A 133048-nucleotide genomic window follows, 5' to 3' on the forward strand; every position below is an offset into this window, starting at 1 on the left:
AATCAACTACAGCCTACCACATTATACTACAGCCTACCGCAATCAACTACAGCCTACCACATTCTACTCAACCACAATCTAGCTGTGGACAGAATAATTTCATGATGCCTGCCATTTATTAAATAAAAATCGAACAAACCTAGATGGATTGATTTTTAACACACAAATTAAAAACTAAAGTGTGCAGACTTTAGATTAACAACGATGCCAGATTTATATACAATATGATCATGGCAACTACGAAACATACGCATCAATCATTCATTGAAATTGTGTATACAATATAATCATGGCAACTACGAAACATACGCATCAATCATTCATTGAAAATGTATATAAAATATGATCGTGGAAACTACGAAACATACGCATCAATCATTCATTGAAATTGTGTATACAATATGATCGTGGCAACTACGAAACATACGCATCAATCATTCATTGAAAATGTATATAAAATATGATCGTGGCAACTACGAAACATACGCATCAATCATTCACTGAAATTGTGTATACAATAATGATTGTGGTAACTATGAAACATACGCATCAATCATTCATTGAAATTGTGTATACAATATGATCATGGCAACTATGAAACATACGCATTAATCATTCAATGAAATTGTGGCAGTGATGGGGGCAAAGCGTACAGTTAACTCAAGAAAGCAAGGCACGTACTTAAAATGTACATTTTGCACAGATACTGCACCTACGAAATAACTGTTAGTTAAAGGAGACAACAGAATAGTCTTGGTTTTAGATAATGGCAAGCAAATACAATGAAATCATCTTACAGTTCTTAAGGAATACATTGAAATACACCCCAGAAGCATATTTTTCAGGTCCACAGAAATTGGCAACAAATGCCTGTGACCCAAAGAAGATATTTAGGTGATGTAAACTGTTAGTTGACCATTGCACTTTTTTGTACATCATTACAGTAAATCTGAGTAACATAATTCTTTCTTAATTGAAGACATACCACAAAGTGAAACATCAATACATCCAAGTGATGATTACCGGTATGTTCATGATGTCTTTGAACATTTTACCAACACCATCCCAAACACTTGAAGGTCAAAATGATTATTAGGTGAAAAAGATACATCGATGGTATGCTACCTGTTAAGGAATTTAGGAATGTCTGTATTAAAAGTAATAAACTGGATCCAGGTCAAAATCTACATGTATGTACAGTTTGGTTTACAATTTATTAAACATTTGGTCATTACCTGTGGGTAAAATCATACAGTGGACTGTATATAAATTTGAGGCAAAAAACTGACAATTTTTCAATTGTTGTTTAATGCGATGAATGGTGCTGTGTTCGGTAAAAAATATCTAAAATTAGAGGAAAAGATCTGGTTATAATATATGCAGTAGAAAATAAATTTTACAAAGGTCAGAAAGTTCTATTCTTTGCAAGGAGATAAAATCTTGAAGGTAACTTAGTATCAATATCAATGTGGAAAACCATCAAAAAAGGGCAATCAAAACGAACTTACGTTGGATTTAGAGTGTTATCCATGTGGATGTGCGTGTATTTTACTACTACAAGTTGAAAATTAATGTGGTGATAGAATGAGACGGTCTGTTCATGACTGATACAGATTCACCGTGTGTCCAAGCTAAAACAGAAGTTCCACATTGGCATGAAGACTTATATCCGGTTTTATGACACTAGTGACTATTGAAAGGACAATTTATCTGAATTACAATGTAATGGAAGCACAAGTTAAAGACTTTTTTAAGGAAGAGTTGAACGGTGTCATAATTATGTTTTTTGGTTTTGTTTCTTAAGACCAAATTGTATTAATTTCCATAATAGCAACAAACAGAAAGTTTGTAAAAAATATTTTAATGTGTGATTAAAAGAAGGTTATAAATTGAAATCTGATAGGATTATGCATTTAACCAAACTGAAAATTACCAGGGAACGTTTTTACTGACATTACCCAATCATGAATTGTACAGCATTGGACTGAATAGAGTATCATTATCTGTGTAAGACGAAAATTTTGACCTTATTCATGACCGCACTTGAACGCCATATATAGATACTTCAATTTGAAATAGTAGTAATAGAATCGTAGTTGATGGATACTACAATGTGCATTGTGGAGAATACAATGGACGATATGCTCATGAACATGGAGAATATTTGAAAAAAGTGCAGCAAATCGTATAAAAATGATTATAATAATGAAATGAACAAATGTAAAATTAACAAGTATAAAAGAAACTGGAGAATTTATTTGTGTTGCAAAAGAATTCACAATATACGTTAATGTATTTACAAATCTGGCAAAATAAATCAGCTAGGTTTGTTATCTATTCAGTTTGTAAATGCTGGAATTTGTAAAGTTGCAGGCAAAAGAATTACATATATGTTTCATCTGAAGAAAAGAAAATTTGTCAGCTAAACAAATTCTTGACTTATGCTCGATATAATTTATCAACAGCTGATAGAGTGCTGTCTGATACGGATACAAAGGTATATGAGATGCTTGCAGCTGATAGAGTGCTGTTTGATACAGTGACAGAAGTATATGAGATGCTTGCTGCTGAATGAGATGACATATGAGATAACATAATAAAACATAAGCTTACAAAATACTTAAGCACCATGTATTGAAACAGAAATTTGAGGTGCATTTAAAGTTTGTTTCTCTTATTCTGTTAACTATCACCTTTTAATCCCGACTTAAACCTGTTTTGTCAGTCTTGCTAAAGAGAGTTGTCTAGAAAGTGATAATGATGTAGCCAGAATGTTTTGTAGTCAGGCGTTGATATTTAGTGCTGACACTCTTTCACAATTTGTCACTCTACAAATTGGCATATTAACATTTTATTTTTTCTGTGCTTAAAGTGTTATCAAATATAAATGTTGCTCCTTCAATGCAATGCACTTGTTACATCTTGTACATATTTTCCAGCAGTACACATACATGTAACCTTCACCATGACTACTGTCTAAAATACTGGTTTTGTAATTAGTTGTTGTGAATGTTTACATGAGTATCAGAAACAAAATTAATATAGATCTTATGAGCATCCGAATTTTCCTTCGTATTTAGCTTCAGGTTGAATATATCTGCATAATAATATCTCATTTATAACCGCTACCATGCACTTATTTATCTAGTGTGCTTCTCATATCGAGCCAGATACATTGTCTGTCAGTATAAAAGTTATTTAATTAACGCTTAAATCGCTAATTGATATTGTTCGTCAAAGAAATGATTTTTTTCTGTATTAAAAATAGTTGGCACACCTTTTGTATCAGTCTTCAACTTGATTATTGGCATTAGGGTGGCTCTAGTGAACTCAGAAGGAAGCAAGCTGTAATGGTACATTATCAGTTGAACATACAAGTTAACAAAAAAGTGTATATGAGCCTATTTTTAAAATTAAATGACATGTCTCACCTCTTGATCTGTTTTATTTGACGCAAGTGTATTCAATTAACTGTGAGGAAGTATAGTTAAATTTGCTACTGTTAAACAACTGCTGGACATGGAAATACACAAGAGCCCAAACATTGTTGAGTGCTGAACAAAAGTTCCTAACCTATGCGTTGTTCTCCCTTTGCAGTCAAAATTACTTCTACTGAATTCATATGTAAAGTAAACCCTTTTAGATATTGTGGCTTGGTAAAATGCACAAGTCATAAGCAATTTACATCCAGGCATTCATTTAATATCTTTTTATCAAACTCCTTTTTATCGTTTTCATTCTAATACTCAAAGCAAGGTACTTTATACCCATTTATGTGCTAAGGTCAATTTTAAATGTTATTGTTTCGGGTTTAGCTGTATAAGTGTTGCTATATTTTACTTTAAGAACTATATTGCGAGAATAGTGCTCATGTGCGGTGAAACCCTATACCTACACTCTTAATGCAGTCGATCTTTTTATCTATTACAGTTTCGAATCTATCTTTTTCTATTGTAAACTCTTGTTAGAAGTCAGTCTCTCTTTTTTCTTTCTCACAATTTTCATCTTACATACTGCCTTATACCATACTAACATTATTAACCACTTAACGATCAACAAAATCTTTAGTATCTGTTTCTCTTGTCAAACCTCAGCGTGTAAATTGTTGCAGTGCTACATTTTCATCATTTTTATGTTATCACTGAAGTCTATAATAAATAAATCATTCGTCACCTTCATAACATTTTTCATGAGAGTATATTTTGTAGTTGAGATGTCATCTCGTTAAATTAGTATTCTCTTTCAAGGTGTTAGTATTTATCTCCCTGCACAAGTTAATGTTCGAAAATCATTCAGTTTCTTTTTAATCACTTTGTTCATTTGTCGGATATCGTAAGTTTAAAAAATCTCTAACTATTTGATCTGCAACTGTCTGCGCTTAGTCATATACAAATTGTTTTACATAAACTGCTTGCAATAGATACATGCTGCGCCCTGTCCCTCTCTCAGTCCGTCCCAATAAGATAGTTAGTAAAGTTTTTTAAAACCCTCAATTTACACAACTAAAATTTGGTCAGCATATTTAAACCATAGCTAGAAAACGTTATCACAGTCTCAGTCTATTACAGGAATATTCATTTTTAAAACCCATTTTCAGCATTTTCTAAAACACTTGACCAAATCAGATGGTATGCATATTTGTTATATTTGTATTTAGATGACCTGAATATATTTATTTCTAAATTTTTTCTTCTTTAATTGACAATTAATCAACCAAACAAAAACAACATGAGGTAGGCAATTTAAAAATAAGCATATTTGTGTTAAATGTAGATGAGCGGATTAGATTTTCAGGCAAACATAAGAATTTCCCTTGGTACAACTGTTTGAACATTCAAAGGGAAAGCTAGCACATTAATTCAAAAATCAAATGAAAATTAAAAAATTTGCTTGTATGCATCTGTAGTTGGTCTGATTACACTTTCATGCATTTATAAATGTTTTTGAACTTTTCTAACATTTTAAACCTTTTGGTTTGCAGTGGGAGGATTCGTGTTAGCTTTGGAATTTTAAGCTCACTTTTAACAGCGGAAGTGTCTCTTTGGCCGTGTATAAACAATTTAATTGAATGTAAAAACAATCTTCTCATTAGTGTCGTTTTAAAGTTCTCAGAAGTTGCTAGCTTTTTATTGGAACTCTCTTTAGTAGTCTTTCTTCCTTGAGTATTAATAGGTCTTTGTACAAGCCAACCAGTAGGAGCATCAGTTAATTAAATAAATATGATTACATTTGACTTCTCGTTATACCTGTTGTACTAGTTTAAATTCAAAATCAAAAGTTTATTTCATTGCCACTTATTCATTTACATGTCATCGTTATTGTTATCACAATTTGTTGCAGATGTTTATGTTCATCATGTTTTAGAATTTTAGATCAACTTTTTCTTGCAAGCATCTGCAACAAATCCTAACAGTGTTCCTCAAATACCACCTCCAGGTGCCGTTGCATCCAAACCACCTTAAACTGTTGACTTATTTGCTTCCACCAAAACTTTATATATTAATCATTTCTTATATCTGATCCTGAGAAACAAATGTTTTCACTTCTCAAAAACTAGATTCAAGAATCATCCCAAAGTAACGTATAAGAGCTGAAGAAAAAAACTTAAATAATTTCATATGGTTAACTTCATCGCTGCAAAAATTCCTAATATTGTTTTTTTATCAATTTTCCCTGTAAGACTGTATCACATGATAAGCAGTTATTCCTGCAATTATAAATATTAATACAACTGAGGATAAAATCACAATAATATCAATAACAACAACACATCTTAATATAATGTATTTTTAAAGTGTGCACTTCTGCACATTCTTAGACATTTTTTAAACTCTTTTTGTGTTAACTTTTAGAAATTAATATCTGTAAAGGTTATCAAACCTGCACATGATGTGGAATGAATCAACTCGAGCATCAATTGCATAATCCAGTGAAATATCTAATTCCAATTTAAATATTGTAGTCATCTTTCAGAACATTTGGTAACTGGTCTAATCAGAAGAAATCAATTATATCTCAGAGTAAATTTTAGCATCTCAGATTTGTTCCATGCCCATCTTTTTCCAGATCTATTTGTGTAATTTATTTCTTTGCAAGTACAATTTACCATAGTTATGTTATATTCCTTTTTGTGCTGTTTGGCTTGCTGCGACTACTATTGTGTCACCAAAGATGATGTTTTCTGAAACATCCCAAAATCAAAATTCTTATCCCGTGGGAATTGGTCCATTTATCTAACAATAAAATGATGCTGAAGAACCCGTGTTCGTTATCGAAATAAATGACTAAAACCTGGCAGAATGTAAAAAAGGTTTTGAAGTTTTTGAGATGAAACGAAATACTGTATATGGATGATTATATTGTGTATTCTTCAACTGGTGTTGATTATACTCTAAGTCTTACTAATGTTTTAGTCAAACCACGCAATATCATGACACAGCTCCACCAGTTAAAGATGTCTCTGTAGATTTTTTGATAAATATATTGAGCATAGAAAAGAGGAATAAAAAAAGATGTTGCACGACAACGACAATGATTATAAATAAATAACTGATTTCCATAGCCAAAACAATTAATATTTCGAGGAAAGGAAACGTCAAATCACCTTGGACTATGTCAAGCCACACTGGAAAGGAGTTGTTTGTCACTTTAGGATGCAGAAAATAAAGCATCAAATGGGTATGTTTTCTTGAAGAGTGTCGGTGTAAATATTAGTTGAAACCGATTGCTGCTCAAAGGCAATCAATACTGGCCCCTGGAAGCAATGAGATGCAAATCAAACACACACTCCATGCATGTGATCAACAGGTAAAAGACGCATAAAATATAATTAATCACTTCACTAACGAATTCAAGGTAGATGTCTAATTTACACATGCAGTAAATTTGTTATTCACTGTGCAACAGGAAAACTAAAATTAAGGGGTTTTGTAAAAGCTAATAGAAGTTGAAAATATAATCAATTAAATTTGAGGTCAACATATTTCCAAAAATGGATCGAAGAGTTATACTATTAGTTGACAGGCAGATCCAAGCAATAAAGCTTAATTGCAGACACACCTGGACAGTGTTGGAAACATGAGCTCAAATGGTTTGACATCTGGCACAGCTGAAGAATAATTTTGAATAATCGCTTTTAACTTTATAGAATTACGATTAAGTGAAAGGTTGAACAGCTGTTTAAAAATAAGGACTATTAACAAATACTGCTATAACCACCGCTGTTGGGAGGACACTATTAACTGGTACTCTGCCTTAAACATATTTTGCATAATGTTGGTGCCCTTTTCTATGTCCTCTGTCTCATTTTTTAAATATATATTTCAATAATAAATTTTATAAATTATACTTGTTTTGAAAATTTTACAACCTCTGCATATTTTAGCATAACACCTGAATTAATTGTTCTGTTGTGAATAATCTTATCATAGATGTAAACATTTGTTTGAATTCTTCTTTAGTAATTCTCGGTTTCATTCTCAACTTTTACCTTTTCATCAAACATCTCATTTGTGTTTGTTATCTGCATCACAGTTTCTTCGGGTACATATATAGGTCGCTGTTGTACACAGAATTTTAGGTTGTGTATCCTTGCGCAACATTCATTTAATGCCTCCTTTTCATACAAATGTTACCAACAAGGTACAACCAGTTTTATCTGATATATTGCTTCTGACTGCATTGATCGGATATTGCCATTAATCAAAAAGAAAGATACTAAAAATAAAAACGAATTATTCCTAATTTATGACTTTAACTGCAGCTGATACGACTGTTGCCAGTACATGATCATTATAACTGACATGTCCATATTTCCTAAGATATCGAAATCTTTCTATAGAAATTAACATATAAAACAATTATTTTCAGCATTGTGGCTAATTCAATGTTAACAAATTTAGATACAAGTAAATGGAAGATAGCTATGAGAAAAGCTATGACAAAATCAAGATAATCAAGATAACTCTAAAGTTAACAAGTAACTTGTAAGGTTATTTCACAAAAGCCAATATACCCCCATAAAATTAAACTTGGCAGACAAGGTCTTAGATAAATTTCAAACAGTCAAAGCTAACGTTTGAAGAAACAGGGTGTATCTATAATGTCACAAGATCAAAGCATAATACCTGAACCAAATAAGTATAAAGAACGCAATAGTTGGATAGTTGGTGGTATGCATGTTCAATGAACCTTGCTCAGTTGGTTAAAAATAAATTCTTTTTTAAAGCTGCTGAAATAACAAATCATATTAATAAGTATCACATATTTTACATCCCCACAAATATCTAGTGAAACAAAGGACAATTGTACAAAATATTAGATCTATCTACCATTGAGCACATAAAAGTACTTTCATAGTTGTTTGCTACATGCTTTTATAGAACTTATTAAGGTCAATAATCTTGCCATCAAACAAGGATATTGGAAATATTGTCAGGCTAATCTTTCCACCTTCACCAGTTCACAGTAAGCTACAAGATAAGAAATCTATTTTTACCAGACAGTCTTGATAATGCCATACCAACAAATGTAAAATCTATTATATATTGCTAAATGGCTAAAGTGTTTGGCAGATAGGTAGCAAATAAATGTAGACAAAAACAAAAAGCATTGTCAATTCAATTGAGCATCCAATGTTAAGCTCTGCTTCTACTGTTGTATATAGCTTTGTTCTTTTTTTGTCCTAACTGCATTATGTTTTATATCATTATATCTGTATTGCTCGTTAAAGATCGAGCAAGCTCCTCATGGTTGTTTTCATTTGTGCTGATTACTTTGCTTATACCACTGATGATCACTTTGATTATATTGTCACCAATCACTTTGCTTATATTTTCACTGATCAATTTGCTTATATTGTTATTGATCACTTTGCTTACATTGGTATTGATCACTTTGCTTATATTTCAAAATTCATCAAAAATATCACACAACATTAAAGTAGATTTCAATTCATTTTTAGTAAATTAGCTAACATGATGTATGGCTCATGTGACCGATCACACATCATCGCATGTCATTTATTTCATTGATGTGGTTTCTGTGATATTTTGTTCATGTTAGTACTGAACAAGCTGTGCTAGAAGTATACTTTCTACACCCAAATGGCGATGAACGAAAAAAATACAGAACACACAGTTTGTCTTCTTTTTCTGCGCATTGGGGATAATGGAAAATTAAAACAGGTATGAAATTTGCATATATAGTGGTTTTTAAAAAAAGTGTATTCTGTATTTTAAAAAATATCGGATATGTCTTGACTGCACTATTAGTTGGGGGTGGGGGGACCATGAACATGCAGAAATAATGCAAAATTTTAGGTTGTCGATGAACATGCGCCCCATTAGGAACAATTTTTTTAAAATATTTCACAATCAGACCTTATCCATCATTGTCTGTTGAGGGTTGGTAGTTAACATACATATTTGCAGATCTCCACAAAAATTTTACCATCTTGGGGTAGTTACAAATTTACCAAATCATGGGGAAAAGCTAATAAATAGTTCTATTAAGTAAATTCAACGAATTTCTGCAATGTCTTTCTTTAAAAATCAAAATAGATACTAAAATTACATATTTTGAGTAAGAATCTGATTCATGGCAATTCAATTCAATCAAATTTAGTTCACTGCTCTTGAGTCCTGCTTTATGCAAATGAAATACTGTGCCATGCTAAATTTAGGAAGCTATCTCCCACCACATGTAGAATTTAAGGTTTTCTTACAAAGTATTTACACTGTACACCATCCATTTATTGCTGACTTATTAGCTTGAAGTTATGAAGGCCAGCATGTAAAAGCCTTTGTGTGTGTTGCGCATAATTACATATGTTTCAGTCATCTGTTCCTTTCGTTAAATATTTGCTCATAATTATACACAAGCGAAAATAAAAAAGATCATAAATTTCAGTATTTTTTAATGGTATAATTTCATTTAGATCAGTTAGCGCATATCCACCCCTCATCTTCATCTATTACAATATGAATCAGTTAAATTAAACTTTCATTTATTTTCATGACTGATGTTAATATTTATGAAATAACAAGGATGCTAAGATATCAAATATGTCGAAAGCTACAAAAATCATTAGTAACAGTAATAGTTGTTGTAGAGTTTAAAAAGATAAAGCCTTCCAAAACAGACATAAACATTAAGTACTAAACAACGAAAGTTAAAATTTAAAGGTGTTACAATTGTGTAAAAAAAATAGCTGTGCAATATATAAGATAAATGTAAATCATGCAAAATCTGCTAAAATACATGGCCAAAATTGGTGCATGACTACAAAAAAAGAGAACAAATCATTAAAAGGTTATGTAATAATTTTATGTTTCCTTCATTTACATGAAATGTACGTCATTACACAAGGAAAAGTGAAGAAAACAAATTAATTTATTGCAATTACTACTTTCATAATTGATACTCTTTGTGAGAACAAGGTTACCTCTATTACACATATAACTGGGGCACTGTGCATGTTTAATATCCAGACAAGTATCTTAACTAATAACTATTTTCAAGCTTCTTTTCTTCAGATATTAAATACAGATAGGGCACAGTAAATAAGTATATTCTTATTTGTCGAGCAAAGTATCCGGGACTAATAATAGAAGAGAAAAAAAAAGTGTTACACTTCTACAAACATTAAGACAAGTAATTAGTTTCGTATAAAAGTTCACGCAGTTTGAATATTGTGTCCGCAGCTCATATATTTAATTTTTGTATTCAGTCAAGGATTTAATTTATTCAGCATATCTTTTCAAGCAAAATTCAGTATTATGCTGACTTTGCGTACTTAGGCATTTGTGCTAGTTTATCCTTTTGCTTCCTATCTCTACGTCAATGGCGGCGCCCATCTTCACCAAAATAGAAAATTGATTTCTACTATTTTAGCTTTTTAACATGCTGAAATGAAGGGTTTCATAGTCGTTGACCGCATGAACGATGTCCACTTCATCGATACAGATGCCGATTTTTCTAGACATGTCAATAAACAAGCGCTTGATCAAGGCTTGTTGACAGTATGCCATCTTTCTTGTTTTAGTAGCACCAAAACAGATGTCATGTGATACATTGTAGGACTAGCCATCTTTCCAGTTAGATTTGGGCCACAACGGAATTGTTGTGGTATTTGCATACCCTCCGTTTTCTTTGTACCCCCTACCAATTTTTAAAAACTAATAGTATTAATGATATTAAAATAATGCACAGTGCTTAGTCACGTGATTCATTGATTTATAATTTCTAACCTGATTTTCGTTAAGTGGTCCCTTACACTTAGAATTTTTTCTATATCAAAACAAACGGTAACTCCAGATGTAAACAAGCAGACAGAGACTTCTCGCTATCTTTTTCTAGTTCCTAGAATAGTCCATTTCAGTAAAAACTGTCGTCTGCATCCAGTATTAACAATGTATAGTTTCTAAAACAAATTGAACAAATAAATAGGAGTAACTCTTGTATGCATGTGTTCAGAGTGTTGTAACTCCAAAATTTACACAATTATTGAGATTATCAAAGACAGTGAACTACATCACCTCGGTTGGTTGGAAACAATAGCTCATGTGAACATGGTGACCATGTTGCTAAAGAAACTTCAGTTTGATTCAAAATGTCAATTAGTTGACAGTGTTTGGGACCCCCTGGCAATAATCTAGTTAGAACTTATAAATCAATGAATGCAATGACTATGTTTTCCAAGTTTTGTGCATTTTTTTATATCCTTGGTGCCTTCTGTTTTAAAATCAACAGGGGAAGGTGCAAACAAATGGGAGGGTGTTAGAATGCTATAGAGTAGAAGCAGAGGTCAATGTGTTACATAAATGACTAGGAATGAGTTGCTAGGACGGTAATTAATATACTTTACATGTTAATGCATTTATACCAAAAGGCATAAAATGGTAGGCAACAATCAAGTCCTACATGGCAATACATCAACACTGGCTGGGTGTGTATAACCACCATGGATATCAGAGTCAACATCTTACATTGTAAGACTAGACTTGCTTTATATCAACAGGTCCATGAAACATCTATTTCCAGATTTTGATTTAAGTTGTTTATTTTTTGTTTGTGAAAGATGACTGTCCTGCATTATTAAAGCTTCATTGAACCTAAAACTTCTCAGATTGGTCAGTTATCACAAGCATTTTGCCATTTTAGATTTTTTAAGTTAATGAACTTAACAAAACTTTTTGTTGGGTTTTACAGTTATTTAACACATCATTAGTTATATCATGCATAGGAAATGAGACACACAGAGGCAGTTGAATTGACAACTCTTGTATAATAATAATGATAATAATAATAATAATAATGAGGACTTTGTACTTTGTTTAGTGCCTAATCTTTAGAAGCTCTAAGCACTTTACAACATAGACAACACCTGTAACATAAAAATACATATATATTGATATGATTACGAAAAACAAACACCATGAAATTAGAAAATATAAAAACATGCTGAAAATAAATAAGATAGGAAACATTATTAGGTCTTTAAGTTTGTTCTTGCAGTCAAAATAGGTGAGTTTTAAGAGCACTCTTGAATGGGATTACTGTGTCTTTGTGTCTAAGTTCAGTGGGCAATTCTTTCCACGTTGCTAGGACCTGGTATGCAAAAGAATGTTGTCCATTTGACTTCATTTTCATAGTGGGAATAATGAGTATATGATTGTTGGAATAGAAGCGTAAGTATCTTGCTGGTGTGTACACATGGGTGACATTAGATGGATATGTTGGACTGGAGTCTGTCAGTGAAATATAGCTCAGATATCAAATTTTGTGTTTGATTCTGGATGAAATGGATAGCCAGTTTATGGTACAGAGCAGGTGGGAGGTGTGATCTGATTGTGGTACTCTAAGGATGATCCGAGCAGCTGTGTTTGGAACTTTTTGAAGGTTCTGGAGTAGATATTGAGATGAACCAGACATAATTGAATTACAATAATCCAGTCTTGAAAGTACTAATGAACACACAAGCAGTGTATCTGCTAGGGGTACAAGACTGAGAGTAAAAAATCTCCTTGGTGTGAGAACTGGGGGTCAGACTGAGTAAAAAACAAACTTTGGTATCAAAACTGGGGGTCAACTTCAAAATTTGGGGGTCTCTGAAGCGCACATGAGGGTAAAGGGAAACACTGACACAAGTGTTTTAGTGGCATCAGCTGAAAGATATTTGCAAATGGAGCTGATGCGTCTCAGCTCAAGATATGCAGCCTTGCATTTGTTCATGACATGCTGGTGCAGTGTGAGAGTACTTTCCAGAGTAACACCTAGGTTTTGTACTGACTGTGAGTTTAATGTTGGTGTTGCTGATATTTATTGTTTGAGGTAAAGGATGTGAATGAGAAAGTCTTTGTGTTGTGATCAGAATGGCCTCAGTTTTATCATCATTCATCTGCAGCTTGTTACATGTCATCCGTGATTTCATATCAGAAATGCATCTCTCTACACCTTGGATGGTAGCATCAGCTTCAGTTGGGTGGCTAGATTTGTATATTTGGGTGTTGTCAGCATACAATTGGTGAGACACTGGGTGATGATTTATGACACTTGAGAGCCGCTGAATGTATGGAATGAAGAGAACAGGTCCAATAACAGACCCCTGTGGAACACCACAACATAGATCTACTGGGCTGAAGTGTATTCCATTTGTGGACACAATTTGTCTCCTGTTGACCAAGTAGGACTTGAATGACAGTAAGGCTGTATCATGAATGCTAAATATGTGCTGGAGACAGTGATGTAATATATCATGGTCTATTGTGTCAAATGCTGCAGACAAATCAAGGAGGGTGAGGACTGTAATCTTTCCACTATCCAAAGCAGAGAGAATGTCATTAACTACTTTTAGAAGAGTTGTTTTAGTACTGTGGCAAGGGCGATATGCAGACTGTACATTGCCAAAAAGACTGTTTGAATTCAGATGAGGTACAAGTTGGGATAGAACAACTTTTTCTATGATTTTTTATATGAATGGGAAATTAGAAACTACATGGTAGTTGGTTAAATCGTTATGGTCGAGTGTTGGTTTCTTCAGCAGAGGCTTTACAATGGCAGTTTTGAAAAATGATGGGAATTACCCAAATGAGAGAGAGGTATAAATAACATCAGTTAGTGAAGGCAATATTCCATCTAAGCACTCAAGCAGCAGAGATGTTGGAATTGGATCAAGTTCACATGACTTTGGTGCACTCTTCATCACCGATCTGGTGGCTTATTGGTTAGAGCATCTGCTCTGGATGTGGGAGGTCATGGGTTCTAACTCCAGGCCGAGTCATACCAAAGACTTCTAAAAATGGTACTAACAGCTGCCTCGCATGGCACTCAGCATTAATAGGTTAATGTTAGGACTGGTTTGCCTGGTGTCAGGATAATGTGACTGGGTGGGACATCATGCTACATGCCTGTGGCATGATGCCCCAGTGCTAGACATCACTTTAAACTCACACTGCAGACATCATAGCGATATGACTGGAAAATTGTTGAAGATATGTTAAAAATCAAAATCACACACACACACACACACACACACTCTTCGTCACAATTGTACATACTAAATTCATAGAGACAGGTTCAAATGCTGCTAATGGTTGCTGCAGAAATTCTGTATAGCAACTGTATGGTGATGACAAGTCAATTGAAATTGTGTTGTCAAGCCTATCTCTAATGGTTTGCTCTTTGTTTTGGAACAAATTTGCAAACAGGTCCGGAAGGTTGACTGGAGAGAAGGTAGATGGAAGTGGTGTACATTTGTTCCCTGACATTAACTTGTTAGCAATCTTGAAGAGCTCTTTTCATTGGAAATTTCCATGATCTTAGTACTGTAAGGTTGTGGGCTGATTTCGCTGCATGGACTATGTGATGTTCTTCTTAGCGGCTTAATAGATTTGCTTATGAATAGTGAGTCTGGTGGAAAGCCAAAGCCTCTCATCTTTACGGCGGTCTCTTTTAGCAGTGTGAAGCTGGTCCCTAACACTACTATACCATGGAGAACACTTTTGAATTGATACTCTGCGCTTGGTGGCTGGGGCATCTTTGTCAAGCAATGAACACAGACAATTATTGGGTTGTTTTGCTGCAGGATGTAGGCAAGTTTCTCTTAGTATTAAATAAAGTTAGAGGGTTAGGGAATGATACGTCAAGATGGCATATAATGCAGAGGTGATCTGATGTATGTTCGTTGGATCCAGGGAGGACCATAGAATATTATCATCAGGTCTATAAATAATCCAGTCTAGAATGTGACCATGTTTATGGGTGGGTTGGTTAACTGACTGTTTGAGGTTGAAAACATTAATGGTATCTAGGAGTTTTAATGTGTTTAGGTTTCTGGGACAGTCAGAGTGAAAGTTTAAATCTCCAAGAATAATCAGGTTGCCACCTATCAAATTTCCATAGTCCAGGAGATTCAGAAACTGCTCCAAAAAGAGAGATTCAGTCAGCTTGTTTTTTCTACTAGGAGGAGGGCGGTATAGGCAGAAAAAAATGGACTGATCTTTGTTCCAATGTGAGTGTGGTTTGGACTAGTTTAAACGATGTGTGGTAGAAATTAAAAGTTGTGGTGTGGTTAAGATGTTTGATCATGGAGTTCTTTGTGATGACAGCGAGAGTGGCATTGGAATGACTTGATGGAGTAACCAGTGGGTGTTAGATCTGCGCACTTGGGCTCATCACCTGATGTTTTTAGCCATGTTTTTGTCAGGAAAAAGATGTTCATATTCTGATCGTTGATAGAAGTAACTGCTTCTGTGCGCTTTTCTGGTGGTCCTACTGATTGGGCATTGAGTAATGCAATACGCAGAGGTATCTCTTGGATAGTTGATCTCTTGGATAGTATTATCCTTAACCTGCCATGGTTCATGCCCTGACTATGAATTTTAAGGTTTATATAATGATATTGTGAGAAACGCTTAAAACTGCCATAGAACATATTCATTTATATTTACTTAATTTATTCTTATTTGAAAAACATTGATCAACTCTCCAATTCTTTAAATATTTATATTTTTCAGAGGGTATCAAAAATAAATTATTTCCCATTGTGCTTCTTTGGTTCATTCTGCCTGAAATAAAGGCCTTTTGACATAAGATTGGAATGTGAAAATTAGGACAGGTTAAAAAATTGATCGTTTATGATGACCTTTAATTATTAATATTTGCGTCTGTAATATAATATATTTAATTTCTTGCAAACACATTTCCTGCAGTAAAACACTTATAAATAAGGATGACAAAAATATCAGAGAAAAATTAATATGATGCATTTTTCAATTTTGTGTTTTCAAGCTTTCCAATAAATTATCATATGTAAAGATTCAGTACAATAAATCTTAAAAAGACTGTTTTTCATGCTATTTCATAAGACATTTGTTTCCTTATATTTTTATTTTCAATGAAACATTTTATATTGTATAGTTTTCCATTGGAATTATTATTTCTAACATGATATAAAAACTGCTTGTTATGGTAACCAAATGTTTACATTGCCTTTTCCATCTCTGAGATCTCAGTTATGGGATTTCCACTAATAAAAATGCAAAGAAAACCAACATTTGAACAACAGCAATGGCTTGCACAGCTAACACTCACTCCTGGGCCAATAAATTTGTGGTGAATATGGCATTAGTTAAATTTAACATCTTCATTGTGTTTTCATTGATTTGAATTGTAGTATATGTTTAAATATCATTTTGTCAAATATTTCTTAATAAGCACCTACTGTCACTATCACGGAATGCTACTGACCCAGTTGATAACATCAGGATAAAAAAAAAACAAGTGGCTGAGGTCGCATTAAATATGGTACACTAATCAAGGACAGTTGATGATGAGTCCAGCACTTTTCCAGCTGAATTAGTGAAGCTTCCCTAGATGGAAAATTTGACAAATTTTAATAAAATGACTGATTGTATGTCTTACCTGAGTGACTGTTAGTATTAAAAAATGGTAGAATGATTTTTGGTCATACAGTGAAACCTGTCTTAAAAGACCACCCCTTCTGCCAAAACATTATGGTCTCTCACGAGAGGTGGTCTCTCATGACAGGTGAAAACACAATGTGATCATTAAATCTGTACCTGGAGAATCTGGTCTCTCAAGACAGGTGATTTTTCGTAGCAGTGGTCTCTCAAGGCAGACTTTATGGTATTAATATCCAGTCAGATTAATTTAAGTGGATTTTAGTTGTTGGATCCATGGAATTATCATATTATGGATTGGCTTACAAACAACCAAGAATTAAACTTTGTTGACAGAAATGACAGTGAAAGATACATTGATCGATGGATGTTATGTCTTGCCTAGTTTTGTATACTTTTGGGGTATTGAACACCATCTTGGCAAGATTCAACAATGTAAAAAAAATGAAAATTATTTCCAAGTACAGTACATACATGTATATTCATATAGCTTTGCTCAATCAAAATGGCAGAATGCCTTACACAGTTCCATCAAAGTCAGAGAGAATCATTAATTTTCAGCCTCTGTTCTATCATGTCAATTGATCATGATCAGGACTGCAAACCACATGTTAATAATTAAATGAGGAAGGCACACTCTTTACTTTGGCAAAAAAAATTATAAATTTGATTTGTAACAAATTATGCACTATGGATTGCTCTAGCTTTTCTTGCTAAAGTTGTTTTCAGTTGGCATCACAGTTAGTATTTGATATAACATCTGAAGATCTTTTAATTCAAACAGCATGAAACATTTATGAATGTAAAATCTTGTTATTGCCACTCCCCAGAATTTATTGCCATAGGTTTTTTCTCCAAAAGACATCTTATGATATCTAATTAGTCCTAAATACAAATCATGTCAGATAGTACCACAGTGATGGCCTGCTTTATAGTCTTGTTATCAATACTTCAGTGGATGGTCATATTGATATGATTTTTTCATAAAGTTTTCGAATAATGTCCTTTTAGTCCTGAATGAAAATGTTGCCAATCTTACATCATATACAACCACCACGTGTGCTTGAACATCATTATCGTTCATGAATATCGGAGATGGTTTCAAGACTCATCAGTTAAAAGAATAATATATTGACTTTATGTAAATTCTCTTCAGATGGTAGAGCATCAATCTCTTCCAAGGGTTCTGTTTTCCAAAGTTTCAACGAAGTTAGAGAAAAATCCCTCAGTTGTTGTATTCTCATTTTTTCTTAATGTTTTTGAATTTTTCTTACAACAAAACAAATATTCCAGAGTGAATATGGATTTGCTACATTCTGAAAGCTTCTCATATATATATATATATATATATATATATATATATATATATATATATATATATATATATATATATATATATCGACATTCTTATTTCATTATATAAAGATGATAACTTGATATTTAGGATAAATGCAGATTCTTTCCAAGGCATTCTTAAAATGTTTGTAAAATTTGGAAACTAATTATTATCTTGACAAAGACAGAAATTATTATATTTGATACAAATAAAACTAATCAGTTTGAATTGGTATTTAGTGAAAATGTATATATATGTGATGAGTTTAAGTACCTTAGCATTCTTTTTTCTTCTCAAAAAGCCATAGATAACCTTAAAACATATGAATAAATATTAAACAAGCAAAGAAGAAAAGAGTGTATCAATTTACATGTACGACTTTAGCTAAATATGTTTTATGGCTTAGTATTATTTTGATCCAGCTATTTTTGTTTTAATTTATTGTATAAATTGCTTAGTTCTTATATACTTTATATGGAGTAGTTATGCTAGAAAATTAGTCTTTGCCATTTTTGATTTAAATGTTAAGAACTTTGCATTCTGTGTTGCCATAGTCATGGAGTAAATAATGAGAGAAATTGGAAATAAAAAATTAAACATGAAGGGTTTCTTACTGAACCACAATATTTTGCTTTGGGCTAAACTCAAGCTGTGCACACTATTAGATAGGCCTTGAGTGGGTAATTACACAATAGACCTTGGTGTGTGTGTGTGATTTGGATTTTTAACGTAGCTTTAACAATTTTTAATTCATATCTCTATGACATCTTAAGTGTGGCATTTTAGTGATGTCTAGCACCAGCATCATGCCCCACCCAGTCCCATTATGGACCATAGACCTATATAATCTGAAGTATTTAGGCACACTGTGCGACTTGTTCCCACCAACTGAATTAAAATAGCAGAAATTTGTATTTACTTTGCCGTAAAAGCAGCCCCATAATGTTAGGTTTTGGTTTAGCTCAAATTCCTCCTTTAAATTAAGGCAATCAGTCATAAATTTTGACACTTTAAATACAAACCAAGGATAACAGCTGTGACTTGTGGATTTTGAAACTATCAATATTGTTTGAAGAACTTCAAATCATACTTATTTTTTTTTGTTTGTTTTTAACATTGTATATAGTATATTAATTAGTGTATGTAATGTACTAAGTGCTTCAAGTACTGGGCAAAATAGGCTCAGTTGGATGCACAAATCAGTTCCATATTTTTATTATTTTTGTATTTTTTTAATTGGAGTGGGGGTGGTATTAGGGTTAGCAACAAAAACCAGTGATGGTTGTCCAACTGGAAACATATTTTTTGTGGCCTAATTGTGGCTGTGCCATTTATATAAGGGATAATTGTGGCTGTGCCATTCATACCAGGTACATTAATTCTAGTTTTGTCATTTGTACCAGGTACAGTAACTGTGGCTCTTCAGTTTGTACCAGGTATGTTAATTGTGGTGTGTTTACTCATATTACTAGATACGCCTATGAATATAATGATTTTGTATGATTTTTGTATGTTGAATATTTTCAGGAAGATGACATTGACTGGAGCACTATTGAGAGCAATATCATCATGCAGCAGTTCTCTCCCCTGATTATGTCTCAGTGGTACATGATTGACACAGCTAAGAATCCATGCTCTTCTATTACATGTGAAAATGGATTCCTGTTTGTTTTTAAGCATGTAGGTATTACATAGTAGACTTCGTTTTACAGTTATTTTTCTTCTTTGTTATTTATAAAGACCTCTTTAATGCCAGTTTTAATTTTCATGTGTCAATTTTTTTCCTTTCCTTTCATTGCACTGAAAAATAGAGAAGCATGACTAGAAAATTGTTTTCTGGTATTGTGATATTTACAGAGGAACCCAGGTATAATACAGCAATTGGGATCCATAACTGCCAACCATGTTATGTACTGAATTGAAATAAAGTGAGAATGTTCATAAATTTTATGAATGCCAGTCAGTCGTGTAGTAAATAATTTTTCTACCTTAAAAGTTAAATAACAGTCAGGATTAAGATATCCCCATTAAATATTTAATGTTTAAAAACATTTATTAGGATCTGTAAGGTATAGGTTTCTGAAACGTAACTGAAAATTATTTTTATTTGTTTGTTTGTTAGCATGGTTGATGTTTTTATTTGTGTCAAGGAATGAAGGGCACATAAGATAAAAAAATTGGAAGCCATGATGTGATGTTGTTACATCAGAATTTGTGCTATAACAAAATACATAGCAGCGTTCACGTGTCTTTTGAAAAGAAGATTTGGCTTTTCATTAGATCAAAAAACCAGCTATTTTCCAGAATGTATGATTGTTTAAACAGATGCATATGTGCATGTATGTATGCACCAGCAGTTCTATGTTCAGATGGATGCGGATGTTTTGCCCATGAAATATCACATAGGTAGTAAACAAAACAATTCATATTCCTGTTTTAAATCTGATAAGAATAATTGTTTTTGAATTCCTCTACCCTTTCATTTTAGTTTTCAGACTTTTTGATTATTGCTATAAATGGAGATGGATCTGAGACAGAAGACTTTCTTACAAGGAAGTGCCTGGTCTTTATAAGGCTTATTCAGTTCCTGTTTGGACCAGTCTCACAAGAGTAAGTTACCTTTTCTTGTATCCCCTTTCAATGAAATTAGGATGGGATTTAGTGTTTTGTCTGTTCATTTTTGTGTTCATTTATTTATTGCCCTGGGGCCCCGAGTGGCCGAGTGGTCTAAAGCGCTCTCCATCACAGATCACTGCCATCTCCCCTTTGTCTGTGTGGGTTCAAGTCTTGAGCTTGGCAAATATGGATATGTGAGAAAGCTTGCCAGTATCTTCTCGTGGGTCGGTGTTTTTTTCCAGGGTATATCTGGGTTCTTCCTCCACCATTAATTCTGGCCGCCATGTATAGCCTATTTTGTGCTGAAAAATGGCATTTAACCCTATAACAACAACAACAACATTTATTGCCCTCTCATTATTTTGTTATCACTTCAATATCTCAGACTTCAATATCTCAGACACTTTGTCACCTACACTTATGACAGTTGGTATAAGGATTAGTGATTGTGGCCTAATTTGCATATTTAAATGACTTTCATATTTTAACTTTTTGTTATACCTTGATATCTTGCACCCTATTCCACCTACACTCATTAAGCTTGTTGTGTGGATACATATCAGTGAAAGTTACACTGCAGTGCTGGACCTTGGTCTCTATGACCTAACTTGCATACTTGAGTGACTTTCACCTATTTGTTCATTTCATGTCTGTTGTGTCATCCATGATAAATCTTCCATCAACATCAATTTCAAGCAGATTTTGCAGAGAGCATCCTGGCATGAAGACTTCTGAAACTTTAAATATGGCTAACATTACAAAAACAAAACAAACATTAAAAACTACTTCTTAAAAACTTCTCAACAAAATGTAACCAAATTTTGCCAGAAAACACTGTACCATTATGGCCTTTCAAATTTATAAAAATGATGTAGAGTCACCATCAAACATGGCTTCCATTAATTAAAATGAGAAACCTTAAAGAATAATGTAAATCCCCACTAAGCACATTTGGACTAAATTTAACAGAAACCACTCTTGCATAAAGACCTTAATATCATTTTGTACGAATCGTGCCAGGTGACCACTAGAAATGACTGCCATTACTAAAAATATAAAAACCTTTAAATGATGTCGCACAATCAGCTCAACAGAATTTGGCTACATTTGACAGAAAACACCATTGAACACATGGAAAACACATTAATATGCAGCAGTATGTTAGAGCAGCCAGTAAAGTAATTTCAAGATGGTGCATGTAGAGTTAGAATGCCAATGATAAAACTAGTTTCACTTATAAGGGTATTACTCCATTTCAGGTATAAGTTATTTTCCTGTCTTCTTTCCCTCATTATCTATCCCCTTGCCGATGAAACTGGGGTGGGATATAATGTTTTGTCTATTCATCTGTGTGTTCATTTGTTTGTTGTCATATATATATCATAAGGTGATATTATTCCATAAGATGCCATTTTGGATTTAATATACCATATTTACTCACATAAAAGCCAGGTCCAGATGCAAACAGGTGCCCCAGATGGCCAGGTGGTCTAAAGTGCTCTCCTTTACTAATCACTGCTATCATACCTCTGTCATTATGGGTTCAAGTCTTGGACTTGGCCAGTGTGGGTATATGAGAAAGCTGCCAGTTGCTTGCTGTGGTTCATGGGAGGGGGGAGAGATTTTCCCGGGTGCTTCCTCTACCAGTTATGTTGGCTGTTATATGTAGTCTATCTTGCACTGAGAATGACATTAAACCCAAAACAGCAAATGCAAACAACATAAACCCTGCCATCAGAGTCTGTATTGTTTGTTCTATTAATTAGTCCTAATAAACTGCTTACCATCCATTCCAATACATGAGCATACTTGGTATTGTTATTGTAATTATGGTTTTATTTTAATTTGACAACTTAAATTTGCTTGCAGTTACAATGAACAACTAGTTCACATGATCATACTTTTACAGAGTTGGTCGACCTATGTTCACATCTAAGCCAGAGAGATGGGATTTTCTCAGACGAATTCTCACTTCATGGATAGACCTTGTTAGCAAGGAGCAAGCATTTTTAATGGAGGTAATTGGTTTTTAAGACATAATAAGCTTTCATTTAAATACAGTGTTTACTAGAGTGTAATTTACATTGTGCTTAAAGTCAATGCATAATTTTTTGATGTTTGCTATATTATTTGCATATTTGCAGATCTAAAATTTAAATAATTTTTTCTTTGTCCAGAAATATTGCACAATATTACATTCATTGATTTATGTTGTTGAAAATAGGTTTAAACATGTTTAATTATCTTCCTAACACTGATATAATGAATAATATTTGTTTAAACTACATTACTCGCTTGTAGATATTAAAATGCTTTGATAACTGACATTGTTTTAATTTGAACATCGGTTTCAGTAAAAAGTAAGGCATGACGTTTTTAAATTATAGGTCAAATTCAATATCATCAGCACCATAATGATTTAAAAATTTATTCGACTAATCTGATTTGAACTAAATATGCTAATAACGTAGGAGCAGTTCAAGATCTTCATGGGTCATTAACAAACCTTGACATAAATTTCATTATCTTATGTAGATGCATAGACATATATTGTACATGAAATTTTGAAATTTGTTTATCATATAATAGCCCAAAAGCTGCTTGATGTGATTGGCATATTGAGTTATTTAGTAAAATTAATTATGTAATAATTTTTTAATTTTCATGTAATTTGGTTTTTTTTATCACTACTGGTCAGGAGTCTTAAGTTATAGCTAATCTATAACTGCACAGACTTTGGAAGGTTGTCCTTGCAGTGGTTTACCTCCACTTGCTAGGATAATACCACTGCCACAGTGCTGTGAAATTAGTGGTAAAATGCCACCTGGAGGAAATTGAACTCTTTTGATAACTTTATGACACTTAATTTAGATTATATTTACTGTGGTTTTTTGCTCTTGTATGCCTGTGTTACAGATTCTGAAGGCCGTGTATCACATAGCTGGGAAATAACTCCTGGGATTTTGTTCTTTTAAATATGGTAGAGAAGGCCAATGATATTTTAGATGAACACAGATATTGTAATGTGCCAATAGTATCACAATGCAATATATTTGAACCACCAAATTTAGTCTGTTTGCTTCTCCATGTTCTTGATTGAATTTCAACGCAGGAACCAGTTATGTTTCTTTTGTACTAATCCACAGAGATGATGAACTGTGGCTTATGTGACCAAGGAATCAAACATCATTATGGCAGTGATATCTGAAAGAGTCTGAGCAGTGAGGAGTATGAAATTTGATATTACTAGCCCATGGGCCAGGGAAAAATAATTTTCAGTTTCAGGAAAGGCAAGGAAGACCAGGGAATTTGGTGCTAAGTCAGGAAAATTAAAATTTTCGTCAGCATTTAGGGACACATAAAAAAAAATTGTACCCTAAGTTAGGTAAATTTTAAAATGGATATGAATGAATGGAATAGTGTTTTGTAATGTCTATGCCTGTTTCTTATTCATGATTTCATATTTGCTTGAGTGCAAAATGTTTTGGAGTAACCTGTGGATTTACTTAAGGGTAGAAATGCTTTGTTTTTCCAGTTCTGTAGACTTTGGGTTTTCTTTCAGAGCATTAATGTACACTGAAAAGTATTAAAAAAATGTAAACGACTGAGAGTACATAATCCATCCTGAGCAACCATGCAAATGTAGGTATAATAAATCTGAACTGCTAGTGAGAACTTTAGACTATAATTTTATCATCACTTTGAAATATTTCAGAAATCAGCAGCACCATAATTCATATGACTGTATGTGTGATGGATTCACACTACACATTCTAAACCATTTTTAAATTAGGTTATTTCTTTTTCACACACCCTTCATTTTTCAGAGAGAAAGGTAAAATAAGAGGTGCTTTTGGTTTGGCTGTAGCAAGTAGCCATGTTAAATGATGATAATACTGCACTACTTGAAAGAAAATTGATAAAGTGCTTCAGTGGTAGTGAAGAAACATGAAAAAGTGTGATATGTGAACTTAATGAATAAGGCAATAACAGCATGTATCTGCTGAAGAATTTATTTGATTGCACAGTTTATAGCAAATAAAAAATTATTAATTTGTATCACAAGAACAGACCAGGTGTGTCTGCTTAGATTTGTCTCCCCATTAAGTTTATTAGCAGACCATACAGGATAAATTTGTATCACAGGATCAGGTGTGTCTGCAATGAACAGTTTTGTTAGCATTTTCAGCAGAAACTTAGATTTTCCCCTTTTTTCCATTTGCTCTGTGTTTCAGGCTGTTGAGCGGCTGCATGTAAATCAGATGTTGAATGAGCAGTGCATTGAATTGCTACGCACGGGAGTCATCAGTGTCCAGGCTGCAGGAGAGAAATATACCCAACATGCCTTGCTTCTGGTCAACAGTAAACTCTTGGCCCTTTATTCTAAGTAAGAAAATTTTAAAATATACAGCTTGTATTATTCATTTGAACATTACAATATTTGGATTTTAATCATTTTTATAAATTTAAGAAAAGATGAAATGCATTCATAAAAGTTGAGATAATCGTAAAATCTATTGAGAAATGAAATTATCTGCCCAATATACTTGTGCATTTAGGTTCTTTACTTCTCTAAGAAAATTTAGTGCAGATAGTAAAATAGGGGTTGAGAATTCATGTGCACAACTTAAAATGGTGAGAGAAAATTTCTGGCAGCCTAGTGAATTTTCCAATTGCTTTCCTGATGAGATGCTGATTTGATGCTGACAAAAGTGTTTTTCAATAAAATGGATGTTTTGTCAAGAATATTGCCAACTTTATACATGGAAAGTCCATATATTTTACCTCACCTTCACTTTTCAGTCCTAATAAGCACTAGAAAGGAGAACAGATTGGTCTCAGTTTGTAAGTACATATGCCTGGTGTTAGGAGGGTCACAGAACAAGTTCAGAAACAGCCTCTCACATGATCAAATTTAGGTCATTAACATCATCAGCTTTTATATTTTTATAATGGCTAGTTCAGTAAGAGTAAGTCTTGGGCAGGTAACAATTTTTAGTACTTGCCTCACTTGGTGAATGGATTTGTAGAGATGTTACAATCCCTTTAAAAATGTCACTGTTTTGCTGTACATGTCTTTTAACTGTGTCCATCATTAAATCCCTAGAAAAAAGTTGAAAAATATTTATGTATACGAATTTGTTAAAGATATTTTCTTCCAGATCTTGGACAAAATTGATCTTTAAGTAATAAAACTATGCTTCCTTATATTCTGTGGTAGTTTTGACCTCACACAGGCATACTAACACATGTGATAGTTTTGACCTCACACAGGCATACTAACACATGTGGTAGTTTTGACCTCACACAGGCATACTAACACATGTGATAGTTTTGACCTCACACAGGCATACTAACACATGTGATAGTTTCAACCTCATACAGGCATACTAATACATGTGATAGTTTGGACCTCACACAGGCATACTAACACATGTGATAGTTTTGACCTCATGCAGGCATACTAACACATGTGATAGTTTTGACCTCACACAGGCATACTAACACATGTGGTAGTTTTGACCTCACACAGGCATACTAACACATGTGATAGTTTTGACCTCACACAGGCATACTAACATATGTGGTAGTTTTGACCTCACACAGGCATACTAACACATGTGATAGTTTTGACCTCACACAGGCATACTAACACATGTGATAGTTTTGACCTCATGCAGGCATACTAACACATGTGATAGTTTTGACCTCACACAGGCATACTAACACATGTGGTAGTTTTGACCTCACACAGGCATACTAACACATGTGATAGTTTTGACCTCACACAGGCATACTAACACATGTGATAGTTTTGACCTCATACAGGCATACTAATACATGTGATAGTTTGGACCTCACACAGGCATACTAACACATGTGATAGTTTTGACCTCATGCAGGCATACTAACACATGTGATAGTTTTGACCTCACACAGGCATACTAACACATGTGGTAGTTTTGACCTCACACAGGCATACTAACACGTGATAGTTTTGACCTCACACAGGCATACTAACATATGTGGTAGTTTTGACCTCACACAGGCATACTAACACATGTGATAGTTTTGACCTCACACAGGCATACTAACACATTTGATAGTTTTGACCTCATGCAGGCATACTAATACATGTGATAGTTTTGACCTCACACAGGCATACTAACATATGCGATAGTTTTGACCTCATGCAGGCATACTAACACATGTGATAGTTTTGACCTCACACAGGCATACTAACACATGTGGTAGTTTTGACCTCATGCAGGCATACTAACACATATGATAGTTTTGACCTCACACAGGCATGCTAACACATGTGATAGTTTTGACCTCACACAGGCATACTAACACATGTGATAGTTTTGACCTCACACAGGCATACTAACACATGTGATAGTTTTGACCTCACACAGGCATACTAACACATGTGATAGTTTTGACCTCACACAGGCATACTAATACATATGATAGTTTTGACCTCACACAGGCATACTAACACATGATAGTTTTGACCTCACACAGACATACTAACACATGTGATAGTTTTGACCTCACACAGGCATACTAACACATGTGATCGTTTTGACCTCACACAGGCATACTAATACATGATAGCTTTGACCTCACACAGGCATACTAACACATGTGATAGTTTTGACCTCACACAGGCATACTAACACATATGATAGTTTTGACCTCACACAGGCATACTAACACATGTGATAGTTTTGACCTCACGCAGGCATACTAACACATGTGATAGTTTTGACCTCATGCAGGCATACTAACACATGTGATAGTTTTGACCTCACACAGGCATACTAACACATGTGATAGTTTTGACCTCACACAGGCATACTAACACATGTGATAGTTTTGACCTCATGCAGGCATACTAACACATGTGATAGTTTTGACCTCATGCAGGCATACTAACACATGTGATAGTTTTGACCTCACACAGGCATACTAACACATATGATAGTTTTGACCTCATGCAGGCATACTAACACATGTGATAGTTTTGACCTCATGCAGGCATACTAACACATGTGATAGTTTTGACCTCACACAGGCATACTAACACATGTGATAGTTTGGACCTCACACAGGCATACTAACACATATGATAGTTTTGACCTCACACAGGCATACTAACACATGCAATAGTTTTGACCTCACACAGGCATACTAACACATGATAGTTTTGACCTCACACAGGCATACTAATACATATGATAGTTTTGACCTCACACAGGCATATTAATACATATGAGATACAGATTCATAAATTAATTTACTCTATTTCACTCCATATTGAAAGCTGCAGTCTGACCTTTCCTAAGCAGCCAACTGGGATGATAGAATTTGGCTGTGTAACGGAGGTGGCTGCTAAGAGGTTGCAATGCAGATAAATTAGGGAAATATAAATATAAATTAAGAAAATATAATAAATATAAAATATAATCCCAGACTGGATATTAGAGGTCATTTTTAAAGAAAAGTGGCCACAACAGGACAAAAAATTTAACGAGAGAAACCTGAATATATTTGACAGTAGAAGTTATTGATTCTGAAAGAAGTTGGGCATTGATAAGTGGATGAAGATATAAAAAGTATTGGGTTTTCTTTTTTCAGATTTAATGTACCAAAATATCATGAGTTAAACAAATTGGGATTCTTTTTTGCTCAGTTACAGTGCATATGAGTTGAATGCAGCTGACATTCTTTGTATAATTATCCTGATGCATGAACTTTTTCCAACCAACGAGAAGCTTGAGGATCTCTTTTCACACTCATATTCCAACAAGGGAAGGTCAGTTCCATCCAGGCCCATAGAGACAAAGGCTACTGATCGATATGAAAGTGCCCATGAAGGACTTACCGAGGGGGATGAATCTGATGATCATGAACAGGTTTGTGTGTTAAGTAGGTCAACATTTGCTGGTTAAATCTCTAATGATGATAACAATAATACATGAGGAAGTGATAAAAAAAAAATCTTCCCATTTAGGATGAATTTTTTAAATATACTTTCATATCTCTTCAAGCTGTCAGCCCTTGTGAATATGATATGGCCCTTATACTGTTGTTTGTGACATCCATCTTCATCTGTTTGCATTTGCTTTATCCAAATTCTTGTCAATAGCTTCCATTTTAGGCCATGTAAGTTATTTGAGGACCACAGTGTCCTCTTGTTAAAATTGTCATATTTAATAGTAGTAATACATTATTTGCTAATGTTGCATTAGTTTCCTTTTCTGGGATTCTTAGTCCCTAGTCCAAGCTAATTATTCCATCCTCCAGTATGTATTGGAAGGCCAAAATTGAAAAGAACATAATCCCAGTCAGATTCCTTAGTCATAGCAACTTATGAAATATCATTATTTTTTTTTATTATTGGACAATGTACATGGTACACATGTGCAAGCAGATTAATACAGAGAGATAAGAGCAGCCGTCTTTATTAGATAAATCTGATGTGAGCTCATTGGTCAGATCTTCATCGCCAGACTGGTCTTTGATTGGTGACTGGTCATAGGATGCCAGTCAGTGATCATCCACCAGTCACTGGATTTTGATTATCAGTCAGGGACTAGGTCAACCTCTCCTGCTTCATATATTATTGTTCAATCCCAATGAGGATAGGGAGTCAGATTGCACTTGACCAGCTAGGGAGGGGATTGAGTCGACATCATCCCTCCCACTGTTCCCTTTAATCCCTACGGTACATGCTATACCCTTTTTCAGGAAATGATTTTTCCATCCCACCAACAACACCATGGAATCCCCCTTCCTTGGTTTCAGGGTAGGGTAGATGTGACAGGCCATGAGCTATGGAACTGCTCCATTGCCTCCAACCTGGACTAGTAAAAAAGAGCCTGGCTACCACTCATCTCCGGGGCCCCGAGTGGCCGAGTGGTCTAAAGCGCTCTCCATTATGGATCACTGCCATCTCACCTCTGTCTGCAGCGGTTCGAGTCTCGGATTCAGCCAATGTGGGTATGTGAGAAAGCTTGCCAATAGCTTCTCGTGGGTCGGTGGTTCTTTCTGGGGTTTTCCCGGGTTCTTCCTCCACCATTAATACTGGCCGCCATGTATAGCCTATCGTGTGCTGAAAATGGCGTTAAACCCCACAACAACAACAACAACAACAACCACTCACCTCCTAGATGATCTAGAAGAATTCATTGATCCCATTCATTCCTGAAAACCACTGGTAGGGTTAGTCCCATCACACCCTATGAATGGCTTCAGGACAATAACAATCATATTTTGATGTCTCTCTCCAGCGAAAGATACTTGGACAAGCCTGTCTTGCATAATGATGTTATTTCAGTAATAGTAGATTCAAATGAGGTCACAAAGGAAATGGAGGCAACATTACTCCCTCTCCATTGGGGTTCCCTGCTCCTTCCCACTTATTAGACCAGGTGTTGGAGGAGGAGGCTGTTTGGAGATTTCTGGGGCATCATCTTGTCTTGACCTCATGTTGCTCTCACACTGTGACAAATTTGCTAGGCCACAGAGGGGGTGATCTGGCCAGATTTATACCCTTCGGCTGCTGATTTCTTCCTCCAGTTATTGAGTTCATTCTCTGGCTTGGCCCCATTAACCTCCCCCCCTTGGGCATCACAGTTGGGTATATTGACTGGTGCTTGGACTTGCCTCCCAGTTAAAATCTTTTAAGCCTTCAAGCTTAAGGCCAGCACTCTAATGTTGATTTCCTCACATGTCAGTCTCCTTCATTCTCTTGGAGGAACTTTTCATTGTCTCCAGCAGTGCTTCAGCACTTACTGGTGACTGCAGTGACGAACATTATGTCATGCACCCTCCATATCAATGTTGGTCTCAATGGAATTTCTTCACCTTGGATATACTACCTTTGAAACATCAAAGGTCTTGCTAGACAACGGCAAGAACTTTTTAAGGTCTGCACCTCTTGAGACGGAGACAGTCTTCAGAGGCCACATCTCCTCAGTGGCATCACAGGAATGGAGGGACCAGTAATGTCGGTCCCTGGCAGCTGCTCAGGGCCTTTTGGAGCAGGCTAATAAGTGCACCCGCTTGAATCGTCTTGTGGGACCATCTCCAAAGTTCTTCATGCAAGTGTAACATCAACAGTCATACAAACAGCCTTAGTTCAAAGCTCTATCTTGCTCATCATTTGCTAGGACAGGCAGTTGAAGAGGCCTACAGAAAAAGTCTTCAGGCTCCAACCCCTTCTCCATGGAGGTAAGCACTCAACCCAAGGAAGTTGCACTCTCTTCTTCAATGTCATCCTCTTCCCAGCATCCTAGTAGGTGCTGGTCTAGCCTTTTTCATAAAGAATGGCCACTGGTTTCATTTCCAGAAACATTTTCACTATCATGGATTCCCATCTTCTTTCACCAGTCCAAACTGGTTCAGTTAAGGGAAGAGGTACACACTGTTCTCTGGAAGGGTGCATTTAGGAGGGTGTGGATTGACCAGACTCAAACTTTCTATTCCCATCTTCCCACCACACAGAAGATACCTCTGGTTTCATCTTGACCAGGAGGTATTTCACTTTTGAGTTCTTCTATTTGGCATCACCTCTACCCCAAGAGCATTTACCAGAATGAAGAGGGGACTTGCAGTCCACTTAATGACATTAGGGAACCCCATCCAACAGTATTTTGGTGACTAGTCAGTTGATGGTGATTTATCTTGGGCTTATCTCCAACCTAGAAAAGTCAGATCTCATCCCTTCTCAGGACTTTGTATATGTTGGAGTGAATTTCCTGCATCTTTTTTGCCAAAAGAGATATTTGTGACCTTTATTTCATGCTCAGTGAGTGACTTCCAAATTGGTGGTTAAACTTTAACTTCTTGAGTGCATTTTGTGTTCCAGTTATGAAACTTGATAATTGAGGACGCATCTCTGTAACTGTTACACTCTTTAAACCAAAGAAGATAAACTGCTCCTTTGGTATAGTGGTTAGAGCATCCGCCTCAGAAGCGGGAGGTTGTGGGTTCGAACCCTGGCTGAGTCATACCAAAGACATACAAAAATGGTACTAACAGCTGCCTCGCTAGGTGCTCAGCATTAAGAGATTAGTGTGCTTATGATATATTGGTTCATCCATGCTAGACCAATATATGTTGTTGCCAACTGAGAAAGCCCTTCCTTACCAATGGAGTTGGATGTAGGAATAATTATGTTTATCCAATGGTAAACATTCCATTTAATTACTATATGTTGTATTTATAGGTTACTGCATTTGTATGGGAAAATATGAACGAGTTTTTCGTTTTTCAGATGGAAATACTGCATGACCTTGACACTGCAGTATATCCATCTGACAAAATTTGTTCATATTTTCCCATACAAATGCAGTAACCTTTTTAGTATATGCTTTTTTTCTTATTCTACCTTAGGCTTAACTATATAAACAAAAATACACTACAAGAAGCAAAGTAACTGAACGTATGCTATATTCCAAACTAAATACACAAACGCAGATTCATCATTACACAACAACATTATTAATGGGCACATAACACCGCCCAATTATATTTGAATTTAGTTGTGTGCTAAACATAACTTTCAAAAGACTATGTCATTTTGGTCTACTTAAAATTGAAATTTGGAGTTATATTGTGAATGAATGCACATTGCAGCAACTTTTCCATTTGATCTGAAATGAATAGTTTTTGGTATTTTTGTCATTCCTATGAAATTTCATGATTATGGACTGGATTTGTCTGTGCCAATTCTACATGAAGTACATTGGATTTCAGCGGCGACGGAGCAGCGTGTTGACGTATGCAAGTGTGTTTCTTTTCAGTTATTGAATGTTTGAAATCATAATGTGAGAAAATAGGAGGTCTTTCAATTGCAGTTATCAGAAGATGCTATGGAATTTAATGTTTATTTCATTTTGAGTGCAGTAAGGAGGATGTAATTGCACTTGGAATATAGTTGAAATTACAGTACAGTTTTGAGATGTTTAATCAGGCTTGAGAACCCATGACATGGCTCATATAATTCGGATTTGCAGAACTAAGAAAGTACATTTTTGCAATTCTTATCACCAGCTAAAGAAGACAGTTTATACCTTGTCATTTGCATGTTATTTTTAACTAGCCTAAATCCAAAGCATTGGATAAAAAAAAGTTAACACGAAATGTGGCAAAGCAGCTCATAAGTGGCAGTCCACAAAACATCTGCTTTAGTTGGTTTACTTCAGCCACAGACAAATAAAATAAATCAAAAGTGCTGGCATCTGCGTTCATTGTTTGTTTACAATAAAAAGTAGTTCCTTTATTCACGTGAGTTCAATATGAAGTTTGCAGGAGTGCAATATCATAAAATACTGAACAATTCTGACAATGTAAAGTTAGCAGAGAAAAGAAATGAGCATATAATAAATTGTGATATGTTACCCTGGGCAGGTTATCTGTGTATTACACATGTAAATAAGTATAAATGTTAGTTGAGTAGACTGCATACTGCATGCTTTACATGTGAGGCCTCACTTGTAGTGGCTAATCAAGGTAATTCCTGATGCATGAAGTATGTCCTGCTGGCTGTCATTCTAAGGTAACTTAAAGCATGTGACATTCACACAGATAAATTTAGATTTTAGGGGTGCTCAATGGAAATAGCTTTTCAAGAAGATATGAAGATGAATTTTTTTTAAATATTCAAAAACAACTTTAATCTGTTTCTTATCAACTTTTTACCCTTTTCTTTGATAAAAGCAAATAATTGTTTTTATCCTTTTAATGTATTTTATATAACAGCCTGTCACAGTAGATAGGTAGGTAGATAGATAGGTAGGTGGGTAAATAAGGTTGTTTTACAATATATCTGCACAATATTGGCCATACTGTACCAGTTTAAAGTTCAAATTTCAAATTTTACAATGAAACAGAGATCAAGTGTAAAGATGAAATATTGCAGAAATAACTTTAGTTAGAAATGGACCAAAATCACACTGGTCTGAATTTATTTTCAGCATGATAATGTTTACTGTGGTTACTGGAGACAAGATGGCAGCTTTGTAGTTGTTGATTACATTCGGGTTTTCATGCTATATACGTACATACTATCCTGCCTAAAGTTCTGAAAGTTGTCAAGGGGCTGCATCTTGATGAGCACTACTCCATCAAATGCAGTAATAGTTTATTCTGGTCAATATTTTGTGCTTTATTGACATCATTTATATTTTGAGTCCAGTATTCATTTTTTCAGGCACTGTTCAATCATGAAATTGATGATGATATGTATTGTACTCTGACAGCTAAAAAGGTTTATGTGACCTATATTTCATCTTATACTGTCTTTGTTTAAGTTTCTGTATTTAGTTTGAGATCACATGAATTTTAGCCAGCTATATGCATACTATCCTTTCTATATGCATACTATCCTTTCTATATGCATACTATCCTTTCTATGTGCATACTATCCTTTCTATGTGCATACTATCCTTTCTATGTGCATACTATCCTTTCTATGTGCATAATATCCTTTCTATATGCATACTATCCTTTCTATATCCATACTATCCTTTCTATATGCATACTATCCTTTCTATATCCATACTATCCTTTCTATATCCATGCTATCCTTTCTATGTCCATACTATCCTTTCTATGTGCATAATATCCTTTCTATATCCATACTATCCTTTCTATATCCATACTGTCCTTTCTATATCCATACTATCCTTTCTATGTCCATACTATCCTTTCTATATCCATGCTATCCTTTCTATATCCATACAAGCCTTTCTATATGCATACTATCCTTTCTATGTCCATGCTATCCTTTCTATGTGCATACTATCCTTTCTATGTGCGTAATATCCTTTCTATATCCATACTATCCTTTCTATATCCATACTATCCTTTCTATGTCCATACTATCCTTTCTATATCCATGCTATCCTTTCTATATCCATACAATCCTTTCTATATGCATACTATCCTTTCTATATGCATACTATCCTTTCTATGTGCATACTATACTTCCTATATCCATACAATCCTTTCTATACACATACTATCCTTTCTATGTGCATACTATCCTTTCTATATGCATACTATCCTTTCTATGTGCACACTATCCTTTCTATGTGCATAATATCCTTTCTATATGCATACTATCCTTTCTATATCCATACTATCCTTTCTATATGCATACTATCCTTTCTATATCCATACTATCCTTTCTATATCCATGCTATCCTTTCTATGTGCATACTATCCTTTCTATGTGCATAATATCCTTTCTATATGCATACTATCCTTTCTATATCCATACTATCCTTTCTATATGCATACTATCCTTTCTATATCCATACTATCCTTTCTATATCCATGCTATCCTTTCTATGTGCATACTATCCTTTCTATGTGCATAATATCCTTTCTATATCCATACTATCCTTTCTATATCCATACTATCCTTTCTATATGCATACTATCCTTTCTATATCCATGCTATCCTTTCTATGTGCATACTATCCTTTCTATGTGCATGATATCCTTTCTATATCCATACTATCCTTTCTATATCCATACTATCCTTTCTATATCCATACTATCCTTTCTATATCCATACTATCCTTTCTATGTCCATACTATCCTTTCTATATCCATGCTATCCTTTCTATATCCATACAATCCTTTCTATATGCATACTATCCTTTCTATATCCATGCTATCCTTTCTATGTGCATACTATCCTTTCTATGTGTGTAATATCCTTTCTATATCCATACTATCCTTTCTATATCCATACTATCCTTTCTATGTCCATACTATCCTTTCTATATCCCTGCTATCCTTTTGTATATCCATGCAATCCTTTCTATATGCATACTATCCTTTCTATATGCATACTATCCTTTCTATGTGCATACTATACTTTCTATATCCATACAATCCTTTCTATACACATACTATCCTTTCTATGTGCATACTATCCTTTCTATATGCATACTATCCTTTCTATATCCATGCTATCCTTTCTATGTGCATACTATCCTTTCTATGTGCATACTATCCTTTCTATATCCATACTATCCTTTCTATATCCATACTATCCTTTCTATATCCATGCTATCCTTTCTATGTGCATACTATCCTTTCTATGTGCATAATATCCTTTCTATATCCATACTATCCTTTCTATATCCATACTATCCTTTCTATATCCATACTATCCTTTCTATATGCATACTATCCTTTCTATATCCATACTATCCTTTCTATATCCATGCTATCCTTTCTATGTGCATACTATCCTTTCTATGTGCATGATATCCTTTCTATATCCATACTATCCTTTCTATATCCATACTATCCTTTCTGTATCCATACTATCCTTTCTATGTGCATACTATCCTTTCTATGTCCACACTATACTTTCTATATCCATATAATCCTTTCTATGTGCATAATATCCTTTCTATATCCATACAATCCTTTCTATGTGGATACTATCCTTTCTATATGCATACTATCCTTTCAATATGCATACTATCCTTTCTATGTACATGCTATCCTTTCTATCTGCATACTATCCTTTCTATGTGCATAATATCCTTTCTATATGCATACTATCCTTTCTATATCCATACTATCCTTTCTATATGCATACTATCCTTTCTATATCCATACTATCCTTTCTATATCCATGCTATCCTTTCTACGTGCATACTATCCTTTCTATGTGCATAATATCCTTTCTATATCCATACTATCTTTTCTATATCCATACTATCCTTTCTATATCCATACTATCCTTTCTATATCCATACTATCCTTTCTATGTCCATACTATCCTTTCTATATCCATGCTATCCTTTCTATATCCATACAGTCCTTTCTATATGCATACTATCCTTTCTATATCCATGCTATCCTTTCTATGTGCATACTATCCTTTCTATGTGCGTACTATCCTTTCTATATGCATACTATCCTTTCTATGTGCATACTATCCTTTCTATTTGCATACTATCCTTTCTATGTGCATACTATCCTTTCTATATGCATACTATCCTTTCTATATCCATACTATCCTTTCTATATGCATACTATCCTTTCTATATGCATACTATCCTTTCTATATCCATGCTATCCTTTCTATGTGCATACTATCCTTTCTATGTGCATAATATCCTTTCTATATCCATACTGTCCTTTCTATATCCATACTATCCTTTCTATATCCATACTATCCTTTCTATATGCATACTATCCTTTCTATATCCATACTATCCTTTCTATATCTATGCTATCCTTTCTATGTGCATACTATCCTATGTGCATAATATCCTTTCTATATCCATACTATCCTTTCTATATCCATACTATCCTTTCTCTATCCATACTATCCTTTCTATATCCATGCTATCCTTTCTATGTGCATACTATCCTTTCTATGTCCACACTGTACTTTCTATATCCATACAATTCTTTCTATGTGCATAATATCCTTTCTATGTGCATACTATCCTTTCTATGTGCATACTATCCTTTCTATGTGCATACTATCCTTCATATGTGCATACTATCCTTTCTATGTGCATAAAATCCTTTCTATATGCATACTATCCTTTCTATGTCCATACTATCCTTTCTATATGCATACTATCCTTTCTATGTCCATACTATCCTTTCTATATGCATACTATCCTTTCTATGTGCATGCTATCCTTTCTATATGCATACTATCCTTTCTATGTGCATACTATCCTTTCTATGTGCATAATATCCTTTCTATATGCATACTGTCCTTTCTATGTCCATACTATCCTTTCTATAGCCATACTATCCTTTTCTATGTGCATACTATCCTTTTCTAGAACATTTAAACTTTGTAAAGGAATGCATGTTTGTAAGTGTTTCTCCATTACTGTGAAATTCACTGACATATTTCATGCTTAAGTGATGTCAAAATACTGTATTTAAAATTAATTTATAAAGTGCTGCTTATGTTACAGTCATGAAACATGATAATTGGATGCATCTCTATTAGTACTAAACTCATACCACCAAAGAAGGTCAAAGTGACTTTCATTATATGCTTTATGAACAAAGATTTAGTATTTGTTTTAGCCAGTGACCACATTCATTTTATGTGCTATACATATCTACCATCACAAAAATCCCATTCTGACCAGTGCAGTTTTTGAAGCAGGAATAAATATGTTTATTTAATGGGAAACTGTCCATATATATGACGATATATTGAGTACTGAAGAAAAGGAAATGACTGAGTTAGAATTAAATAAATTGACTACATGCATTTCATGTGAGGCCTCAGCTGTATTGGCTAATCAGAGTAATCACTGATGCATTCAACTATGCTTCTAATCGTAATCACACTGGCTGTCACTTCAAGATTACACAAAGCTTATGACTGTTGCCAAGTAAAATATGGTTTCTTGGGGGGTGGGGGTGGGCAGTGATAATAGCTTCTGAAGCAGATTTTCAGAACAATGATTTCATACCAAAATGACATTATTCCCCTGTTTCTATCAGCTTTTTACAGTGGCTTCTAGAGACTGCTTAATACTTAGTAGAGGCAAGCTAAGTAATCATGGATTACATTCTGGCTTTTTTTGTAATCATAACACACATTTTCTTACAGTACCTCAGTGCTGTTGAGAGCCCAGGTGTTGCTGTTAAGCCAGGTATGGGGTCATCTGGGAGTAGTACCACCTCCTCCAGCAACAATATTCCTGACAGAGGCGAGTTATATTTAACAGTGATTGATTGATCTTACACGTTAGTAATATGAAAACAATCAATAACATTTTACGGTGAAAAGACAGCGACTTTGATAGGCAGGTTTTCTTCTCATATGTCATTGGTAGTTAAACCAGTAACTATGGAGTTTGGTCTTTTTAAATCAGTAGTTTTGTCCGCTTGCTTGTAAAACTGTAAGAACTGACCAAAATATTGCAGTCAGAATGAATGAATTACATAGAAATGACTATTTTTAAACATATGAGATGATTTAGATACCAATTATGGCAGTCCAGTTACATATGAGATGATTTAGATACCAATTATGGCAGTCCAGTTACATATGAGATGATTTAGATACCAATTATGGCAGTCCAGTTACATATGAGATGATTTAGATACCAATTATGGCAGTCCAGTTACATATGAGATGATTTAGATACCAATTATGGCAGTCCAGTTACATAGGAATAGAAGAGAGAGTACTTGAACAGTCATTTTACTTGTAATTATATGACCTTTTCGCTTACAAAATCTCAAACTATATGAGTTTATTTAAACGCTGGTAACTTTTGGCATACAGCAGGAGCAAGAACCCCATACCCAGAAGTTTCAGAGAGTTATTACAGTTCAGGAGAGGGACCAACACTAGATGAAATAAAAGATGTGATTGAAGAGGAACTTGCAGTAAGATCCTATCATTTTTTCTTTAAATATTTTTATCATATCACCTGATAACCATGTTCCTTGGCCAGTTAAGTGGATGTATGACAGTTTGACACTTGGCCAATTAGGTGGGTATATGATAGTTGGACACTTAACCAATTAGGTGCGTGTATGACAGCTTGACACTTGGTCAATTAGGTGGGTGTATGACAGTTTAACACATGGCCCATTTGGTTAGTGTATGACATTTTGACACTTGGCCAGTTTGGTGGGTGTATGACAGTTTGATACTAGGCCAGTTAGGTGAGTGAATGACAATTTACACTTGGCCAGTTTGGTGAGCATATGACAGTTTTATACTTGGCCAACTTGAATGAGAAAATTATCCACTATGCAAGACAAGAAAGAAAAACAATTATGCAAAGAGTACCAGTAGAGGAGAGCTATTTGTACTACCCATCGCATTTGCATCTGTGCATTACATATATATATATATATATATATATATATATATATATATATATATATACACACACACTAGTCCCCCTCTTATAAGGCCACCCCTAATGCAGCAGGGAAGTGGCCTTATAATGAGGGTGGCCTTTCTAGAGGGGGATGACAAATGCGAATAGTAAATACATATGAAGAAAGTCACAAGTACATTTAATTCTAAAACATTTAATATTTTCATTAAAAAGTCACATTTATGTTGTGAAATAAATGTAAAACAAACTGTCATCATTTTCAAAAGAATGCTATGAATAACCATTGATATAGTTTTCAAACTGTCTTTGTAATTATGTTACAGATCACATGATCTGTCACTTTGTTGGTAACAGTCTGAAAAACAAACCAGTCTCGTCACAATTAAAAATATCCTTGCTGTCATATCCCCTGCATATGTCGTTTAGTCTTTTGTTCCAATCTTCGACAACTTCATTAATAACATCAGCTGATTCTCCACTAATGACAGAACATTTAATGTTGTGTCGCACTTTAAAACTGTGCAACCATCCATTACTTGCGGTAAAGTCGTCATATCCCAATTCAACTGACAAAATTGTTGCTTTTTCTTGTCATTCAAATCAGGATACAAACGTCTCCTGGCTCAAACAATCTTCCTTTCTCCGTCCATTTCACCTTCCCACTTCTGCCAAATTGTTTCATTATCTTTCACGATACTGTTTATCCGAGTCTTCCCGACATTAGTTTTCTGCAAGGATCCTCGACCCTCCCCCCCATCTCGGTGACATGTTGATCTTTTTGCAGTAAGTTATTCATGTTGCAAACTACAATACTGATAAAACAATTTTGTATGCATCTAAACAAATTGCCGTGTTTTTAAAGGAAGTGATTTTGTCACATGATTCGTTAGTCGCAGTCTGGTACCCTATTGTTTTTATACATTTCTTTACACTAAGTGAGAGAAGCCAAAAACGGCTTCGATATGTACCATTAACATTATGCAGATTTGACCTTGCGGCCGTTAGGATTCGTAATTTTGACAATTATTGTGATTAGAAATAGCCACTAATTATCATAGTGAACAAGCTCAACATCTTACTAAAGGAAGCCATAAATGTTATCAAACAATTTTCCTGCTGACTTGGGTATTGTACATCGATACTGCCACTTCTCAGCTGTTACTACTGTTCAATAAATGTAATCTTAACAATTATCAGTGACTAAACCGGACATATTATGATAACACAGCATTAAGGCTAATTGGATTACATGTACTTACCCTTTTGTATGGATTAAAATTTGAGTCTTTCTCAGTTTTTATGGAATAAATTTGGCTTCTCGTGAGGCGTAAATGATATAATATTAACCTTAGTGGTACATGTACTTTACTCAACACCTCTTTCAGTAACGAAAACCTGACATCGGGAAACAGAAATCGGATTACTTAACACACGTTATGAATAAAATACTGGTTCTGGATACATTTTCAAATAAAATGCGGCCGCTTGTGAGGGGTAAATTTTATATTATTGCACTAATATGCTGGTCGTGTTAGCCAGGTGGCCTTTCGCAAGGGGTACTTTTGAACATAAACTCGTCGGTGCCAACGGATTCTGGCCATAAGGAGTGGGTGGCCGCTGGTCAGGGGGGCCGTTCAAGAGGGGGACTACTGTGTGTATATATATATATATATATATATATATATATATATATATATATATATATATATATATATATATATATATATATATATTTTTATATATATATTGCTCATTTGCAAAAATTAACTTCAATGCTTGATTATGGCAGCTGATCTAAAACTCAGGTTATAGGCAATTGCATGATCAGTTATGTACATGTTAAATGTCTGTGTTCAGTTTCTGGGGCACTTGCTCTTTTTTAAGTGGGGAATCATTAAATTGATGGGCATTGACAAGCCCCAGAGAAAACCATGAATGTACATATATATATATATATATATATATATATATATATATATATATATATATATATATATATATATATATATATATATATATATATATACATACATATATATATATATATATATATATATATATATATATATATATATATATATATATATATATATATATATATATATATATATATAATGTACAGTATACATTGTTATCAGACAACAAACTTGTCATTCAAGGGATTACAAGAAAATGTCTTGCCCATATCAAGAAGGCGAAGTCAGACAGTCAGTGAAGTAGAAGCACTGAGAAGCAAAGAGGTGAGGTTGGACTCAGGGGAGCCATCCCATTCTGGCAGAGGTAGGAGCAGGAGCTGCCTAGAGCCTCGTGTTATGCAGGAAGGTGGGTCTGAGTACTAACTGAATACAATAAATATGTCAACTGTTTCAAAATGCTGATTAATTTGTTAAGTACTGGAATGTTTATCAGACATCTCCACTATTTTCAATTAAACACAAGTCGTCGAGAAAAGTAATGTATGATATTAAATTCATCAGGGACATGTATAATGCCCAACATAAATTACTATGACTTTCCACCTTTGTGGTCATGGCCTTACTCAGAAAGCTTCTTGACTTCAATGCACACTCAAACTGAAAATTGCCTTTGTCATCTGTCTTGTGCTTATGAAATTGTTACAAAATAAACTTTATGCATGTACTCCCTCACTATAAAGCCTTATTCCTTTTACAAGGCAATTATGGTAATAATCCTATTTTACTCAGTAGTAGTAAAATTATATGTATAATTTACTTCAGTATGAAGTTCATTCACTTTAAGGCTTCCATTGACATCATTATAAGGAGGGGGTACTGTATAATGTACATTATTATTAGGCAATCTCACTATAAGGCTGTATATGCTAGCTCCCATGGACAGTATTATAATGAGTGAGTACTGTATACTGTACTTCATTATAAGACAATCACACTATAAGGCTGTATATGCTAGCACCCATGGACCGTATTATAATGAGTGAGTACTGTATACTTTATTTCATTATAAGGTAATCTTACTGTAAGACTGTATACTCTTTGGCCCCATGGACAGTATTATAAAGAGGAATTACAGTATAATTTACTTCACTATAACACAATATTACTATAAGACTGTACTTTGGCTTCCATGGACAGTGTTATATTGGAGGAGTACTGTAGAATGTACTTCACTATAAGGTGGTCTCACAATAAGATTGTATACTTCATAACCTATGGACATTATTATCATGGGGCATTGCTGTATATATTTCATTATATGTCAGTTTTTTTCTGGCTTCCATGGACAGCATTATAATGAGTGAGTATTTCATACTGTACTTTTACAAGGCGGTCTTGCTATTAGGCTGCATACTGTGGCTCCCATGGAAAGCATTATAATGAGGGATTGCTGTATAATGTACTTTATAAGGCAATCTCACTATACGGTTGTAAACTATGGCTCCCATGGGCAGTACTATAATGAGGGATTACTAATATCATGTATTTCATTATAAGGAGTCTCACTGTAAAGCTGTATACCATGGTTCCGTTGGACAATGCAATAATGAGAGATTATTGTATTATGTATTTCATTATAAGGTAGTCTCACTATAAGGCTATATGCCATGGTTCCCATGGACAGTGCTGTGATGAGGGATTACTGTATTATGGATTTCATTATAAGGTAATCTCACTATAAGGCTGTATACCATGATTTCTGTGGACAGTACTATAATGAGTAATTATTGTATCATGTATTTCATTATAAGGCAGTCTCACTATAAGGCTGTATTATATGGCCACCATGGACAGTATTCTGATGAGGAACAGATTTATGTATGAAAATATACTACTGCTTTGCAGTCTTTTGCATTTCAAATGCAGGTTATCAAAACTTGAGGGTTTTCATAAATACAGTAACAGGGCTCAATCCTAGGTTCTAGCACATGCTAAGGTGAGTTGTCACCAACATGTAATGTTCTAGGTTCTCTGTCTTTCTTGAAGGATATAATGCTTTGTATAGCCATCGTAGTTACACAGGGTAATAAAACTGTGTACATTGCAAATTAAATAATGATGAAATTATTGCATAATGTCATTTTGACAAATTGCACTATAAGTTTCTTTTTTTCACCTGTGGTTATTATGAGTCATATTTATTTATGCATGCCTTAGATCATTTCATTGACAGATTGAGAATCACCTCTTGCATTAACTTCTGTTAAGAAAGTAATATTCCATGATAATTTTGAAATTTTACAATACAGTTTTGGTGTAAATGATTCCAGAAAGTACAAGTTTGATTGAAGGACCTTCCATCAGCAAACAGTGATAATGAAGATTTTTTTCAAGACCTTCATATGGCAGCATATGGTTGAATGAGTCTAGCAGACTTATATCATGTTATTTGTAGTTAAGTATACACTATATACGAGGAAATGCAGGAACAAAATTATGGTCTAATCAAATTTACTTCTTTTAGTTAGACAGTAACATTTCTGTTTTAACGTAATGGAAGCTGTTCATCATGAGTCATTCAAAAGTTTATTTTCTCACATGGTTGTTAAGTTGAGAGTATAGCATAGACCTACATCTGGTCATCATTCGTGAGTCATGCTTGATCTGACAACATTGATATTTTTACATCAGTTTCAATCAGGTAGGAATGTTCCTCAGAACATGCTCTGCCAAAATTTTGTTTATTGTGGCTCCACTTGAAATTGTGTGGCTTCCTCAGCAGCCAAAATAGAAAACCAGCTTTCAGCTTCTTCTCCAGACAAACTCTGGTAATTTTTATCAGACTTGGTAGGAATTGTTCTTAGTACATGCTATATGAAAATTATGACTGTGTTGGCTCCCTTAGCAATGATATGGGTTAATTAACTAGCAACAAGATGGAAAAACCTATTTTGTTATATCTTGTCTGAAATGACTGAGCCAGTTTTAATCAAGCTTGGTAGAAATGTTTGATAGTTTGAAGGTGGTTCTCCTAGCAGTGATTTGGCTTCCGTAGCATCCATGAAGAAAACATTTCCAGTTTCTTCTCCAGGACAACTGAGCCCATTTTAATTATACTTGAAATGTTTTTATGACATGCCATGTCAAACTTTTGTCTTGGATGGCTCCTCTAGTAATGGTGTGGTTCTCATAACAAACAGGGGAAAATCTTTTAACTTCTCTAGATGGCTTAAGTGGTTGTGATCTGAATGACAGGAGTGTTTTTTTAGGACATGCTCTACCAAAATTTTATCTGGGATTGATTCCCTAGAGACCATGTGGCTTCCATAGCAACGTAGAGAAAACCTATTTCCAACATTGTCTCCAAAGTGGCTGAGCCAGTATTGATCATCTCAATCATACTTTTAAATCAGGATATTTGGCCCTCAGTTGGTCAAATATATCAACCCTTCTGGCGTAATCTTGTTAGTTTGTGACTGCCCATTGGTCATTTGATATGCCACACTGTTCCATCTTTCTGTTTCTGGTTGGCAACATCAATGATGGTTGGGTCTGCTGTTATGGATAAAACTGCCGCTAGTTTCTTGTCCTTCCCCAAGGTGGCTGCCAACTTTCCATCCTGTCTGATAAGATGGTCTTCCTGCTCCATGTGTAGTGGTTACCATATTTACCGTATATGTTGGAACACCATATTTGTTGGGACACCATAAATTAGTTTTAAAAGTAATTTTTTGGTGCACTGTAAGTTCTGGGACACATTGTTTGTTTTCAAGTTGTAAGTTGTGGGACACCTTTTTACTCATTTGAAAATTACATGTCGGTAAAGGCACTCCAACTAAAGAGAACAAAACTGTTTACTTGAGATAAAATTCATTAATCCACTGCAGCAGCATCTCATCAACACAACCCTTCTCCTGCACATGTATGATCCATTTTTTCGGTACATATTTCTTTTTTAGCTTTCTCATACCGTGAAAAATTGTTAGAGGCAACACATCACCTGAAGCGAAAACTGCAAGGACTAAAGTCATATTTTTTTTCAAATCTGCACTAGTCTTGCAAATTCTCACACTTTTGACCCCCATCTTATCGTCAGTCCATCCAGGAATGTGATCAAAGTACACTAGAGTTTCATCCATATTAATGATCATTCATATTGTCAGCGAAATGATGTTTCTCTTCTGGCCTTCACGAATTGATTGTGTGATTTTATTGTCTCCAAACCTTCTGGGTGATGCTGGGTCATTGATGTTCGCACACGTAGCACTATACTGTGTCACTTTAAATTTGTTCCATTGTTTCAAAAATATTTTCAAAATTTCCATGAATACTGGTGAAAAGGAAACAAAGTTTCCATATCTAAGCCATCTTTGTATATTCAAAAAAAAAGGTACAAAATTGGCGCACTTAAAAGAATCCATAGTTAACTTCCAATGTCAGCATGCTTTGCAATAAAATAACCTTTGTCTTTGATGTCCTGTCAGTAAGTTCAATAAAGAAGTTTACTGCTGATTGCCAGTTGTGTTTATTCACCTCCAGGGCTTCTGTGTGCTTGGCATCTGTAGCTATAATTAATACAAAAGTGCATTTTTGTCTTTGGGTAAATAGTAATGATACTTTTGTAACCTGTGCTGGCGAAAAGATTGTCACTTACACTCATGACATGTGAATGTGTTTTCAGATAATGATTTTTACAGTAGACCTGGATATAATTCAGTCTTGGTTATTTTGCACCTAACTCCGTGTCATAAGTGAATGGCAGTTGTCTTCAATATATCATTTGATTATTTACCTCTTGTTTGTGAAATCATTTGCTTCTCTTCTCGCCTTCATGAATTCATCAGATGATTTATTTTCTCCAAATATTCTGGGCGACGCTTTGTCATTGACATCTGTGCACAAAGCACCATATTGTGTCACTTTCAAATTTGTTCCATTGTTTCAATTTATTTTCAACATTCCTGTGAATACCAGTGAAAAGGAACCAAAGTTTACTTCCATATCTCGACCATCTTTGTATATTAAAAAAATGTGGCTCTCTTCAAAGAATATATAGTCAACTTCCAATATCAGCTTGCTTCACAATAAAATAACCTTTGTAATGATATTCTTTTCAAAGCAATAGTAACCAAAGTCAGCTTCTGAGATTGGCATGCTTTGTAAAAAAAATAACCTTTTGTCTTTGATGTCCTGTCGGTAGGTTCAATGATGGAGTTTACTGCTCGCTGCCAGTTGTTTATTAACCACTTCTATGTGCATGGCATCTGTAGTAATAATTAATACAAAGGAGCATTGATGTCTGCAGGTAAATAGTAAGAATACTTTTGTAACCCAAACTGGTCGAAAGATTGTCACTCACACTCTCAAGTGAATGTGTTTTCAAATGATGAGTTTTATTTGCGAGATACTGTCATACAGTAGACCTGGATATTATTCAGTCTTGATTATTCTGTACCTAACATGGTGCCATGCATAAATGGCATCTTCAAGATATTTAATGTAACGTGTGTTATTGGACATAATTGATACACACTACATTATTGAAGCCTATGCTACATATACAGATTTTTTGGATATATTTTATTCTTTAATGTTTATGTTGAAAAAAGGAATAAGTGATAACAATACAAGGTTAGTTTCTTTCTTTTTTTATCAATTAAGCATTTTATTTATCTATTTTATTGCAACGTGCATTGGGGGGACGAGCACAACTGCAATACAAATTTATTTTGTCTTGGGACATGTGACCTACATGAAAAAAAGTTTCACCATAAGTTCTGAGACAGAAAAAAATAATTATTTTATTGTGTCCCAACATATACAGTAAATGTGGTATTTCAATTTCTCAGTGAAGTCTTTATTGTTTTTTTTTATCCTGATGGTGCCACAAGCATAATCATTTTCTCATTAAGCTTCATACCAGTTCAGATGTGAGAAAGTACTCAAAGTGTACACGGAGTTGTGTGATTTGGGCAATTTTGGATTTTTTTTTATTATATGCCTCAGGAACAATACACAAAAACACATTAATTTCAGTTCTGGTGAAAACAAGAACAAAGAAAAATAGAATCCATTCTGGAGATCTACTAAAGTTTTCTATATATTTTGGAATATTTCTATTTCCAATTCATTATATCTATGCATATTCTATTCCAGTACTGAAAATTCTTGTAATATGTATTGTATTTTTTTCTTCTCAGTGGTCACCAGAACTGGAAGTCACTGGTTTTTCGTGTATTTTTTCCTATGGTATAGAATAAAAAAAGTCCAAAACTACCATTATCACACTACTGATGGTGATATTTCCATCTCAATTAACCTTTGGACACGTTGACAAATGCAATGCTTCTTGCTGTCAGTGACTTGATATACTGCTTCCTTCTCCTGATGGAACTCAAACTGTTGATGGAAACCAGACAAACTGTCGCAACACGGCAATACTTTCAGGTCCCACTTAATTGTATTTAATGGAAGATACTGCTCAGATTTGTGTAATCTTCGCTTAAAGGCAATCATACCTGTAAATGGCATTCTCTTCTTGCTAGATCAAGTAAATGAATTTGTACATGAAAGTAGCTATTCTGTGTTATGAAAAGGTATGTAGATGCAAATTTTAGTTATTGTTTTTCATTTTTAATACCCTTTCACAAGTTGTCAAGATTTTCATGAGTTGGTATTCTTGTAATAATAAAGATAGGAGAGGGTGGACATGGTGGAGTTATGTCTGTGTATGTGTGCGTGTGCAATATGCAATTGCGTGTGGTTCGTACTTCATGGATATTATTATGGTATGTAATTGCTACTATATTTATACTTGTTTTGTTTGTCTTTCAAAATTGCATTGTTCAATATAAGGAACATTTTTGTTTTTGTGGGGTTAACACCATTTTTCAGCACATGTTGGCCAATACATCTGGTGAAGGAAGAACACTGGAAAACCATGCGAAGAACCACTGACACATGGGAAGCTACTGGCAAGCTTTCTCACATACCAACAGCGAGTTGAATCTATGTGTATAGAGGTGAGATAACAGTGATCAGTACAGATGAACACCTTAGACCACTTTTATAAGAATGAAAGAATAAATGTATGGATGCACGTATGTATGTTTTTTCCTCCTATGCTCTGTCTGTAAGTTTTTATGTCTGTATTACACTCTACTTTTATTTTAAAAAAGTTAAAGGTGTTATTTGTTATTTACTTATAAATATGAGAATGCAATGAATTGCATAATATATATAAACCTTTATCATTGGTTTGAAATTGACAAGGCTTGTAAGTCTTCTCAGTGTTGGCCAGAACTTCATCTTGTACAGAATATATTTATCATGATCAGGGTGGTCTACAGAGAAATTATGTGGTGTTATCATTTAGGTCATTGGTCTCAAACCTAAACATCCCTGAGAGCTGCATGAGGGCCACACCACCTTTGTTATCACTCATAACACCTTGTGATGCCAATCATTTTGCATGCCACAGGATATGGCACCGCAGGCCGCATATGGCCTGCAGTCCACTTGTTTGAGACCCCTGATTTAGGTAAATGTTCCAGAGCAGTTTTTCAAACCTTCTGGGTGACATTACATCTCTAATCCCTTGATTTAAAAGAAACTTGGTAATTGAACAAATGTCAAGGGCCTGTATAATGCCCAGAGGAATCAACGTGCCAAGAAAGACCAACAGCTCAGGCACATTTGTCTATCCAGTTTTGGATAGCAAATTTCACGATCCTTCGTTTTTTCTGCTGCATATTTGTTTCAATTACAATATCTTCGATAAGTGAGACTGGAAAATTCAAATGGAAATACTTTCAGACTTGTGCAGTTTCTGTTAAATTATGTGAATGTCCTGTGTGCAGAATAAATGGACTAATGGCATGTGTGTCAACCAATTTGGCTGATGGTCATATGTGTCACCTGAGTCTGAAAAACTGGTTTTGCTTCCAGTCAGGTCAGTACAATTTAAAGACATTGATGAAGTTTCCATGACAAAAGAAGGGAATTCCATACATAAATGTAAAATTTCACTTAAGGTATCATCTGTTTCCATGACAAAAGAAGGGAATTCCCTACATAAATGTAAAATTTCACTTACAGTATCATCTGTTGACATGATTTGATCCAAACTTTGTATTATAAAAGGATTGGGAGAAATAAACAACACACACATTCCTAATATTGTCTGTTTATTTGATATATCCAACAATTGTGGTCAATTTCATATCTTAAAAAGCTTCAAAACAGCTTAAAATGACATTATGCCTAGCAATCTAGGGATGAAGACTTTCCATATTTGCCATGATTTCAAAAAATGTGATTTTTAACAGAAATGAGATAATGACAGTTTGAAACAATACTTACAAGGTAAACTTCATCATCATATTTGGAAAACCTTACACTGATATATAACTCACATGCACTGAAAAGACCACAATATTTCATTGAATTTTGGTGATACCCTTGATGAGTGGTGCCATTCCAGATGTGGCTTGAAACCCACACCATGTATTTTTTATTGCTTGTTAAATTTTAAGCATTCTTATTCCATGCAATTAATGGTAATAATGTTTGTCTCATGAAGATAGAGCTCAGATTTGCCAAATTTCAAGCAAAATGGGTTATTCCATTTTACATACTTTACCTATGCAAATTTGCCTGATTGACTTTACCAAGGCAATTCCCAAAAATTAAGCAAACACAGAATTACCCTAATTAATGTCAGTCAGTTAAATAATCTGTGAAATGATGGTTGTTTACCCATTACCACTTTTACCATTATTTGGCTATGTCAATTCATTGTATAAAGTGCCCAGTTGACTAAGTCAATTCATTGTATAAAGTGCCCAGTTGACTATGTCAATTCATTGTATAAAGTGCCCAGTTGACTATGTCAGTTCATTGTATAAAGTGCTCAGGTGACTATGTCAATTCATTGTATAAAGTGCCCAGTTGACTATGTCAATTCATTGTATAAAGTGCCCAGTTGACTATGTCAGTTCATTGTATAAAGTGCTCAGGTGACTATGTCAATTCATTGTATAAAGTGCCCAGTTGGCTATGTCAATTCATTGTATAAAGTGCCCAGTTTTTCTTGATCATTAAGTGTGAAGCAAATTACATCTGTTTACTGTTTAAACAATGTCACACTGCAAGTTAATGGCATGTAATATGGTGTTAAGAAAGATATCTCTCTCTTTCTTTCCTTCACAAGGTTATTTTGTAAATTTTGTTTTTAATAAATACAAACATGGGGGTGAGTCAGAAATGGTGTTTTTCAAGCTGTGATATGCTCTTGTTTATTAATCTGACTGTTGGTCTAATCCAAATTTTCTAATGGAAAGAGTTTATGTTTGGCTCATAATAATAGACGCTGATATATCTTTTCAGTTACGTACTCTTTATTCAATTAGCTTTATAAAGCTGATACAATGGTACTCCACCTTTATATCAAGGCAGACGCCTTTTTGTCAGATTTTTCAACCTTAATTTGTTCAGTTTTATGCACACAATTGTCAGAGGACATTGAGTGTAGAATGTTAAAACAACTTCAAAAGTCAGTGTTTTGCAGTCGTAATATTTTCAGTTTGAAGGGGCGATCTTTTTACGCAGATGAGGACAAAACACTTTAGCCTTCATAAGTTTATCATAATTTGTCATTTATTAAATTATTTTGTATGTTGGAATCCATGTTATGAAATTGTATCAACAATTTACCCAACATTGCACAAGCCATGTAAATTTCTAGCTGTCTCTTCATATAGTAATATATTTTCTTTCCTTCATTTCAGAGGGTTCACATGGCAAAGAGACAACTCAGCAAAGGCTTGTATCCTCTCAGGAGGACAATGACCAAGTCTCATCAGAACTTCCAGTTGCAGAAACTGGTCTCATTAAACAGACTGTCTTCTTAACTACACCTTTATGTACATATGCCCCATATCAGATCCACTGTCAGAGGATCTTCCCTGGGATGGTGCTGGTAGTTCTTAGTGAGGTGAGCATATTCTTACTCTGTCAATTTTTATACAACATGCAGGAATCAAATGGTATATCAGTGATCAAGAAACATTATATCATTGATCAAGAAACAGTATATCATTGATCAAGAAACTATATCAGTGATCAATAAACATTATATCAGTGATCAAGAAACATTTTATCAGTGATCAAGAAACAGTATATCAGTGGTCAATAAACAGTATATCATTGATCAAGAAACTATATCAGTGGTCAACAGTATGGCAGTGATCATGAAACATATCAGTGATCATGAAACAGTATATCAGTGATCAAGAAACTATATCAGTGATCAAGAAACAGTATATCATTAATCAAGAAACATTATATCAGTGATCATGAAACATATCAGTGATCAGGAAACAGTATAACAGTGATCAAGAAACAGTATATCATTAATCAAGAAACATTATATCAGTGATCAAGAAACATATCAGTGATCAAGAAACTATATCAGTGATCAAGAATATCAGTGATAAAGAAACAGTATATCAGTGATCAAGAAACATTATATCAGTGATCAAAAACAGTATATCATTGATCAAGAAGTATTATATCATTGATCAAGAAGTATTATATCATTGATCAAGAAACAGTATATCATTGAATAAGAAACATATTGATCAAGAAACGGTATATCAGTGATCAAGAAACAGTATATCATTGAATAAGAAACATATTGATCAAGAAACGGTATATCAGTGATCAAGAAACGGTTTATCATTGATCAACAACATTATATCAGTGATCAAGAAATAGTATATCACTGATCAAGAAACAGTATATGAGTGATCATGAAACAGTATATCAGTGATCAAGAAACATTATGTCCGTGATCAAGAAACAGTATATCAGTGACCAAGAAACAGTATATCAGTGATCAAGAAACAGTATATCATTGATCAAGAAACAGTATATCAGTGATCAAGAAACATTATATCGGTGATCTAGAAACACTATATCATTGGTCAATAAACATTATATCAGTGATCAAGAAACATTATATCAGTAATCAAGAAACAGTATATCAGTGATCAAGAAACAGTATATCATTGATCAAGAAACAGTATATCAGTGATCAAGAAATAGTACATCAGTGATCAAGAAACAGTAATCATTGATCAAGAAACGGTATATCAGTGATCAAGAAACAGCATATCAGTGATCATGAAACAGTATATCAGTGATCAAGAAACAGTATATCAGTGATCATGAAACAGTATGGCAGTGATCATGAAACAGTATATCAGTGATTAAGAAACAGCATATCAGTGATCATGAAACAGTATATCAGTGATTAAGAAACAGCATATCAGTGATCATGAAACAGTATATCAGTGATCAAGAAACAGTATATCAGTGATCATGAAACAGTATGGCAGTGATCATGAAACAGTATATCAATGATCATGAAACAGTATATCAATGATCAAGAAACAGTATATCAGTGATCAAGAAACAGTATATCAGTGATCATGAAACAGTATATCAATGATCATTAAACATTATATCATTGATCAGGAAACAGTATATCCGTGATCAAGAAACATTGTATCAGTGATCAAGAAACAGTACATCATTGATCAAGAAACAGTACATCAGTGATCAGGAAACAGTATATCAGTGATCAAGAAACAGTATGGCAGTGATCATGAAACATATCAGTGATCATGAAACAGTATATTAGTGATCATAAAACAGTATATTGGTGATCAAGAAATATTATATCAGTGATCATGAAACAGTATATCAGTGATCAAGAAACATTATATCAGTGCTCATGAAACAGTATATCAGTGATCAAGAAACATTATATCATTGATCATGAAACAGTATATCAGTGATCAAGAAACATTATATCAGTGATCATGAAACAGTATATCAGTGATCAAGAAACAGTATATCAGTGATCATGAAACAGTATATCAGTGATCATTAAATAGTATATCAGTGATCAAGAAATGGTATATCATTGATCAAGAAACAGTATATCAGTGATCCAGAAACAGTATATCATTGATCAAGAAACAGTAAACAGTGATCAAGAAACAGTATATCATTGATCAAGAAACAGTATATCATTGATCAAGAAATGGTATATCAGTGATCATGAAACAGTATATCAGTGGTCAAGAAACAGTATATCATTGATCAAGAAACAGTATATCAGTGATCATGAAGCAGTATATGAGTGATCACGAAACAGTATATCAGTGAGCATGAAACAGTATAACAGTGAGTATGAAACAGTATAACAGTGATCAAGAAACAGTATATCATTCATCAAGAAACAGTATATCATGGATCAAGAAACAGTATATCAGTGATAAAAAATAGACTATATAAAATTCACCTAATACATCTGCATCTCTATGTATTGGTTCATCTGCACATCTGTTCCTTGTGTCTATCTGTCTTCCTTGTCCAGGCTGTCATATATGTTTTGGTACATCTGCTCAGGTCACAGACTTGCAGCATTAGTGTAGCTTTGGAGGAGTGTGTAATGTACACTGTTGCTGTTTTACACTAACCAATTTCTAGTGTTCATTTACCAATGCTCAAAAATCATATCAAGATTCTAATTCTTTCACTCACTGATACAAAACTTGCAATATGGATGATTTTTGGGATCAACATGTGATGTGGGCTAAAATTGGATCATTGTGACCTTCAGTTCATGTTTTATTTAATCATAAAGTTTATAAGTCAACATTTGTTACTGTAACACAGTGAGTTATCTCACAAATTTAACAATTACATCTAGAAGCATGCATTACAGTACAGTGGAAATTAAGATAAACATAAATTCATGCTACACAAAAACAAAACAGAGTTGCTCATCAATATAAAAGAATATTTGCTCTCTCTCTCTCTCTCTCTCTATATATATATATATATATAAAACATCAGTTCTTTTTTTAAAATATAGTTATAAAACATATTATACAAATAATAATAATAATAAGGACTTTGTATAGCGCCTAATCTTTAGAAGCTCTAAGCGCTTTACAACATTAGACAACACCTATAAGATAAAAAACATATAATGATATGATTACAAAAACAAACACCATGAAATTAGAAAACATTAAAAAAACATGCTGAGAATATTTAAGGTAGGAAACATTGTTAGGTCTTTAAGTTTGTTCTTGCAGTCAAAATAAGTGAGTTTCGAGAGCTCTCTTATGTGAGGGACTGTGTCTGTATTATACATTGGGCAATTGTTTTATTATAGGATTATTTTAAAGTACATACTATAAGCTATACCTGTTTTGTTGTGTCTTCTGTGGCTATTGATTGTTTAAACAATTAGAAAAACATAATAACCAAACAAATACACAGAATACTCTGGGAACTGTGTTTCTATTGTCCAACATGTCAAGTTAGCAAATGGTCATTTGACAGTGTTGAGGTCATTGGTCAGACAGCAGCAGGGGGGGCGAATCGGACATTTTGTCCAATCGTCATTTGGCTTAATTATTACTTTCTGCACTCAACGATCTAGTGTCGTCAGCGCCTGGTAAAAAAAAAACGACGACGTCGTTGGGGGATCGTCCAATCGTCATTTGGTTTAATTAACACCTTCTGCGCGTCGATCCCCAGCGTCGTCAGCGTCCGGTAAGCACATCGACGACCGCGTCGATGTCATCGCCCCCTCTGCTGCTATGATCTTACAATGAAAATTATTTACAACTAACCGAATATTTGGTCAAGTCCGATACGATATCGTGTCCGAGGATCATGTAAATTTATCGTTACGAATCCATGTGGGGTCGACTGAGCATGACTAAAAAAGTTTCGAAAAACATTAAAGTCCATGTCACCGCCGCACCATGTCTGCCAAATATTTCGTAGCGTGTGTGTATCAACGCCGTTGAACACAGCAAGAATATTACAGTTGTCTCTAATTACTTTTGGAATCTGAGTGTATCGTTGAGTGACATATATCACGTCAGTGTTTTTATGCCTGCCTCTGGAAAATATCCTAGCTGGGTTTTTTTGATTGTCTAACATAACATCATCGTACACGACTAGATTGTTAACGTCGCCATCAATATCATCAATACCCGGTGCATCATTGATATCTGTAATAAACTCAATAACATTTTTTTTAGCGATCGCTGATGCATTCTCGTTGAAATCTTTCAACACCTCATAGCATCGTTGATCATCTACGCTAGGAGCAACCAAATACAACTTATCCCACTTCATCCATCTCATTATTAAATTGAGTAACAATTGCGTCTTGCCGGATCCAGATGGTCCGATGATAATCATCCGGATCGAGTTTGGTAACGCTGCAACATGCTTAACTGGTTCTCTTGTTTTAGTCGCCGAAAAATCAATTATATTCATATCTCTATACATAAATTATGGATCTATATTGTGTGAAGTGTAGAGTACGTACTGGCACAAATGATATGACAACCGCTACAACAAGAAATAACAGATCGGCCCTTACTGGCAAGTGTTTACAATGCGGTACAAAGAAATTTAGATTTATTTCTATTAGACCCGGAGATGTTTTAAAAAAAAGCGAGGAGGTGACATCGCAGCCAAATTGGCAAAACTCCCCGGAACACCGTGGGCAAAGTATCCAGGAGAAAAACACCTCCCAGGATATAACTACTGTGGCCCCGGAACACGATTAGATATTAGACTCGATGATCAAAATCAGCCCAAACCCAGTGAGTATCCAATAAACGCTATCGATAAGGCGTGTCATGCTCATGATGTTGCTTACAAAAGTAGCGATCTGCAACAGCGTCATATCGCGGATGTAAAATTAATTCACGCATTAAATGCTATTCCTGATAAATCCGTCAAAGAAAAATTGGCCTCATGGTTGGTAAAATCGGCTATGAAAGGTAAATTAATGATTGGAAGCGGAGCTTCTGGCGCTGGTAATTGAAAACGATAGCGTTTATAATAACAACATGGAATCCATCTATTATTCTCCGAGAGGATACTGGAAGGGGAAGGCCGCAATTGGTAAGCTTGCAAGCGCTGCAAAGGTAACAAAGACCACTGCGGCTAATTGGTTATCCAAACAGGCTATATGGCAAATCTATCTACCACCGCCTAAACAAATCAACTTCTCGCGCTTTGATGTCAGCGTACCTAATGAAGTTCATCAGGCTGATATACTATTTTTGCCGCATGACAACGGTTACAAATACGCGCTAACCGTAGTTGATGTTGCGAGTCGATACAAACAAGCGGAGCCGTTAAAAACAAAGTCGGCAACTGAAGTAGCCGCTGCGTTTGAAAGAATTTATCGAAGAGGCCCTCTGCGCTGGCCAAATCTATTACAAGTTGATCCCGGTAGTGAATTTCGTGGCGCTGTTTTATCAACGCTGAAACATCATAGCGTCGCGATACGACGAGGTCATACTGCGCTACATCGTGATCAGGCAATTGTTGAACGATTCAATCGGACTCTCGCTGAACGGTTATTTGGATATCAATACGCGAAGGAATTCATCCAAGAAAAACGATCTCGTGAATGGGTCAAAAGGTTGCCAGGTGTAATTGCAGCGTTAAATAACGAGATTACCCGAGCAATCAACATGAAGCCCAGCGACGCGATTAAATACGAGTATATACCCGGAAAATCAAAAATAAATAGCGTTTCCAAGCCGATTCTCGGCGATGTTACCGTGAGATATCTATATGAACCAGGAGAGCTTGAAGGCGGTAAAAAAAGGGCTACCGATCCTATTTGGAGTGTTACCACACATAACATATCAACGATAACACGATCAACTGGTAGACCACCGATCTATAGACTGGATTCAACTGCTCCTCAGCGCGGATTTACACGCGAGCAACTACAAGTGATACCTAACGATACTCAATTGCCCCCACGTGGTCTTAACTAGCGCCGTTGCGTCTATTGCACTCAAGACAGGTCAACCTCACATTGTTTTTAACATGACCGAGACTGTTATCGATTCTGTCCACGGTAAATTGGCGAGCGTCTTTATCCGAATAACGCCAACTCATTATACAATTGCAACTCGCGCAGTGATTATTCTGTTTTTGTCGTAGCGAGATTATTAATTCGGCATCAATATCAAAACGCCGCTGTTTTTTTTATCCTGTTGGCGGTAACCCGAGAGTTTTCTATTAATGACGCTTGCATCGATGATGTCGTTGTCGTTGGTGACTCCGTCACTGACTTCGTCAACAACAATTCTTCGAAGCTGATTTATCCTTCGTACTCTGGACACTGCAAGATAGACTAGATTCGACCATTCGATGCGATTATCAACTATCCAAACAATTGTGTCCGTGATGGTTAGTCCCTGCGAGGAATGTATTGTTGTTGCGTATCCTAGCGTCCACGGGGATTTATCAGCACGTAGCGCGTCCTCGACGACACCGATATCAACGAGCACGATATCATTTAGCACGAGAATTTGTTTTTCTGTCTGGCCTGGAATTTCAACTTCAATGTTCTGCCGCCGTGTGTCCGCGGGTCTATAACATAACGGCACTGGACGCGTTGGAAACTTTTCCTTATGCAACGTAAACAACTTCCGCTGAAGTGTGTCTCTGACTATCTTTCTACTCGCTACAATCAAATCGTTTGGTCTCCATGTTTCCCAGAATTCATTCAACGGCGTTTCCGGAATCACCTCGCGGATTATTTCACATTGAATTCTATCCGGCTGTAATCTGATTAATTTCTTAACCTCGCGCAGTTGTTCATCAAGTGCTCGGTAATCAGTATCGGTTTCTTCATAATAGTCCACAAAACCCCTTAACCAATCATGTGGACCCTCGCCGACAAATGGTGGTGGTTGGCCATGGTCCCCACACATGATTACCGCTGTATTCGCGCGCAGCAACCACTCAAGAAACATTTGTAAAGTATCTAACGAAACAGTACATATCTCATCCCAGATGATAATGTCGGGAATAAATTTTTCACCCATTCGATCAGGAGTCCACTCACCGCCGCTGTATCGAAAAAAGCTGTGATAAGTAACGGCGTCAACATTTCGTTGTTTTATCTCTCGCGCTAGTCTATGGGTCGGTGTAAGCACGATTATACTTGCCCGCGTTCGAAATAATTCAATTGCCCGAGTCGTCTTTCCTGACCCGCCACAGCCGCTTAAATAAACCGTCTTGTGTCTACAAATTGGATCAGAACACGACGGTGCATTAGACCATTCTGACAATTTATCACCGCGTAAGTAGTTGTTCTCAACGGTGACATCTGCTGACGGGGAATAATCGCGTCGTATTTCATTTTTAATTCTCCATGTACCCCAACTCTCGTCCGGACTAGTAAACTCGGCTACGTTTCCCTTATACGCTACGTCAACATAAAACGAATCAACGGCTACTCTAACCGCAGTATCGGGAAATCTATTTATCATCGAGAATAAATTGATAGCGGCATAACCCAGCATAGACGCCCTCAAATGTGGATACGCCGGGCTGTCTCCATCGCTGTAGGTAACAACTGTACCCAACCTCGTTCCATTGGACAAGAAAGCTGTTTTGCAGTTCACGTATCTATTTTTTGCCACTGCGTCCTTGATTACGAAATCATATTCTGCGTCATCTATAATCAGCCGTGAGCAATATCGTTTGTAGTCGTGGTTTTTTCCACCTTGTGTGAACTTACCAATTATTCTTCTACCGAGATCTTTTGCCTCGCGGTTTCGTTGGTTAAATATCCTCCTGGACCATTCGATGATATATTCCTCGTCGGCATCAATGTCTTTTCTGGACTCGTCAATTATGCTATCTAGACGCTCCGGTTCTGGTAACCAGACTTCAGTCTGCGCCCGGTATGATATAATCGCGTCACTGACAATCAACGAAACTAGCATGCTACAATCAATCATATACCGTAGCAGCGCTATTGGCAGCCACTTCTTTTCAGCCATGTGTCTACCGATCCAAATATAGCAACAGCGATGGAGTCCTGCCGCGAATTCAAATGATACTATGCGAGCGAATCCGGTTAAATCAAAATCAGGCAGTGGTCCATTAATAGCAACACGAGTCATTTCATGACTGGGGTGTCCAAATCGTTTGAAATACTCAGCGGCGGATCCATACCCGAGAAAACTCGCTGGATAACAGGCAACCATATCAACCGAGATCATAGCGTCGCGGTTGTATTCAGTGTTCCATAGTCCACCGTGATAGTATTCCAAACAACTGGATTGTACATCCGGTAGAAATTCCTTGCGCGTTGGTCTCCACGCATTTTTCCTTGCTGCAACATGAGCTACAACCGATGGAATCGTAAAACAATTTGTTAGCAGTTGTTCATCATGCTCTTCAAATTCCATGGCGGTTTTTTTCATCCTGTTGTGAAATGCTTCAGTGCGATATAATTCGCCGTTTGGTCTTACAAACTGATGAAAGGTATCCGCATCGTTTTCAGCGCTGCGAAGTAACCACACTGATACAGGGTCGTTTTTACACAAGTAGGCAATAGCATCAAATAGTTTCCTCTCCGCGAGAAAACCGTCCTTGGAGAATTCTTCGGGTATATACTTTACTGTTCTATCCCGTGGAAATATTGTGATCGCGGGCGTCCATGCGTGTTCGTTATGATCAATAATTTTGATTGGGGCTCCCTTCGATTTATACTTCGATTCGTATAATACTTCACCGGTTATCGTTGTAACGGTTATTGGAAATCTCAGCGATGTTTCTAATCTCGCTATGTCGCTGATGGTTGCTCCACGCTCTTTTACGGTTAGTTCCCACTGGTTGATTTTGCTACGTCGTAAATCAGTCAATTTGTTTCCTCGACATGCATTTGTTAAATGCTCTATTATTCGTTCTGCTACACAATTTATCCCAGTTGACTGTTTCATCGGTTTCAGTTTTCCGATATCCAGTTTCTTATTTAACGGGTATATTCCATAAACAACTGCTGTTTCAGGATACGCTCGTTCATAGTATGGTCTATCAATTCCGGTTAACAACCCCGGCTTGGAGTCGCGGCTGACAGTGACTGTTTTCTTGTCGCTGAGAACTGGTTCAAATTTATCACGTATGATCCAATCGCCTGATTCCACCCGGACAATGAATTTTACTCTGAAGAAATACTTTTTACCGTCAAGTTGTGATATTATCATTGCTGCGCGGTTATCGTTCATGGTAGCATCAACAACGCCATCAATTCGAAATGTTGACCAACTATGAGATGCACCATCACGCTTGAATTCATTGATACAATCGCGTATTTTACTCAACAGGGTTTTATCGTTTATTAACGCTTTTGGTGTGTCCTTGAGGACTCTATCGAGATTGAACTTAATATTTTTCCAGGGCTTAATTACTGCTAATCTCTCAAACTCATCCATATAATTAAAACAAGTATTTAAATAAAAGAATATAGTATAATGAATAAATGCAAATGGTTGATGATTGGGTCGACAACCCCGTGCAATAAATCATGCAGAGGTGAATTCTGCGGGTATCATTTACAAAGCGTTCGTAATGGTTCTCTTGGCCCCCTCCCGTGCTTGGTTTGTCACGTCGGTGTAAGAGGAAAATCGCAGTTGTGTATCAATTGTGGCGGAAAGCGATACAGGGAACTAAAACGCTATTACGATAAACGAATAAAAAACGCCGTCATCGACCCCACCGCCGACTCCGTCAAAGACAAAATCATCAAAACTCCTCAAGACTACATTGAAAGGTTTATAATTAAACCAAATAATGAATTAGACAAGTAGTATTATTATACAAATGGACCAAGAGTTCAGACCTCACCCTGTGTTTGTTAATTACGAGGCATCTCGCGACGGCATTGTTAGAAATCGTAGACTGAAGAAGCCGGTTGGATGGAAAAATAATCAGGGGTATTTGATGTTTGGTGCCGGAAAAAAGAAATATTTTGTTCATAGGGCGGTATTTGAAGCATTTAAGGGATTAATCGAGAATGGGCTTGTTATTGATCATATTAATAATAATAAGACTGATAATTCTCTTACAAACTTGCAAGCTATCTCGCAAAGTCAAAATACCAAAAAAGGGGAAACTGGTAAATACTCAAAGAAAGCAAAACCCGTAAAGTCATTTGATACAACAACTCACGAGGAAAAAATATTTCAGTCGATGAATGAGGCAGGAAAATATTTTGACATTTGTATCGCCTCAATACGAAGAGTAGCAGAACGAGTATATCAAACAGCGATCTCAAAAAGGACCGGACACAGAATTCGATTTTCATATATAACATCAAAGGGAGATAACTCGTTTTGTGATAGCGTCGCATGACAAGAGTTATGTCCCTTGAAGTCCAATTAATGTTGCGATTAATTAATCATTTTACGATGAAAACTAATGAAATACACGCTGTTATCTAACAGCTGTATTCTTTTTTTTAATGTTTTATTTGAGTATTTGGTTTCATTTAAATGCCGTGAAACACCATTAATAAGTATTTAAGGATTCAACGATTCAAGGGAATTCAAATTAACACACACCTTGTGACTGACGCCGCTGTATTAGTCACTTTATATATAAGATGACTCGTTATAAGCCTGGGGCTTTCGAAAGCCAATTCAACTAATCAAAACTAACCCACGCTCTTGACCCGTGCGTGTGGTTGTCTTTTGTTCACAATCATGCAACCGGGTTAATTTAATTGGGTTGCTTTTGATTGGTTGAATTGGCCGTAGAGTTCCGCCCCGCCGTTTTATGTTTGTGCTGTCTTGTGCCGTCCCATCATCCATCAATCATTTCATTGTAAATATATTCATCCTTAATTAAGTACATGTAGTGATGTCCCCAAGCATATCTTCTGGGCGGTCTACGATGACGTTTGTCACCCTAGGCCTCCCTCCCGGAGATGTATGCTTTGGGGTTCCAAGATGTGAATGTCCTTAATTAAGTATATGTATATGCCTGCAATCTGCCACAACACTCGAGTGGAGATTTACGGCATTGTACTGTCCATGTATGCCTGCAATCTGCCACAACACTCGAGTGGAGATTTACGGCATTGTACTGTCCATACAAAAAACGGGGTCAAAAATGACCCCCAATAATTTTATTAAACTTAAATTTTATTAAATTTTAACTTAAATTTTATTAAAATTTTTGATATTAGAAATAAGATGTTTATAAGAATATAGATTCCCAAGACATCAATAATATATTAACTGAGATTTCAAAATTAAAAAATCAAAGAATTGAATTATCTGATGGTCTCGACAGTGAAAAAATATTATCCGATTATGAGATTATTAACGAACAGTCGAAACGGGGGCGTTTTACCCTGGCCCGCGAGTACTTTTTTATAAAACGATTACAACATACGATTAATGAGAACCTGTACCACAATGACGCAAATGCATTCATTGGACTATTCACTGCCGTTGAAATAATACGAAAAAAACTCGGACGTGTTTATGAACGACGCCGGGAGATTTCTAGTAAGATCAAAAACATTAGAAGGATTATAGACGAAAACTCCGTGGAGCCCCCGATGGTACACTCGGCGGAAAATTAGAAATTTGCGGAGCAATTTGCAATAATGGTAGGTGAATCACTTACTACTCGGCTAGCCAGAGAGCGGCTAGCAGCGCTTAGAAAGTTTATACCGTTACGAGACAGAGTGAGAGAGAAACTTCAAACGCGACAACAAATGCAAACTGATTTTGCTGTTGGAAGTGAACAGTTATTTACCCCGGTAACTAAAGCGACTAAGGATGTTACGGCGGCAACTGTACCCGTTCTTGGTGCGCTTGAAAAGATAGCGGCAGAGACAAAACAAACAAAAAGGTCTTTAGAAACACTCTCTCCAAAAATAGCAGCTGCTACAACACGGAGGCCACCACCACTCGCTATAACGGAACCACAAGACCCTTATGTTACAATGGCGGACGAGAAAGAACTAGGCGCTACTGCGAAAGAACCAGAAGAAGAAATACCAGAAGAAGAAGAAATACCAGAAGAAGAAATACCGGAAGAAAAAGAGGGGAATATACCCCGTATTGTACTCAAGAAGAGCACAATAGATCAAATTAGAGGCTTCAGCAACAGGGAAGAATTAATTAATTTTGCTGCCAATAATTTTGCTAAGAGCATACGAGATAAGAAGCATATCAATAGCGGTTACGAGAAAAATATAAAGTCGTTAAAGGACTGGGCAAGAATAGTGTATTTAGCAAGTAAACATAAAGATGCATTACCACATCGTAGTAAATCCGATTACGACGCATTCCACAAGGAAGTTAAGAGTATAACACCAAAAAAAGGAAAAGGATACCCTGTTGGTAAAGAATCCTACGGCGTTACCTGCCCTAATAGTGTTCTCAGTGATATATCACGGCTGGAAGTACTAATCGGAGGAAAACGAGCCGGAAATAACTCTACGGAAATAATCAATGAGGCCGCTGATATTTGCAAGCGGTTATTTACAGGCGGTATTATGGACATTAATGCATATCGAACGCTCATAGACGAGCTCGTGGATGATTAATTGGAAAACTGGTTTTTTTAATAAGGATGATCATACACTACAACCATGATAAACCAGTACTCGTCTACGTGGTAAACTCGCGATTGCCTGTTTACCGCGCGTACTATGGAGATGGTCTCGGTAGCACCATTGCGGGGTTATTTACAAGAATGGCTCCAAAAGTAGCGCCGTTAGCCAAACAATTAGGAATGAAGGCTATTGATGTTATTCGTGATAAGGGAATCAGCGCTATTGGAGATGTTGCCGGAAAGGCGCTTTCAGCCGCGCGGGACAAACTAATGTCATTGGTGAAATCCAAGAGATTTTCAAAAAGAAAACAGATGCCATCAACGATAGTGATGCCTGCAAATGTCAGTAAAGTAATAAATAACGCCGTGGAAGAAAAATTAGAGTCGTTGGCGACGACTCAGTCGTTGGCGACGACTCCGTCGTTGGCGACTTCGCCATCCGCCGATGCGGCAACCAACGCGCTCATGAACGCGATAGCGGGAAGTGGTCTACGACGAAAACGACGTTGATGGATTTCAATTGAAAACACCGACATGAATAATAATAAAATGTTTGCGCGAACCGCTGACCCCGCGTTTGATATGGATGCCCCAGTGCGCAGGGATGATTCTGTCCGTGATTATCAATTTTATTCTTATTATGCAGCGCAACCTGACCTACGATCGCGAATTGAACTTCAGGTCCAAGATACCAGTAAATACTTTCTGCCGTGTGAAGCGTTTATCGAAATCGAGGGAGAACTCGTGACAAATGCCGCCGATAATGCACCATACGCAGATGACCATCGTGTTCGAGTTGGCTTTGTCAACAACGGTATCATGGCGTTATTTGAGAGCGCCAGATATCTTATTGACGGGCGAGAAATTGAATCAATAGAACGCGAGGTTGATGTTGCAACGACGATAATTGGGTTGGCGAGATACTCGGATGATTATACAAGATCGGCGGGCCCATCTATAATGTTCGCAAAGGACACCACTAATAACGCTGATCATCTTCAGTACATCAACGTGCTGGTGGAAAGAGATACCGCAACTGACCCACAGGCTGAAGCAAATAACCCAGACCGCAGAGCAAGACCAGGCGCTAATTTCAATATTATAAAAAGTCTTAACGATAATTACAATATGGGATTCGCAACACGAGTAGGGATGTTGCAAGGACCACGCCGACAGTTTTCATGCGCGATTCCACTCCATCACATATTTGGATTCTGCAGAAATGTTAGAAAAGTTATCTATGGGGCTAAGCATACAATCGCGCTGACGCGAAGGGGCGATGATAACAATGCAATATGGCATGCTGCTGGCGTCGCTGCCGGTAAAGTCATTTTAACTAAAATGGCATTGTGGATGCCGGTGCTGACTCCATCAGTTACCACGGAAGCACGATTGTTAGCATTTATGGAACAGGGAGGGAAATCGTTGTTGAGTTGGCTAGCGGTAACAACTGATGCTAAAGAGGATAACGTCGCCGATACGTTTACATGGCACTTGGCGTCAAAACAGGGTGTTTCAGCCCCGCGTCATATATTCATAGCGCTACAGAATAGGGAACGATTGGGTAGTCAAGAACGCAGCCATATGATATTTGATCAATTAGGAGTCAGGGATGTTTCGCTGAGAATAAACGGACAACAGGAACCATCCGAGGACATACAGCTTAATTACGGCGACAACCATATCGCACGTGTGTATCATCGATTGCTGTCATATATGGGTCGTGATCAAAACGTCGACACTGGTTTGCAAATATCGCAACTTGATTTTAAAAACCTGTATCCGATTTATTATTTTTCGTTGGAACATCTTGATTTAACGAGACAATCCGTCGTTGATATACACTTCCGAGCTCGTATAGCCCCGGGTGGTGTTAATTACAGAGCGGTTGCTGTCATTCTCAGCGATAAATCAATGCTGCTAGAAGGTGTCGGTGGACGAATGAGAATCGTTGATGCGCCAGTGGAAAACATGTAATTGAAAGCACAAAACGCGTTTACAATAAATGTCGTATAGTGTCGTCAGTGTAGAGTTGACTGATGGTCAAGTCAAGAAATTACGATCAAAGTCGGCTAAACAATGCGGAACCACAATAACGCTGAAGCCGTCGCAGATGGCGGGTGGTAATCATAAGATATCGTTGACGGCGCGTCAAATAAAACATTTCAATGATGCGATGAAGAATAAAAAGGGTGTTCAAATAGATTTTTCAGCCGCAGCAATTAAAAACATGGAAAAGACCGGTGGGATATTTCCGCTGTTAGCTGCGATTCCGGCATTGATTGCCGCGGCGGCCCCAGCAGTGGCTAAGGCGGCGGCGTTAGGAGCCGTTGGTACCGCGGCGGGAATGGCATTGAAGAAGGCAACCGGGAAAGGCTACAAAAAAAAAACGACCCGTGGCCGGAAAGGGTCTAAGACTACCGGGGACCCCGTATTCATGGTACTCGGGAAAGGGTCTAAGACTACCGGGAACCGTTTATTAACGCAAGAGTCTATGACTCCAATGTCTAATTTTGATTTAATAGACGCCGCAAACGCGTTAGCGATAAAAAATTTCAGAGGTGTTTTTATGAGGGATCAATTGCCGGCGGCACCAAGGAATATTGAAACCGGCATAATTAACCTCGATGGGTCCTCCGGAGCGGGAACTCATTGGGTTGCGTACGCGATTGATCCGCGCGCGATCGTCTATTTTGATTCATACGGGTTAGCCCCGCCGAAAGAGTTCATGCGGTATATCCGGGCGTGTTCAGCCCGGGCGTGTTCAGCCCGGGTTTTTTATTCTACGCTGCCAACACAGCAGTTAAGTGACCCACCGATATGTGGCCGTGAGGTATTGAACGTACTCGCGGCGATTTCATCATCGCGGAAACCACCTCATGTGGTTGTAAACGAATACACTAGTGGGGTCGTAGAAGCTCAACGGATTTTAGAGAATAACATTTACAATAATAATGATTGATATCTGGGGGCGACCGGTTTCGGCGCTGAAACAATCCACGGAAACGACCGCCGCCGACATAAAAAAACTAATTGAGGATGAAATCGCTGATATGTTGAATCTAACAAGTGTTGACCCGGGCGAAATAGTTGTATTTCAAGACCGCCAGGGTAAATTGAAATCCGGTAATGTGTCACTGAATGATGTTTTAACACGACGGCGTGATGCCACCGAGGACACTATCGCGTTGTATACCAGCGACGGACGACTCAAAACGGGTGAACATATATTGGCGATAACGAATAGGATAATATCAACCCAAGACGATCTTAAAAAGTTGAGGGAATTTATGATCGAACTCAACGTGCATGTGAAAAAAACTACCGATAGTTTTTTTGGGATCCCGACGGTAACCGAACCAAATCTTGCAACAATAAAAAATACTATTTCGGAGTTTACAACGCTGTCGGGCCAATTTTACACGTTACGAAAAAATTTTAACAGGGTTGATAGCGCCGTTGATAAATTCCTTGGTAAAAAAAATGCCAAACCGGATGAAATCACAATAACTATAAATGATATCACTGCGTATGGACAGGAAATAGAAACAATCAAAACTGATGTTGCAACGAACAAAAGGAGTGTAGACGCGCATGAACGGGAAATAGAAATAATCGGCGCTAATGTTGCAACGATCATAAATAATGTAGACTCGCATGGACGGAAAATAGAAACAATCAAAACTGATGTTACAACGATCATAAATAATATGGACACGCATACACAGGAAATAGGAACAATCAAAACTGATATTGAAGCGAACAAAAAGAGTGTGGACGCGCATACACAGGAAATAGGAACAATCAAAACTGATGTTGAAGCGAACAAAAAAAATGTAGACGCGTATTGGCGGGGAATAGGATTAATCAAAACTGATGTTGCAGCGAACAAAAAAGGTATAGACGTGCATACATATGAAATAGGAACAATCAAACTTGATGTTGCAGCGAACAAAAAAAGTATGACCGAGAATACACGGGAAATAGAAACAATCAAAACTAATGTTGTAACGATCATAAATAATGTAGACGCGCATGGACAGAGAATAGAAACAATTAACACTAATGCTATAGCGAGCAAAAAAGTATAGACGTGCATGAAGGGGAAATAGAAGTACTCAAAATTAATGTTATAGCGAACAAAAAAAGTATAGACACGCATATACAGGAAATAAATACACTCATTACTAGGGTTGCAGCGAACAAAAAAGATGTGGACACGCATATACAGGAAATAGGAACGATTAAAACTGATGTTGAAGCGATTAAAGACGGACTACCGAGAGTAGCAGAGCAATTCGAAAAAATAAAAATCCCTCATGAGAACATCATCAACACAGTATACACAATTCGGCATGGATCATTCGATTGGACTCCTACACAGAATACAGTAAATATTACCGCAACTGTCAAGGGTATTTATCGATTGACACTGGTTTCAATGATGCAGTTTAATATATTATCGTCGAGTTCATCCGGGTTTAACAATACAATATCAACAATTATAGACAAGAACGCAACTGAACAGTTTACAATTTATGCCGTTGATAGAAATCTAGCCCGGGCAAACATTACATGGTATGTGGAATTTGCAGCGAATCTAAGTAATTAAAAACACTAGCTCTTTTAAAATAAAAATGACCACCAAGGAAGTTGAATCAGAGGTATCACCGACGTCACATCAATATCGATTCGATACCGCAAAAGAATTTTCCGCAAACTTGAAAACGCTTTCCGAACAATACCGTGTAAAAATAAAAAAATACCGTCGTAAAATAACCGCCATCGACGCGGTCGTGTACTCGGTGTCGGGTATAGTAGCTGGCGCCGGTGTTATTTTATCCACGGTGACCACGATAGCCCCGATCGCTGTTCCAATCGCTGTCTCCGCAATGACAACAGTTGCTGGAGTTGCCAACGCAATCACTAGGAAGATATCATCGTGTTTTCAGAAAAAACTCAACGAGTATACAGTAAAACATCAAATAGTATCCGACGCATACTCGAAATTATCCGGGTTGATCTCGTTGTCAATTGATAATTTGTTCGTATCCGATGTTGAATTCTCCACGATGGTCCAGTTGTATAGCTCCGCGATGTCAAAAATCGAGGATTTTCAACTGGAAGCCGGAATCACCTGGTTGTTGAAATTAGACACTAAAGACAACGAATAATAATAATGTCGCTGAACCCCGAAGGGTCTCAATTACTTCAGCGGATCGCGGAGAATACCACTCCGGTACAAACAAATATGATATCGATAACATCAACGAAACCCGAATTCAGTGTAAACTTTCCATCACCGGTTCCAGTAAAGGAAATAGCGCTGGCAAAATTGCGAGTATATCACAGTTGGCCTAATATCCGAGCGGACGCATTTAACGGACAACAACCTAATAACTCGCTGGTTTTTGCACGGACAAATAAACCCGATGGGACCCCAGACTGGGAGGAGGTTACAATACCAACTGGGTCATACCAAATAGAACAAATCAATAAAGAATTTCAACGCAGGATAAAATCAATCACAGGAAAGGAATCAAAAATAGCTATTACGGTTCATGAACCGACGTTATCGTCGACGATTGAAATAAGCACACCGGGGTATATGGTTGATATTTATAACAGTTCAATAAGAACCATACTAGGATGGCCTGAGAATCCACCCGCGGACACCCCCCCATCAACTATCCTCAGACACGATAACGGAGATGGTGGTAGGCATATTGCTCCATACAACGTAAATATTGCATCGGTGATAGCGATTAATCTAGTGTGTGATGTTATCGAAGGGAGTTACCAGGTGGATACCAAGCAATCAAATCAAGCTCAACAGGGGTATATCCTTTATTCGTTTTCACCAACAGCCCCTCCGGGATTTTTGATCATTGAGAGTCCGATTAATCCGGTCTATATGCGATGCCATGATCGGTTTTTAACGAGAATTAATTTCAGACTTACCGATCAGTCAAATAACCTAATTGATCTGCAAGAGGAGGAGTTAGTGATCACTCTGTTTGTAAGATCATAGCAGCAGAGGGGGCGACGACATCGACGCGGTCGTCGATGTGCTTACCGGACGCTGACGACGCTGGGGATCGACGCGCAGAAGGTGTTAATTAAACCAAATGATGATTGGACGATCCCCCAACGACGTCGTCGTTTTTTTTTTACCAGGCGCTGACGACACTAGATCGTTGAGTGCAGAAAGTAATAATTAAGCCAAATGACGATTGGACAAAATGTCCGATTCGCCCCCCCCCTGCTGCTCAGACTTGTCCATCATATGCAGTAATTTTAGGGTCTCTGATATTTCTCTTTGGAATACATTCCCTGATCACATTAATGTTAGGTAAGCTGCTGCTACCTCTCAAATCACAAAAGACTTAAAAATGTATCTCTCCCAACTATATGCCGTAAAGACAAATAGAAGAAACTCTTCCCAATCCCTGCCTTTACTTCCTCTTGCTATCACTGGGTAGCCAGTTTTATGCTTTCCTAGATACAAGTCACATTGTATGTTCACCTTTCAAGGAATCTAAATCAATCTTGTGGAATTTACAGTCATCCATAACACATTTGGTTTAGTATTGATGGTGAAGGTTGTTTATTATTCTTTCTAATTTTCTGATGTTTGTGATTTTGTTGCAGTCTAGGACTTCATGTTTTTGTTAATAAAATGTTTGACCTGGTGTTCCAACACAGTATAGGTAGTACTTATTATTGGTTGTTTGGCATAAACTGATATTTAATTGTTGATTTAATAAAAGGCTTTGTTTCTTTGTGGAAGTAACATAAATATTGTCATCCTTCTTGCCTTTAATAAAATTGACCAATATAACAATACGGAAAGTTTAACGCCAATAAAGACATGAATATGATTTGTCTTGTGTGTACTAAATGTACATTGATGAGTACATGCAGTTTGTGAAGTGTGGTCAGAAAATGTATGGGCTACAGTATTAAGACAATGTTTTAATTAAAGTATTAAGACATAAAAGCCAGTCCAGCAGCTGGGTCAGCCATTCTGAACAATTATTAATCAGTAATCAATTACTTGGACCAGCCATGCTGAATACTAGATGCACAGACATGGTTATGCAGAGCTATACAGGGATTTGGTGAGCTGATCCATCTGTTTGGCCACAGAGTCCAACCAGTTGTTTACTCAACTGGATGTCCAGTCGAATACCAGGCTGACTAGCTGGCCTGCCATGAACCATGCCAACCACCCACCCAATAACTAGACTGTCCATCTAGTTGATAGCTGAACCAACTGGCCATCATGATTACCAGCATTTCTTACCAGCAAGACAAACTGTCATTTGCCCATTTGCCTATGCAACTGCCGGAACAAATCTTTACAGCTTATGTGGTACACAGGGTTGATGGCATGGCCTTGTCCCAGCTCCATCTGATGTTGACAGATTACCCAATGAGGACAACCCTAACAGTAAATGCAAGGATAACCTTGAAGATTCATGGTATGCCAGTCCTATGGAGTATGTGGAATACATCTTTAAAACAACCAGGCAAGAAATTTACAGAATATTGCCAATTTTTGAGTGCCCATTCCTTTCGACAGCAAATGCCAGGCCTAAAAGGTCAAGGCTTCAGTGGATTTGGAAAACTTCTGTCTTCTTCCACAGTCAGCAAAGGTAAAAGAAATTTCAGTATGCCTGATTGATAAAATATGTGACCTCGACAATTCCAAGGCTGTCTTTGTGGAAAACCAAATACCAGCATCATTTAAGCAATGCTGGTTTTGCATGCATTCACTGACATTCAGATCTTCCATCCATTGATACAATGATTGTAGTGGTAAGTTTGATCAACCCTTTGTTATACAAGGTGGATAAAAATGTCCTGTATGCCACCTTTAAGTGGGCAAGAATCATAATTGGCACCTCACTGCTAGATTGGGCATCTTTGGTTATTTGCAAACTAGGCAGGAAACAATTTAAACTTCTTGATGGAATCAATAGAGCTGTTCTTGCAACGTAGACACTACAAAGGACATTTTGCAAAAATGGAAAATTCAGGCCGACTCTAGAGCAGTGGTTCTTAACCTTTTTGGGGCAGCAACCCAGATTAGGTTTGTGGTGTTAGCCTCACAACCCATCAAATCCCAAAAGACCACATGGGTAGGAAATTTCAGATTATTAAGGTTGATCTTCAGCAACTCACTCTAGACAACATTGCAACTGAGTTTTGGTTCATGACCCATGGGTTAAGAACCACTATTTAGAGGAAATCAGATTCCAGTAACAGGACATCATCTCCTAAGTGTTAAATAAACCTTGACGAGGACTGCCTACCAAAATAATCCTACAATGATTTTCTAAGACATGCTAAAAATGCTTGTGGTATATATAAGAAGTGTATGAATGGCAACAAGTTACAGTGAAAGATCTGACTTCATGTGATGATTTTTTAATATTAGTAAATTTGTTCAATAGTTGTAATTTTTGTCTTTTTGCATGCTGAAAATCAGGTTGATGACAATCCTCCCTCTTTTGAAGTCAAAACTCTTGACCAGATTTTGGAAAGATCTTGATCTATTACTGAACTGACTTTTCTGTCACATGTATGAAGAGTCAGTGATGCAGGACCCAGTCTGTGCATTAAAACACCATGTAAAAGTGCTGGGGGATGCTTGTCAAGATGGGGAAAGAGGATATAACTACCTAAACCCTGGCATCATGGCTAAAGTGGGTATCAGCATACTCTGAGATCTCAAGAGATCATGTGCACCTCATTCAGCTTATGAAATCATAGCGGTCTTGGAAAGCCTCTTGTTTGACTGGCTTGCACAGTCAGCCTTCTCAAGCTTCATCTGCATGACCTAGCTTTGAAAAGACAAGAACTGAATATGCTAGGTTTGGTGGCCGCAGCCCGAACTATCACCAGACCAGCCTAAAATCAGCATGGGCATAGAACTAAGCTTTCACTGGATTCAACCAGTGATTTGCTCAGTAAGAAAGAATGTCATTGCATTCCATCTTTTTTTACATGTGTACTGGCATCACTGTGGTGCTGTTCTCTTAGTAGGAGTGTGGTTTACCCTCATACAGGGAGGAAGGAACCCTCATGCAGAGAAAAATCCCTATTCTCTCTATGGTAACCGTGGCAAAGGTAGGATGATTAGCATGGCCTCCCCCTAAAACCTGTTCTCCTAATATTAATGTGATCAGGGAATGTACTCAAAGGAGAAAGCTAAACTTTTTAACAAACTATTTTTTGTGAGAATACTTACCTGATCACATTACTAATAAGCCCTTCCACACCTCCCTGCAAATTTGAGCTTCCTCATTGAGGAATCACTCAAGCAAAACTGGTAAACAACCAGTGCCACCTAGCAGTGTTAAGGTGAGGAAAAGGGATGGGTTGGACAAAGTTTCATCCATTTGTCTATATGGAATGTAGATGGGGAAGTCTTAATTTTTTTGTCTTTACATGATTGCTAGATTTGAGAGGTAGTGGAGCATTTTCCTAGCATTAATGTGATTGGATAAATATTCTCAAAGCAACATAATTTGCTAAAAGAAATTAACTTAAGTACATATGCATCTTTTATCTTTTAAAAAAAAGAACAACATTAAATGATTTTACAGACATGATTGAATTCATGTGTATATTTTACCAGAAATTAAAGTTGAAATCTGTGTTATGGTTAAATCTGTTTTAATTAAATTAAATACCATCGTCATGATGTTGCCAAATGTAGTTTTTAATCATTAAGCCAAATATTACATGTCTATAATTAAATGACCAAAGTCCATGATGCACAGGATGGCCAAATACTACATGTCTGTTGTATTGATTAAATAGACTAAGTTCATGATACACAGGATGGCTGAATACTACATGTCTATTGTATTGATTAAATAAACTAAGTTCATGATACACAGGATGGCTGAATACTACATGTCTATTGTATTGATTAAATAGACTAAGTTCATGATACACAGGATGGCTGAATACTACATGTCTATTATATTGATTAAATAGACTAACTCCATGATACACAGGATGGCTGAATACTACATGTCTATTGTATTGATTAAATAGACTAAGTCTGTGATACACAGGATGGCTGAATACTACATGTCTATTGTATTGATTAAATAGACTAAGTCCATGATACACAGGATGGCCAAATACTACATGTCTATTGTATTGATTAATTGACTTAAATTCATGTTACATAGGATTTTTGGACAAATAGGGTTCTGTTGATTATTAAAATGAATTATCTTTTACCAATAACCTTTTGCAGTTATGATAATTATCATGACTGAAATATTTGCAAAGTCAGATGTCAGTTTATTGTTGCCATTTTCACATTATGTAATGACTTACAGAAATAATAAGAAATTCTAAGTAAAAATGTAATTCCCTAACAAATGGATTTAATTGCTTTCATTTATTTACCACTTATTGCAAAGAAAACTGCAACATCTGTTGACAAATTAAGCAATGTAGTTACATCTTTCAGATGCCCTTGATAAATCAGGCCACTAGACTGGTTCAGGTTCTTCAGCTTCTGAAAGAGCTGCTTAATGGGAGTAAAGATGCAGTGAACCATTCTCAGGGTCAGATGGTGTATGACATCATCAACAGCCAGTTGGTCAAGATTCTATTCTCTCTCAAGCATGCCACAGTAAGTATATGGTATTCATCTTTTCATAGTTCTCCCTCCATCAAAATGTAGGGCCAAGCTGGAAATTTATCATTTTCATGGGTTCTTCTTCCACCAGTTATACTGGCTGTCATGTATAGTTTATTTTGCGCTGAGAAATGGCATTAAATGCCAAACAACAACAACAAGCAAAACTGTTTATTTCAATTTTGTATCAGAAATGGTTGCATGTATCATCATCAGAGATTTGAATGAAATCATTTAATTTCCAATGTTTATGTAGTATTCATCATAACTAATTTTGCTGCATTTATTGTAAGAGAATTGCATGTTTAGATAAGAGAAGGATAAAATAGAATAAATAAATGTTCATAGGTAATTAATCTGAATCAAAACCTTTTTGTCTCACCTGTCTGAGGTGTCTCACCTGTCTCAGGTGTCTCACTTGTGTGAGCATGGTGATAATACTGTATTTATTCACTTATAAGTCGGATTCATTTGTAAACAATCTAGACATTGATATGCCTTTGCATAATATGCATGCAGACCAGGTCTATCTCAATTATTATGTTGATTACTTGTAGCAAACTGCATAAACCCTGATCTGCTGACACATTATTTAAAATCAGATCTGGGTCTGTAATGTTTGGTCTGACTTGTAGACAAGTATATGCATTAGGTATTATTGGTGCCATTATAAGCCTAAAATGCTGTAATGTGATATCACCAATTGTTTATGACATTGTAGGAATGATTATTGATGCCATTATAAGCCTAAAATGCTGTAATGTGATATCACCAATTGTTTATGACATCTTAGCAATGATATTGTAATGGTTATAGTACTGTTGAGTACCATGGTTATGTACTTTTAAAATGTCGGTTACGGCTTGCAGAAAATTATGTTGTTTTTTTCCCCGCTGAAAATTGCCTGTAGACTATTGCTATTTATCTCTGACAAACATGTATACAGTATTGATTGAAATGTACTAATGCTGAGGATACTGCTGATTATAGAAAACATGGTACTCTGTATTGGTGCTCAATACAGTTATTCGAAAATGGATTTCATGGGCAGTGGGATTTTATTTTGCTGAAATCTTTCTGATATCACCAATCTATATTCTTTTTTCTGATACTGTCATCATTCCATTTCAAGCATACTGCAATAAAATCAATGATAGATATGATTTTTATGCTGGTGATGATGGTGCCAGCATGGTGATGGTGGTGTCAGCAACGAGGTAATTGTCAATATCAAAGTGCCATTGAAAGCTTGAATAGTCCATTTTATTACCTTTTCACAAAAAAGAAAATTTAAAGCAAATTGTCATGCAGATGACAAATATAATCTAAATTTTAAACACAAGTATTCTGTTCACATACCTAAAGCAAGCTGCAAATTTAGTAGAAGTGTTTTGCTTCTTTGAATCTGTTCCTCAATGACACTAACATTAGGGATATAAGCCTGCTATATCTTGAATCAAGCCCAACTAAAAAAATGAAAATTCATCTTTTCTGTCTATATCATATATCAACAAAGGCTTGGTCATTGCAACCATGACAGGAGGCTTCTATTTCACCCTTACTCTTCTATGGGTCAAGATTCACACCATCGCTCTTGGTTTCAGTGGCTTTTTTTCTAGCAATCTGAACACAGTCTTAATCCTTCCGTCAAGAATCCTGCTGATGGTAATGCATGAGTCATTCATTTGTATGGCTCATGAGCTTTAAAAATTTCACTTTATATTCACTCTCCAATGCCATAGCTAGATCAGTTGTTCCACATTTTGTGGAAAAAGGTACATTTCTGTCCACTCTAGCTGACATATAGGATCAGCAATAAGCCTGTCTCAGGTCACAGCCATTTGTTTCTAGTTTTCACTTCCATACCTAGATCAAGGACATTTTGGAAATAGGCAGCCAAAGAACCAAATCTTTTACAGGCTGAGTGACTTGAGAATCCAGGTTGTTTTTTTAGATGAAAGATAAGTGAAATGGGAGTTATGTCCCACAAGGCATGTCAAATAAGGAAACTCAGTTTCCCAAAGCCATTGGTAACAAGACATGGGGAAATGAGAATCAACTTAAACTCGGCTTTTCCGCTTGCCAACTTTCCCAAATTAAATGATGTCATGCTCCCTTCACTCTTTCTGACATCCCCCCATTTGCCGGAAAATTCCAACACTTTACCATGGAATGGAAGAGTCTCTGCCTTAATCAATCTACCAGATCAGCTCATCTGTCCTCCAATATTGTGTTCAGAACTTGTCCCAATTCCTAAATGAAATCTTTTGTACAGATGTTCAGAAAAAAAAGTGCAATGAAATGACTTAGAATTACATTTTGATGCATCAGTCATTGCTTCTTTACTTTGCATAATATTATGACATCATTTATGACATTGTGAGGTCTTATATTATTTGTTACATATTTGGAAATTATTATATGTGTATAATAATGTATATAACACAGTAATCATATGATAAATACCTATAATGAAAGTTACATGATATTGTAAAAATAAGAACAATGTGTTTTCAGGGTCACATGCAAAAGCTACGTAATGAAGTCAAGTCCAAGTGGGACAGTGAGGAACTGAAGACAGAAATGCTTTCGTTCCTGGAGCGGGTAGCTGGAACAGATGTCCCTTCCAGGTACAATACTAAAAGTAAAATAGTTTATAAAAACATTATTTATTTGCAATATTTAGTGATAAAACAAAGTTAAGGACAAATATTTTTAATGACATTTAAATGGCAGGACTGTCATTCGTTACGAGTACAGTAAAACCGGTCTGAGGCCACAGCAGTATGTTGTGTCACAAATACCATATCTGAATTCACAACTTTTCAAAGCAAAATGATTTCCCAAAATTACAGGGTTCGATATAGAATTCAGGGATATGGGGCATGTTAAAAATAGCTGTTGTCATCACTTGCTGCTCGTGTATGTTGGTGTTGTGTGGTTTAACGCCATTTTTCAGCACACGATAAGCTATACATGGCGGCCAGTATTAATGGTGGAGAAAGAACCCAGGAAAACCCCAGAAAGAACCACCAACCCACAAAAAGCTACTGACAAGCTTTCTCACTTACCCACATTGGCCAAATCTGAGACTCGAACCCACGCAGACAGAGGTGAGATGGCAATGATCTGTAACAGCACTTTAGACCACTCGGCCACTCGGGGCCCCACTGCTCATGTGTTATCTTACCTATGCAAAGGGTTTATAATAACCTTAATCCATTTTGCAAAGTAGTGTGTGTGTGATCATTTTAAAATTGTTACTAATGTATCATTCTTCTTTTGTCTTTATAGGAAGATAATCAGAAATACAAATTTTGGACTAGGACAAAAATCTTACCATTGTCGTCATATGACATACCATACTGCTGACTATATTACCATTGTCGTCATATGACATAACATACTGCTGACTATATTACCATTGTCATCATATGACATAACATACTGCTGACTATATTACCACTGTCGTCATATGACATAACATAACTGCTGACTATATTACCATTGTCATCATATTACATATTACCACTCAGATTTCTTTCCAAAGATAAATTTTATTTGTTAACTTTATTTGGTTCCAGTGGTGGATGGGGGTGAAAAGATGGAATATACTTTAGACAACTTGAATTGGATAGTTACACAGTGATTTTTTTTGTGGGTAATTTAAATCAGAACTATCAAAAATGTTATCAGGAATCAACTCTTGTGAAGACATCTGTCAGCGTGCAGTTTGAACTGTAATGATTTTTTACAATGTTAAATATCTTATTACCAGTGCCCTTAACTTTCTATATCAAATACTTGTATACATCACAGTATAGTAATGTTTTCACATCCAGGAACATGATGGTCATGTAGACATTCCAGATTTCTATCAATTATTTTGATGCTCTGCCTTGTGAACAATGTCTTTCATGTTTGTGTGAGTTATCATTCTTTTTTGTTGTACCAATGACCCAAAATGTGCAGCCTAGACTGAATGCTGTAAAATGTTATTTTTATAGTAGATTCCATTCATTTCAACATATGTGTGTAGGAGATTGTACCTGCTTTTTAAATTTTAAATGTCACTTTACTCCTTTATTGCTCACAGATATTTTCTTGTTCTGAGGCAGCAATTCAACATCATTTTTCTCCATTCTTTTAAAATATTGCAGAGGCAGATTATAATACTTTTGTATCAATTAATCCGAGTTGATGTCTGCTAAGATAGTTTTCATTCTCTGCAAATAGAAACACCAAATTCGTATATTGTATATGGTAAATTTTCGTTGATTATCACCAAAAATCATTTAAAAAATAGGTATCTGTTTCTGTTTTTAAATAATGAGTTTGACTGCTCTGATCACCTGGTGATTAGAGTGGCCGCCTCAGACGTGGGAGGTGATGGGTTTGATCCCCGGCCGAGTCATACAAAAGACTTATAAAAATGGTACTAACAGGTGCCTCACTTAGCACTCAGCATTAAGAGTTTAGTGTTAGGACTGGTCGGCCTGGTGTCAGGATAATGTGACTATGTGGGACATGATGCTACATGTCTGTGGCATGATGCCCCAGTGCTAGACATCACTATAAAATGCCACACTGCAAACATCGTAGCAATATGACTGATTTTTTTTTTAAAGCTACATTAAAAATCCAAGTCACACACACACACGCACATACACACACACATACACATACACGCACATGCACGCACACAGATAATCAGTTTATGGAGAGATTTGACAAATCTTAAGATGGTGAGGTCAGTTGATTTTGTCCTTCTTGAGTTAACTGCAATTTGCGAGGTGTTGAGCCAAGAATTCATGCATCACATGGCACATAAACAGGCTGCAAAAAATCCCTTATTCTCTTGTCGTGGATTTGTCAAATTTGTCTGCAGGTGTTAGGTGGGCCATATATGCTTTTCACTGGTGAAATATATTCCTTAGTATTAAACATATTTAGCATGTATTAATTAGTCTGTATGTGTAAGTGGAGATGATGTATGGTGGGGTGATGAAAAGGATTTAGTACAGATACTGAGGGCACTTTAACACTTAACTTTTCCTTGCCAGTACTAGTTCAGTCTCCTCACACTACAATATCACATGAGAAAATATTGTATAATTGATTTATGTTATGATAGTGACCTTTTCTGTTTAAATTTTTTTTATCCACATGTCATATGTATGTCCCTATTGAATCTCTTCCCTCCTTTTCTTTGGCAGGAAATAGTTGAGTCATCCAGTTTATCAGTTTAATTACTCGTGTGATTATAATCATTGGTCACTGAACTCATCAACATTTTTTTTTATGCAGATTTCTTTCTCAGGAGATGATGACTTTATTTTGTCTCAAGTTTTAGAACTTTTCGAAGGAAAGGCAGAGAAGGAGTTTCCATGGGTGATTTTGGAGGGAGAAAATTTGTTACAGCTCTCATTTGGTCTTGACAAACTGCATTCTTTCATGTGGGAAATATGCTTCAAAGCAGGGCCACCTCATAGTTAGACGTGGCCTTGAATCCATTGCTAAAATTTGTAAATAGACAAAACCATCAGATAAAATCCTGCTTGATATTTCCAAAATTCACTATCTACCCAGGATTGAGGAAAATTTCAACTCATTTAAGACAAGGCAAACCCAACCAGATGGATAAATCTGTGCTACAAAGGAAAACTGCCTTGACAATTTGAAACTTCAACAATCTATTATAAATCTACCTGACAAATAGATAAATTGCATTTTTAAATTTTAAATGGACCAGTGTTGCAGAATGTCAAAGTGTAATTTCAGGATTATGTTCTTTGCAGTGATTCTTAACATGGTTTTTTAATCTGCTATGCAGTTTGACTTTAGCCAAGTCCGACAAGTCCAAATCTTTTATATTTTATATTTACTTATGTGGTTTCTGTCCAAAAATCTATTATATAAAAAAACTATTCACTTGCTTTCTTTTTCAGATGGAATAATTAATCTCTCTCCCTCTCTCTCTCTCTCTGTCTCTCTCTCTCTCTCTTTCTCTCTCTCTCATTAAATCCCAAAATAATCCAAGAATTACAGACACAAGTCTTAGTAATTTAAAGTCCTGAATACAATTCAGTAAAAGTCCAGAAAAAATTCCCAAAATTGAATTCAATGACATGTCTGTAGTAGCTATTAAAGTATTGATGTGTCAACAGTTTTTTTTATTGAATCACAGAAATATAATTCCAAGTTTGAATATACTATAAATTCCAGTGAATGTCGCTATCCAAGAATTTTATCAGAGTACTTTTGTATTTCTGGAGAGAAAAAAAATCACTTGCATTCAATAATTTGAAGAAAATAAAATTCACCTTGACTGGTCACAACATAATACAACTTGAAAGTGCCAGATGTTAAAGCACGAATGACCAAGTCCTCACAGTGATGAAACATGGGCTTATTTTGTGTACCTGACTTGAGAGAAAACTTACAAATTCTGATTGCAGATACCACAAATCACTTGACAGAGTTGACCTGAAAAGAGATTTTTTTCTACACATTACTTTGCAGCTCAAAAGAGGCAGATGTCCATGTTCCTGAATCTGCTAGTGTCACTACACATTTTTATGTTTCCAAAGTGTTGCCAAAAGTTGTGAAACGCTACTGAACAACCCACTGGTGACAACCACATTCAAATGTCTCTGGTCACTCTTTTCATATTTGGCAAGTAGCTGCTTGACAGTTTCAACCCGAGGTGAGTTTTGATCAGCTGTCTTAAGCTGTCTTCAAATGCAAGACCCATTTGGATGAAAACAGCAGATGAATATTAATGCCCATAATAATAGAATTATTTTCTACTGTGTATCAAGCATCTTCATCTTTTACCTCCTTCACTGCAGTCACTTCCCATTCACTGATTAAAGTCACTGGTCTTCCAGGATGTGGGTCATATTCAGTTGATTCATGGCCATTTTTAAAATGATGAAAGCACCTAAAAATTGTAGGATATGAGAGAAAATTAAATGGGATCCTTAGAATACACTGCTTATTTATTTATAACCCTCCCCACGGATCCATAGAATATACTACTTATAGTGAGGGGACCCCGAGTGGTCTAAAGCGCTCTCCATTACGGATCACTGCCATCTCACCTCTGTCTGCGTGGGTTCAAGTCTCGGAATTGGCCAATGTGGGTATGTGAGAAAGCTTGCCAGTAGCTTCTCGAGGGTCGGTGGTTCTTTCCGGGGATTTCCCGGTTTCTTCCTCCACCATTAATACTGGCTGCCATGTATAGCCTATCGTGTGCTGAAAAATGGCGTTAAACCCTACAACAACAACAACTTATAGTGAAATAACCCTAATTATGAGGTACATTATCATATAGCACTCTCTCATAACACTCCTTATGGGATCCTTAGAATATATTGCTTAACGTGAAAACAACCTTTATTGTGAGGTACATTATTTTGAAGCACTTTTATAATGGATGATTCAGTTTGTTTACTTTGTGGATTAAAGGATCAAGCAATAATAGATTATGTATGTAAATATTGATGAGTTCATGTTTTTTTATGGAGAGCAGAGTCATATAAAAACTAGTAAAAACTAGCCAAGTGCAAAGAAAAGCACCCACTATACAGGACTTTATATATTTGAAAGGCTTTTCACGAATGATTTGTTCATGTAAAAGGTAAGCTTAAAGTTTGAAACATTTTGCTGAGCAAGATTTGGTTGTGTATATAGTTTACTTTTTTTATACAGCCTGGAGAGATCATTGAAGATTTTGCGCAGCAGAATTCTGGAAATATTTGCTTACCTATATTTGTACCCTCGTCCACTGACAGAAGCCATGGAAGTCACAATGGGTGAAATCAGGGCAAGGATAGCCAAAAAGCTCTCCGATTATAGAGAGTACCTTACCGTCAAGGCACAAAGAAACATCACCATGACATCGTATACTTTTTCTTTATATGATTGTTACCATGATTTTTCATGAAGTATCACAAATGAACCAGAGGACAAACAGTTGATTTCATTATAACGTAAAACAGATTAGTTTGTGTACAAAATGTTTACCTATTTTAGCAATTATTCTTTCACAGTGTGAACAGATTTCTCTCAATTCAGGTTTGGGTGAAATGACCATTTAAAGGAATTATGAGACCAAACTTAGATAATTTTAGTCTAAACATTAAAAATGGAACTGTATAAAAAATATATGCAGCTCCCCCTTATTATAAAACGATTACTGATAAAATGTGGTACTGCTGTGAACCCCATGACCAAAATTAAACCATTGTATTTTGAATTGTTTTATCAAATTTATGATAGTATGATTGGAAAGAAAATAATGTTTAGCTTATAGTATTCATCTACACCCCTGGCAGTTTGTACACCCCACCCCAAGTGATTTTAAAAACAAAAAAAACAAGGAAATGAAAAGTGCATAAGGCTAAGACATTTCATTTGTGAATTTATGATTTCTAACCTGATTGTCACATTGTGGCCCCTAACATTTTCATCTTCTTCACATTTCAAATCCAGCAGAAGCTGTCAGTGTAAACAACCAGACAAACTGTTCACTGTCCTTTCTAAGTTCCTTGAACATTTCATTTTCAGTAAAGAGTGTGTTGTCTACATCCAATATTTATAATGTCTAGCTTTTATATTTGTATTAAAGAATTTACAAAATAAACAATGTGTAGCTCTACATACTCATGTTTAAAGGAATGTAACTCCCAAAGTTATGGAAGTTTATGGAATTGTTCAGAGTTTATCAAGCATGACAAATTAAATTTGGGGCCCTGAGTGACTGTTACGAATCACTGCCATCTCACCTATGTCTGCATGGGTTCGATTCTAGGATTCAGCCAATGTGGGTATGTGAGAAAGCTTGCCAGTAGCTTCTCATGGGTCTGTGGTTCTTTCCGGGGTTTTCCCAGATTCTTCCTCCACAATTAATGCTGGCCAGCATGTATAGCCTAACGTGTGCTGAAAAATGCCATTAAACCCCACAACAACAACAACAACAACAAATTAAATTGCTTCTGTTGTCTGAAAAAATAGACCGGCCCATGCAAATATGGTAGCCTTGTTAATAAAGAAACTCTGGTTTGAAAAAAGAACAAGGTTACAGTGTTTGAGACCCACTGGTGACACTGAGGTTAGAAATCACAAATTTAATGACTAAGTATTGTGTATTTGTTAAATCCTTGATGCTTTTAGTTTTTAAAATTGGAAAAGGGGGCTAGTTCAATGTTATAGTATTATATCTTTATTCCTTTCTTTTAAAATGTTGTTTTTTTGACAAAATTCTATCATTCCCACCATACTGTAGAAGAAACTAAGAATGTTACTGGTCTGGTCAATAGTAAACTGGTCCTAAATTTCATCATACATTTAGATGATATGCAGTGTATGGCTCAATGGTAAATGCAGGTAGATGTGAATATAAGTCCTTATCATAGTTGTTTATGTACTTAAAACTGGAAAAAGAAAAATACAGCAAATACGATGTTAATTTAATCTGATTATATGTAAAATGTATTAACTTTGATTTAAATTCATCTTATCATGACCACTGTTGTCTGAGAAGGACACTGCTGTCACCTGTTTAAATGTCCCAGATCCATACACACCTCATTTAGAAGCAGTGCATTAGACTCTGTTGTTTCTATTGATGACCAGTCTGAATCATAGTCTGAATGAAAATCAGGATCCTCATCCACTGACTTGTCATCAATGACATCTTCATCCACTGACTTGTCATCACTGATAGATTTTCATCCACTGACTTGTTATCAATGACAGATTCAGATCCACTGACTTGACATCAATAACAGATCCAGATCCACTGACTTGTCATCAATAACAGATCCTCATCCACTGACTTGTCATCAGTGACAGATCCTCATCCACTAGCTTGTCATCAGTGACAGATTTTCATCCACTGACTTGTTATCAATGACAGTATCAGAACTAGGCTTCAAAGATGAGGCTATGGTATCCAACCATGAAATTATGTCTGCAGAAAGAAGAGTTCCAGCAGTATATTGCTGATTAGTGTTTTTATATTGATCTGCATGGTTTACAATAGATCTTATTGTTGAGGGGATCCTTGTTTATCCAAGCAAATTCTCTTATACAGATATTTTTAGAACATCATTTCATCTATTTTTAGAACATCATTTTCATTTCATTTGTCATATTACCTTTGAACAGCTTTTGTTTTCCTGGCTGTTTTGGGAGGGTTTAGTCTGATGGCTTTGAGGCATCCAAATACAACCCCATCTTGACTTTGGGAATTGGAAGTAATATCACGGTGATGCAGAAGAGTATTTAAGTGGAGTTACAAGCATCTATTGTACACAGATTATACACATGTCATTTCCCTTCTCATCTCACCAGGTTGCTTAACTCTTTATTCATGAGTAATCATCATTTTGTTTTTCACATGGCTTCTATTATTTCTTTTAATATAATAAAATGTACAAATTGTCAATTACATTTAGTTGATATACCTATATATTCAACTGGCTAGACAGACTGGCTATTTCATTTTTTGCATCAGTCAGTAATTAGCTGGCATGGACAGGTATCTGATCACAATTTCACATGCTACTGCCATACTTGCCTGACATTTTTATGTGATTGGTAGAGAGATAAAATCTACAGGGTTTGTTTGTGAAAGATTAAGAAATTCAAACACTGGTAATCATAAAATGGGAATAACCATTTGCCTGACAAAAATCCTCTCTTCACTGGTTAAATTCCTTAACCTTTCCCACATGATTCAATAGATTTTTGGTGTAAAAACATAATTAATTGGATGTCAAAAAAATATGATTATCATTGCTTGATGGAATTTGCAAAGTACATACTATAAATCACATATTTTCATGAGAATACAATTTTTGCAAATTTAGCAAGGTATGGGCAAATGTACTGTTTTTATTTATAGTCATTCATAACATTTAGCCTTAACTTTGACAAAGATACATTGTCGAGTTTCCTGGACTGATCCATTTCATCTACGTCAACAGAAGAACCAATCAAATCACAGCTCCAGCTTTAAATATCATATCAGACATAGATGCTACCCAGTATCTGAAGGACAAGGTCAGAAAATACAATATCTTTTTTTACTCCTTTCTTTCTTGTACTATGAAATAGCTTATAAGGCAGCTCTGAACACTTGATGCACTGACTGCTTTGGTGGCCTGGTGGTTAGAGCATCTGCCTTAAATGCAGGAGGCTGCAGGTTTGAACCCCAGCCAAGTCATACCATAGACTTATAAAAATGGTGCTATCAGCTGCCTAGCTAGCCACTTAGCGATATGACTGAAATATTGTTAAAGCTACGTTAAAAAACCAAATCACACACACAGACACACACTCTCTCTCTCTCTCTCACACACACACACACACACACACATCCTGTAGTAGTAGTGGTTAGAGCATCTGCCTTGGAAGCGGGAGGTCATGGGTTTGAACCCTGGCCGAGTCATACCAAAGACTTACAAAAATGGTACTAACAACTGCCTTGCTAGGTGCTCAGCATTAAGAGCTTAGTGTTAAGACTGGTTGGCCTGGTGTCAGGATAATGTGATTTGGTGGGAAATTATGCTAAATATCTGCTGCATGATGCCCCCAGTGCCAGACATCAGTATAAACTGCCACACTACAAACATTGTAGAGATATAACTGAAAAATTGTTAAAGCTACATTAAAGATCCAAATCACAGATACACACACACGCACACACACACACACTTGATGCACCAGTTATGCATGTTTGCTTCTAATTATTAGTCATCAAAGATATTGTCATGATACAGAGATGCCAACTATTTGATTTTAGGGGAATCATTTCAATTTTTAAGGGGGGCCCCAGGTGGCACTCACATTTATAGATCACTGACATCTCACCTACTTCCTTGTGGGTTTGAATCTTGGGCTCAGACAATGTTGGTATGTGAGAATGTTTGCCAATAGCTTCCCGTTGGTCACTGGTTCTTCTGGAATTCTTCATCCTCCAAAATATACTTGCCATGCCACCATATATAGCCTATCATGTTCTGAAATATTGCATTAAATCCATAGCAAAAACAATAACAACAAAATATTTTAACTTCAGATTATGCCATTACAGTAACTTCTGATTCCAATTTTCTGGTCAGATAAAATTTATATATAGGCAAACCATGACTTACCAGTATATCTTGATCACTCTAATGCTTGAATTGTCTCATATTTATTCATTTGTGAAAAATATACCTTTGTTTGACAAAAGCAGCTGGATATTGACAAATCAAAACTCACATGAGCTTAATGATCTGACATATTTGAAAAAAATTGAGAAAAATCATGAAACTAAAGCCAGCCAATTATACTTTGATGAAAATATTTGCTATGGAAATTATAACTGTATATGCAAGGCATAAGCATTAAATGAACTGCATGCCACTGTATTCTTTTATGAATGGACTTTGGCATGACTCATGATGGGTTAAAATGCCTGTAGGTGGCACATTTGAACTGAAAATCACTTTGAATAATTATGGTTAAATGCTTAAAATAATTGAAGGATACAAGTTTCATTTATTCCTATTTTTATGTTTAAATTCCAATTTTTTTATATTCATATTAGACATGGTAAAAGTTGGCATCTCTGTAATTTCAATTTGTTTGAGCTGGTATACTGCTGCATTTAACTACTGTCTGAGCTTGGTAGTCAATCATAAGGTTTGAAATTAATCCAGTGTCCACAGTGATCAGCTTGGTAGTCAATCAAAAGATTTGAAATTAATCCAGTGTCCACAGTGATCAGCTTGATAGTCAATCATAAGGTTTGAAATGAATCCACTGTCCACAGTGATCAGCTTGGTAGTCAATTGTAAGGTTTGAAATTAATCCACTGTCCACAGTGATCAGCTTGGTAGTCAATCAAAAGGTTTGAAATTAATCCCGTGTCCACAGTGATCAGCTTGGTAGTCAGTTGTAAGGTTTGAAATTAATCCAGTGTCCATAGTGATCAGATTGGTAGTCAATCAAAAGGCTTGAAATTAATCCAGTGTGCACAGTGATCAGCTTGGTAGTCAATCAAAAGGTTTAATATTAATCCAGAGTGCACAGTGATCAGCTTGGTAGTCAATCAAAAGGTTTTAAATTAATCCAGTGTTCACAGTGATCAGCTTGGTAGTCAATCAAAAGGTTTGAAATTAATCCTGTGTCCACAGTGATCAGCTTGGTAGTCAATTGTAAGGTTTGAAATTAATCCAGTGTTCATAGTGATCAGCTTGGTAGTCAATCATAAGGTTTGAAATTAATCCAGTGTCCACAGTGATCAGCTTGGTAATCAATCATAAGGTTTGAAATTAATCCAGTGACCACAGAGATCAGCTTGGTAATCAATCATAAGGTTTGAAATTAATCCAGTGTCATAAGGTTTGAAATTAATCCCATGTCCACAGTGATCAGCTTGGTAGTCAGTTCTAAGGTTTGAAATTAATCCAGTGTCCACAGTGATCAGCTTGGTAATCAACCATAAGGTTTGAGATTAATCCCATGTCCACAGTGATCAGCTTGGCAGTCTGTCAAAAGGTTTGAAATTAATCCAGTGTCCACAATGATCAGCTTGGTAATCAGTCATAAGGTTTGAAATTAATCTTGTGTCCACAGATACCAGCTTGGTAATCAATCATAAGGTTTGAAATCAATCCAGTGTACACAGTGATCAGCTTGGCAGTCAGTCATAAGGTTTGAGATCAATCCTGTGTCCACAGTGATCAGCTTGGCAGTCAGTCATAAGGTTTGAGATCAATCCCGTGTCCACTGTGATCAGCTTGGTAGTCATTCATAAAGTTTGAGATCAATCCAGTGTCATTAGTGATCAGTAACTGACAGTACATGAATCCCAATACACAAGACATCATACTTGTATATGAGAGCAGTACAGTTAATTCTGGTATTAATTAAAAGCTTGTTCAACTTGTACAGTCAAATTTAGATGCAGTGATTAAGGGAACAGTAGAAAAAACTACTGGAGGAATTGATCTTGTGACTACGCTCCTTATTCAGCTGAGTCAGCCACAAAATTTCTTCTCTTTTTCTTCTTCAGTCTCTTTCTGGCTCACTCACACCTTTAATGTAGGCATCATAAGTTTTATCGTTATTGGTGTTGGGATTATTGGCAATAATTTGTAACTCTCCTGATCATAAGGTCAAGTAAATATATGGTACTGTCCTTCCTCCAATATGCATCCAGCTTTTGTAAACCATTTTTATTTTCAACTTCTTCTCAGAAACTTCTAGTCTACTAGTTTCAACCAAGATTGTGCAAATGAAGTGGGTCAACCATCAGCTGTGACCTTCATTACTTATATAGAAAAATTTTAAAAAATTACTTCTTCTGAATTTGATCAGATTTTGCAGAAAGCACCCAGGCATGAAGACCTTAAGTTTTTGGAATGATGCCTTTCTGCTTTGAATATGACCTTTACCATAAATATAAAAATCTGTCATCCATTATCAATTGCTTTTTTAAATTCTTATCAAAAAATTGCCAGACCATTATCAACCAAACTTGTCATAGGGCATTCTGCCTTAAAGGAGACTAGAAATCAAAATTTTCCTTTTACGTATGTAATTCTCTACAGATTTTAATTCGACTGCAATGTTTATAAATTAAATATCGTAAGCGGGTAGTGATTATATTGCGTGGAAGATACCACGATTCCGTAAATTGCCGAGTTTTTCCGAGTTTTGATGAGACGACAGATCACGTGGTACCGTGACGCTATACTAGCCAGTCCTCGAATACAAACATAAACATTGGCGAGCGAGGCAGACAGGAGACCACATTTGGGTTGCACATTCAAAGTTGAATCTGCAATCTGATATAATAGTTTATGTACTGTACTGGTAAGTGCTAAAAGAAATTTGTTAGGCACAGGCCCCGGGCTGGTGACTTAAATAAATTAAAGTCCTGAATGAAATTCCACAAGCCCGGACAGTTCATACCTGTCAACTCTCAAGCCGGGAGAAAAACCTCCCGATTTTGGGGGTATTTCCTCTTCTACCTCCCAATCTCGAAATATCTCTCAATTTTGCGCAGCGAAGTCCAGATTATTACATTAGGTCTGTCAATTTTCATTTGTCAGAAGAAAAAAACCCAACCCCAAACCATTTTTAAATATAACGTATGCAATCCACAGTCTAAACTGCCACACTGCAGACATCGTAGCAATATGACTGAAAAATTGTTAAAGCTACGTTAAAAATTCAAATCACATGCACACATGTCTAAACCGGCACTGGACAATATAATTAATATCATACAACAGGATTTTTTTCTTTCTTTTTTTCTTCTTCAGTAAATAGAACGTGAAGATTAAACATTATTCAAGTAAATTTCAGATTTTTTAAACAACTACAACAGTACTATAGTATTAAAAAAAATTAAAAGAATAAAATTGTCACCAATTAGCTTAAATGAATGATCACTTTGAAATTTTCTCTGCAAACAAAATCGCATCTCCATTTTTGCCAAAGAAACTCGGCCAGTTAACACCTGACATTCCTCTACCGTATATGAAAAGTTTAATTATCATGATTAAATTACAAGGAATAAAACAAAATATACCATGCAGTATATGTGGCCCTAAAGAACTAATTCTGAATAAATATTTTATTCTGCAAACAGTGTTACATGCATTAAGACTTAAACCTAAGGAAATAAGGTGGGGCATAAAACGTGTGAAAAACAGTTGCCACAAGTACGGTAACTTGTGACTGCAGATTTGGACTGTTAAAATTAAGTCCATGGCATCATAAGTAACAACAACATAGGCATCGTTTATTTGGTAATCAGTTGCTGGTGCTTACGCATACTCACACTGTCGAACATGGTTTCTTTGAAGTAAGTATGAAGGGCAGTCTATTTCACAAGATCAATCCAAGGATAAAGATTATGTTCATTAGTCACACCGGCTTTATCGTTTGCGTACTTAAATCAAAACTTTAGCTATTTTGCAATTTAGCCAGAACTGACCAGAATATGCAAAAGGGGCTTGTCATGGGGGAATAATAAGGCGTATCACAGGGAGAAAAGGCACATCAAATGGGCGGTCGCACATTGGGGCAAAGCGGGGGGGGTCAATACCCCCCCCCCCCGTTCTATTAGACAGTTAATGTGAAACTTTGACCTCTTTTTTTTTTAATTGCTGCTTTTTAAACTGCCCAAGGAATAGTTTTATATCAGTTCCAATTATTACAGATTACCGTTTATGCATACTACATGTATACAATGCATTTTTTTTAATTTTTTTATTTTTATAAGATTACTGAAAATCGTGTTTTCTCGAAACACGACAGGTTTAGAATCTTATTTTTAGAAAAGTTTCCATTTGATTAAAATCAAATCTAAATTTCACCTAGGACAGTGGTGATTTGATTTAGATTGTACCGTGTTAAGGCATGTATGTCAACATCTTGAAAATACATTTACTCATTTCACCAGCGCAATCGAAGTTTCCTCGGGCAAACAATTTTTGTTTCGACAAGCCTTGAATACAGGATTTGCCGGAACTAAAACCAGAAGGGGCCCAGGGTGTCGGGCTATGAGATTTGTTTTTAGCACTGCTGTTATTAGATAAAAGATGTGTGGATTGATTGTTGCATTTTGTGGTCACTTACTCGTCTTTCTGCCTGTTTTCGTAACTCACACATTTAACACTTTTCCCAGGATTTAAAATGTCCAAAGGTATGTCTGGAACAGCGCCAACTTTTAGTCTAGGCCTAGCATTTGCGTATCTTTGAGCTGCTATTTTTTCATGATCCCTCTCGTAACATTCCTTTAGAAATGTAACGAGCACATAGTGCTGTATGGTGTTGCTTTGAATTCGACTCGTTTGTAATAATGTACCCATTCTTTCATTATGCCTTTATCTTTCGGAAAAGATTTTTTTTTATGTCAACAGGCTTTTCTTAATGTTCTATTACACCCGTAAGCAACGCAAAACGGTATTGTCTTTTACTCTGGCAACTCCCACTTGGGCTGCTGGAGTGTCTACTATGACGTCACGTCCCGAAAGTAACCGAATAGGCGCGGAAATTTTGCATACGAGGTCACGGAAATTCAGCTCCTAGAAGATAGGCCAATATTTAAATATTGGCATTACGGTCGCAGATGATACTTCAGAATAAGGTTTTCTGCTATAGTACTTTTATTATTATTCTATATTTCCATTGGTTTCTGGTCTCCTTTAAGAGCCTTTAAAGTTTGTACAAAACAATAATGTCAGTCTACCACAAAATGTGGACACCATTGATATGAAACATCTTGGCATGAAAGGCTTTTAAATTTCTACCCATAATGCCAGTCTGCCATCAAATATGGCTGCAGTTACTAAAAATAAAGAAAACTTTAGTTACTCTTTGTAAATAACCACTGAACAAAATATAACTAAATTTGACAGAAAGTGTCATAGCCTGAATTCTTTCAGAATTACATAATAGATGCCATTCCACCACCAGATATGGTTCCTGTTAATAAAAAGTAGAAACATAGATACAGCTTTTTAGAAATAAATATTGACCAGAATTTGACCATCTTTTGTACAATGTATTTTAGCATGGAGGTGAACAAATGATAGTGATATGTGATCCGATATGGATGAAGACACAAAATGGTAATGTTATGTGATCCGATATGGATGAAGATACAAAATGGTAATGATATGTGATCCGATATGGATGAAGATACAAAATGATAAGGATATGTGATCCAATATGAATGAAGATACAAAATGATAAATTAATGATATTTGATCTGATATGGATGAAGATACAAAAGCTGGAGAAATTTCATCAGCAAGCAGTCTACAGTCCCAGATTTACTAGCCAACTGTTCATCAGCTAGGTGAATGATATCATGTCCACTTGGGCCTCCTGTTTAAGTTTGGATATGAAGGTCTGTATCATGCATAAAATTGCCTTGAAACCTGAAACATACGTGCATCTATAGGTATCAAAGCTCTTAATAATTGGGTACCATGTGTCATTTATGTCCAGAATGGGTTTTTATGTATATGAATTTTCAGCTTGGATTCTCTTTAATATGTTGTCACTTAGGGCCTGAACCTCAATTTCTTTTATGGACCCTTTCACAATACACATAGTTTTAAAATGATGAAGCAGCCGACATCATCATCATTGTTATAAAATAATGAAGCAGCCAACAACATCATCATCATCATCATCATCATCATCATCATCATTATCATCATCATCATCATCATCATCATTATTACCATCAGTTTAATTCATTATCTTGAACTTTCAGATCTGGTCCAAGGTGCCATGGATGCTTCAAAAGCTGTACACAGGTTGCATATCAATCACTGCTAGAGAGGGAGATTTCCACTACTCCTATTTTCTCTGGTTTGAAGACCTTTCTGTATGTTTAGATTTCAAATCCTTATTTTTTAATCTTCATAGTGTGGTTATTGGGATGCTAGTTATACATATATTTTGAGATTTCAAATCATGCAAACATGACAAAAAATTCTCTAAATTTAAATGCTTTAAACAGTATTTATTTAATGGAGTTATCTCACATGTTATCTTCAGCAAGATAACTTTTATCTAATCAGAAGAGTAGATAATGTTGTATGAGTAATGATGATGTCAGTGTACCATTTAAATTCATATCAGGTACAACATGGAACATGGATAAAACTTCTGTGTCCATACTGTACTGATGTACTTGGGAATAAGAAATTTTGGTATCAAAAAATGTGTCTAAAGTGAGTAAGAAAAATAATCTATTTCATGTTCATGGACAACTTGGGAAAATCCATTAACACTTGGAGAACAGGATTTTGTGACAATGCTTGACTCGGTACAAAATTTTGTCCATCTGCTTTAGATTTTCCAATCTTACTCATATACATAATAAGATTCTGTTAATATGGATGATCAGTTATTTACCTACACAAAGTCAGTGTCTTCTAATAAGACAGGCCTAATGTAAAAGATTACAAAATGTTCTCAAACTCAAACTTAGATTCAACTCAGAATTCTGACATCCGATTATTGAGTGATTTTTATATTAGCCAGTCAGACATTCAAATTCTGACATCTGACTGGTCAGTGATTTTTATGTTAGCCATCAAACACTAGAATTTTATGTTCAGATCAAGTTTTCATGTACAAATTTTGTAATCAATGGGCCAGATAGTCAGTACTGTTAGACTTATATTAGGTAATGAATTTAAGTTGTTACTGTCTTGTAGACGTGACCTGATCCAAATTACAATACTTTGTCCTCAGATAATTGCAAAACTTTGACTTAATAGTTACAGAATCTTTACCCTCAAAAAATTACACAACTTTGCCCTCCAATCATTACAATAATTTTGGCTTCATATAATTACAAAAACTTTGGCTTCATATAATTACAAAAACTTTGGCTTCAAATGAGTGTGAAACTTTCCCCTCTGTTAATTATAAATCTTACACCTGTTAGTATGCTTACATTACTTAACAATTTTTTTATAACTAAATATGAAAATTGTTCCTAAGAAGATTACGTACCAATAAAACAAAGCTACAAGTTTACAGATACAACATTTGAAATGACATTTCTGTATCTTTCAAATTTACAGAGACAAATATCAGCATGTTAATTTTTCTAATTCATTAAGTATTGCTGAAAATGACATTAAATCTGTATAAATATGTGGTAAAAGTCTTATATGTAATTAGGATTTTTATGCTGCAGTTTTCAGACACAGCACAGATATATTTACTTTTTCCTATAAATATTTCTTTGCCCCAAAGAAGACATTTCTGGGCTTCATATTTCAGCTATACTAACCTTGTTTCTTCTTTAATGCTTTGAGAGTTTGTTATAATACAATAGTTCCTTCTTACAATACAGCAGACCCTTTTCATAATACGTTAGACCCATGATATAATACAGTACACCCATGCTATCATATAATAATCTCTCAGTCCCTCACTGTAAAACAATTGTTTCATGCTATCATATAATAATCTCTCAGTCCCTCATTGTAAAACAATTGTTTCTTCCTATAATGCAGTAGCCCCTTTTTATAATACAGTAGTGTCTGACTATAAGATAGTAGTTAATCTTATAAGATAGTAGTTAATCTACACTATAATACAGCAGCTTCTCATTCTATTACAATGAACCCCTCACTATAATACAGTAGTCCCTCACTATAATGCAGTAGCTCTTAACTATAATACAGTAGCTCCTCACTATAATACAGCAGTCCATCACTATAATTCAGTAGTCTCTCACTATAATACAGTTGCTCCTCACTATAATACAGTAGTCCCTCACCATCATATAATATCCCCTCATTATAATGCAATAGTCCCTCACTATAATACAATAGTCCCTCACTATAATACAGTTGCTCCTCACTATAATACAGTAGTCCCTCGCCATCATATAATAGTCCCTCATTATAATGCAAATAGTTCCTCACTATAATACAGTAGCTTCTCACTCTATTACAATAAGCCCCTTACTATAATACAGTAGTTCCTCACTATAATACTGTAGCTCCTCACTATAATACAGTAGCTCCTCACTATAATACAGCAGTCCATCACTCTAATACAGTAGTCCTTCACTATAATACAGTTGCTCCTCACTATGATACAGTAGTCCCTCACCATCATATAACAGCCCCTCATTATAATACAATAGTTCCTCACTATAATGCAGTAGCTCCTTGCTATAATACAATAGTCCCTCACTATAATAATACAGTCCCTCACTATAATAATGTAGCCCCTCACTACTATACAATAGTCCATCACTATAATAATGTAGCCCCTCACTATTATACAATAGTTCCTCACTATAATAATGTAGCCCCTCACTATTATACAATAGTCCCTTACTATAATAATTTAGCCCTCACTATACTACAATAGTCCCTCATTATAAATCTATAGTCCTTCACTGTGATACTATGGTCCCTCACTATGCTCAATGTTTCCCTTTACGCACATTTGTGCATCAGGGATGCATGCTGGAGAAAATTGACATGTTTTGTTGCCATGCGTTTTTCTGACACAAAGGATTTACATAATGTGATCAGGAGTTATTTAATATCCAATGCTTTGGATGACAGATGGCATCATGTATACTTCCAGCAGAGGCATAGACTGGTTCCCTGCTTTGTATGCTTCCTTTTTTGCACTCCGCTATTCATATATCGGAGTGCAACGCAGGGAGCATGCGAACCAGGAACAAGACTAGCATAAGCAATGTTATGACAGAGTAGCTTCCCCTAATCTTGCTAGCTCTCACACAGTTTCCATCGAGGTCAGCAAGATGTCATCCAGGTGTTTAACTTCAATGTTTGTTGCACCAGAAAGTGATCTCCAGATTAAAACAGCGTGCACTAAGAATCAAAAGCGAAGAAAGTTAAAGAATCAGAATACAAATGAGTAACTGTGGATCTAACTTTGATGAAAAATGGAGAAAATAATTCCATTGACTGGAATACGGCACATCCATTCTGATTGCATGATTGCGAAGACTGCAAAAGTGAATAATCCTTTTGTGACAGGGTTTAAGAATTTTAAAAAATCTGCCCTTGTTCGCCACGAGATATCTGGAGAACACATTATCACCCAAGACATTCTTTCAAAACAAAGAAATCAGTAAACTTGCCAAGACAAATGCGTTATTTGGATTACAAAGTCAGGGGTCACTGCAGATTTTTTTTATTTTTATCTTTTTTGCAATAAAATAAAGATCTTAAAGTTCAAGTGTAACTTATTAGAAACAAGATGAATCATTAGCCGCCTTGATTTTTTGGATAAATGTGTTCTAGGAAGAAGTACAATGAAACCAGTGATAGTACACATTTTACGACAGGCAGTAAAGTAACTGCAATTTGGTTAAAAAGATTTATTTGGCTTTTTGTATTGGCTTATATGTAATGTGTTGATTTATAATATTGCTACAATAAGATTGTAAGGAGACTGTTAGAAGTATGACTTTAAACTAAAAGAAAAATGAATATATATTTTTTTGTTGGATGGACAATGCATTTGTTCTTTAATTGTGCATGTTGGTTTATTTGTATTTTTAGAGAGAGAGAGAAAGAGAGAGAGAGAGTATGCTGTGCAAGTTGCATTATCCTATTTCAAGCTGAAAAAGTACAGATTAGATGAAAATTTATCTGCACATTTTTGACCCCCACATTTTTTATTTGACCCCCAGTTCTGACACCAGTTTTTTTTTAACCCTCAGTTTTACACACCTGGGGGATACACTGAATACTAATGTAGCCCCTCACTATAATGATATAGTTCCTTACTATAATAATGTTGCCCCTCACTATAATACAATAATCCCTCACTTTAATAATGTCGCCCCTCATGATAATACAATAGTCCCTTACTGTAATACTGTAGCTGCTCCCTATAATACAGTATTAATTCACTATAATAAATTAGTCCCTAACAAAAATGCAGTAAATTCTCACTATGATACAGTAGACTGTGAATAATACAATAGTCCCTCACTATAATAATAACTCCTCAATATAATACAGTAGCCTCTGATTATAATACAGTAGTACATTCATATAATGCAGTAATCCCTTGCTCTAATACAGTAACTTGCATATTAATACAATAGCCTCTCACAATAATACCATAGTCCAGTCATGTAATACAAAACTTTATTACAGTAGTCCCTCACTAAAATATGATAGCCCTCACTATTATAAAATACTGTCCAATTATAATATATTAATCCAGTATACAAGAATCCTTTGTTATATTACTGTACTTTATTACTATAATATAATTGGTCATCACTACAATATGATATTCCCTCACTATACATGTAATACAGTAATCCCTTTCTATAATACACTAGTCTTTGTTGGAGCAGGTACCTGTAAAAGATAATTTACATTTATTATAGTCAAGATATTGAAGTTGTTTAATATAACAGGGTGACCTCAAGGTGATTCAGAAGCCTTATCAACCGGACATAAATACCCCTCTTCCAGGTATCCTGGTTGGAAACTTCTACAGGTATGTCCATGTTTAGAAATACTGTATTTTGTATAAGACTTGAACTTCATATTTTACAAGATTCATGAACTCAAGAAACCTGAACACTGATTACATACTATGCATAGATGACTATAGTGATTTTATAGGATCACAAAGGCAAGAAGTTTGAAAATTGATTACGCACTATGCATTAATGATGGTAGTGATTTTTAAGGATTCAAGACACCAAGAGGCTTAAAAATGGATTTTAAATTTATCAATGAATGGCCTTTGCTTTGCTGTGGCTGTTCATGCAGTCCATAATCATTTTTCAGGCTTCATAACCCTACAGGTTTTGTAAAATATACAGTTTAATTCATACAAATAGTTATAAAAATGATCTTTCTGATGTAATAAATAAAGAACTTTATTTTGATCCATGTTTGCAAATATTGTCAAAGTATGCAGGAAGGGTGCACATGAATATATAAGTAGTTCGGTGCACATGAATATATAAGTAGTTCGGTGCACATGAATATATAAGTAGTTCCTTTCTGGTCTTGTGAACTAATAACATCTAGTTTTCTGCATCACATGATCCACTTTTAAACAGTCTGAACTCTTGTTATAAAGGCTTGATAATATTTTTATTACATTTGAATGAGTCGATTCATAATTTGTTTCTTACATGTATGTGAAGGTGAGTAATTTTATGTACTAGGAAACAGTATAATCTCATTTATATGACTTCACGTGATCTCCTTATTGTTTAAATACAGTATCGTGTATGGTAGTTATCTATACTACTTCCACAAAATCTACAAAATCTGTTATGAACCCTGGCTGTTGCCACACACCCTCCCCTCACCTCTTTTTGTTTCCACACAAAACTCCCTTAATTATTATTGGATTTCAAGAAAATTTGATTTGCAACTTTTTATTGATATATAACTAGAATTTGATTATCAGCTTTCTACTTTATCATTTATTGGAGTTATTGGCTCAGTTACTAATTGTTGGACCCACGTTCTTTTATTTTAGCACAATTACTGTCTTAATTATATTTCAAGCATATTTTGCTTGCATTTTTTTTTTTTTATAAGACCTCACCTGGATTGAGTTGCTAGTGTTCAGCATTATCAGTTAACAGAGTTATGGTCTCAGAATGTTATAATTATTGTCCCCTTTTAATTAGACCTAGATGCAATGTATGTCAGAATTTTGTGAATGTAACTACTCTCTAAGTTTTCAGTGGATTATTATGGTCAGCATCAGAAGATTTGCAAGTTGGCAAATCATTTTACTTACTATTCTCAGAAGAATTGTGCACTATTTTAAAACAAATTCATCTCCACCATGAGCATGGGTTGGGTTGGGGGGATATATTGGAGTATCTTTCTATGTGCTCTTTTCCTAGTCATGTATTAAGATCTCTCCACCATTGACCTGAATCTCATGAATTTAAAATATCTTTTACAGGAGCCTGATCCAAAAGTGTTTTCCTAACTCGGTGCCTGGCTCAGTCCAGTGTAATGAGCTATTCATGATGCATGTAGGCCTTGCCCCAGCTCATTACATTGCCAATCAGTGTCGACAGTTGGCTGCAGCACTGTGGGACACTACAGGAGAAGCATTCACCCCAATCAACTTACTCTAATTATTCCTAATTAAAAAACAACCCAGATTAGTATGATTATTCTAATTGGTGGTACAGCACTCAAACCAGTCAACAATATTGGATTACTTTCAAGCAAAAGACAGTCCAAATTTAATTATGCTGTAGCATAGTAACATTTGCCTTAATTGCATGCAGAGTTGTTTCATACAGGTTCGTTCATAATATTTAGGTATATTCCCCGTGTATTTCTTTCTCCAGGCAAAGTATCACTTCCTTAAACTTTAGTAAGTTCTGCTTTTGTCTTTTACAAAGCACAGTTGAAAGATTCATTGATTTGACATTTTTGCTTTTGTTTGATTTCGTTTATTATAAGTCATATTGGTAAGAATTACTTGTTACATTTTGCAATATTCTCCTGAACTCTTATGGACCTTGTTAAAAATTGACCAATTATTGCATGACTGTAAGTAGTCCCCAACACTGCAGTACAATAATGCTGTTTTGCGGAAAGTGGGTCTAAATATTATAAAGACAGAATTTTTGACAGATCTCTATATTTTTCTTTTATAATTTACCTGTAGTTCTTAAAAGTATTATAATATTTTTTTGTAGTTTTTCCATTTACTTTTTTTTTTTCATCTGTTATAGCAAAGGAAAGATATAGGTGTCACTCATTCTGACTGGCATTTTCAACAGTGCTTATATTAAAAGTCCCAGATCCCATGAGTGACACTGCTATCATAGGTGGACTTTAGTATTCCCTTTAATATGCTTATACTCTCTTCCTGCTGTTTGACTCATCTGCAAGGTCAAAGTCATTTGAAAATCTATGCTTGAAATTTCAGTTGTAATTTGTATGTATAGTCATAATTGACTAGTACCATCAGGGATTCTGCTGTTGCTTGGACTGTGGCACCATTGCATTCCCTATTTCACATCCATTGCAAATGATGGAAAGCAATTAAGCAAACAAGGCACACAGTTCTCAAGAATTCATTTTGGAAATATTGTGCTATACTTTAATCATTACATAATGCTTGTCATTAAGTAATGAATTATATTTCTAAAATAATATACATGTATGCTGTATATATTGCTAGACTGCTCCGGTGGCCTAGTGGTTAGAGTGTCCACCTCGGATGCAGGAGGTCGCAGGTTTGAACCCCGGCCGAGTCATGCCAAAGACTTACAAAATGGTACTAACAGCTGCCTCGTTTGGCACTCAACATTAAGAGATTAGTGTTAGGACTGGTCGGCCTGGTATCAGGATAATGTGACTGGGTGGGACATAATGCTACATGTCTGTGGCATGATGCCCCAGTGCTAGACATCACTATAAACTCACACTGCAGACATTGAAGCGATATGACAGAAAAATTGTTAAAGCTATGTTAAAAATCTAAACCACACACACACACTGTATATATTCCTGAAATTAAAGAAAAATTCTTGTATGACAGTTGCAAATGATTTTATAATTTAATTTTTTGTGGAATCAAAATATATGTAAATATTGTACATGCATGATGTATATATTCCTGAAATTCAATAAAAATTCTAGTGTGACAATTACAAATGATTTTATAATTTAATTTTTTGTGGAATCAAAATATATGTAAATAATATACATGCGTGATGTATATATTCCTGAAATTCAATAAAAATTCTAGTATGACAATTACAAATGATTTTATAATTAATTGTTTGGGGAATCAAAATATATGAAAGTATTCTACTATAACAGTTACATAGTGATTTTTTTATATATATCTGAATTTGTCTATAAAACTTTTAATCAAAATATTCCCAAAGCACAATGTGCTTTTTTTATTTTATCCATATATGTTGCATTTATTATTGCTTACAATTTATAAGAGTCATTTATATGTTACATTTATTATTGCTTACGGTTCTTAAGAGTCATTTATATGTTGTTCAAGAATTTATAATGAAGATTCATATTTGTGTACTTTTTAATAATAGGGTAATTTATAAACAAGTGCAATACTATTTTTAATGTGCTTTCTTTAAGAATATAAATATATATATATATATCAATTAAATAAGCTTGATTTTGTTTATACAGAGTTTAGCTCGTATGCACAAAAGTACAGGAGAGTTTGTTTTCTATATCAGGGTTTGCACTGCTTCAGTTTTGGTGGTTGCCTTGCAAATTGCTCAACTTTGAGGTCAGCTCCAGAAAGTGCTGGAAAATTACTTTGAAAATACTCAGTAGTTCTTTAAATATGTTTGAATTTTGAAGTGGACACATTTAATTGAAAAATATTAATTTACTGATATAAATATCAAGAAAAATATAATAAAAGAACCAATTTAAACTAGTTAGAATCCTGATGTGCCTATAATTTTACTAAAGTGTTGAGTCACTTATATATTCAGGAGGATTATTGCAGAGCTATCAGCAGCGTTAAAATCACAGTTACAGGAAAACTTAAGTTTTAATGTCTTTTCAGGCAGAATGTGTTTGTCTTGTCATTGCCACTTCTGTAACTAATGTGGAAAATATATTTTCAATTCTTCACAGAATACAGGGACCACAAAACTTTTGACAGCCTGTTAACTGTGAAACTTAATAATCACAATGAATGTCATTAGTGGTTAGCATTTCATGGTCTAGTGAAGGAAACTAAAAATACTTGTGGATTTTGTATTAAAAAAATGGTCTCTAAATTCAGTTGTGAAATATACAACTTGTCCTTTTTCATTTAATTGACAATACCCAGACTGGGATTGATTATTTATTATTGTGAAAAATTTCCATTAAAATTTGTTTCATGTTCAAAAGTTGCTGTTTTATTATAGGATGAAGACAATACATATGTCAAAAGATTAACTTGTTTTCTTTTTAATCCTCTTGAAATATGTCAGATTTATACTGATAAAGAAATGTACTTGTTTAGAAACTGATCTACTTGAAAAAAAAATGTAAATAGACTGGTTTAATGTCCTGGTTGTGTCATGTGTACAAGTCATTAAACCATTTATATCACATGTCTTGGGAGTTACTACATAACTTCGCTAAAAACAAGTTATTGTTACAAACTTTTCATGCTTTGATGACTATCTCATCCATTTATTTCATTTGAAGTTCAGGTTAACTCTAGCTTATTTGCTCATAAAAGTTGATACAGTGAAACCATTTATAACATGCTTCATTATACTGTAGCACTGATTCGGATATAATAAAAGTTGATACAAAACAAACCTCTATAACATGATTCGTTATACTGTAGCACTGATTCGGATATAATAAAAGTTGATTCATTATACTGTAGCACTGATTTGGATATAATAAAAGTTGATAAAGTGAAACCCTCTATAACGTGCTTCTTTAAGAACTGATTCAGATATAATTAAAGTTGATACAAGGTACCCCTCTATAACATGCTTCCTTACAGCACTGTTTTGGATATAATAAACATTGATACAGCAAAACCATCTATAACATGCTTCATTATATCACTGATTTGGATGTAATAAAAGTTGATATAAAGAACCCCTCTATAACATGCTTCCATATAGCACTGATTTGGATATAATAAACATTGATACAGGAAACCCATATATAGCATGCTTCGTTGTATCACTGATTCAGATATAATAAAAGTTTATACAACGAACCCCTCTACAACAATCTTCATTGTAGTAGATTTATATATAAAAGTTAATACCATAAACCCCTCTATAACATGCTTCCTTATAGCACTGCTTTGGATATAATAAAAGTGTTACAATTTAACGATCTATAATTAGCTTCATTATATCACTGATTTGGATATAGCATGATTGTGGAATGGCTTTCAACATTTTGCAATAATTTCACTCATTTCTTGAAGTACTGCAAAGCTTTAAAGTGCCAAAAATAAATTAGACTTTGATTTCATAATTTGGCTTGACAGGTTGTACTCTTGAGGAAAAGAATTATCACTACTTGCTTATTTTTTAAAGATGTTTGCTCTTTAAAGATCAAATATTGTTGTATTGAATCATCAGCAATAAAGTCATTAGTCTAATTTGTGTTTGTTTTGAATACATTCTGTGTACAATCATTGCTCAGTCCAGGGTAAGCAGTAACCAACAGATCATCACCCAGTCATCTGGCATACACATCCAAGTACTAAAACAAATGTGATGGCTTAAATAATCAAGTTTCTCACCTTAATATATAAATCAATTAATGTACCTATCTATTGAAGGGAAAACAGTAGACCTCCAATGCCTGCTCAATCAACCATCATAAACACCTGTTTCAAGTATTGCTTGAATTGTCAGGAACAGATTTGGTCATTGTCTTTTGCAATGTAAAAAAAACTCTCCTGTCTTCATCTTAATCCATTTTATCTTACAGACAGATATGCAAACAGCAGCTTCAGATCACTCCAGTATATGCCAGCCTCTTGTCATTGTAATGCTAACACCGACTGGAACACACCATTTAAGTTGTATGGGTGGAGGAATTTGCTATTATGTCCTACTTACTTCCTGTTTTTGGTCTGCATTAATGTAAAGTCATAGTTATAAACAAAAGTTTAAATGAATAGTGGGTTTATTTTTTTAGTTTTCTTCAGAATTTTACATAATGACTCAACTGTTTTTTATGGAGATCACTCTTTATCTATGAAACGAAATGGTTTACTCTCAAACTGGTTTTAGAAAGAAATTAAACATTTGGATTAAAATCAAATCTGGTATTAAAAAAAAGTTGTAGAAATCATGCTTCTTTGTTCACATTTTTGATGGAATTATTACTGTGAGATCAGCTGTTGAGTACACATGCTATATTTACATAGAGTTGCCAATATTCTTATGCATGTATATGTATGTACCAGAAATGGCTCTCTGCCAAAAATATAAATATTAAATATGTAATGACTGTTTTAAGTATTTCTCATTTATCATGCTTCAAGTTGATAATTTCATCACTTTTGTTCAGTTTTGCAGCCTTCCCCACCCCCACTCTCATTGTATATAGCTAAGAGGAGATACGTGCAATATTTCTTCCATTAACTGACTTGGTTAGATATTGCACAATGTGGTATATAGCATGATGGCGCGTTACTGACCCTGGCTATCGTGTTATATTAGTGGTTCTGTATCATGATACTTCTAAGAATATATATTTGTTTCTACATTTAGCTCTGCAGGCTTGTGACCTTATGAGGATGGTTTGTGACCTTGTGAAGATGGTTTGTGACCTTATGAGGATGGTTTGTGACCTTGTGAGGATGGTTTGTGACCTTATGAGGATGGTTTGTGACCTTGTGAGGCCAATCAAGATTATGCTAAAGGAAACAACTCAAATCCTAACCTTATTTGTACTTAGAGGGCTTACTGCCTTGATTGACATCTAATAAAGTACTCCCAAAATAATAAAAAAATTGTTTTCATAGAAAATTCTCTTCAAGCATAATTGCAAAAGTATTTTATATGGTTATGCATTCTCTATCAAGAGATAAAAGGCTTTCTGCATATAAAAATTATATCATTTAGATTATTTAATAGAGATAGTTTATTATAGACTTTTAAAAAAATACAGTAGGAACAAGGTTACCAGTATCTTTTAATTTATGATTCTTTTCATTCTGTATAATTAGGTATCCTTGTAAACCATCAGTATGTTCAATTCTTTGATTTTTTGTTGCGCTTGCAGTCCGAATATATTCAAAAACCTGCATCTTTTCCCATGTTTCTAGAAGTGACAACAGTAACACGATCAACTTTAGGAATTTTGGCTTGGAGGTGTTTCAGTCCAACTATATCCATTCTCTTTTATCTAATATAATTTGTATTACCAATAATAATAAACTATTTAGATCCATTGGAAGTAACACATTTTTAAAAAATAATATTTCTTTTTTTTTTTGTTTTTTTTTAGGCAAAGGGAGGCAACTCAAATATATGTAACTATTACATACAGTACTGATGTCCCTTGGGTATTTCACTGATGCTAATACTTAAAATAGTAGAACATTCTTTTAAAAGGAAATCAACACAATAACCATGCAAAAAATATTCAGATGTTAATATAAATTCTCTAGTGATATACAGAAAGAGAAAGTTTAGAATATTATGAATATTACTTAAGCAGTCTGTTAATGATAGTAGAAAGAAAATAAATAACTTGAATTGTGTTCTTCCATCAGATCTCTTGTATATTTGGATCTCTTCATCTCTCCGAGCCATCTCTATTTTTTGTTTACATGGGAGGGTACTTATTAAATGAAACCAGCATCCTAGGATGAATGAAGGTATGTAATGTTTAGGAGGCTTTTGATGAAGTCCATTCACAGCTGAGCACAACTTCTGAATGAAAATGAACCTGTTATGGGTGGCTATTTAGGTAATTTTTTATAAGTGGCTTGAAAAGATTTTAAATTCAAAATTTGAAAAGTGAGATGCTTTCACTCTTATATGATTGAAAACATTTGCAGTCAAATTTTAAGCTAGTCTGTTTAAGGGCCCGAACGGCTGAGTGGTCTAATGCACTTGCCTTTACCCATCGCTGTCATCTCATATCTGTCTACTTGGGTTTGAGTCTCTGGCTTGGCCAATGTAGTTATGTGAGAAAGTTACCATTAGCTTCCCATGGGTTGGTTTTTCATACTGGAGTTTTTTGCTGGATATTCCACCACCAGTGTAAATGATACTAAAAATAACAGGTCACAGGTTCCACACAGTATTTCAGAAATGGAATATTGATATTGAGTGAATGAGCACCAAGTGCTTATCAGTACTAAACCAATGAGCACAATGTGCTTATCAATACTGAATCAATGAGCACAATGTGCTTATCGATACTGAACCAATGAGCACTAAGTGCTTATCAATACTGAACCAATGAGCACTAAGTGCTTATCAATACTGAATTGATGAGTACTAGGTGCTTATCAATACTGAACCAATGAGTACTAAGTGCTTATCAATACTGAACCAATGAGCACTAATTGTTTTTAATACAGAACCAGTGAGCACTAAGTGCTTATAAATACTGAACCAACGAGCAATAAGTGCTTATCAATATAGAACCAATGAGCACTACATGCTTATCAATACTGAACCAATCAGGACTAAGTGCTTTTCAGTACTGAACCAATGAGCACTTGATGCTCCTCAATCCTGAACCAGTGAGCAAAATGCTCACAATATGAAAGCAAACTCTGCAAATAGGAATCAAATGACATCCATACAATTTGATAAAATAGTAACAATAAGGTTGCTTGTATTCAGAATTATTTATTTTTAAAGGCCTTTGTCTTAGTATATGTCAATAAATTCCTGAAACATATGATAATTTAGCCCCAATTGTTGTCAAAATTTACCTTTTCAACAACTATGAATATTAAAATACATGTAGCAAGCTCGAATGTTAATCACTTAAGTGTATTTTTAATTTCAATAAAATAGCCATTTGCAGCTATCATGCAGTTCTTCTGTTGTTTTATTATTGAATAAATTAGGCTACTTTGATCCAGGATCACCTGTTGAGATTGTTTTGTTTTATACTCTCTGTAATTAGGCTACCTTGATCACATGTTTTGGCTGGTTTGTTTCAATTATAGACATGCAATAAGAAAATTTCCTATTGATTATATATTAAACCTATTCGTTCATCACTTTGTAAGACAGTCAGTCAAGTAAAATTCTCCCTGAATTTTTCTGCTTGTAGGTTTTGCAGTTTGATTCCAGTTGATATGAATTGTTGGTTACTTGGACAGCAGCGAGAATAAATTTCTTTAGGATTCCTACATTATGCTACACAATTTTCATATGCACAGTACACCAATGCTTTGTATATGCATTGACTTGCCTGTTTCTAACAAACTAAAAGCAAGTCCTGTAACACACATCTCCATTGGCAAAGTACACATGAAATGTATATAAGTGAATATGTTATGGAAAATTGTGTAAAGACTAACAAATTTATTTGTATATTTAAAATATTGCCAATGGGATTACTGGCAATTTTATTATCAGTTTCACCAATATTAGCAGAAATAAAGGCTCAAACCTTAACACGAAAACTTTTAACAATCTTGTTTAAATTAAATCCATCATCAAATCTGCGATGTGAATCTGAACCAACAATGCCAAACGTTTTGCCTTTAGTAGCCTCACTGTTGTTTATTTCTAATCCAGCACAAGTCTGTGTATATTAATTGAATAATATAGATGATATTTATGTTGTGTGTGTGTGTGTGTGTGTGTATGATTTATCAGTTTTTAGCTTCTGATATTTTATTGTGAAACACATATTTTCTGAAGGAAATATACCATGATATTCCTAAACAAACACTTCCTGGAACATTTCATTTCTACAGCCAGATAAAGACCTGCTATGCAACTTGATGCTCCAAGAATAACACAAATATAATTCCTAAGCATAAATATCCTCTTTTATCACTCAGTTCACACAAAAATGACATTTCTATATCCCCCAAACAATTTTTTTTACACCAAACTGTGGTATTGTATGGTACTAACATTCAGTTGCTGAAAATGATGTGACATTTAGAGGGCACAAAAGGTCAGCACAAGGCTTTGTAACCCTATATGCTTTAGGATAACATTAGTGCGAAAAACTAGAGTGTGTGTTCTTTTTCTTCTGTTCTAGTCAGTTGTAATATGGACATTGAAGTAGTTGCATCGACTCTTTGTGTTGTGTTGTCCTGCAAAACGTAACCTGGCATCAGAAGTGAAAATTTTGGAATAACTTAAGTTTATACCATTAAGAAGTATGTCTAAATAACAATAATGAAATTTTGATACACATGTTTATGACTGCATTGTTTCATCATAAATAGATTCAATCAGTCATCTAAACTTCAATTCACACCATCTGGCTGAAACTTGGAGGAAGCGGTAGCAGACTCTGCAGATTCGCGTAGACAAAGCAAAATAAAGTGTTTTCCTATACATCAGTGGTCAGGATGGTAGAGACATTCACAACATATTAACATTTGAGGCCAGTGAAGCTGGAAAAATTGATTCGCTTATCTGGAAGTTTGAGGACTATTGCAATCCCAGGCATAACATCACGCTAGAAATGCAGATTCAGCACAATAATTCAGCTAGAGAATGAAACTACTGACCATATCTTACTGACTTTAAATTAAACGCTAAGAACTTCATATTTTGAAAATTCATACAATGACATTATTAGAGATATTTGCATATGGGAATAATTCGAAAATGTAAAAGAAAGACTTTTACGAGGTCAGCTGACACTACAAAAAGCACTGGCCATCTGCCAAGCAAACAAAAAAATCCAAAAACGCAAATTCAAAATATGTAAAATGAAGCATCTACATCTAATGTTCATGGCGTAAAAAAAAAATGAAAAATGACAAAATCACGACTCCAGTTAACTGTGGTAAATGTGATAAGCTACATGTAAAAGGTAGATGACCAGCCTTTGGTGGGGGGGGGGGGGCAACTTGCTATAGGTGTAGAAAACATATTTTGAAATGCTGCAAAACAAAATGGACTCATGGTAAGTAAGAATAGTTAGGTGAAGAGGAAGAAACATCTTTAGTACTAAATGGGACAAAGCAAACTCTGCAATCAGTGAATGCCACGTCACTCTGACTCCTCATGGTACCGATTGGTCGTTTCACCAGTACTTGTTGAGAAACACAAATCAAGAAAGCTACGAATTTGTCTCGATCCTCGACAGTTTGTATCGAGCAATTAAACGAGAACAATTTCAACTTCCTACAATTAAATATATAACACAGCGAACAGATGGAGTTAACTCTCCAAACTAGATGCTAATCATGGTTACTGGCAAATGCCCCATTTATTGACAACATTTAACACCCCGTTTGGCAGAATTTGCTACCTTGGAATACTTTTTGGAAATTCGCTACAGAAGTGTTCCAAAAACAGATAGCACAGTGGTTTGAAGATCTACCTGAGGTGACTAATGTTACAGATGACGTAATTGCTGGGCGAACGTCAAAGGAAGGTTATGATGAAAAACTGAAAAGGTTTGAAAGAGCTGCCAAAAAAATAAACCTAACATAGAATTTGGGAAACAACGACACTTTGGAGTGACAGAAGCTTTTTACCTACCGACATCGGGGAAAAAATACGATTCAGAAAAGGGGAAGGCAATCACGTAAATTCCCGCTCCGACAAACAAGAAAGGAATTTTAGAAAGATTACTGGGTACAGTCTACTACCTTGCGAAATTTATTTCAAATATGTCTAGTTTGACAGAAACAATCAGAGCACTTGGAGGATTTCAACAAGTAATGGCCTCCAATTAATTAGTCTGCACGATAAACATATATTTTATGTTAATTCGATAACTCTTCTGAATTATATTCTGTAGTGTGACTGTCGGAAGCTGTAAACGCTAAAGGACGTAATAATCCATCTTTTATATGTCATCAGCTTATGCAATTATAAAATCTGGATTGAGGACACAAATTACAAAGGACTACACTTCTTAGTGGCAATGCCAGTATGTCACAGCGTATTTCGTGAACCCGGGTGGCCGCTTGGGTTCGAGTGTCAGGCTTGGTCAACGTGGTTATGTGAGAAAGCTTGCCAGTATCTTCCCGTGAGTCGGTGGTCCTTCCCGGGATTTTCACCGGCTCTTCTTCCGCCAGATATATTGGCAGCACTGAATAGCCTATATTATGCCCAAAAAAATGTCAATAAACCCTGCAAACCAAAAGAAACCAGCAAAGTGTATTTGTTTTCCTATGAATATGTTTGATTGTGATTTCTAAAATATAAGAATTTACTACATTTATTGGAACTTCGTCTTGGAACATTTGTAAACATATATTCTTTTGCGAAATATAACTTTTTCAAGTTTGATTACAAAAATGCAGAAGAGAAACAAGAAAAAGAAATAATTTATGATCTTACTTTTACCGGTCCCATAAGGCCCGCTCCAGGCTCCACAGTCTGTTGTAACCTTATATGCTTTACATGCCCCTTTAGAGGCTGAGAGAGGCCCGAAACACTTCCAGAGCTTAAGGCCCCTTTGGGTTGAGGTCGCCCCCCCCCCCACTTGGGTCTCATGTCTTTCGATAGCACTATCATGAGAAACTAGAATGGCTGCATTTTGTCTGTTTTAGTCATTTGTAATATACTTATTTATGTAGCTGGATCAGACTTGTGTGTTGCGTTAACCTGTATGACATAACACAAACAACACCTTCCGTATGATAACATTGTCGACATAACATGATACCTTTCTAATGGTAGATGAAAACTGGATGAGCAATTTATTTACTTCAAATTTACAAATGATGCAGACAAACATCTACATCAGTCATGTTGAAGCCAACTAGGAGAAACATCAAACATTTTCAAGCTTTATTTCCATTACAGTCGTGTAAACATTTATACTTTCAACGCTTTTGTTTATTTATTGTCTTGTCTCTGTTTTGCGTTTGCTTTCGACAAAAAAAAAAACTAAATAAAACTAAATAGGAGTAGAAACGGCTTAGACTAGTTAGAACCTAATTATATAAGAGGTTTTACGGCTGTGCGGTCCAGATGCGAAATGAGGACAATGGGCCCCCAAAATCTAATTTCTATATCACTGGAGAAATTCTGTGAAATATTCGTGGCAATATACAGGTTTGTGTTTCAAAATCAAATCTGCTTTAGTTATACTCTGTTTTAAACAAACCCCAATATTTTCGGGCCCCCACCCCACCCTAGCTAGCAGTAGCAGCGACAGCACCTTTCTCCCCTTGGATCCACACTAGGAGTTCCATGCCACAGATCCCTTCCTTACTTGTACACATACACCAAAATATATTCCTGGATCCGCCCCTCTTAAATCGTGTTCCTATTCATAATAACGCTTGTCAGTGTAGGCTATATAGCTTGGTCAGGGACCCTCTGCGTCTTGTACCTCTATCTCTATATAGGACTATTATAAGCACAATATTGCTACAAATTTTATTAAATTGGTGCATTTATTTCAAATAGTTTTACACGAACCTTCTTCGTGTCTATACAAACACTTTCGTATACATTCTATTCCATATGAACGGATTGGCCTATGTTAATCCGTCACCGTTCCTTTGGAAACCAAATTACCTTTTTTATAATCTTGACTAGCTTCATCCACATGCATACTGTGACGCTATTTGGGTCTTTATTTGCAAAGCACGTGTAATAGGAATGATCCAAATTACTAAACTGTTGGTTATGGAAGTATCCGAAGCTAACCAAACAAAGTGGAACATACCAGCACTGTTTCATTCACTTCAAAATAGAAGTGTGTGAGATCCGCTGTAATCAACAAGCATCTAAGTGGTCTCCACTAAGACGTCGAGGGATAACATTAGCTCAACTGTTCCCTTGCTGTGGAAATGCATGCCATAATATTTTCAACGAGATGCGGAAATGTGTTTTAAAAATTAAAAATATTTAATAGAAATGAATAATTTTCAAGCAGATTTTAGCAATGTAGCGTTGTTATTTATGAGAAGTAGATAGGAGTATAAGCCGCAGAGGAACTGGATAAACTATAAATAATTTCGTTCGGTAACTGGTACTATGAACTAAACGCAATGCTTCTAAATAAAGACCATGTACAATGAGCGTGTTCATTTGTAGTCTGACGGTTGCTTAATCCTCAAACCTGGAATCGGTGTACGCTCATTGGATCAAAGTCAATAACGGGGAATCTCTTTGGAGCGGGAAATCCACTTCCTTGCTGGGGATTTTCGGGTCTTTGCCTTCCTCCTTCTATGTGTGATTTTCTGTGCACGAGATTATGTACACCGTTCTGTCTCATGTGGAATCGGTTACGTCCAACAGTGTTTCCAGTGGTTTGCAAATTTATGCCACTACTTCGTCCACGCTGCAGCTTGTTGTCTCTGAAATTCCATCCCACATTTGTTGGACTCGAGCCAGTAGTTGAAGGTTCTGGTGTATTTGTTGTTGGGACAGTGAGTGTTACATTTGCAGTAGGTGCTGTTGGTACTTCTGTTGTGTTATGTATGTCCATTGATGTCACGACATTTGTCTTCGCATCTGCTGAAACTACATTTCCATTTATCTCAATTTTGTCTGTCGTGGTCGTTGCAGATGATTCTATAATAGATGTTTTGTTGTTTGTTTCCGGTGGATGAGCCTTATTAATTTCATTAACTGTTACTTTAATATTTGTACTGTCGGGATCAGTAGCGTTTTTATGCTTGAATGGACCATGTAGGTCAAGCCCTATGCCAACATTTACATTTTTTGTCTGAGCGAGTCCCGTAATGTTGACAGGTACCTGAAAGGGAATTTTCATCCCGCCAGGAAATTCAAAATGGAGTCTCAGATACAAAATTGGCGGAGCACCAAAATGGACTGTCAGAGGTATATGTGCAGGACCAGCAAGTTGAACACGGATTGGGACCATCATGGATGGTTTGTTTTTCATCTGTTCAGCTTGTGCAGGATCAAGAGGCATTATTGCCTTAGGTATGCCGTTGACATCAAGTGCATGACTTGAGGTAACGTTTCTACTCGGAGAAGACAGTTTTGTAGGGTCGGCGTGAAGCTTATCTCCGTTTAACTCGTCATAATGTTGCTGATTGACAACCCCGCCATTAGATAATGATTTCGTGGACATCGGATGATATTGTTGATGTGGCTCATTGACGATGGGTTGTATTTCGCCTGGCATAGCTGATTTTATTGGAACTGATCCTGTACTATCGTGTGTGGCTACATTTTGTACAGGAGAGAACGATTTCACATAACCACTGTCGACATATCCTTGTTGACGATCTATGGCATTTTGAGCGTCCACTTGATGTGAAGAAGAGGAAGCTTTTGCTTTCAACCGTTCCAAATATTCTTGAATGAATGTAGTATTCCGAATATGTGGAGGAAGCTGATCGACTGGTAGAGGCTTATCTGTTTCCTTGGCTTGAGCTACCAGCTTCCGGTCCAGCATGACAATAGTTGGGCCTTTTCTGTTTTTCAGTTCTTGAAGTATCTTTGGATCAACCTTCAATTCATGAAGACGGGGTCGAAGTTGCTGAGATGCTGAAATAATTCTGGTCATAGCGTCGTTGGGATGGACCTTAAAGTCTGGATTCTGATTCTGCGCAGGATTGAAGAACTGACTAAAATGGCGTCCAAACTCAGCAGCGTTGGCCATCCGCATTGCTGCCTCTCTTAATTGCTTCAAGGTAGGGTTATCGTATGGTACTAGAAATAAAAATGGGGAAAATATAAATTTAGTAGTTACATGGACATTTGGACTCGCACGAAAAAAATCTAGATTTATTTTATCTCAGATGATGTAGAAGAATTACCAAACACCAAAACTGCACTTAGCAGAAACAAATAGTTCAGATTGTTCCTGACTCAATGTTCCAATTAATGTTAAAACACACGATATCAATTAGTTTGTAATTAATTAGTGAATACGCTTTTTATAGGAGAGCGTTCATCCTTGAATTTGACAATCGAACATGAATGTCCACTCGGGCATGTGAATAATAGAGAGTGGTCAATAGACCGTGGTCAATAGAGTGTGGTCAATGGAGCGTGCAGCTCCATATATTCATATATTTCTCATCTTGAATCCCTCCGTTAATGACATTTTTAAGAAAAAATTATTTCGCATTTTATTTTGATCTTGTAGAATTAATTTTGCGTACAATAAAGAGAATAATATGAAAAATCTTATTATTTAGTGTCATTTCCAAGTGAGGATGGAAAACCGTTAAACAAATAACGTGGACATAACCCTTATAAAACCGGAATAATACTTTATATTTGGAAGTAAATATAAAAAAAGGTACTTGAATTGTAAATTCTTCTTTTTGTTGTTGTTGGAAATTACGAATCCGCGCATACTAAAGTCAGTTTACTGTTGATTTGAAGGATATAAAAATACATTGCTAAATTCATCTTGAGGAATTTTCTCTTTCCTATGTGCATTAGATTCGTGACTTGAAGTTCAGTAAACAAACCTTTTGTTATACTTTATCAAGATGATAGATGGGTAGATAGATTACTTTGGCATGAATTATGTATTGTGAAACAAGTTAAAGCAAAAAGATTAATGTCACTCTGCATAAACAATTACAAAGCTCTCAAATCCTCAAGCTCTTTTGTGGGGTATTAAGCTGGTGAAAATAACACAAGTAGCAACAACATGGTGTGTTATGGCATAGCAAAAAGGTGGCAAAGAATCTGCAAGTTAAAGACTAAAAAGAAGCAAATAATCGCCATTTTCTTGATCATCTCACCCTGAACCAACTGCGTTCCCTCTTTCTTGGATCGTGTGCCTAGAATGTACAATTTTGTTTCTTTTAAATCAATTCAACAATAAATATTGGAATTATTAGATTATTTCAAATTTCGTTTGAACCAAGGGTTTCAAAATAATCATTCATCATCGTCATAGATTGGGTTGTTTTACTGGTATGAATTCGAATTCAAAAATTTAATATTTCATCTTATCTCTAGAAATTGGAATAAATTAGTACTAACAGAAAGGATTGTTTACTTTATGACAAGGACCATGCCCTCGAAAATACACACGCATGTCAGTAGTATTTCTGCTATTGTAAATTTAGTCTGACAAATACATGCAAACAAAGACAAATGAAAGCAGAAAAAATTGGAAATCCTGGAAAACGTGTAAAGATACCGCCTGCGTATGTATGTATATATATATATATATATATATATATATATATATATATATATATATATATATATATATATATATATATATATATATATATATATATGAAAAAGAATCAATGGCGTATCATTGCATATTAAAAATATAAGTGTGCTCATATGACAAACTTATCTTCTTTAACAAACATTGCAAAACAAAATTACACTAAGGTACATGCAAGAAAAACCCGGAAGATAACGGAAACGAAAATGAGAATCACAAAAATGAACATATGGAACATAGATGAAGAAGTTAAGGAAAAATTACTCAAACGATTAGAATAGGAAAGTAAACAAGCAAACGAACAACAACAGCACAATTATAACTTAGAAGATGAAAGCATGCATACATGCAAACGAACAACAACAGCACGTAGGTAATATTTTATGTTTGCAAATTTTTACCGATTAAAAACGGACATCAAAGAAACACTGTCCTGCAAATCATTTTAATGTTACAGTAAGTCATGCACATATATTCAAAACGATAAACAAATCTACTGCACTTGCACCTAATACAACTACTGCAAATGTAAACCAATAAAAATGTTTATTATGTGGAATATCCTATTGACATTTACGAAGTGATTAGTAAATTCGGTGTTTTGTGTTTAGTTTTAAATACAAATGTCTTATTTGGTTTCTTTGGTTTTTTGTTTAACGGTACAGCAACACAAATTGGTTATTCATTACCAAGGTATCTGGTGTAAAGTTCTTTGCCCAAAAGTACAACACAGAAACCTATCCTGGTTTATCCAATTTGTCCCTACAAATATTGTGAACTGATTAGTCAAATATTAAAAGGCATTGAATTTGTTCGTAAAAACATTTAAGGTAAAACTTCATTGATGAAACAATGAAAGAAATCATTCAGTTTGACCCTCAAAAATCAAAAGATTTTTTTTAAAATCAATAATTTTCCATCAAATAACAAAAACACTACAATTCATTTGTCAGTTATTAAAACTTATTTGAAGTCCTAACCTTCTAGTCTACCTTGTAAAAAGATGTTCCATTGGTATCAATTATTTGGCAACGAAATAAGCTACTCCAACCATCTCTTGTTTAGATCGCTAGCTTCAATTGGAATCGTATATAATTACCTGTGATAAAAGTGTTATTATATACTGATTCACTTAGGCAAAGCGTCAACATATTTCCAAGTTTCGCTGTGTGTGAATATTTCGATATTATAGTTTTCAAACTTCTGCTAAATGTTTCAGCCACAGAGGCTCTCAGTGCTTTCTTTTTCCAGCAAATCCTTAACCTTGGGGTTCTTAAAATAATTTCGTTCAAAAAACTGTATAGTCTGTGGTGTTCGCTCTTTAGCGATATCACTATATGAGTCGTATAATTCATCACTTTTCTCCGAATGCACTTTCTCACTCCATGTACATTTACAGAAAATATGTATCACAACCAAAATATGTATTTATATCCTTCATTATCCTCTCTTATACATGGGTGTCCACAGTGTGTGATTGCCAATCTGAATCAATGTCATTTATATAATTCCATTTGTAGACGAAGACTATTCTCGCTTGTTCGTGAAATTCGAAGGTGAATTGTTGATTTAATCATTCTTTCAGTTCCGTGCATTTGATCTTCTACTTATTTTGGTTGATTTTCTTCCTGAAATGATTTATATTAGCATATGCCACATGACGTTCGGGATCATTATACATGTACCTAATCGTTGGCGCTTAATTCTTTCTTACAGAGAAGTGGGATATGGCTACAATTTGATTCAGTTACACGCTTCATATAATTCCCACTGGAGCTCGTACGTTCAAAGGGTAATGGTCCCAAAAGTAAAGCAAGCTTCAGTCATTAGCAAAACTTCGACTCAGAGGATTATGGCGCATTTTTGCCTTACTTGCAATCTGAAGCAATTACCACTCAGGTCTCTTGATATATGTTTGATTTCATATTCCCATTTTACAATGCATACCATGCCCCTAAGTTTAGGTATAGAGTCAAGATGTTTCACCTTTATGTCATGGACACGGTTATACGAGAGTCTTGAAGAACAAAAGAGGTTTCGTTTCAAAGCTTATAAAATGACTTAATTTATTTTGATGTTTGATACATACTAAAGTCATAAAATTATTAAATATGATCACTGCCATGTAAATTTGTAGTATTTTAGTTAAGAAACTGTCACACTGAAAGAGCATATATTTAATAATGACACAGTTAACGTGATCTCCAAAATTAGTTACCGCACAATATCACTAATGTTTGGATATTTTTGATGAATATTTTATAGTTATCGCCTTTCATAAATGATTGAACAGAAATTATTCTTTATTGTATAGGACATACAAACACATATAACAAAAAATATGGAAATTCTTTAGTGCGACAGAAACGTCCTAAATACAGGTTTCTCGGAATATTGGATTAATTTCTTAAAGTTGCATTGTTCAACCCATAATAACCTAAGCAATCTATAGAACACTAAAAAAAAAACAAAAAAAAAAAAAAAAACATACATCTACAGAAAACAAAAATTCGCACGTTAAATGGCGGTTTTATAAAACAAAAGGAGCGAATCTATCATTTCCTACTGCCTAACAGTTATATTCTGGTCTACGATACCGTATCTATTTAAGATGTTTATAACATTCTTTCCGTATCATAAAAATATCTCTTTTCTTCACGTCTCTCTCATGCAGTCAAAATTTACAGTGTCCATTTATTCATCAGACTAAATTTCAAAGAGCAGAAACAAGTAGTTGTTAAAAACACAGAACAATGGTTAATGTAGATCAGTCGTTTTCTTCTGGCATATTTGTGCATTTTCGATGAAATAGCATTAGTAATAAGGAAAACCTGAAGGCCAAAGAAAGTGGTTGCTTAGAGTCAATGATTTTAGAACTGACTGAAGTTATGGGAGGGAGGTCATCAGAGATAGCACGTAGACTAGATCAGAATCTTGATTCAGGTATTTCAGGTAGAAATACAATATTCAAGTCGTGTAGAGCCATTGTAATAGATCACGAGTTATTTAAAATAGAAAAGAAGGACTAAAAACGTGTCTGAAATTTATTAAAACGTAAATTCTAACTCGTATGTTGAAGGTCATGTTTACTTGTATCATGTTAATGAATATCTCGAGGTATTCTGTTTAGTCTTTTTGATGTGTCTTGATGTGTTCATTAAATTACAAATGCGTGAAAGTGTTGGTCAAATATGAATATGTTAACGATTATTTGTGCTTAATCAAAGTCACAAATTCGTACATGCGCGTCAAAAGTTATTTCAAGCTTAATTGTTTTTAAAATATTATCATTATTCGTAATTGCATGTATCGGGTCAATGGACCATTCTAAATCTCATTTTGATTCGTATAGCTCAGACGGTTTTCATAGCTCAGTCTTTTCATAATGCACAATGTATTTTAATTACATTATATTTAGAACTTTGACCTAAATTAGAATTTCAAGGATATTAGTCTTTAATATTAAACATTCCTTGCATTTTATACATATTTAATAAGGGCACAACTTTATTTATAATAATCCCTTTCTAAATTAAAGTTGTTTCTAATAATTCCTTTTGAAATTTATGCTTAAGATGGGCATGAACTAGTAACAACAATGTAACACTAAAAATTGTTTTCTTCTTGTGTTTGTTTGCTTGTTTGTTTTTATTGCATCACAACTGACGAACAGACCACACGTAGACTATATTTTTGTACATTTGTTTAATTGCCAAATACAGTCTGTCATCCCATGTGTGACACGCTAAATATTTATTTGTGAATATGACATTACTTACAAAACTAAAACCCATTACCTTGCTGCAGAATCTGTCCATAGATTGTAACAAACATAACGGTGAGCACAAGCACGGTTCGTTGAACACACCGCAGCCTTGCCTAGAACGTTAAACAAAGACGGTAATTTTAATATCCTCAAACATAATGGTGATTGTCATAAATCTCTCTCGATCGATCTTGATCGATTTATGGATTGGTTTATTAACCGATCCATTGATCGATCGACTACATTCGTAACTGTTCTCTCGTCTGTCATCACAAAACAGTATTTTTTGGTTAGTAAAAGGCAGATGTTTTTCCTAATTTTTCAGTTCGTATACAGATCAGCTGCGGCACAAAGGTGTTTATTTTGTCCGTACACTAAGCAAGGATAAACGTGTTTTGAGATGGACCCAATCAATTTTTCGTATTTATTATGACTTTAGGGAGATCATGGCCATTCGTGTTGTCACAATTGCAATATACGAGAAGACAAACGACAAACAGAGCCAAAATTATGTATTCTTCTGGACAATCGGCCGTTTCCTGGGGTGGGGGAAGCCCTGTGGTTAAACGTGACGCGCAAAATATTTTCTTTGAGATTTTGTTTTGTTTAACACTAGATGAGCAGAGTATATTGTGCCGTTGAAAGAATAGTTAGGACACACCACGTTTTCCATCTGGGACTGGTCTGGGCAAAATTCTAACCGATAGCCTTCTGACTACAAGTCCAGCAAGGTAACCACTGAGCCACTGCGGCTGTGGTAAAGAACCAGACATATATATAATTCGAGTCTGTCTTTGTTACAAACGTCAAACACTTATATTTATTACTATGACAAACGATCAGATAACGCATTCTAGCTGGTTGAAGCAGGGTTGCTCTAAGGCTGAATGTTTCACATTATGTTTCTACTGAAACTATGATCTCTATTGTCGGCAAAACTAGCAACATGGTGTTAATGTCTAAATTTGTAGTTTGAAAGATGCGGCAATATCGGGTGTGAAATAACAGAATGAATTCACGATACACAGTTTTCCATTTTGAGGATGACTACGGCAAAAAGAAATGAGGAGAATGTTAGATTCGTATGTGGTAGTCTTATCTTTGGGCTATGCTGACTGTACATACCTCAAAATCACCTTAAACCATGTATTTGCATACAGTATGCAACCACTGAACTCAGTAAGTAAACAAAACCGACATTTTCTAAGTGTTGGAGACCAAGCTGATAGTTCTTCTTCCTTCTAGTCTCAGCAGCTGGTTATTTTTTTTCTCCAGAAATTTTCCATTTCACAAAGTAATCACTTCCTTATCAGCCAAATTCTGCCACAAAATCAGTTTGACATTCGAAATCGGGAATCTTGATTAAGACTCGAAGAAAACACTCAGGAAACTATATTCTTTATGTTTCTGACACTTTGGGACGTGAAGCCAAACATTAAAATGGTCTTCAATCACTTTAAAACAAACGGCTAAAATCTGCTGGTTGACCTTCGACGGTTCAAAAATTAAACTCCTGATCTATCTAGTACTCATGAATTTTTGAGGCCTTCAAGCCATATTATATACATTTCTCAATAACAATAACGAAAAACGAAACAAAGTTTCAAATGATTCAATAAACTAGGCACATAGCTGCAGAGTCAGCTTCTTAACTGCTTATAGACCAATATTTAACAAATTTGCCTTTATCAATAGTTCCCATTCCCCATGAGAAGACATTAAAATGTCTTTGTGCGGAAAGTTGTCTACCCTTGCTAAAAGCCAACATTCTTTATAGCGACAGCGATGACTCACAGCAGTGCAATATGGCAGTTTATTTTATTGTACAGACCAAGCACCTCGATAATGACCAGCATATTCGCGTATAAGTTGTAAACTATTCTTATCGGATCAATTTTAAAGAAATTTAAAAGAAATTTCAGTTTGACGATGTACGAATTAATCTCGTATAAAAACATGAACATTTTTCTTCACGATGAACGTTATAACCATGTCCGCCCGGATGTACTTGAATACCTGTTAAGTTGGAGTAATGAATCTTCTTCATGAAATGCAGAATTAGATGTCTCAGTTTGTAACACCTTGATTGCATATCTTCCCTCTAACACAAAGAATTGTTCTCCGTTTATTTCGCTTATTAAACGTGCAGTTTCTTGACGAAATTTGACGTTTTCAGCAATAAGATAATGGAAAGAGTGAAATCCAGACAATATATGTATGATGTATCAAAGCCTAAACATCCAATACCTTGTATGTCGTCAAGATAGAAACGAGTACTGACAACTGACAAGTGTGTTTTTACTTTGTTGTAGACGCTAATTATGGCGACGGAACAAGTTTCACCTGAACAAGTTTTTAAAAAATGAAAATTCTTTAACCGGATATGATTGGTGCACATTATACGAATCCTGCTTTCGCGCACGCTCTCAAACGAACAGTAACTGCATTTTGCTAGAATAAATTAGATGCCAAATATGTCATCAGCTATATATATTTTAATTAAATTCATCATACAAAACTCAAACACCATTTCTAACGTGTAATTTTTAAACAAATGATCATAAACTCACCATTTTCCTCACCATTTCAATATGATCCTTCTAAATGTATATTCTGCTCCTGTACTAAACGTGGACAAGCGTTTCTAATTACTTTTGTATACATGTACATGTCACTTAATAAAACTCCAGTCATGACGTGTTTATTAATGCTACTTGTCTGCACGAATGTAAAAGCTTGTAGAGAGAGAACGTTTCAAACTACTGTGTCACCTTTAGAAAAAAAAGTATGCATTTTCAGTTGTGCACATAATTTATTCAGTTGGTGACATAAATGGATACCTAATTGCCCAAAAGAAAGGGTTTTAAAAACTACAAAAAATAATTGACGGAAGAATACAAGAATGATCAGTCCATTTATGACGAGCATATTCTCGGCTTCACAACAGATTTTAACACCATCATAAGGACAAAAAAGAGCTTTGCTATTCTAATTTTACGCTGCTAGAAAAGCGTACATATTCCACTTATCCGCAGGCGAAATTTAACAGAAACAGATCGAGGTCTCTTTTGCGTGATGTCGAATTTATTTATATTTATTTTCATATAGGCGAAAAGACTTTTCGTTTCCATGTTACTTCAATTAATATGCAGCACTGATTCGTAGGACGTGACCAATTATCTAGAGTTCAAGAACTGCATAATCCAAACCCCGACACTAGTGGAGAAAAAAACCCTGAAGCTGTCCATCAAAGCGGAATGTCAAAGCGTCTCATACTTTACTGCTGTAATTACACGAACCAAATTCGCAACATACTTACAAAATTAAGTGTATTTAGCAGACTGACAAAAGTTCTAGGGTTATTTTATATATCTAGAAAATAAGCATGAAGTAACCCTAATAAACGAAGCGATATAATATGAAACACAATATGCAAATTAGTCTGTCACGCGATGCATGGAATCGAAAAAAAGTTAGATATGCTAACATGTACTCCAGAAACAGAGGTTTGCTTAAATCGGTTTTCGAAGTTGTCCTGGACATGTCATTTGACTCCATTACTGTCTATATTATATTTTACTACGATGACGAGAATAACAGCCTAATTATACAGACGGGTTTTCTATCAAACTCAACCTCTGATATCATCAAATATGAAAAAGGTAACATAAATATGCGATAAAGCTGACATATTTGTATGTCTGGTCTTGACATATATGTTTTGTAATTTACAAAAACTGCAAGAAATTTCATTCCCAAGTATGCAAATTTCTTTGTTTCGCAGGTCACAATGATTCGTTTTTTCTATTCCCTCTGGGTAAGAGAGGAAATTAATTTTTTTTCGTTCTCATGACATTAAAAATTTTGAGTTGAACAAGCTGATACTAAGCAGTAGATTGCATTGTTGCCAAACAAATTACACATAACCTTTTACTGTTTTTGTTATATCAAATAAAATTCATATTTGCAATACATAGTGAATAGTTACTGATAATTAGTGTTTATTGCGAGACTCGGTGAACAGTTAATATATGCAAAACTATTGGTAAAACTTCGTATCTTTAAACAAAGGAATATGTCTTTGTCTGATACAAAGAGGAAATATACGTTTCTTTTCCGAACAGATAAAAGGAAATATGTAACGAATGAAGTGAAAACTATGTGGCGAGGCCAGTGCATTATTAACAACGGCTGTATTACCAGAGCGATAACAAGAATTTCCGAAATGTTACGCTAAGTTATGACATGGACTTTTAATGATTATATTTTTATCACTTTTAGGTGGTTTTCCAATGAATGTACCATTATCCATTTGTTCACTGTGTGTGTGTGTGTGTGTGTGTGTGAACAATCTGCGACACACCTAAACCCCTTTCGAAGACTTTTTAAAAAGTAGCTAACCTGAGTACATGAAATTACAAACTGAAACCAAGAGTGCAAAAAGAGTACATATTTTGTTGGTTGTCACATTTCATTGCGGTAGCCCCGAGTGGCCGAGTGGTCCAATGGCACTCGCCTTTACTGGTCATTGAAATCTCACCTCTGTCCGCGTGGGTTTGAGTCTCGCGCTCGGCCAACTGGAGATCAAAAAGCTAACCAGTAGCTTTCCGTGATTCTGTGGTTTTTCTTGGTGTTTTCCCGGGTTCTTCCTCCAAAAGATGAACTAACCGCCATGTATAGCCTATCATATGCTAAAACATTTCATTAAATCCGCAACAATAACAGCATTTCATTGCGAATTCCTCCACTGAATTGTTGATTGTAATTTAGTGTGAATTTGGAGTTTAAGCAATTAATTAGGCAAATATAACAGCGTAACATAATGTAAAATTTATCAAATTAGTCCTCTTATCAACGTTATGGAAGATATATAATATTCCCAAGATCCGCAGGGAAATATTTATACCAAAACATATTTTCATCCAACACATCATATACATGTACATTCTTGGTTACTAAATTATGTGTGAATGAAATGAAAAACAAGACAGTAAACAAGCAAAATGTTTAAGCAACACCTTTCGTCTCGAGTGAATAATTTGTTTGTCTGCGCATGGGCAGAGCTTGCATGTACAATTTAACATCATTATTACTGTTCCTAGTGTAGTTCGGCATAATTGGACTAAAATATTCCGCAATTAGACTCTCCGGTCAAGGTGACATTTTAATAAGGGTATACAAAAACAGCATTGCTAGAGGAAGTAATGATGAAGAATGAAGAAACGTTCTCTGTAGTCTAGTCCGAGTTTCCTCTGACCCTTGCCACCCCATTTTTAATATTTGGAGATTTATGTAGAGGTGTAGGGTCAGAGTCCATTCCTTATCGAAAAGTTGGCATGGGGTAGTCGGCCCAGCAAACTTGAACGACCTTTCATCGAGATATACCTGCATGAAATCGATAGGAATATGATTTATTTTCTCAGAAACTGCGATCATAGCATTCGTTCTGTCTATAATCCGCTGATAGACGAGACGAAAGAACATCGTTCTGAAACCTGACCTGGATCTGACCATTTGCATTCCTAGTCACGTGACAAGACAACTCTCGCAAACTACATGTCAATGCCATCAGAGGTCACCCAGTCACGTGATATCAACACTAAACAATTTCTAGTGTTGCTGTGGGAAAAGAAATCGAACATAAAATGAAAGTCACGTAATTTGTAAAGAAAAATGAACACATAAACTTCTCAAAATATTTATTGTGAAAACAAGGACCGAAAATCTGTAAATGTTTCAGCAATTTGAAGAAAACCAGATTCACTACACGAGCTCGGTACTTCTTGAAAATGGTTTTCTCCACCCTGCTGCGATACCGACAGGTTTCTGGTCGTTGTTCTCAGAATAAATATATTGAGAATTAAGTGTACATTATATTTATTTACAAACATTAAGTGACTTCTATATAATATTTCCAAATTCTATGTACAACAACTTTGGATATTTGTTTATTGTCGATATCACGTGACTATGTGACCTCTGATGTCATTGACAAGTTGGTTGCGAAATTTGTATGCGACTCGGGATGCAAATGGCCAGATCCACGTAAAATTTCAGCAGCGACGTACCTTCGTCTCGTCTGTCAGCGCAATAAAGACATGACGAATGCTATGCTCACGATTTTTTTGGAACATAAATCATATTCCTATCGATTTCATGCAGGTGTATCTCCATGAAAGGTCGTTCAAGTTTGCTGGGCCGGCTAGTAAGCGGCTACCCCATGCCGACACCAAATGGTGTCGGTTAATTCCAACTTTTCGATAGGGAATTGTCTCTGACCCTACACCCCATCATAAATATCCAAATAACAAAAATGGGGTGACATGGGTCAGAGGAAACTCGGACTATCTGTAGTCAGGCCATTCATACATAACTGCAATGGTATAAGACTGTAGACCGAGTGCACATTCTGTGCACTTAGGTCATTACTTCATACCTACATGAAGTTATCATGTAGAACGTGGCAACATTATGTGCAGTCAGACCATTCCTATATAATTGCATTGCAACAGGAAGTAATCATGTATAACGTGGCAAAATTACGTGCAGTCAGGCCATTGCTACGAAATTGCATTGCTACAGTAAGTAATCATGTAGAACGTGGAAACATTATCTGCAGCCGGGTCGTTCCTATATAATTACATTGCCTAAGAATGTAATTATGTAGAATGAGGAAACATTCTATGCAATAAGGTCATTCCTACATAATTGCATTGCTAGATGATGAAATCATGCAGTCAAGCCATTCTTACATACTTCTTTTGCTACGGCAAGTAATCGTGTAGAATATGGAAACAATATGAGCAGTCAGGGGACGTAATCATGCAGTAGAGCCATTCCTACATAATTTAAATGGTTGAGGAAGTAAACATGCAGAATGTAGAAACATGCAGTCAGGGTATGTAACTTTGCAGTAGAGCCATTCCTATATAACTGTATTGGTTGAGGAAGTAATCGTGTAGAATGTGGAAACATTATGTGGAGTCAGACCATTCTCACATAATTGTATCATTAAAGGATGTAATTACAGCAAATAATCTGGATCAAAATATGTGTAAGCCCCCAAAGAAACCACGCAGCAGCACTGCAACCTGTTTCACATCTTAAAAGTGGTATTGTTCATTTTGTCTCATAGGCACTGGATAGGTTCTGTTGAAAACGTACTTGTTACAAGCAATTTGGCGGACATATTCATGAAGTCAAAACTTTGCATTGCTTTCATAAAATGTCTTAACCTGAGTAAATACTCAACTCGAATAAACATTTTACTTTAATAAGAGTAGAGCGAACAACACGTTATATGCTTGCTCTCTGTTTAGTAGTCCTATATGTAGGAACCAGTAAAGCATGTTCAACTTCGGATATTATTGACCAATGGGTCACAATGACCTAGACCGTTGGACAAGTTATGCACTCTTGAACTAGGTTACTGTGCATAAACCATTATTTTTATATCAGACTTACCATGCCCTCTGCCCTCTAAATCACAAAATTTATAGGTTTCCTTATTACTTTAACTGGTGCTTTGACCTTGAAATTTTTTAATCCAATATATAAAGGCTTCTCCATTACCTAACATGCAAGTCATCCATGCACATTTTGAACAAATGAAATTTGGTTGTAGGAATTATTATTTTTTTATTCCTTTCAATAACAGTGACCTATACATTTTACTTTTTCAACCCAAACTGATATGCTTCTTCCTTACAGCAAGTACAAGCTATCCACAACGTTTCATTGAGGTATGCGATGCAGAACTAATGTTCTTGTGCAGAAATTATTTGCCTTCTTATAGTCATCGTGTCATCGATTGATGACTTTTGAGTCATAAAATGGATGTTCTTCCCCGTCGAAGTGCAAGCTATCCACAAAGTTTGCCCTAGGTCAATGTAGATCTAATGTAATTGAGCAAAACCTATTTTTATTCTTCCACTAAGTGACCTTTTCCTCTCTCTAACTATCCACAGAGTTTGGTCTATGTATCTGTAGAACTTATGTTACTATGTATCAACCGTGTTTCTTCTTTCAGTCCAACTTACCTTGGTCTTTGACCTTTCAACCCCGAAACTTATAGGTTTCTTTCTGACAAAAAGTGCAAACTAGCCACAAAACTTGGTCCTGGCTTGTGATGTAGAACTAATGTCATTGTGCAAAAACTATTTTAGTCACAGTTGCCTTGACCTTTGACCTTTAGACTAAAACAAATCGATAGGCTTCCTCCTTACAACAATTGCAAGTTATCCACAAAGATTGGCTTAAGTATGTGATGTAGAACTAATGATATTTTGCAGAAACTATTTTTCTTGTTTCAGTCAGTGATCTTGATATTTGACCTTTTGACCCTGCAAGTGTATTTGTGTTTTGAACCCTTAAAGTTAATGGCCTGGACTGACAGGGCCATAGCATAATGTCCTCTGCCAAAAGATTGGCACATGAAAAGGACAGCAGCTATGTTGTATTAAATAGATGCTACAAAAAAGATTACCGGTACCATCGACAATTGCAGGTATATTTACGATATTGTCTTTAATTCTGATTTTACACATATTAAGTATGTATGCCGCAGTATATTAAGGCACCTCAGCACAATAGTGGCTATTTGGTGTCAAATAAATGTAAACTTTAAAACCTTTAAAGATGAAGAATTGCACAAAATCTTTAGGAAGATAAATCTTTCCAACATAAATGTAAGCACAAAGTACAATGATGTAAAGATATGAAGATTCTAAAACATATATATAATACCAAAGTAAAAAGTACCGTATATACTTGCCTATGAGTCCAGCTACACATTGCACAGACCTAGATCTGCCATCGCACAATGTTCTAATCAGTATAACAAACAGCATAGACCCTGTTCTGCAGGCACATTATGCTAAAGCAGATCATGATCTTTGTAGTTTGCAGTTCGGCTTGTCTTATAAATGAGTACATACGGTTACACGCGTATAATACTTAAAACAATTGCTGCCCAGACAAATTAATCGTTGAGTACATACCTAAGTTGAGAGGTTTTCTACATGTGTGGCCCTGGACTCGTTTCACTGCACCTTAGATAATACTGAGTGAAGGTATAAACTCTGTGTGTGTGTGTGTGTGATTTGGATTTTTAACGTAGCTTGAACAATTTTTCAGTCATATCGCTACGATGTCTGCAGTGTGGCAGGTTATAGTACTGCCTAGCACAGTCGCATCATGCTGCAGACATGTAGCATCATGTCCCACCCAGTCACATTATCCTCACACCAGGTCGACCAGTCCTAACACTAACCTCTTAATGCTGAGCTCCTAGTGAGGCAGCTGTTAGTACCATTTTCATAAGTCTATGGTATGACTCAGCCGGGGTTCGAACCCCCGACCTCCCGCATCCGAGGCGCACGCTCTAATCACTAGGCCACCAGAGGTACAAACTGTATTGCTACATTAATCAACCTATTATTGTTGGAATTTTAAAGAAACAGCGATTTTTTAACTTACCTTTTCAAAAGTAATTTAGCACCAGAAGCTATCTGCATGCCAAACCAAAAAAACCAAGAGTATAATGACAAAGTTTTCATGATTTTTTAATAAAGAAGTTAAGAATGAAAAGCAAAGTCATCCTTTATAACTTACGAGGAATATCTTGATAACCAAAAAACAGTTTGACCTGAAAATTAAAGCTTTTATGCTGGGTTTTGCCAGAATTACTAGGATAATCAAAATTTTAATAAAATCAGTCTCAAATTTATAATAAAAAAAAAACAATTTCATGAACCTGAATTTCTGCAGGGACAGTATACAACACAGGGGTTGGGAATGCCTAAGAGCTGTCATATATTACTCAGTCTCTTTTAATATGCAGATGAGGTTCCCTGTGGTTCGTTCAACAACGAGTGGGGAGAACCTGCCCTCAGAAGGAAACCTAGCTGTCCTATCTAGTGTGACTGGTTGATGTTGACCTAAACATGTTCCGTTGGAAAGCAATTCATTGTTTGCTACCTTTCCTCTTTTAAATTAAGACTCGGTATTTTGCTCTTGTCACCACCAAAACAAACACGAACTCTCCATTCTGATATATATATTTTTTACATCATTGTTGATATTGACATAGATAGTGTTAGTAAAAATATATATTTTGGTCTTGTTTAAGTTAACCTTGATTTTCTTATTATTTAAAAACAATAAAATTGGTAAATAAAATACATTGAGTTAAAATTAGTATGAATGATTTTTCTTTAAAAAATGCGCAGAGAGTATGACAATTTTGTTCATGTAATTTTGAAAAGAGGTTAACAAAAAAGCAAATTTCATGTTATGTATATTTAATTTGCAATGTTAGCTTTGTAAATTCTTTATTTCGTTGTACGCTGTGGATACGTATATTTTATACTTTATCTTATCCAAAATCATGTTCTGCCTGACCTGAATCTGTTTTTTAATTCTGTAAACAACTAATTGTCACGTTGTGGGAATATTTACAGATGCCTCGTTATACATATATCTTCTGTAGTTAATTGGTCTACGTCTCTTTGTTAGACCGTGGTTAGAAACTCGTGGGTATAACCAGGATGTTTGTTGCAAATCCCCTGTGACTCCCGTAATAACATGAAAGAAAATTCAGACCGTGAGTAAATGAGAACCAGAAAGTAACTAGCAAGTGTTAACTTAATCAAGGCATGTTCAAAGAGGCCAGACCGTATCCAATCAAAACTGAGAGATTAAAATTTAGGGCAGATTTTATGCAAGCAAACCGGTATGTTAGAAATTAAATTCATTTTGAAAATGAGTACATGGGTGAACCCCGCCAAGGGAGGATCACATAAAGTTTATATTGTACCCCAAGCAGCCTAATTGGCCACTCGTAAAAGGAGAGAAGGAATTCTCACGGAATTCTAGGTTGGATTGCGAACAGAAACTTCTTAATGAAGCTTTCCGCGTGGGAGAGGATCGAAACCCAAAACGGAAACATGGAAAATATGCGAAGAGCGCATGGAAGACACCATAGTGACGTCAGAGGTTTGGGGTGTATGTGCCGGAAGGAGCGAATGATCGGAAGCACCGAAAGTGCCAGGAGACCATAGAACACAATTTTACTATATGTTCTCTACATTTGTTTCTCAGTATTGACCTTTCCACTGTGTGACAACCAATACAAATCATACGCTAATCTAAAATACCTTATAAAAGGACTTCACGGTGAAGTTCTTGTCAAAGGTTGACCTGCTCTTTTTTGAGATTCTGGACTGTCAACAGAGCAGCATGTAAAGAGTAGATAAGATAAGAAGATAAGAATTCTTTATTTCAGACTACAAAGTCAATGCCTCTAAATTAAAATATAATTATAAAGTAAAAACAGTGTAAACATAAAAGAACACACACACACACACACACATATATATATATATATATATATATATATATATATATATATATATATATATATATATATATATATATATATATCATACACACAAGTATACAGATACATCTTCAACAATTAATTGTGCCATGCATTGTTAAGAATGAAATTAAATGGCACATTTAAAGAGCAATTTGTTCCATCTACTAATAATATGAGAATTTAAATGAATGTCATAGTTCCAAAAAGATTTCAGTATACAGTTCTTACTACTAGATATTCTTGTCATCATTGAGAATACATACTTTCTCATTACTTCATCAAAACTGAATACATTATTATAATTTACAAACATGTTGGAGGCACTGTTCCACCTAGGAAGACCTAATAGAAAACGAAGACTATTATTATAACCAATAACTAGTTTTCTTTTCATACATTCACTAAAGTTTGTCCCCAGAGGAGCACAATACATAGTGCAGCAATAAGATTTGAATAATCTAATTTTGATATTCAATGAACAATTCTTAAATTTACCTAGAAGCATGTGTGTTCGAGTACACAAACATCGGTAATGTCTCATCATATCTTCATTATCCGACCGATTGGATTTCAAAATATGACCCAAATAGGTATAACTGTTGACATATGTAAGAGCATTGCCGTTAAGATGTACAGGGGGAGGAGATGGTAATTTGAAAGAAGTTGGCTGAAAGACCATGCATACAGATTTTTTGCATTATAGATGATATCATTCTCAAAAGTGTATTGTTCACATATCTTTAATAATTTCCTTAAACCTGTGATGGAAGGACTTATCAATGACATATCATCATCAAAACTAAAATTGTTAAGAAACAACGCATTTGGTGGCATACGTAACCACACGCAACACTGACAGAGCTTACGATTTAACTCGTCTATATATATATATATATATATATATATATATATATATATATATATATATATATATATATATTAAATAACAAAGGGGAAGGAATACCCCCTGCCTCACCCCATTGGTTGTATGGAAGGCGCTGGATATTACACTTCCCCATCGCACACAATACAACTGTTTGCCATACCAGTTAACTAAAGTATGAACTATGTAGACAGGTATTTTAATATCAATCAACTTTTTAGAGTGTCCAGTGATTGTCCCTATCAAATGCCTTGCTAGCGTCTAAAAAGTATGCAAACACTGGTCTGCCATGTTCTACATAAGAGCTAACAGTTTCCTTAAAGGCATATATGCATAAATCTGTTGAATGCTGCTTTTTAAAACCAAACTGATTATCGGAGATTGTGACTTCACATCTTTGCAGTATGATGCATTCAAATATTTTTGAAATAATAGTCGTAAGAGTTATAGGTCTGTAGTTATTTTTGTCCGCCAGGTTACCAATTTTGCTCTTTAGTAGCGGTATAATTGTAACTTGTGTGAAATCATCTGGTACAATGTGATGCACAAACACACAATTAAATAAAATCATCAATAGCACATGAAGTCTAGTATCTGAAAATTTAAAATGTTCCACATAAAAAATCTGATCCTGGACATTTACCGCCTTTTTGTCTTGTAATTGCATGTTGGATCTCAGATAATGTGATTACCTCAATACGAGCAGAAGGGGTATTCAATGCTGAAAGCACATGCTTCTTATTCGAATCATTTTTAACACTATTGAGTAAGTCTTCAAAATGATTTTTCCACATGTTGCATATATTATTCTGACCATGGTTCCCATCAATGCAGATTGCTAGTTTATTGGATGTTGTCGTAGTATTTTGTTTAACTTGCTCCCAGAATTCACGTTGGTCGACATTTTCAAATTTTTGTGCTAGCGAGTCTGCTATATGTTTTACTTCTTCCTTCTTACATAATCTAAGAGCATACTTAAACTGTGCTCTTGTTTGGCGCATTTGGTTACTGAAATGGCCGTGACGAGGTTTACCGTTATCACGCCACATAAGGTAAGCATTTCGTGCAAATTCATGTAGTTCTTGACACAGTCATTCCAGCCTGGTATAAACCGGTGATCGCGTTTGGATTTACTAAAGTTATTACCAGAGTTCGACAAAACTTTTACTATATCAGTGTATAATCCATTTATCTGTTTCATATGTACCTGGTTAGTGCAGTCGTGGTCATTACAGATCGCAACACAATGTGGGATCTCAATCTTGCTTAATAAGAATGCAGATGTCTGAGTATAATTCAGTTTTTCATCAGAAGTAAGGTCTGACCAGTTGATGTTGTATTTCAAGTCTAAAAGTTCATTCGGGCAAGAATCAAATCTGGGAAGCAAATCAGTCTTGATATACATTAAAGTAGGACGATGGCTGGACCCTACTAGGGTGTGAAGTATTCTTATATCACTTATAGCGGAATGAGCAGACTGTGTAGAGACGAAATGATCCAACCAACACACTGTATTGTGTGAATCGCTGACGTAAGTAAAATTTGTTGTGTGGTCTACTATTAGTTTTAAGTCCGATATGATATAACCATATTCGTCACAAAATAGGCGAAGTTCGTCTCCAAAGGGAGTGGATGTGAGCGTATTTGCATTCCAAACTCCTACTACATAAGCACTTAAGAGTATTCGCATTTTCTACAGTAGAATTAATTTTGCCCAAATAATCCACAAATTCCCCAAAATTTTCCTCAAGATCACAAGGTAAACAGATATTGACAAAAAGCAAAGAGGAATCCCCCGTATGGATAGTAATACATATTAATCTGGGATCATCGAGGTGTTGTGCTTCTATAATACTTGCGAAA

The 133048-nt window shown here is 35.5% G+C and overlaps 2 protein-coding genes across 6 annotated transcripts; one reads left to right on the forward strand and one right to left on the reverse strand.

Moving 5' to 3' along the window:
• The first annotated feature begins 10836 nt into the window (after positions 1 to 10836).
• Positions 10837 to 110931, forward strand: LOC149795198 (BLOC-3 complex member HPS1-like). The gene is made up of 17 exons (XM_089964935.1): positions 10837 to 11021; positions 19786 to 19938; positions 20747 to 20868; positions 22784 to 22892; positions 25110 to 25261; positions 28574 to 28796; positions 38510 to 38609; positions 39191 to 39294; positions 41918 to 42080; positions 51463 to 51668; positions 74667 to 74831; positions 77355 to 77467; positions 82551 to 82742; positions 85784 to 85907; positions 93133 to 93246; positions 97804 to 97886; positions 99327 to 110931. Exons 1-17 carry the CDS (start codon positions 10911 to 10913, stop codon positions 99502 to 99504), a joined length of 2412 nt encoding a protein of 803 aa, XP_089821061.1. The 5' UTR covers positions 10837 to 10910; the 3' UTR covers positions 99505 to 110931.
• LOC149795199 (uncharacterized) lies at positions 110804 to 121640 on the reverse strand. 5 transcript variants are annotated; one of them, XR_016422278.1, is made up of 5 exons: positions 121493 to 121640; positions 118954 to 119035; positions 114714 to 114752; positions 111513 to 113664; positions 110804 to 111453 (listed from the first exon to the last, which is right to left on the reverse strand). XR_016422278.1 is itself a non-coding variant. In XM_089964937.1 (4 exons), exons 1-4 carry the CDS (start codon positions 121505 to 121507, stop codon positions 112094 to 112096), a joined length of 1695 nt encoding a protein of 564 aa, XP_089821063.1. In that variant the 5' UTR covers positions 121508 to 121640; the 3' UTR covers positions 110804 to 112093. The 5 variants fall into 5 exon arrangements, 4 of the variants coding, with proteins under 4 accessions (XP_089821063.1, XP_089821062.1, XP_089821065.1 ...); XM_089964937.1 differs by having other exon boundaries at positions 110804 to 113664; positions 121505 to 121640; XM_089964936.1 differs by having other exon boundaries at positions 110804 to 113664.
• Between the last annotated feature and the right edge of the window lie 11408 nt (positions 121641 to 133048).

Source organism: Sinohyriopsis cumingii, chromosome 7 (assembly GCF_028554795.1).
Source record: "Sinohyriopsis cumingii isolate HCF-2022 chromosome 7, ASM2855479v2, whole genome shotgun sequence".
Taxonomy (NCBI): domain Eukaryota; kingdom Metazoa; phylum Mollusca; class Bivalvia; order Unionida; family Unionidae; genus Sinohyriopsis; species Sinohyriopsis cumingii.

Coding starts and splice junctions, on each gene's coding strand:
- LOC149795199 (XM_089964936.1), bottom strand. Junction 114,753..118,953: donor TGGACAGATTCTGCAGCAAG/GTAATGGGTTTT, acceptor TGTACATTCTAG/GCACACGATCCAAGAAAGAG. Junction 113,665..114,713: donor GGGAACGCAGTTGGTTCAGG/GTGAGATGATCA, acceptor TTTTATTTCTAG/TACCATACGATAACCCTACC.
- LOC149795198 (XM_089964935.1), top strand. CDS start 10,911: ATGAAGGGTTTCATAGTCGTTGACCGCATGAACGATGTCCACTTCATC. Junction 11,022..19,785: donor TTGATCAAGGCTTGTTGACA/GTATGCCATCTT, acceptor GAATATTTTCAG/GAAGATGACATTGACTGGAG. Junction 51,669..74,666: donor TGCTGGTAGTTCTTAGTGAG/GTGAGCATATTC, acceptor TACATCTTTCAG/ATGCCCTTGATAAATCAGGC.